The following is a 144,179-nucleotide window of genomic DNA, read 5'->3' on the forward strand; positions in this document are numbered from 1 at the left end:
CTTGTGTGGAACTGTGCGAAGGGTATCGCTGGTAGGCATGAGGACAGAGAGCCTAGTAGCGACATTGCTCTCCTTAGAGTCATGGAAGGATGGTGAAAAGTTTGCGCTATCATGGCTAATATGTTGTCTTTTTGGGGGTTTGGAAGTCGGCATTCTTGGACTCGGGAGTATAATGTCAGACCTAGGAACTCCTGTACTTGACAGGGTTCCAACTTTGATTTTTTTAAGTTTATGAGCCACCCCAAGTCCGTCAAAATAGTCGTTACCCGGTCCCTCTGTTCTTTGCAACTTTGGGCCGAGTTGCTTACGATGAGAAAGTCGTCTAGGTAAGGGACTATTAATATATTTTGTTCCCTTATGTGGGCCATCATTTCTGCTATTATTTTTGTGAATATTCGGGGAGCTATAGAGATTCCGAACGGAAGAGCTCTGTACTGGAAAAATCTTAATTGTCCTTTTATAGGAACTGCCAATCTTAGGAATTTTTGAGATTGATTGTGGATGGGCACATGATAATATGCATCGGTTAGGTCTATCACGACCATGTAGCAATTCGGAAAACAGGATTTTTATGGTGGACTTTATTGTTTCCATTTTGAATTTGTAATTTTTTACGTATTTGTTCAGGTTTTTTAGATTTATAATGGTCCGAAAGGACCCATCGGGTTTTGGTACTAAAAAAAGAGGGGAGAAAAACCCTTCTCCTACTTCCTGAGGGAGGATTTCTTGAATCACAGATTTTTGCAGTAGGGAAATAATTTCTCTCTCTAAAGCTGCTTGTTCTGCCACCGAGGATCTTATTTTCGTTTCTATGTACTTCCGGGGAGGAAAAGAAATAAAATCTATTTTTAGACCGTACTGTATGATGTTTAGAATCCAGGTGTTGTTGGATATTTTCTTCCAGGCGGGAAGGAATGATGTGAGTCTTCCCCCCACCGTAGGCACAATGTCATTTGGAGGGTTTTTTGTCGCGAGAGGTATTGCCAAAGAGGTAACCTCTATCCCTTCTCCTGCCTTCTTCCCATTTATTCTGCTCCCTGGGGGGTCTGCGGCGGAAAAATCTCCGATTCCGAAAGGACTGCCTGAATGGGGCTGGGCCCAAATTTGGAAACTCCTTTTTGTCTCCTGCTTTTGGGAGGATGTCATCCAGGGTCTCTCCAAACAGAAAATTTCCTTCACACGGAATAGAACATAGCTTTAGCTTTGTCTGGAGATCTCCAGGCCAGCTTCTGAGCCATAAGGTTCTTCTGGCTGCGTTGGAGAGAGCAGCGGCCTTAGATGTTAACCGTACGGAGTCTGCTGAGGAGTCCGCCAGGAATGCTGCTGCTGCTCTAATTGCAGGGATAGAATCCAGTAATTTATTCCTGGGTAGCCCGTCTCTAATTTGACTCTCTAATTGATCAATCCACACCATCAGAGATCTGGAGGTGCAGGTAGCCGCAACAGTAGGCCTCAAGTTACCCCCAGCCGATTCCCATGCCCCTTTAAGAAATGTGTCTGCTTTCTTATCTAAAGGGTCTCTGAGGGTACCCATGTCCTCGAACGGGAGCGCAAATTTTTTCGAGGCTTTTGCCACCGCTACATCCAACTTTGGCGCCTTATCCCAGGAAATGGATGCGTCATCTTCGAAGGGATACTTCCTTTTAAGGGAAGGCACCGAAGAGTTTCTCCTATCTGGTTTCTCCCATTCTTTTTTAATTAGGGATTGGACATTGGGATTTAGAGGAAAGGTTTTCCGTTTTTTTTGTCCCAAGCCACCAAACATTACGTCTTGGGCCGTTTTGTCAGGTTTAGGCTCCTCCACCCCCATAGTAGCCCTAACGGCTCTCACTAAGGTATCCACTTCCTCGAGTGGAAAACAATGTCGGCCTGAATCATCCTCGGAGGAGGATAGGGAGGAGTCAGAATCGTCCGAATCTGCGTCTTCAGATGAGGATCGGACAGAGTGGGATTGTACTGTTTCCTTTACTTTATCTTTTCCTTTTTTGGAGGAAGATACAGCATTCTGAACCTCAGATCTAATGATATTTTTTAGCTCGGATGCAAAGTTGGGAGTCTCCTCACATAGCACACGCTGGATACATGATTTACAAAGCTTTTTGTCCCAGGCTACTGGTAAAGCTTTGTCACAGATGGGGCAGGATTTGTTTTTCCTTTTCTCCAACTTCTTCTTTCCCTATTAAGGGAGAAGAGGGAGCCCTATTATAATATATACATTCACGAAGATCACTCACCATTCGGACGTGCAGGCAGGTACCGGTTCTGGAGGGGGCCCTGGGTCTGGAATGGAAGGTTCCCGAGGAGGTGAATTAGTCTTCGCAGCAGACTTGCTGCGCTGTGTAGAACGGCTGCTAGACCCACTCCTGGTGCTCTTAGGGTCTGTTTTCTTATGGTGCTGCTGCCTCGGCTGCAGCTCCTGTGGATCGCTGTCTTCCATGATTTACAGGGAGATGGTGCGACAACTATGTGTGCACCATCTCCCTATTTGTATTTGGCGCCACCTCCGGCGTTCCCCGCACTTCCGGTCCTGCGTCACGTCCTCCAGGGAGAAAAGAAGCTACCGCGCATGCGCGCGGCGATGACCCGGAAGTCCTGCCGCATTTCCGGAGCGGCGGCCATCTTAGTACACCCGGAGCGTGCGCTTATCGGCACAGGAGCTCCGGGTGATCCAGCGCCCCTTCTTCGCGTCGTAATCGGTGGCATTCTCCCTCCGCCCACCCTGAAGAACCCCTCGGTTCCAGCGGTGGCGGCTTCGGGAGCCGGACAAGCCGCGGCAGGAGCCTCCTCGCTGCCGGAACTCGACCGCCCGGTCCATCGGTCTTCCTAACAGGTACCACCGAAAAGAGGTTCCCTGTTCAGGGACAGGAAACCAACTGATGCGAGGGAGAGGTACCGCCCTTTTATCTGTAGGTTTCCTGTCCCCGAAGGGCGGATCCCCTCTCTCCGTAGTGCTGTCATGGGAGACCGAGAAAAGGGTGAGGTTGTCAAAAATGATCTTCAGAAGGCCGAACTTTTAAATTCCTATTTTGCATCTGTGTTCTAAGAAAGCAAATGTAACATCAACTGATATTCACGGTGCTATTGAAGGAACAAAAAGAATCCACTCTATCCATAAACAGAGAGATAATGAGAGCACACTTAGCTAATTTAAATTAATTTAAATCTCCTGGTCCGGATGAATTACATCCTAAGAGTTAGCAGAGGAAATTGCAGAACCACTAACCAGAATCTTTGAAAAATCCTGGAGAACAGGAGCAGTCCCAGAAGTTTGGAGAAGGACAAGTGTTGTGACCATTCTTTAAAAAAGGAAAGATGGAGCCAGGAAATGATTAGCCAGTGAGCCTTACTTCTATAACAGGAAAGATATTTGAACAAATTATTAAACAGCATATATTTAAGTACTTGGATAAGAATACAGTAATTACCCAAAGCCAGCATGGGTTTGCAGCAAATAAGTCATGCCAGACTAATCTAATTTCTCAAATGATCTGGTAGATCTGATCGGCTCTATATTTCACTTACGTGAGCTGCCAGTTATTGCAAAGGCTGTCTGACCACCGCTATACAGAACTGGGCTTATAAACTGGATTATCCAAGGCTGCAGTGCCTCTGGGTGGTAAACCTCAGTGATGACCAAATATTAGAAAAAAACATGAAAGTCTCCTGGCACATGGTATTCAAAAATGCAATTATTGCAAAGTGTCATGAAACGTGTTATTGTCAAAACCATTAATATGATGGAAAAGGGTAAGTAGACGGATCCTCATCATATCCAGACAGTTCTAGAAAAAGCGTACAGCTACACTGCAACATTTGCCTAAATCTTCCACCCTCCACCCAATAAAACCCAGGATCCCAGCTGCAGATCCATCCATAGTTTCTCCTCTTCCATAATCCCACACTTGCCGCAAACAGCAGCTATGACATGTTGTAGACTGGAAACCAGACACAAAGCCTTTTATTACACAGAAATGTAAAATATACAATTGTACAGATTATTACATGTAGTAGGCTCATTCTTGTGTTGCACAGAAGTTCATGGAGACCCCCAAGCTGGCCGCTCATCTCTACTGACAGTACAATACCCTGACCGTCGCTCTGGCCGCACGTACAGGACAAAACAGGAGGGGGAGGGGGCAGAGTAGAGTCCGTCGGGGAAGGCACGGGAGGAACGGATTAATTATTGCTCAATAAACAAGTGCCCCCCACAAAACATGAAGAATAAAAAAGCAGCACAAAGCGGCCACATGAATGAGATCTCTACAATACATGAGCAAAAGGAAGACTGAGCCACTCCCAAAGAGCAGCCATGATTGTGGCACAGCAAAAACAGGAATTCTCATACTGGAGAACATCAGGAGCTGTGATTAAACTGAGGAATGTTCAGTGGGATACTCTGAGGCAGTGACACTCTCTTCCAGCAGGGGGAGCAGGACAGATGGCTGACATTGGTAGAACTGGACTATAGGTTTTCATGGGGACATGGCAGCCTCACTGCTAGATCCACTATAACTCTCATAAAGGCCAATGCAGTCCTAGGTCAATAAAGCAGAATAGAGAACGTTCCAAAACCTTCTAATTGGAAGCAAGCAGAGATTTTGAAGACTGATGATCTAAGACAAACCCTTTCCATAGACAACAGGATTCTTACTAGAGAGCTGTCACAGTGGCAGGCTTGTGAATATGACTGGGTCAGCATAGGTCATCAGCTCCTGCTTGCTGCCAATGAATGAAAGCGTATTACCTCCCAGCAATTTTAGAAGGGATCATTGTATTGCTGTGCGCAGGATCTCATCCACAGGTGTATATTCACTTACAATACACTTACTATTTAACCCCTTTTCTGCAAACTGGTGTCTCGCCTTACTGATGTGACAGCTGTGGATAGAAGAATAATAGCGGAGTTTTCTAACAACTTTGCGTGTTGGCATCTATTCACTGCAACCTGGATCAGGTTTAGATTGAAAATGCCAATTCAATCCCATAGGAAAAGGCTCCATTGCTTCTCTTGGCTAAAAAGTCTCCTTACTTCCCTCCTGGAATAGCAGTATCAGGATCACAGGGGATTTTTCTTAGGGAATAGACTTGTGCATCTCCATCTAAAGCTGTGGCCGCTGGTAGTATACTGTAGAAATGGAGCAGATGAGGGACATGTAACATAGCTTAAATCTGTAACATACAAAACACAAGGATGTCGCTGTATTCACCTGAATGGACCAGAAAATAAACACAATTTCTCCCCACCTCCCTCCAAAAAATAAGTCCTTATCTGACGGCAGCCGCTAATTATCTCATTAGACGCTCTATACCTATGGCAGTCACAGGGTTAAATATGCAGCTTTTCAGAAGCTCAGAACCACAAAAAAAAGAAAAAAAATTAAAAACAGACTGACCTAAAAATAAAAATATACAATAATAAGGTCTCATCTTCGTATATACAAAAGTTTACATAAGGGGGAGGGAGAGACGAGCGGAATTCCCGGTGGCGGTCCTTACACACGGTAGGGACCACACAGCTATTGCATTCTAAATATTTAAAAAGGAAGAAAAAAAGTAACATCTTGGGAATTTCAACAGTCGTAAAGTGCAAATCTACTGCACGGCGAGATTAACACGGTCATCCTCCTACGTCACCCAAAGTCACAAGGGTTTCTAGGAGTCTACAGACAAATGAAAAGTCGCAGGAATTCTAGAGAACGGTCCAGATGCTTTGGGAATTAAAAAAAAAAAAAATTATCAGAACAGAAAAAATAAAATAATGAAACGGCCGCAGAGGCTCCTGCAGGAAAATCACCGCCAAAGTCCTATGCAGTGGGCTCTCCGGCACAACTGCAACCTCTCGTCATGTGAAGTCCAGGCTCTAAAAGACAGGACCGTCCGGAACGTAGAGTCCTTGGTAAGGCTGAAGCAGGAGTACATCCATTCGTACAGTCACTCATCATCTCTAGTTCAGCCTCAGGTGAGGACAGGGCGGCGTCAACAGTATTTCTAGAAGAAAAAGAGAAAAAAAAATTAAAAAAGGCGAAACCAAAAGTGATAACAGACAATACAATGTGAGCAGGACCGGAGAGTGGCAGTTAAAGGGAACCTGTCATCGTTAGGTTTCCAGCTATTAAACTGCTGCCAGCAAAATGTGCCTCCCAATTAGGATCCTAAATTCATTCAAAGCGGCCTCACTGCTGGGGGTCCAACCACTGGGACCCTCTTATCTCAAGACCTGAAAAGCCCAGATTGATAGAGTTCACTGCCACTCCATTCAATCTTATGTGAGTGGTAAAGACCAGCCAGCCTCAGAAGGACCATCTCCAGCGGTTCCATTAAAAAAAAATGAATTGAGTGTAGATGCACACGATCGACCTCTACTCTTTTCACACTCAGGATTGGTGCTAGTGCCAGTGGTCAGGCCCCTAGCGATCAGAATGTTCTCGTCCATCCCATGGATGGAGAACAATTTAAAAACTTGAGAAGATCCCTTTAAATTTAGAGCGCTACCATACTAAGTACTGCTAGTGTTACATAAGAAGCACCACAAGGGGGTGCTCTATGACCACTTCTCCATTGCAGATCGTACAGTAATCTCCCCCTAGTGGCGGCTCAATGTCTCTGCAACTGACTATACAATTTGTGCAGGATGTTGATCACAAGATGAAATTAAGCAACCGGGGTAAGGAGTGGGAAAGTCACATGCCTCACTTCCAATCTGCTGTGTCCCCTGATATCTGCACTATTTTACAAGTGACTCAAAGATAAGTTCGGCATGTACTGAACGCTGCCGAGAGGATAGTCACCTGATCCGGCCCCATCGGCATCCCAGACATTGGTAAAGTGTTCATCTGCATCTGGCTCATGTGACTGCCGTTACTGTTCATGTGCATCATGTTGTATGTGCCAGGGCTGGCCTGGTGCCCGTACTGCTGGGGGAAAGAACTGCAACAAAACAGTCAAATTAACAATACTAACATCACCCTTTTTTTTTTTTTTTTAATTCGTTTATTTATTAATCACAATAAAATACAGTATAAACGTTTGTCTTTGTGATTGACTTGCACGGTTACATTCGCAAGATAGAAAAAAGACATTAGAGCATACATATGTATCAATCATTTGTATTTATATGGAATAAGACATATACGTGAAATCATGGAACTGTCAGTATGCAGAGTTCCTAAACTATAATCAAACCAAACTAAACTAAACTAGACTAAACTAAGCCTTCAAAGCTATTACTACGCCGCCTTTTAGCAGTAACATTACACTATCCATTGCGCAACATCTGCAGAACAAGAGATCATATAGACTGTATCTTTATCAATCAGTTAAATCACAAAGTGAGATGGGAGGCATTCCACCCATCCCAGATTTTATTGAATTTGCCCGGGCAACCCCTATTCTGGTAGAGTGTGCGTTCATATGAGACAGTTGTGTTCACCAGCTCAACCCAGGACCTAAGTGTAGGGGGTGACCTTCCCATCCATCGTAACGCCAACATCTTTCGTGCCAAAAATAGTACCTCTCGTAAAAAAATCCCAACATAATGTTCCCAAACCTCCGCATCCCAAACTCCAAACAGACAGACCAGGGGTTCAAGAGGGACCGGGACTGACAAAAGTGAGGTCAATAACGACGTTACCTCTCTCCAATATTGAAAAATAATTGGGCACTGCCATATCATGTGTATGAAGTCAGCATCCGATGAGTGGCAACGCAGGCACTCCGACGTCGAGTATCGACCCATCCGAAAAAGTCTCACTGGGGTCAAATATGACTGATGGATTATATATAATTGGGTCATCTTGTTATTAATTGACGGGGATACTTTAAGGGGAGAGTCAAGAACGTCCTCCCACGCTTCACTCTGCATATCGGGGATAAGTCCCTCCCACTTGCCCTTAACCAAGTCTATAGCCGAGTTCGCTCCCATTGACAACAGATATGTGTATAAGGATGAAATAAGACCCTGAGGTCCCTGTGATTTAAGAATGCCTATCAGTGGCAAAGATGAGATGTTGCGGTTTGCTCCCACATTTCTGGTATATGACTGAATAGCTGTTCTAAGTTGTAAATAACGGAAAAATTGAGATCTTGGAAAGGCATATTTAGCTTGCAGCTGTTCGAAAGACATAAAGACCCCTTGATCATATAAATCCCCCACCGAAAGAACCCCGTGAGAGATCCAAAAACCTGCAGATGGGTGATCCATCAGCATGGGGAAATAACCATTGTCCCATAAAGGCATTTCAGCAACAATATCCTCAAATCCAATAGCTTTTTTAATCTGCCTCCAGGTTGATCGTGCCAGTCGGAGCATGGGTAGCATGCGGGGAGCGCTTATTTTCCCCGACTCCAAAAGGCCTAATGGACATTTAGCGCTAACGGAACTAACCAGATGACTCTCAGAATTAGGGAGGTTATTGTGAGGCATCCATTTACTCAGTGCCCTCGCCTGTCCCGCCAGATAATATAAAAAAAAAAAAATCAGGCAATGCCGCTCCTCCCCCCTGCTTAGATCTCTGCAGAGTAGTTAATTTAAGCTTAGGCCTACTTTTTCCCCATATGAATGAAGCAACCTGAGAGTTTAAATTGGTAAAGAAGAACTTCGGTACAGTTACTGCGCTGTGTTGAAGACAATAGTTAAATTTAGGGAGCAATATCATTTTAATGAGGTTAATACGACCTGCTACAGACAATGGAATCTTGCTCCAAGATGTAAATTTCAGTTTAGCATAATCCAGCAGAGGAAAAATATTGAGGTGTAAGTCTGACCCACTATATTTAGACATATATATACCTAAGTACTTAAAGTTAGATACTATAGGCAATGAGGAAAGGGCACTGAGATTAGACGCTGGGGTCTGAGAGAGAGGCAATAAAGCAGATTTATCCCAGTTAATATATAGGCCTGAGAACCCACTAAATCTATCTATGGTGGCAATCACCCTCGGTAACGTCTCTTCCGTGTTATCCATGAATACTATCATGTCATCGGCGTATAAACCAATGGTATCAGTGCGATCCGCTATTTTTATACCCTCAATACCGGGGGAGGATCGAAGACGTATTGCCAATGCCTCTATTGCTAGAGCAAATAGGGCTGGGGAAAGGGGACACCCTTGACGGGTTCCCCTATATAGTAGAAAAGGCTCAGAGATGGAACCATTTACTATTATGCGGGCCTTTGGTTTCATGTATAATATATTAATCCAATTCAGGAATTTGGCTCCAAAACCATATTTCTGTAGGCAAGCGGACAAGAAGGGCCATTCAAGAGAGTCAAACGCCTTAGCTGCGTCCAACGACGCCAACGCCCAGTTATTAACATCACCCTTTTTTATGCCAGTGCAGATATATCAATTCTGCTGGTTAATTTAGAAGTCAACAGGTTTTCGGAGCTTATGAATGACAATTGTGAAAGATTTAACTTTTCTGCATCCGTTTACAAAGTAGAGTACTGGTGCAGAACCAGCAGGAGGCAGTAGAAATGAGAGATCCTACAGAATTACAATTGCAGCTCTGGATATGACTTGATTAGAGGATTTGTATAGTTACGAATATGGAGATTACAATTGGATGTGAACTAGGTAGAGAAGTATAACTGATATCACCAGTACTTGTGAGGTCGGTGCAATCTCCTTATGGAAAGTGTCACAGAAAGAGAGGTACTGTTAGATCCAGAACCTACCCGGGCCTCGCCATGGTTCCTGACGGCCAACCCTTCATGTCTGGAGACTGGTACAATTGTGTGCTCTGTGAGTGCGGGTTCTGAGAAGGAGCCATCCTAGATGCCATCATGTGGTTGGGGGGACTGGAGACTCTTCCAAATGTGGGATCAGCCTGCTGATTCATTCCTTTAAAAGGACAGACCAGGAACATTAACCAACCCACCGAAAGGGGCAAGTGCTGCCTACGTTATCACTATACAGGTGCTTCTCACAAAATTAGAATATCATCAAAAAGTTGAGCCTGTGGAACCTACTGAAACAGACTAAGGGACTTTTTTTTTTAAAAATGTTCAGGAAGCCTTTGCAGGCGTTTTTTGTTAATTCTAATTTACTGAGATAATGACTTTTGGGTTTTCATGGGCTGTAAGCCATAATCATCAACAATAACAGAAATAAACACTTGAAATAGATAACTCTGTAATGACTATATAACGAGTTTCACTTTTTGTATTGAAGAACTGAAATAAATGAACTTTTTGATTTTGTGAGAAGCACTTGTATCTGATCTATGGAAGCCATTCCAGGTTATAATGGATGAAGCGGTTGAAGCAAATGCCAATGGCGTTTAAAGATGTCTTACCGTAACTAGGTGGATAAGGGAACTGCTGAGGAGGGGCTTGAGGCATGGGGGGTCCACTAAGAGCATTCTCCATACCACCTGTCGTGGTGACATTGGGTGGAGGACTGAACCCCTGGGACTGTCCTTGTTGCTGTATGATCATGGCCATTCGCTGCTGGCGGATTTGATGATTGATCAATTCCCGATTCCGCTGGGCGACCATCTGAGCGTTCAGAAATCCTTGCTGCAAAAAGCAGAAGATCAAGCAAACTGCAGTTAGTAGCAGTGCTTCAATCTGCCATCATATTAGATCATCTATAAAGGCACGGATGATTGACCTCGTGGAGACCAAAACATCCAACACCGCGGAGACACCATCACGTGTTTCTCAACGCAGTGATCCAGAACACTGCCCCCAAATATGCAAATGCAAGTAGAGGAGCTGCGGAGACACCATCACGTGTTTCTCAACGCAGGCAGTGAATAGCCAGGCCTTTCACCGGGAAGGAACAACCACGGGAAGGGCAGCATCCAATAAAGGAAAACATCCAATAAAGGAAAACCACCTATGCCAAGCATGGTATCCATCCACAGACAGCTGTTTCGGGGTTTTTGCCCCTCATCAGTGTGGAGTAGGAAACTGGCTATCAGGAGCAGTGCCTAGTAGAAAGTCTATAAAGGCACGGATGATTGACCTCCCCGTGGTTGTTCCTTCCCGGTGAAAGGCCTGGCTATTCACTGCCTGCGTTGACAAACACGTGATGGTGTCTCCGCAGCTCCTCTACTATCATATTAGATCAAACAGTCCGAGCATGTGAGGCGATTCATGACGAATGTCAGACAGATATGATTGGATATGGACTTTCTGCATATTGTATATAAAGTAACCGCGTCCTCACCTGGGATGCCACTGGCGTTTGCATCACTGGTCTCATAACACCCGCTCCACCAGGGTTCATACTCTCAGCTTTCATTTCTAGTGCTTGTCGGCTTTGGTTCAGGAACTGAAAATACATACCGCGTCAGCAGCTCGTCCTATCCTATAGAACAAGTCATGACGGCATCTTCTGGTATTTCTAGGTTCACGCACTCTAGAGGCGGCAGCCGTTACGGCCCAAGACACGTTATATGGGAACAGTTCAGCAAAATTCTCTATACTTGTCAAATATTGAGAAAATTTAAGATGGAGAAGGCGCTCAAACAAAAGGACACAATGAGGACACAGACGGTGTGCAGGTCGCCTGCCCAATTCCCCAGGAGACAGTAGCGTTGAGGGGGAGCGCTTACCTGCTGGCCTTGGAGCCTCTGCTGGAGTTGCATCCTCAGCTGTTTTGGGATGTTTGTCCGGGGTCTCATGAGATTAGCCCTCGGGTGCATTCCCTGCAGGGGAAAATTGCCTTGTTGTTGCCCCATTTGTCCCATCATTGAATTGAACGGTGCATGTTGCCCCTGCATGCTACTGAAGCCTCCAGCTTGCATTGTAGACCCTTGCCCAGGATAAGGCTGCCCATACATAGGAGGCTTCTGATCCATCAGCACCGGGGAGTCTTGCCGTTGGAAGGTGTCTGGTTGAGGCTCCAAGGCCTGGCCCTGTAGAGGTGAAAGAATGGAGTATGAGCATCTAGCTTCAGGGTTTCTTGTAGACCAAACCCCCCCCCCCCCCCCCCACCTTCACAAACCTGACAAACTCACCTGATTTACAAGCTCAGGGATACCCAAGGCCCGGTCTATTTCTTCCAGCCCATTGGGGTCAGTATTGCTCAGGAGGGTGTGTAGTTGGTCCAGGAGAGCAATCTCATCCGTCTGTCCTTCCACAGTTGATGGAGGACAAAGGAGATCATCCAAGGTATTCCGGCCAAGCTGCCTACAAGAAAGAGAAAGCAAACACCCAGTCAACCAAGGACGATATACAATTAAAAGGGCAGGTCACCATAATATTTTGGGCCATGCGCATGATCAGGATAGATTTGCTCCCACCTGCTCTGAGGTCCATTAGGTCCCTGCTCCATAGACATCATGCTGTCCGGCCAGGAACCAGCAGGGTTAGAAGGAGCTTGTCCGTACGGGTTGGAGCCCATAGCCATCCCTAGTTCGTTAGATCCTAGAATGTAAATGTACAAATCTTAATTTTATGGCAAGAAGGAACAGAAATCGTGAGAACCAGGAAAGGCCTTAAAAATATCTCAGATGTATTGCTCCATGGAGGACATAATACTGCACCCTCGATCTCAAGTTTTATATGGAGATTCATTTCCACTCAACAGGTTGATCGAATTTGTATTTTTCGTACCTCAATCAGGAGTATAATTGGATGATTATTCTAAGGGACGCAGGGACACAACCACCCCCATCACACCAAGGATGAATTGCATTACTTGGATTGCACACATCTGATGCAGCAGTCACATTGTGAACATATCCAGAGAAGGGGTCACACTCACTCATTGCCATCATCTGCTGGGGCAAAACCGTCCGACTGGCCGGAATACTGTTCGATCGTGCTGGGAGCCCCGCCATGTTCCCACTCATTGCTGGCCTAGGCATGGATGTGTTGTACTCCGGCCCCTGCCGCCCAACTGGTACAGTGCTGGAGGGCTCCATATGGCTGACGGCAGGGTTCTGCATAGCCCACTCCCCCGCCGGATGCTGCCCCATACTCCTGCTAGGACCATTACCTAGAAGTACAAAGAGAGGAGATAAAATATCACAGGGAGGCGAATCACCAGCCCACCATAATGACCAGTGTTACTAGCAACATACCCATCAGCCCAAAGCCATCCTGTGCATCCATCATTCTGGGACTTCCCATCATACTCTGCTTTGGCATCATTGGAAAGTTACTGACATTCCTGACCGGTGGGGTGGCGTTCCCTGGAATCGTGCTGTCCAATGACATTGCCCGATTAAAAGTAGGCCGTGTGACCTGCACATTCTGTGGACTCCTCATGCCTTTAAAATAAAAAAATAGCAAAATCAGCGAAATCCAGAAAAATAAGAGTAACGATGCAAGTGGATGAAAGTGCCTGTCCTGTAGATGACGCTTGATCATTTGGAAAAAAGTTACTTAAAGGGGTTGCCTGGTGGAAAAGAAAAACTATATGATGACTTGGGTCCGACCATAGGAACCCACTGTAAATCGGCAGAATGAAGGGGGGGGGGGGGTCATTGCATCTCTAATCGAAAGGGGTAGTATGCATGCACAAATGCTGCTCCATTCACTACGGAACTGCTGAAAAAAAGGTGAGCACAGCCCCATAGGGAATAAATAGAGCGGAAGCCCAACATGTGCACTGCTCCATAAAAAGTCCCAAGCATTCAGAGCCCACCGATCAATACTTTATTACGGTACCTATCCTATTGATAAGTGATTATCTGTTTTCACCAGAGAACCCCCATTGACGTAATAAACTTTATGTTTTCCAGATATCAGTGAATAAAATGGATGTCCTGATCTACAGCTGCAGGTTTCTTACAATATATCAAGGCCTAAATTTCTTGCTATGCTCAACACAGCAGCACAAGTCTCTCCCCTGTCCTGGACTTTCCCGAGGTGCATGTGTCAGCCTCTGGATGTGAAACAAAAAGTTAGCGTTCACAGGCAGCAAGCGCAGCTCTTGAAAGTGGTCTATTCAAAAGCTGCAGAGTTTTCAATACACCGCGATTAAGCTTCACTTACAGAAGACCAACCCCTTTTAGAAAAAGCAGCTTGTGTACCTAGTGGCCGATTGTCCTGGAACACAGGAGGTTTGGGGGCCATGTTTCCAGTACTTGAATTCATAGAATTGCTGTAGAAGTCAGAACCTGCGAGATCACCGAGAATAGCATCCAAATGATCCAGGTCTCCACTAACCTGAAACAAGACAAAATACAAAACTTGTCTTCCCGGACTTACATATACTCAGATTTAAAGTATCAGGTGAGTGCGCTGATCCCAGTACCCCAAAAGAATAGAAAAATTAGACTTGGGAGGGGTGAGAGCACCAACACAAAGTTAGAACTATGGTGAGATCTAGAGACGGCTACTACCTCCTCCGCAGGCTCCGTCTTTATCTTCACATCTTTCTCTTGGCTGGAGCTCGGGACGGTGGAGCTGCTGCACTGGCTAAGTTTATTGTCCATGGGCTCTACTTTGGGCTTCACGTCCTTGGCGAGTGGCTCCTTGCCCTCGTCCAGCAGATACCGGAGCAGTGCATTGTTCTCCTTCTTCTTGGGGCTCAGCTGTTCCTGCTTCACCGTTGCTTCTGTACAAGGAGCTGAGCCGACAGTCTCCTGGAAGTTGTCCTTGCCGGTGGCTTCTGCGGTAATTTTTGCAACCTCGGCTGCAGAGTTTCCATTCTGCAGAAGCTTATGAAGGATACGATGTTTCTCCTGGAGCATGGAGCCATGCAGGTTAGAGGTGGAGCTGACACCAGAGGAGGTGGAGGAAGACACTCCTGAGGGACTGGTGACATTGGTGGAGGAATCTTTACAGTCTAAACTGGAGCTGCTCATGGTGTTGTGGCCACGCTCCTCCGTGGAGCAGGTAAGCAGCTGCAGAAGCTTTTTGTGTCCTTTACTTTCCGCCTGTGCACGCTGCCCATCGGAACCTTCTATGATGTTCTCTTTAACATCCTTCTCGCCAAGATGGTCTCTCCCGCTGGACTGGCACACAGAACTCTCTACCTGAGCTTGATCACAGAATAACCCAGAAGGACTCTTGCACTCCTGGCTCCCCATCTTACTTTGTTGGGGTAGGTTCATATTGGAGGCACTCTCCGCTTTCTGACCAGGGGAAGACAAGGATGACAGAAGGGAACTGCCGACTCCTTCACTAATGGCGTGGAGGGCGCTGAGCGAACTGCTAGAGAAGCTGCCTCCGCCGGCGTTCCCAGAGGATCCCATGGGAGAATTCATCCCTGCAGAAAAAAAAAAAAAAAATCATTAGTAAAACAGATACCAAAAATGATCACGTGGTGTAAACACAAGAATATCTACAAAATGAAAGGAGACAGCCATACACACATTGACAGTGTTGAAACATACTGGTGTCTTGGTGGTGGCATATCGTATTGATAAGCCATAAGTGTCCAGGATGGGACAACCCCCTTGACTTCACTGTGTATTCACCATGCCATAATTTACAGCACCACAAGTTGCTGATGCTAAGTAATGGTGTCATGGGTGTATGGAAATACCTGGAATAGGGGAGAACTGGCTGGATGCCATTTTCGGGCTTCCTCGATTGCGGGGAGACATCATCAGGTTGGGTTGGTTACTACTCATGCCCGGACTCCCATGTGGGGGGCTGCTCATATTAAGTCCATAGTTATTGTTCTGATAAGGGGGCTGCTGCATTGCTGGAGCTTGAGATACTGGTCCCATGTTGCCAGTCGATCCGTATCTCATGCCAGACATTGATGTCATGTTGCTGGCCTCTCCCATGCCATAGGTGCGATTCTGTGGTGGAACGGCCTGGGCAGAGGTGACATTTATAGCACTGCCGGGAGGAGGATTTGATTGTAAAGGCAGACGACCTCCTTGTGCCATAGGATTGGGGCTAGGCCGGTATCCATTCAGCTCCCTGAAACAAACAAAAGATTATGGGGATACATCGTACAAAAAAAAAAAAAAAAAAAAGTAAGCAGGCATAAGAATGCACTATATATATATATTGTGCTCTGACCGATAGCTGAATTTAGAAAGGTTTAATGTTAAGACTTACCTCTGCAAAAAATGGGTTGACACAAAGCCGTGAGGATCATTTGTGACAGGGTTGCGGAATAATTTACTCTTAGTCTGTGCTGTGACCATAGTGCCGTCCGCTAGAGAGAACCGGTAGAGCGGCGTCTCCGAGTGACCATGCATGTAGGCTGCAAGAAAAAAAAAAAAAAAAAAGATCAAAGCTGGTAAAAATTTGCTTCCCGTCATAATACACCAACAGGCTGCTGCCTCCTGAAAGCAAACGCATCCACACATCTGCTCCTACTGCATTACAATACGAATACAGAATTTTACAGTTCTTGTGCATATTTGACGGCACAGCTCTGCCATCAAGTGCAAGCGCTTTAAGTATTTGGCACTTGCCTTCCTGGTAATGGCGTTTATAGGTCCACGGTTGTCCATCACTGTGGCATAAAAACCTCTGGATACAGCGGCGGATTGTGTCCTCGAATCCCGGCCTCATGGAGTTGCGTAATGAGTTGGGGTCGATATTTACCACTTTGCCTGTTATAAGGTATTGGAAGAGTTAAAAGCACGGAACGACAATCTCTGCAGTACATTACACAGATGGCGTGTGGTGCAGCGCCCTCACCAGAGAGGTCGTGCCTGGTGATGAAGCTCTCCGGATTGGACGAGAATGCCCTCTCCAAATTTGTAATCCGCCGGGCGACGCAGATCATGCAGGACTGAAGGTCTATGGAAGAAAAAAAAAAAACCAACGCAGCAGTCAGAGACTGGTAGAGACAATGTCATACAACACATCCATCTGGTAGGAAGGTGGCCCATGACTGCCAGACATCACTCACCTTCACCTTCCTCCATGATAGCACGAGGCTGAGAGAGTGCAAAGCACTGCATGGTCTCGTATCTCTGTCGGGGGTCCATCCCTGAGTTGCCATCGTCTAAGTGATCCAACGCAGTCTTGACCAGCATGCGGCAATTGAAAGTGTGGCTTTTTTGCCGGGGTGCTTCATTAGACCAGGGAACCCCATTAACTTTGTAAAAACAGAAAAGGGCATGTACAGGTGAGCACAGCCATAGCGCCACCTAAATAATCCAACCTTATACTATAATCGGGGGCTGTACTAGCGCCTTTCAGCATCATGCAAATACCTCCCTCAGTCATATGCGGATGGCTATAGGAATGGTCGCCCTACCTGTAGACTTGGGCAGGTTCTTGAGGAAATCTTTGCGGTCGTCATCGTGCAGGATGCTGTAGACGCTGGTGTTGACCAGATCCTCCTGCTTGTACTGTAAGTATTGGGTGACGTTTTCTGACACAAACACAATGTTTCCGTCCCGATTCACCACAAAGAGGAAACCGTCCAGAGCCTGGAAGGCAGAAATGACGAGACAGTGGAGATGATGCCCTTGGTGACCCCTACACCCACAGTGGCTAAAATTTTCCTCTTCCCAGTCCTCACTGTCATCGTAATGAATAAACGTTAATATTATAAACAAGTGCAAAGAGGAGTGACAAGAACATGAAAATCAGCACTGATCGCTTCGGGTCACAGGATTTTCATTTGCAGATTTCGATACAGATGGCTCATTTTATTCGCGGCTCATGCTGAACCTTGAACAACTTAAGCCAAAAAGGCGAAAATGATTTCTGACCTGAAGGAATATGAGAATTTCTCCAAGTGCAGACAAATCTTGACCTAATCATGTAGGAGACCCTTCAATCACTGCTCACCTGTAAGAGGAGAGGCCCCAGGGAATCCTTATCAATAACCCCCTGTCCTGTAGAGGACACATCCGCCTTCTGCACATCGTCATCATTGGAGGAGGCTTTTCCTGTAAGAGTTGAGTATTAGTCACAGAGCAGATTTACAAATAATATAAAAGTTGGTGCATCCCCACCCCAGCCAGGAACTGTCTAAGGCCATGTTTACACAATCCTTTTTTTAATGCGGAACCGCCGCGATTTTGCCGCTGCGGGACCGCAGCTGTTTTCCATGCAGGGTACATTACAATGTACCCTATGGAAAACAGGAACTGCTGTGCCCACATTGCGGAAAATCCCGAAAAAAGCCGCGCTGAATAGCTGCGGTAAAAAAGAAGTACCGTGTCACTTTTTGCGGAACTGCAGCGGTTCTGCACCCATTGACCTCCATTGTGAGGTCAAACCCGCAGTAAAACCCGCAGACGAAAAAAATATCTGCGGGATTTCTGCGGTTTGTGGTGCAGAACCGCTGCAGCAGGAAGTGCGTGGGCGGAGTGTGGCTGTCCCCCCGTGCCCCAATCCCACCCCCCCATGCTCCGATGCCACCCCCCGTGCTCCGACGCCCCCCCTCTGTGCCCTAATCTCCCCCCCCTTATACTTACCGGGCCTCCCGGTGTCCGTCCGGCTTCTCCCTGGGCGCCGCCATCTTCCAAAATGGCGGGCGCGTGCGCAGTGCACCCGCCGAATCTGCCGGCCGGCAGATTCGTTCCGGGCACATTTTGAGCACTGTGATAACCTCACAGTGATCAAAATAAAAAAAAAAGGTAAATGCCCCCCCCTCCCCCCTTATCACCCCCATAGGTAGTAACAATAATAAAAGAATTTTTTTTTTTTCCCCCCCACTACAGAGGGATAGGGTTAGGGATAGGGTTAGGGATAGGGTATTTTCAGCCATTTTAACCCTAAAAAAAAAACTTCCTAGAAAACACAGACTCTGCAGAGGAAACTGCATAAAAAACTGCACTAAAACCCGCATCAAAAAACGCATCAAAAAGCACCAAAAAAACACACCTGCGTTTTCTGCCAAGAGCTGCGGTTTTTAGTGCAGAAAAAACAGCAGGGAAATCAGGAATGTGTGAACATGGCCTAATGAGTGGTGTCCTGCAACAGAGGCCCAGCACCCCAGGAGGGATCAGAGAGCGCAGAGGTGTTCGACAGAGGCACTCCGGGATGGGCAGTACTTAAGCCAGTATAGGATTGGGACGTTACCTTGCTCCTTGATCTGGCGGATCTGCCTGACTGTCTCTTTTAGGATCGCACATTTATCGGGTTTCACGTTGAAGTTGTCGATGTCGCTGAGGTTTGCAGAGATCAGCTCGGCCAGCTCCTCAATGTATTTGCTCTCCTGCTCACGTCGCCTCTTCTCACCACTACAGGTCAGACTGGAAGAGAGGGAGACGGTGGCAATGATCACTTCTCAGGTTAGACAGAGTGATGGTCGTATATGTGATCTAGGCCAGAAAAAAAAAAAAAAAAAAAAGTCCTGGGGCTGCACTACTGAGAAATACAGATAACAAAACCTCCTACTAATTAGAGTGTGATGCATAAGAATAGCAAAGACCCCCATAGACTTTAGACAGCCATTAGCCATCTCGGTAGAAATTTCACTTCTAAGCAGGAGAGCTCGCGCTGTCGAAAGATCACGGTGGCGACTTCTCTCCCCAAGAACAAAAAGACATGCTGGATTCCCATCTTCCCAACGTTTGTCTGGGAAGAGTCCGGTGGTCTCCATACACAGACTGGTCGGTCGAACATGCCGATATTAGACCAATGTGTACCTGGCCTCTCTAGAAGAAACCTTACCCGGGGCCTGGTGTGTCACACAAAGAGGACTTCCTCTTCCTGGAGTCTGAAGACAAAGGATCCAAGGAGTTTTCACCTAATCCACTCATTGTGACCAAACATCAGAAGCTGAAACAAAAAAATAAAAATAATCAGGTTACTGGAGGAACACACACACACACCTGAACACCCAAACAAGCACAGAAAACTGAGCTTACACCCCAGTGATGGACCCAATGCCCTCATTATAGCTGTGGATAAACGTGGCAATGGAATGAGCACACAGCACTACAGACCCCCCGGCATTATACCCTTAAAAGCTTATAATAAATGAAAATTGTATACATCTTCACTGGTCCAAATTTTTCTTGCATTTGTGTCTACGATCTTAGCGACGGCGGGCTGCATGCGCCTCATCCTGTCTCCAGCAGATGGTGCCGCTGCCCCTCATGCAGTTGTTGTCACTCAGATCATCAGTAAACAGCCGGCATCCCGCCATCCCCAAGGTTATTCAAAGAAAATCATCTGACTCCGTCTGCGGCTACAGGCCCTTACTAAGAGCGAAAAAGGCACACGCAGTCCATTGCAGGCAGTGATAAGGACAAGAATATCTGAGGGGTACAAGGTCTGCCTTATGGGCAAGGAATCCCTTGTGTGAAGGAAAAAAAATATAAAAGGTCCCAGATAAATATATAGATGGGTTTACATGTTCAGTTCTGGTAGTGTCCTCACTGCCCTGAGATGCCAATGTCCCATCACCCCAGGCACAGAAACCACAAAGAAGGCAATAAACCCAAAATCCAACACAAACAGAGAGAGCAAACAGGAGAAAGACAGAGAGAAGAGCGCAAATAGAGTGAGACGGAACCAGGATGTGTAGAGCGCACAACTTCCCATATCATGTGCCATAGACATGGCCCCAGACAATAGGCAGCGTCAGGGACCCCAGTCAATAAGATGGATATACTATACTAGATGGTGGCCTGATTCTAACGCATCGGGTATTCTAGAATATGTATTTATGTATGTATATAGCAGCCACATAGTATATAGCACAGGCCATGTAGTATATAGGAGCCATGTAGTATATAGCAGACATACTATGTGGCCTGTGCTATATACTATGTGGCTGCTATATACATACATATTGTAGAATACCCGATGCGTTAATACAGGCCACGCAATATATAACAGTGGCCACGCAGTGTATAACAGCCACTTACTATATAACACAGCCCACGCAGTATATAGCAGCCCATATGTAGTAGAGAAGAAAATATGCGGCACTCACCCCAAATTGACTGTGAAGATTGTGGTCTTTATTGGAGAAAAAATATAATTACATCCGTCAGGACATCAGGCAAATACGAGGGTGCGGTATAGGAGCTTGGACGACGGCCGTTTCGCACACACAGGTGCTTCGACGGGTCCGGACCCGTCGAAGCACCTGTGTGTGCGAAACGGCCGTCGTCCGAGCTCCTATACCGCACCCTCGTATTTGCCTGATGTCCTGACGGATGTAATTATATTTTTTCTCCAATAAAGACCACAATCTTCACAGTCAATTTGGGGTGAGTGCCGCATATTTTCTTCTTCTCTACTACATATGGATTGCTTGTTGGACATTTGTGCAGAGCACCGGTTTCCTCAGTGATTGTGGCGCCTGTATACACAGCCGTCCGTCTAGAAGTCCTTTTTTTTTTGGATGCGCTCTACCCTAGTGCCGTTCTACTTTATATTAGTATATAGCAGCCACACAGTATATAACAGGCGACGTAGTATATAACACAGGCCACGCAGTATATAACTCTGGCCACGTAATATATAGTACAGCCCACGCAATATATAGCAGCCAAGTAGTATATAACAGTGGCCACGTAATATATAGCACAGCCCACGCAGTATATAGCACAGCCCACATAGCATATAACACTGCCTCGCGAGACCGCTAAGACTTCTGGGTACATTCGCAATGCATCGCCGGGAACGGAAGATTGTGGCAGGCACGTGCGGATCGGCGGACTATGGAGGGTGAGAATAGCAGGTTTTTTGTTGTTTTTTTTTTAATTATTTTTAACATTACATTTTCTTTACCATTGATGCCGCATAGGCAGCATCAATAGTAAAAAAGTTGGTCACACAGGGTTAATAGCAGCGGTTACGGAGTGTGTTACCCACGGCATAACGCGGTCCGTTACCGCCAGCATTAACCCTGTGTGAGCAGTGACTGGAGGGGAGTATGTGGGCGCCGGGCACTGACTGCGGGGAGTAAGGAGCGGCCATTTTCTTCCGGACTGTGCCCGTCGCTGATTGGTCGTGGCGTGGCTGTTTTGCCGCGACCAATCAGCGACTTGGATTTTCATGACAGAGGCCGCGACCAATGAAAATCCGTGACAGAAAGAAGGAAAGAAAGACGTAAGTGACCCTTAGACAATTATATAGTAGATAGTAACTATCACTATATGCAGAGTAAGCCATCATGGGGCGGTAGTGTGTGTGTGGTGGAGGGTGTATGTTATACCGCTATATCCAGAACTAGTAACCATAAGGGGAATTATACAGTAAGTATCACTGTATCAAGAGCAACAACCATGAGGGGGATATATTACACAGTACCCATCACTATATCCAGAGCATGCGTCCATGAGGGGGATATATTATACAGTATGTATTACTATCCAGAGCAAGCAACCATAAGGGGGACACATTATTATAAGGCCATTTATTCCATGGCGCTTTACATGTGAGGAGGGCTATACATAGTAAAAACAACTACAATAATCTTAAACAATACAAGTCAAGACTGGTACAGGAGGAGAGAGGACCCTGCCCGCGAAGGCTCACAATCTACAAGGGATGGGTGAGGATACAGTAGGCGAGGGGAAGGAAGGAGCGGCCCTCAAGTCTTATCAGTTTAATATCTGATACGTCCCCCATTTGGGGACCATATATTAAATGGATTTTTAGAACAGGGAGCTGGAAATGGAGCTTGCTCTGTCCACTCCACGCATTGACCCGTTATTGCAGTATCTCCGGGAACAGTGCACTCCTTCTCTGATCCGGTTTCCAAAAACAGATTGAATTGAAATCAGCGCAAGTGGTGTTTTAACTCATCATGTGTCAAAGTTGCACATTCCAGATGCCAAATGCATTTTGCTTGATTTAACAAGAGTACAGTACACAGTAACCATCACTATATCCAGAGGGAGCGGCCCATGAGGTGGATGTATTATACAATAACCAACGCTATATCCAGCGCAAGCAGATACGAGGGGGATACATTACATAGTAACCACTATATACAGAGTGATATTATATAGTAAAATGCTCCATATCCAAGAGTGAGCATCTCTGGAGAAGGGGTATTATAAGATGTAATACAATAAGTTCTATATCCAGAGCGAGTGGTCATGGGGACAATAAGATATTCAGTAACCAACCTTATATCCAGGGCGATTACATAAGGAGGGGGATATATTATACAGTAACACGTTGTGTAGAGGGAGAGCTATTGGGTAGATACAGTAACGGATGCCGACTCTGCACTGACCTTCTGTTCATTCTCCTGAAATCCTCTTATTCTCAGGATCATCTGTGATGAGCAGCGACCTAATTAGTCCAATGACCCCGCAGCTGCCCCCATGATCTATAGGGTGAGCCATCGGACATTTCTGGGATATTGTCACGTCCCTGTCCAAGATGACCACTGCCAGCAGTACACCAGGCTATACAAGGGATGATCTCAAATTTTCTAGCCATTTTTTGCATAGATGGGGCCAAAATAATGAAAAACATGGCTGCATAGCAGGCCTGTTTTGTAATACATATACTTGTCATCCAGATACTGAACACCAGGACAGCGCAATAAGACGACCTGTGGGTGTCCCGACCCCTCTGCACCCAAAATAAGTTCCAAAACAACCCTGCAGGAGTGATGAAAGGCGCTACGTAAATATACACCCCCTCCAATATGCAAATACTAGTTCTATATAATCAATAGTATGCCCATGATGAGTGATCGGAAAAACACCCTGTGCCACTGGGAAACACTCCCATATCTCAAGGAAATTGATTATTTTCTTCATATAGGGAAGGACTCCAATCCATCGCTGAGCATTAAAGGGGCTCTTCGGTTAAAAAAAAAAAAAAAAAAAGTTAGCACTTCCCCTAAACACATTGATAGTGGGGGGGGGGGGGGGTCTGCCAGACCGATCAGCAGAATGGGGCACTTTTATCCGATTGATCAGCAATGCACATGCTTGACCACGGCTGAATCCATCCCCTAGTGCTGGGCTCTGCTGCTTCCCCAGCAGCTCCATAGATAATGAATGTCACAGCGGATTAAGGGTATGATGTCCACACGCTGCGAATTCCAGTGAGGATTTTTCCGTGTGGATTCTGAAGAATCCGCAGGTAAAATGACCTGAGTTTTACCGGCGGGTTCTCTGCGGATTGTGTGTAGATTTTGTGCGGATTTCACCTGCGTTTTCACACCTGCAGACTCCTATAAAGGAACAGGTGTAAGACACTGCGGAATCCGCACAAAGAATTGACCTGATGCGGAAAATAAACCGCTGCATTTCTTCATGGAGTTTTCTGCAGCATGTGCACTGCGGATTTGGTTTTCCATAGGTTTACATGGTACTGTACACCACATAGAAAACTGCTGTGGATCCTCAAGGCCAAATCTGCTGCGGATCCGCAGCCAAATCCACAAAGTGTGCACATACCCTTATAATGCAGATGGAGGGGTCTTTAGTTCTCAGCCGCAAATACATGCGTTGTCCAGCTTTTCTTGCATCTCCATTACTAGGATGATTTTTGGAAAACAGTGCGAATATGTATTTTTTCCCTGCAGCCTGTTTTTTTTTACAGATCTGTGGGGTGGAGATTCCTTAGTTTCAATGCGGTTCCTCCAGTCTATGAATTGTGACACTATGTGCCAGAAGCAGGAATGTCACAGAGTAAATACTGGCCGAGCCTGAACCCCTCAATATAAAATTATAAGGAGCAGACCTGAGTGGACCCTGGATAACCAGATGGGTAGAGGCAAACAATGACTGGGATTATTTCATCATACACCAGGCCATGTGGAGCTCCTGTTAAGTGCCAAAAACAGAAGTCATCTCAGAGATCAGATTCGGCTGTTGGAGGGTAGTCCTGTCTAAGAACTGTTCGGTCAAGACTGAACAGATCTTCTATGGAAGCGGGATGAAGACCAACATGGCAAGAATTACAGTGCCAACCGGGGTCTTCGGGCTCATTCTCCCCTCTAATCTAACTGGGGCACCCCCATCAGTGTATCCCCCCAAAGAAAAAAACAAACAAACACATAATGAGCAAGGACGCCGCTGCTCATTATTACAAGTCTGAAGGCACAACATGGTATATAAAGTAATTAGATCCTGAAGTAGTGAGAGAGGTCAACACAAACCACTGGATACAAGCCACCATTCCCCAGGACAGGTGAACACACTGCAATATCCCTCCCCAGTAACCTGGGTCAATATCTTCCAGGCGTGACAGATTGGAAATAATTTTATAATCTGCCAAAGAACAGTTTAGGGCACCAGCTTGGGGCAGATACGCTGCACGTCTTCTGGACAGAAATTTACTGAATATTACAGTAACTGCATTGCGCATGGGATTTGACCAAATTTAGCCTTTTTTTTGCCACTGAGGATATCAGTCCTGCTTGAGAGTAACCTTAGGCCTCTTTCACATTTCCGGCGGCCCGACGTATCGACGTACGTTGTGCAAATAGTGCACAACGGGGGCAGCGGATGCAGTTTTCAGACACATCCACTGCCCATTATGAGTCCCGGCCGCACATGCACGGTCGGAAATGGCGGTTCCGACGGATGAAAAAACGTTACATTGAATGTTTTTTTTCGTCACGAAGGGCCACAAAATCACAACGCATCCGTTGTGATGTGTGGCCATACGTCGCTAATGCAAGTCTATGGAGAAAAAATCCTGCGGGCAACTTTGCAGGATGCGTTTCTCCAAAACGACGCATTGCGACGTTGGCCAAACGATGGAAGTGTGAAAGAGGCCTTACTCTGCCATGTGTACATAGTTTGGAGATAATGGAGCCCACCGCGTGGCCAGATGCAGCCGGGAATGTCTCCATTTTTGCAGCTTCCATGCCCATTTGGCATTCCGCTGTTGCTTCGTTATGAAGCACACCATCACTGACTGATCAGATTGTGATGATGCAACTCATCCCGCACCATTCATTGTTACATCGTTCCCTATAGGGAGCTGATCGTAACGCGACTGCACTGACATCTGCAACCATTTACTACAAGCAAGAGCGACCTGTACTGTATAGGACGACGGCCATTTTGGAAGGTAAATCCACCTGTTTGGAAACAATCTCCCATTCCCAGCACTGGAGACAAGCTGCGCCTACTGCTCTGTCCTGAGGCCAGGTAGATGTTGGGTCTTGTTGTAGCTCCCCTTACAATCCTGAGCAGCTGCGTGGGTATTTCACTTCATGTTCCAACATGCGACTCTGCAAAGAGGATGCAGCGCTCTGTAGGCATCACCGGCCCTGGTGACAAGAAGCTTTTGGATCTTTACATATTAACACACACCGATCGGCAACTTTATCAAATCCAGAATGTGGAAAGTGGGTGCGCGGTTCTGTCATCACACAAGTAGCTGCATGCAACTGATTGTATACAGGACCATCGGCCATATTTTACCCTAGAGGCTGTCTAAATCTGCGGTCTCTGGTAATCGGCTCCGAATTTCCCCATTTTGGACAACGCAAACATTTTATCTTACGCCTGTCACTATAACTGGAAACATTTAAAATGTCCGATTTTGAGACCCACAAGAGAGGGGAAAACGCTTGGTGGCGAAGACGCGGCACGTGACACGACCCCTGCCACGATGTCTTGGCAACAGTTTCAGTATAAATCCTGGTTTCAGTCACCACCCAGGGAGGCGGCTGCACCCCATACACACAGTATCAGGACGCAGCAGCGGAGGGTGAGGAGTCATCAGTAGTGAGATTCTTGTGTCGGGTGTGTTCATAACAGACCGGGTGCCAAAATAAATCTGAGAACGACACGGAGACTGAAGCCACCAAAGATGTAACGACAGAGCGATCCGATGGCTAGAACAGAAAACACCACGGCCTGCGGTTTTCATTGCCACCCCGGAGTTTGGTAATCGTGGCCCTTAAAATTTCAAGAGGTTCACAAGCAGAGCCTTACCGCATAATAAAAAAGTTATCCAATCCAAATAAGAAAAAATAAATTTACAACTAAAGTGACGCAACGAGCACAACAAAATGGCGACATAACCGCCACGCTAGGGACTGGGATAAAGCCGCCGACGGCTCTTGGGTTCACAATGGTTGTCGTTCCACCTGAGGCAGCAGTGAAAAGGTTAACTCAGCTCTGATGACAGGAAGCTGGAAACCTCCATATTTAGTCAGAGTTTGTGTAAAATTCCCCTCGCTTGCAGCCAGTCAGGGATTTGCATTCTTGTGGTTCAGTCATAATTACCAGAGGCCCAGCGCCAAAAGAAGAGGAGCTCGGGCCCCAGCACCATCATAGGAAGGGACGGGCTTTGGATAATTAACGACAGGAGAGGCCCCCTCCCCCAAAAACAACCGTTCATACAGTGTCTCTCTACAGCCCTGAAATTATACAAAAAAATAAATTAAAAACTGAGATTTATACAATTCTGTGACATAACTTTGCAACTGATTTTGCTCAGGCAGAGCGCCTTGATTCATGAATGGAATGCCAGAAAAGCAGTAAGGACTGATACAGAAGACTCTAATGCTACTTAAGAATATACCCTTAGGTTCTGTGGAAAGTCAGGTGCCAATAGCAGCCGACAGTGGTCATCATGGCATATGGTACCTGCACAGGAGACCCGAGAGGTCGCGGGTATGAGATTTGCAAGGAAGGTTCCTCTTGGATTTTCAACAGATTTTTTTTTTTTGGCGACGAGGAGGTAGAGATCACGCATGACGAGCGTGGCGGCGTCTGCAGACATGTGCTGTACATGTGTGACTGACTACACGGCAGGGCGAGGACGTGTGCGGGGCCCGTTTGCGTTGATGGATGTCAGCTGTCAAAAGACGCCGCCAAACAGAATAAACCAGAGAGAAGGGACGCGGCGCAATTCTACTGCTCATATGCACTGGATTATAGATGGTAAAATCCAGGAGGGTCAGAAGTTTACACATTTGTACTATTAAACTAAAGAGTGCAAGCCTCCCCGCCCCAAATCCAGAGCCAGACATCGCTGAGCTCCGCACGGCTCTGCCGCCATTTCGGTTCGACGATGCCAGAGCAGTCTGTGCTCCGGATAAGCATTAACCCCTTACAGGTCACCTGGAATAAAAAGTCATAGTCAGCGGCGTAACTTGAAACTCATGGGCCCCGATGCGAAAGCTCCAACGGGGCCCCCAAATATTTTAAATCTTTAAATAGCAATAGTCTTTCTATAGGACAAAGGAACTTTTAGGGCCCCCTAGGCTCCAGGGCCCGGGTGGGATTGCAACCCCTGCACCTGTTGTAGTTACACCCCTGGTCATAGTATAGTTCCACTAATCTTTAATCTACAGAGCGATCCGATGGCTAGAACATAAATGCAGAATTATTCCAAAAGCTCAGTCTTATGGGCCACATACACCATATCAATGAGAGGTGGCTGAGCTGCCTAATAAATACAGCCCCCAACTATACTGCCCAACCAAGCAGTTCTCTGAAAAGTTGGGTGACCACTCCTCTCCCCCATCTGAGTAGGAAGACAAAGTTAAGAAACCACCAGGGGACACATCCAACGGTGGGAGAATTGGCGGAAACTAGTAAGAGGCTTTTTTTTTTTTTTGAGTATTAAAAAGAAAAAAAAAAAAAAAAAAGAAACACGCCTTTGTGAACAACCCCTTTACCAGTCTCCAATATTCACTTATATTGGAGGGAGACGTGTCAAAATCGTCCACTTTCCAGAATTGTAAGTTCTTTGGGGATCACTCATGTTCCTCTTAAAGGTTAATGGCCCAGATGACAAGTGCAGGAGATAACCAGAGATCTTAAAAAGTGATAGACATTAGATATCTGCTCACTAAATGTATAATTAATGGCCGCGTGAAGAGAACGGCATTACCGGCAAAGCAGAGTCCATGGCAACAGATGATGCAGTAAGCATAAATGCACAGTTATGGGTGTCCTTTATCCTGCAGGCACACAAGAGGGGGACATGGGATCTACCATTAACCCCATGCCAGTCATCCATTCAATTAAAGGAATTCGGCAGGGAGAAGCCATGGGCGGCTCACAAAGGCGCCTCAATACTGAGTGGAAGGAGAGAGAAAAAAAAATAAAAATAATATAGTGCCGAAGGTGCGTTCATGCCGGGCCAAGAAATCTGGAGCCTGGATCAGTAGAGAACGGCGGCCAAAAGGCAACCAGAGTTAGTCATCTGCACACTGATCCAATGGCAATAAATAATTAAAGTAGCGACCTAAAAAACGTGGCTCCGGTGACTGCAGTGTGTCCTGTTACTGATCTGAGAGACGCTGGCCTTTAGAGGGAACCTGTCACCAGATTTGGCCGATATGAGTTACGGCCATCACCTTCCAGGGCTGTTATACAGCATTCTATAATTCTGCATATAAGCCCTCAACCTGACCTGTATGCCTAGTTTCACACTAGCGTTCGGCAGGGCTGCGGACTTCCTCCATGAAGCCAGGCCTACTGCTGCGCCTCTCCATTCAGCTCCACCTACATGCATCCCCTATCTTTAACATTGGGTACGCAGGCCATGCGCATGTATGCGGATGCCTCTGCATGCATCGTTTTGAAGCTGCGCCGACCGCAACAAAATCCTAAGGCTTCTCTCACACTTCCGTTTTCCAAATCTGCACAGGATCCGTCAAAACGTTGAAATGACGGATCCTGTGCAGATTGTGGAAAACGTGTGCACTGGGCCAGTCTTTCTGACGGACCCGTCGAGGCCTAGCATCTTGCGTTTGATGCAGGTCAGCACAGCGTCAAGACGACGCATGCAGAGGCATCCACATAGGGTACGCAGGACGAATGCAGCCGTAGGCGGAGCTGAATGAAGAGGCACGGCATTGGGTGGGGCTTCATGGAGGAAATCTGCAGCCCTGCCAAATGCTAGAGTGAAACCAGCCTAAGAAAAATAACTTTTATTATACTCACCTGCGGGAGGTCCGGTCCGATGCGTGTCACTGGTCTTGGTCCGGCGCCTCCCTTCTTCTTGCGATGCTGCCCTCCTGCTTGCTTCATGTGGATGAAGCGTTCCTGCATCATCCTCACAGGCTCCCCGGTATCGCCGTCCTGCACAGGCGTACTTATCTGCCCTGTTGGGGACAGAGCAAAGTACTGCAGTGCGCAGGCGCCGTGAAAGGTCAGAGGCCCAGCACCTGCGCACTGCAGTACTTTACTCTGTCCTCAACAGGGCAGATAAGTACGCCTGTGCAGGAGCGTGATTCTGGGGAGCCTATGTGGATGATGCAGGAACACGTCATCCACATGAAGCAAGAAGGACGACAGGGATCGTAAGAAGATGTGAGGCGCTGGACCAAGACCAGACCGCCCCGCAGGTGAGTATAATAAAAGCTATTTTTCTTCTCTTATAGGTCGGATTGGGGGGCTTATCTACAGCACTATAGAATGCGGCATATATGCCCTGAAAGGGGGTGGCCGTAACTCGTATCAGCCAAACCTGGTGACGTTCCATTTAAAGCCACAAGCGACAGCGGTCACAACACCAGCCACTACAAAAGATGTGCTAAAAGCTCATAGCTCTGCTACGGACCATAGAACCCTAACAGCGGACACCTGGCTTACACCCCGGTATGATCACCATCACCTTTTCTCCCAATATTTGACATGAGACAGTGAACAGTACAGTGGCTCATTGAGATCCAAGGTCCGAATCCGACACGGAGTTTGTATGTTCAACCGGTGTCTGGCATGCGGGAAGGACACAGTATCTGGAGAAGATCCACACAAAGATGGTGACCCTTAAAGGGAACCTGTCAGCAGATTTTGCCGCTATAAAATGCGGCCACCGCCTTTCAAGGGTTATCTACAGCATTCTATAATGTTGTAGACAAGCCCTCGGGCCCACCTGCAAGTGAAAAAAAATAAGTTATATTATACTCACCCGGGGTGGTTAAATGACGGCATTCCTGGGCGGTCCAGGCGTCTTGCGCTGCCGCCCTCCTGCTTCTTCATGGCTCGCCAGCATCACGCCCCTGCGCAGGTGGACTTCTCTGCAAAGTAACGTACTGCAGTGTGCAGGCACTGGGCCTCTCTGACCTTTCCCAGCCATCCAGGTGAGTATAATAAAACTTATTTTTCTTCTCTTACAGGTTGGATCGGGGGCTTATCTACCAGCATTATAGACCACCAGAAGAAGGCAATAGCCGAAAAGTGCGTAGGGGTAGGTAATGGCAGCCATCAGAAGTAATTTCTGTACCATCTTGATTTTATTTGTAGTCCTCCATGCTTCTTTAGGAGAATGTTTTTTTTTTCACTGTGATTTGTTGGCTGTTTTTTTAGATGTATTATCCTGTGAAGTGTGTTAGTTCATTAATTTCTATGTACAACATCTTAATATGTGGTGGGTTCCTGTTGCCAAATTTTTGGTTTCCCACTTTTTAATAACTGTGTCTTTTTGGTCCTTTGTCAATAAAATTTTGTATGATTGGTTCTTGTGTACATTTTTTCTTTTTCTGATCTTAACATTATAGAATGCTGAATAATGTAAATAAGCCCTGAAAGGCAGTGGCCGCATCTCACAGCAGCAAAATCTGCCGACAGGTTCCCTTTAATAAAAACAGGGACCGATATGAGTGAAGACCATTTATGTACAGAGTTGAAGTATAAGTAGGCGTTATATAAATTTAAAAAAAATATTTTTTCAAAAAACACAGTAAAATCAAAACAAAAAAATTCCTTTAAAAAACAAAAAGAAAACCACCACGTGATTTAGTTTTGCCCCATTTGGGACTTGATCCGACGCTCAGGAGCTTAGTATAAGTCCGATTGGAACAAGAAAGCGCCATTCAGTAAATGAAAAGGAAAACAAAACAGAAAAAAAAACGAAAAACAAGAAGCAACATGCAAAAGAGGGCAAATCTATGGCTGCACACAGCAGAGGCTGCAGGAAAGGAGAGGCCGCTCCACCAGCTACAGGCGGCTCCCAAGAAAATGCTACAGGGTCAAAAGTTTAGTGTGGTTTCCATTTCACCTCTCAGCAGCCAATGGGAGGCAGCGCAGGAGCTGCAGCAAATCCGCCTGCTGCCAAGGAGGCCTTAACCCACGCTGCGCCGGCCCTCTGCAGGCTGGAAAATCCGCTGCAAAAGCCGAGTGTCTGCAATCTGCTGCCTGTCCAGACAACACTAATATGTGCACACGTTGCGGATTCTCTGCAGATCCGCAGCGTTTTTTGAGGTGCAGAAACGCTGCAGATCCGCAATTGATTTACAGTACAATATAAATCAATGAGAAAAAAAAAATGCTGTGTACACTTTGCAGAAAATCCGCTGCGGAAGCGCTGCGGTTTAAAAGAAGTAGCATGTCACTTTTTTTGTGAATCTGCAGCGTTTTTGTACCCATTCCATTATATAAAACTGCAGGGGTAAAAAACGCAAGAAAACCGCAGCAAAAACGCACAAAAAACGCAACAAATCCGCAGGTGCGTTTTCTGCCAGGAGAGGCAGAATCCGCACCAGAAATTCCTAAGCCTAATCTGCAACATGTGCACGTAGCCCAAGAGCGAACACCAATGCTCTGGACCCAAACAAGCGCACCACGACACGTAGAGACTGGACCGTATATACATACCGTCACAGAGGAAACGAATAAAAAGGTTTGCATACTATTTTAATTCTTAATGACTTCCTTTTTGGACTAAAAATTTTGAAAATGACAATCATTTTCTCCCCTATGATTCTGCAACTGTACATCCCAGCCTTCATGGTAATGAAAGATATGATTCAGTTTTGTGACCGCAGCGGCCCATCATTGACCGCTAATCAGATACAGCTCACCAATATTCAGTCAGAGCGCAGTGGATTGGCAGCAGCGGTCACATGAAACATTAACGTCCTGACACCTACTAGGAATAGCCACAATGCAGAAGCAGTGCATGTATTTTGTTTTGTTTCCCCTCCACCCCGTATTAGTAGGAGGTCGTCGGACAACCGCTTTACGCATTTTTAGGACATTAGTAGTGATCCATGCAACAATGTCCATCAGCAGACAGTGGCACATGGAGGGGGTCACTTGGGTGAAAACGACGATCATGATCAGCTAACCGAGGACAACCATTCAAACCAGATAAAAATCCGCTGATATTACAGAAAGCCCCAAAGACGGGACAGACAAACAGGGCACATCAGCCTAGTGGAGTCTCATCACTCCCGATCCCTAAAATCACAACATTTCAGCAGACAGGACGTCAATGAGATCACCATCAGCTGTCTGCCCAATGACCGGTCCCTCACCCAAACAGTGAACCCCAGCACTAACTACAGACTCCTCTTCCATAAAGCTAGATGTACAGTACAAGCAGGAAAAGAGACGAGTCAGCCCAAGAGTCAATTATTAACACTGATCGCAATCACATACAAATAAGCCCTATACACGGTCACTGGAGCGCCTATACTAACTTTTTCCCTTGGTAACGGACTACAAACAAACCTAATGTAGTCTGATCCCACAGTCAAATTCCCATCTGTCGCCTCCTTCTTGGTTAAAGGGAATCTGTCACCCCAAAAATCGTATATAAAGGCCACCGGCATCAGGGCCATATCTACAGCATTCTGTAATACTGTAGATAACCCCCGATGTAACCTGAAAGATGAGAAATAAAGGTTATATTATACTCACCTAGGGGCGGTCCGGGTCTGATGGGCGTCGCGGTCCGGTCTGGTGCCCCCCCTCACCCCCATCTTCTTACGATGACATCCTCTTGTTGCTGTGGCTCCGACGCAGGCGTACTTTGTCTGCCCTGTTGAGGGCAGAGCAAAGTACTGCAGTGCGCAGGAAAAGGTCAGAGGGGCCCGGCACCTGCGCACTGCAGTACTTTGCTCACAACAGGGCAGACAAAGTACGCCTGCGCCGGAGCCGCGGCAGGAAGACAAGAAGAGGACGTCATCGTATGAAGATGGGAGGCGCCGGACCCGGACTGCAGCGGGACCGCCCCTGGGTGAGTATAATGTAACTTGCTTTTCTTACCTTTCAGGTTACATCGGAGGCTTATCTACAGCATTACAGAATGCTGTAGATAGGCCCTAATGCCAGATTCCCTTTAACCACTTATCAGGAGGCGAGAGGTGCAGCTTCCATCGCTTGAATGGCCAGTCACCAGTTACATGGAGAGCTGGCAAGCAGCAGTTATGGTAACAAAAGCAGTGCCACTGATCTTCTGATACAGACCTGAGGAGGTACCAGATACCCCCTATAAGTAAAGCTACTTTCACACTAGCGTTAACTGCAATCCATCACAATGCGTCGTATTGCAGAAAAAACGCATCCTGCAAAAGTGCTTGCAGGATGCGTTTTTTCCCCATAGACTTGTATTGACGACGCATTGCGATGGATTGCCACACGTCGCATCCATCGTGCGACGGATGCGTCGTGCTTTGGCGGACCGTCGGGAGCAAAAAACGCTACATGTAACGTTTTTTGCTCCTGACGGACCACTTTTAACGACCGCGCATGCGTGGCCGGAACTCTGCCCCCACCTCCCCGCACCTCACAATGGGGCAGCGGATGCACCGGAGAAATGCATCTGCTGCCTCCGTTGTACAGTGCGTTAAACGCTAGTGTCGGAATCTCTGCCCAACGCATTGCGACGGGGAGATTCCGACGCTAGTGTGAAAGTAGCCTTAGTGAGAAGGAAAAGGGTGTATGAAGGAAATTATGGTTCAAGAGCCAGACCACACAAGGTTTATTTGTAGGCTGTTGCCACACAGACATAGGTCCTGCATAAAAGCTGTGGTCGGCATCTTATCCAGTAGGCAGCTCTACAATTAGTGGAAACTGTTTATTGTGGAGCCTCTTGAACTCATCTGCTGTGGAAAAACCATTTCTGAAGACAAGCGAATCTCGTTTCACAGTCCCAACAATATACACAAAAGGATACCAGAAATGGGCACATCATTTTAGGAAAAAGACCAACACTGGCCAGAGAGTAGAAAAACTACCTCGAGAGCTAGTCCTCGAGATGTTCTGTGCACACTAGCTTCTGCCACTCGGCTTTCCACACATCGTGTATGCACAACTGCAGCTGAGAGTTAGCAAAATCCACAAGCCATTCATTTCGAAAACTAAAGGTTGACATTAGCTGGTAAAACAGCAGCATCTGAGCCAACAATGGTCTTTATGGTGATAACTTACAGAAGATAAGGACCTCTGCACCCGAAGGACCAGCGAACGTGAGCACCAGAAATATCAGAAAGCCAAGCCAATGTTAGCAATGGAAATAACAGAAGGACCAACAAACACGAGCACTGGAAATATCGGAAGGCCAAGCCAATGATAGCAATGGAAATAGAAGGAATTTGTGCTGGAAATAAAAACGAGTTTTATATCTAAAGATTCAATATCATGAAAATTCAGAGAAGAAAACAGGATACACAAGTTACATCTGGCCCAACAGGTCACCCACACCTCTTAACCCCCGGCCAGCAGGGAGAAAAGCGAGAGAGAAGGGGTTACAGATCAGACGGCTTAGGCTACTTTCACACTTGCGTCGGTACGGGGCCGTCGCCATGCGCCGGCCCGACGTACCGACGCACGTTGTGAAAGAAATGAACAACGGGGGCAGCGGATGCAGTTTTTCAATGCATCCGCTGCCCCATTGTAATGTCCGGGGAGGAGGGGGCGGAGTTTCAGCCGCGCATGCGGTCGAAAATGGCAGACTCGACGCACAAAAAAAAAGGTACATATAACGTTTTGTGCCGAGGGTCCGCCAAAACACGACGCATCCGTCGCCATACGTCACAATGCGTTGCTAATGCAAGTCTATGGAGAAAAAAACGCATCCTGCGGGCACATTTGCAAGATGCGTTTTTTTCTCCAAAATGTGGCATTGCGACATACGCCAAACAACGCAAGTATGAAAGTAGCCTTAGTGAGATTATAAAAGTACAACCAACAAACTTAGCATTATAAGACCGTGTTCATTGTGGCTCAGGAGGGGGAGAAGTGTTTGTTTTAGCCATAGCTGAGAATTAGCTGCTGAACAAGAGTCTGAAAAAGTCGTTTGTCTAATGGGAGGTCACAATCCAAGACTTCTGCACACAATCACCTCTTATTCACCGGTACAAGACACAAACCATGGATTGAAACACTGATTAGAGGAAGCCCAGAAGAACTGACTCCAATGTGAAAGAGGGAAACTTCAATGATCCCGAGTCTTAGGTGAGAATTCTGGACCCTCATCATTATGGTGGATCTTGGACCTGAAAAGTATCAGGTTAGAAATTGCTGCAAAGTTTCACATTTCCATAATGCCTAAATAAGTCACCTGAAGCCAGCCATGACTAAATGCCTTCTCTCCGGCATCAGAAATAATCTAGACACACATGACTTCACCAGGACAGTGACGGAACAGAAGTTGCCAGCTGGAACCACAGAGCTCACCCAGAACACACATTAGGCTAGGTTCACATAGCGTTAGGGCAATCCGTTAAGCGCATAGCGCTAGCAGATTGCGCTAATACAATATTTTGGGGCCACGTTCGCCGTCGCCGCTAGCGCAGATCCGCGATCTGCGCTAGCGAGGGACGGAGAATGAAGGAAGGAAGGAAGACCTTTTCCCGGATTTTAAAATCCTTCCAGGCATGCTCAGAGGGGAAAAACATGATACGTCGCTGGATTCCTGTGTGTGGCGGTCAGCGATGGATCCTGCGTCCATAGGCTTCCATTATAGCCGACGACGGGCAGCGCAGGATGCGTCGCTGACAGATTTTCCGATGTGCAGAAAAAATGACGGATTGTGACGGAAGCTGAAAGACAGAAGTGTGAAAGAGGCCTTAAAGTAAAAAAGAAAATGTGGGAAACCTTTTTTAAAAAGATTGTAGATAAGAATGTCTTCCATAAGATCAAAGCACATTACTATGAGATCCCAACCCCAATCAAATGAAGGGGGTCAGTAAACTAAGTTACGTACACTGTACATTACTCCTGTAATCTTCGGACAGGTTCATACAAACGTATAAATAAAACAAAATAAATAGTCACCCAGAAAATAACAGATTTAAGCAGTATAGTGGTCATTTTTACAATCTATGTGGCACGAGTTGTTAACCTTTACAGGACCAAATATCATTTACGCTTAAGAATTCCAATGTATCTGCAATGTATCTGTAAAAACAAGGGAGATGTATGGTTGACCCGTACGGGATCTTTTTTTTTTTTCCTGTGCACCCCTAGAATTGAATAGGCGAGTACATATAGAACAAAAGACAGCACCTCAAACGTTGGTGGGAAAAAAAAAACAAACAAAAGAAATACGTTTTATTCCGCCTCCTGTGGCAACATTTCGATCCAAAAGATCTTTGTCAAGCACAGTACAGGAGAGTTTTAACCCAAACTATATAGTGCAAACCCCTCCCCTCACTTAAACATGTACCAATGAAAACTAAACAATAAGTCTCCATACATATACAGACATCCAACAGTTAAATTACCTGCAGCGTCGTGGTACACCATGGGGTCCAATGTGGCCCCAACCTATGCTAACATCTACATGGCTGTCCTAGAGGGTGAGCATGTGTACAGGTTTATCCACTGGAACCAAGTTAGTGGCTAGTGGCATTACATCGACGACACCTTCCTTTTATCGGATAGTAGCAGGGTAGAGTTGGATGCTTTCCATCAATTTCTGAACAGAGTTTTTCCTGAACTTTGGTTCACCATGGATTGCTTGCAGGAGAGGATGCAATTTTGGATACATCTGTATATAAGAAAGATGGGATCCTGTATACGGACCTTTTTGTTAAGAGCACAGACAGGAATAATCTGTTGCACTTCTCCAGTGAGACTCCAAGGAAAATGGTAGAGTCCTTACCCTGGAGTCAGATGTTGAGGTAAGAAGGGTGGTCGCATGTGAGACCCAGGTTGACAAACATTTAGATGAGATGTGCAAAAAGGTTTTTGGCTTGGGGTTACCCTAAAGCAGATTTGGTAGAGTTTAAGAGGAGGGCCTTGGAAAAATGTAGGGATGATCTTTTGGTACCTAAAACACCAGTTGTGTCTAAGTAAACAGACGACATTCAGCCGTTCGAGCCTTGGTAACTTTCCCTGTCTTGGTTGTGCTTGCTGTAACAACATGCTAAAAAGGTGGCCATTTTTTTTTTTTTCACCCTCATATGGGTAGGAGGTATTATATCTCCAAACGTCATACATGCATTAGCAGTTGTGTGGTGTATATTTTGAGTTGTCCATGTGGTTTCTTCTATGTGGGAGAGACCACAATGGAGGTGAAGGCAAGAATCAGCTAGCATAAAAGCACAATCAGGACAGGGTTAGTGGACCTTCCAGTACCGAAACACTTTAAGGAGCTGAGACACTCTGTAAACCAACTATGATTCAGAGTTATTGATGATGTGCCGGTTCTAAGATGGGGAGGTGATAGGGTTGCTCTCGAGGTAAAAAAGAAATGAAATGGATTTTCGAATTGGATACCCTGAGGCTTAGGGGGTATGAATGTGGATTATAATCAGGGTTGCCTACTATAAGGGTTGAAGGCTTAGGGATTGTTCTCATTACGAGTTTCTCTCGGTATAGTGTTCTTAACCTTTTTTTTTTTTTTATATAGCTCCCCTCTAATTGTTTATTGAAATATGGACTGATATATATGGAGGGCATATGGATATTAGTATGCGGTTTATATTTATTGTATGTACTGCACTGTGCGGATGTATGCACCATGGGATATCCAATCTGTACATTAATTGGTATTGTATACAATTTGTGTTACTGGTTAACTTTATAGGATTACCCAGTGTACAAAAAAAGTTTTTGTAATTTATATTACCTATGTATCCGCCTATTATATTGTACCATAGATGATCCTGTGCCTGCTAATATATTGGTGTTTTCCCCTTTGATTTTTTTTTAACTATGTTTTCTTCTATGTGTATAATCTTTGTCATTTACGGGTGTTCGCTACTGTGTCTCAGCTCAATACCGCCATGCTTATATAAAGGGCGCTGTTTGTCACTGATTAGACTATGCATCGCCCACGTTGTGTCATCCTGTGTTTGGACTAATGATTTGGAGCTGCAGGAGCTTGCGTTGTCTAGAGAGATGTGGTGTCCAATGACGTCTGGACGCCGCGACATGCACAGATGGAAGGAGACTGGGAATAAAATGTGATTTTTTTTTCCCACCAACATTTGAGGAGCTGTCTTGTCTACTATTTGGTTTGGACTTTTTCCCGGGATGAACTCCCTGGTTGTGACGCGAGTCCTAAGTAGCGTCCTGTAGGACCCTGGCTATATGAGGTGTGGTTTAACTTATTTTTTATTGAATAGGCGAGCGTCAGGAGACATATCGAAGAAACTAGCGAATGCTGAAATTTTATTCACATGCAGATTTGCTCTATGAAGAAAAAAAATGGTCATCTGAACAGCACAATTCACCAACAACGGTCCTCATGCTGTCAGCGTAATGTCAGTATTTTCATGGACAGCAATCTGTGCGCTGTCCGTGATTAACAATGTAATAAGGCGGTGGGAGTAGCTGTCATTTATTTTATCAGAGAAAATTTCTGATGGTAAAAATGGACACTGACTAAAAACTGGTGAAACATGGACATTTTGCGCATTTGAGAATTCACAGATGTCTGAATAAAGCCTCATGAAAAGAGACCATTAATCTACTCAGGATATTAAGAGATTATTCTGTCAGTGCTATGATTTGGGGGTCAGTTAATCTACAGGGTGGGCCACATAGGTACACCTAAATAAAATGGGAATGGTTGGTGATATCAACTTCCTGTTTGTGGCACATTAGTATATGGGAGGAGGAAAACTTCAAGATGGGTGGTGACCATGGCGGCCATTTTGAAGTCAGACATTTTGGATCCAGTTTTCTTTTTTTCAATGGGAAGAGGGTCATGTGACAAACTTATTGAGAATTTCACAAGAAAAACAATGGTTTGCTTAGTTTTAACATAACATTATTCTTTCATGAGTTATCTTCAAGTCTATGAATACTTATAAAATGTGTTCAAAGTGCTGCCCAATGTGTTGGATTGTCAATGCAACCCTCTTCTCCCACTCTGGACACATAGCAAAACCACAGAAGAAATGCTAGCACAGGCTTCCAGTATGCATTCAGATGCTGCACATCTCGTATCTTCACAGCATAAACAATTGCCTTCAGATGACACCAAAGATAAAAGTCTAAGGGTGTCAGATTGGGAGACCTTGGTGGCCATTCATCTGGCCCTCGACAACCAATCCACTTTCCAGGAAACTGTTCATGTAGGAATGCTCAGATCTGACACCCATAATGTGGTGGTGCACTACCTTGCTGGAAAAACTCAGGGAACATGCCATCTTCAGTGCATAAAGAGGGCAACACATCATGATGGTCATAGTGGACTAGTTGAATGGCCACCAAGGTCTCCCGATCTGACCCCCTTAGACTTATCTTTGTGGTCATCTGAAGGCAATTGTCTATACTGTGAAGATACGAGATTTGCAGCATCTGAAACAACGGATACTGGAAGCCTGTCCTGGCATTTCTTCTGCGGTGTCGCTATCAGTGTGTTAAGAGTGGGAGAAGAGGGATGCATTGACAATCCAACACAATGGGCAGCACTTTGAACACATTTTCTAAGTGGTCATAAACTTGTAAATAACTCATGAAAGAATAAAGTTAAGTTAAAACCAAGCACACCATTGTTTTTCTTGTGAAATTCTCATTAAAGGGAACCTGTCACCCCGTTTTTTCAGTAGGAGATAAAAATACCGTTAAATAGGGCCTGAGCTGTACTTTACAATAGGGTATTTTTTGTCCCCCGATTCCCTACCTATGCTGCCGAAATACCTTACAAAAGTGGCCTTTTTCGCCTGTCAATCAGGCTGGTCAGGTCAGATGGGCGTGGTCACAGCGCTGTTTCTTCCCCCACATCTTGCTTATGTTCCCGTTGGTGGCGTAGTGCTTCTCACATGCGCAAGTGCCGAATGCACTGCGCAGCTGTAGAAAAAGAGCGCGCTCGCCGCTATTCAGCGGTTTCTCGGTGCGCAGATGGAGTCTCCTGCTTCCTGGGGCTTCAGGAAAATGGCCGCGGGATGCCGCGCGTGCGCAGATGGACATCGCGGTGGCCATTTTCCTGAAGCCGAGATTCGAACTTGGCTTCAGGAAAATGGCCGCCGCGATGTCCATCTGCGCACGCGCGGCATCCCACGGCCATTTTCCTGAAGCCCCGGGAAGCAGGAGACTCCATCTGCGCACGTGCGGCCTCAGGAAGATGGCCGCGCCCACCGAGAAACCGCTGAATAGCGGCGAGCGCGCTCTTTTTCTACAGCTGCGCAGTGCATTCGGCACTTGCGCATGCGAGAAGCACTACGCCACCAACGGGAACATAAGCAAAATGTGGGGGAAGAAACAGCGCTGTGACCACGCCCATCTGACCTGACCAGCCTGATTGACAGGCGAAAAAGGCCACTTTTGTAAGGTATTTCGGCAGCATAGGTAGGGAATCAGGGGACAAAAAATACCCTATTGTAAAGTACAGCTCAGGCCCTATTTAACGGTATTTTTATCTCCTACTGAAAAAACGGGGTGACAGGTTCCCTTTAAAGTTTGTTGTGTCACATGACCCTCTTCCCATTGAAAAAATAAAGTTGGATCCAAAATGTCTGACTTCAAAATGGCCGCCATGGTCACCACCCATCTTAAAAAGTTTTCCCCCTCCCATATACTAATGTGCCACAAACAGGAAACTGATATCACCAACCATTCCCATTTTATTTAGGTGTATCCATATAAGTGGCCCACCCTGTATACGGGAAATCTATAATATAATGCTAGGAGCGCCACTCTATCCGGAGTCTTTATAGACTGCGCAAGCACCACGGGCCTCCGCAGTCTTGACCCCACAGAGTAAGGCTATGTGCACACCATACGGATTTTGCTGCGCATCCGCAGCAGTTTCCCATGAGTTTACAGTACAATGTAAACCTATGGGAAACCAAAAACGCTGTGCCCATGTTGCGGAAAAAAACGCGCGGAAACGCGTTTTATTTTCCACAGCATGTCAATTCTTTGTGCGGAATCTGCAGCGTTTTTACATCTGCTCCAATAGAAAAGTACAGATATAAATCCGCAGCGGAATACGCTGTAGAAAACGCGATAAATCTGCAGTTAAAAACCGCAGCGGTTTTCTTCTGCGGATTTATCAAATCTGCTTCGGAAAAATCCGCAGTGGACCATTCTAGGTGTGCACATAGCCTTACGCATCCGGCAGTTGCATAGCTACCAGGGTGGGGGGGGGGGGGGTTGTCTGGAGGCAGAGGGGGCCCACCCGGAGCTACGCTACTGTACCTGTATTGGCGTGCACAGGGCGCCGATACAGTTACATTCTGCGATAGAGCTGGGAGAATCGATCTCCCTGCTCTACCGCTATGGGCCCCTGAGCAGGTTGGGGCGGTAGGTGGTGCCAGCAGTGGGCCCCCCGCCTGTCATCGCAGGGTCAGCTGTATTGGCAGCTGACCGCATTGATGAGGGAAGGAGCGCTACGCTCCTTCTCCCATCATCCCCCAGTCAGCGACACCAACTGACATGGGGCGCGATGACGTCACTGCCCGGCGCTCGTGGTCCGGAGGTGAGCGGGAGCATTGCAGGAACCAGGAAGAATAGAGGTGAGAATGTATTGTTTTTCTTTATGGGGCTGCCTTATACTACAGAGTCTGCCTGTGAGGGGGTGCTGCCTTATAGACAGGAAGGGGGCACAAGATGGTAGCAGCACAGGACAAGACTAGGGCGCAGGATGGAAGCAGCATATACCAATATAAATGCTCAGCACCTGGGCGAAGAACGGGTTCAATAGCTAGTTAATGTATATTCATACGCATCGTTTTTGCAGCGTTTTTTTCTGCAACAAAAACCGGTGTGTTGGCAGGAAAACTGCTGTGTAAAATAGTTGCGTTTCTTCCATCTACTCCTCATTAGAAAGGGTGAAACTAGTTGCAAAAACACTGAAAGAATTGACATACTGCAGATTTCTAAATAAAACTCGTAGCAGTGAAAAAAACGCAAGGATAACTAAGCGTGTGCGTGAGATCTTTCAAATCTCATTCATTTTCCCGTTACTGTAGCAGAGTTTTTGCTGGGAAAAAAAAACACAAAACGCCACCTGTGAACATACCTTAGAAGGGCACTCTGTTCAGTCTTATCTAAGGCTGTGTGCACATGTTGCGTACTTTTTGCTATAAAAACGCATACATTATGCATCCCATCATTTAGAATGCATTCTGCAATTTTTGTGCACATGATGCGCTTTTTCCACGAAAGAAACGCATTGCGGTAAAAACGCAACATGTTCATTAATTTTGCGGATTTTTCCCGCTATTTAATGCATTGGGAAGCTCTGGAAAAAAAAAACGCGTCAAAAATGCGCAAAAAAACGCATGCGGATCTCTTGCAGAAAATATCCGGTTTTGCTCAGGAATTTTCTGCAAGAAATCATGAATGTGTGCACATAGCCTAAAAGTGCAATTGATATTTGCTCCCCCCCCCCCCCCCCCCATGGACAAGAAACGTTGTGCGACATGCTGTCCTCATTAGGGTTGAGCGAAACGGGTCGTTCATTTTCAAAAGTCGCCGACTTTTGGCAAAGTCGGGTTTCATGAAACCCGATCCGACCCCTGTGCGGGGTCGGCCATGCGGTACGCGACTTTCGCGCCAAAGTCGCGTTTCAATGACGCGAAAAGCGCCATTTCTCAGCCAATGAAGGTAAACGCAGAGTGTGGGCAGCGTGATGACATAGGTCCTGGTCCCCACCATCTTAGAGAAGGGCATCGCAGTGATTGGCTTGCTGTCTGCGGCGTCACAGGGGCGTTCCCGCCGACCGCCATGTTACTGCTGCTGATCTGAGCTTAGGGAGAGGTTGCTGCCGCTTCGTCAGAAGCAGGGATAGCGTTAGGCAGGGTCCATTAACCACCAAACCGCTTGTGCTGTAGCGATTTCCACTGCCCAACACCACCTTCGGTGTGCAGGGACAGTGGAAGCTACATTTTTTTTTTTTTTTTCCCCCCCTCAGCGCTGTAGCTCATTGGGCTGCCCTAGAAGGCTCCCTGATAGCTTCATTGCTGTGTGTACGCCGCTGTGCAAACCAACTGCTTTTTTCAAAGCACAAATCCTCTTGTTCCTTCCTTTCTGCACAGCTATCTTTTTTGTTTGTCCACACTTTTTATTTAATTTGTGCATCAGTCCACTCCTTATTGCTGCCTGCCATACCTGGCTGAGATTACTGCAGGGAGATAGTAATTGTTGGACACTCCCTGTTTTTTTTTTTTTTTTTGTGGGAGATTAAGATTGACATTTCTGCTAGAGTGCCATCCCTGTGTGTGCCATCTCTCACTCAGTGGGCCATAGAAAGCCTATTTATTTTTTTGCTTGATTTGGGTTCTAAAATCTACCTGAATAAAAATAGAATTATTCTTACCGTTAATTCGGTTTCTAGGAGCCTTCCACGACAGCCACCAGGAGGTTGTCTCCATTCCCTAATGGGGGACAGGAAGCACAAGAGGTTAAAAACCCCTCCCACCTCCCATTAACCAGTGACTTACAACTGAACCCATAGCACCGGTTACCTTTAGGTTCTCAGAAAAATATCCAAGAACATCGGGAGGGAATTAATGCTGTCGTGGAAGGCTCCTAGAAACCGAATTAACGGTAAGAATAATTCTATTTTCTCTAGTAGCCTTCCACGACAGCCACCAGGAGGGATGCCAACCAATTCTGTATTTAGGGAGGGACCACAGCTTGAAGAACCTTTCGGCCAAAAGCAAGATCCTGATTGGACCAGAAATCCAATCTATAATGTTTAGTAAATGTGTGTAGAGAAGACCATGTTGCTGCCCTGCAAATCTGCTCCGAAGAAGCGCCAGCCCTTTCAGCCCAAGAGACGGAAGTGGATCTGGTGGAATGAGCCTTTAGGCCCGCAGGAACAGCAATATTCTGATTTAGGTATGCTTCAGAAATGGCCTTTTTTATCCAGTTGGCAATGGTACTCTTCGCTACCTTCTTGCCTTTGTTTCTGCCAGAAAGATGAACGAAGAGATTTTTGTCAATTCTAAATAATTTAGTATAATCTAAGTAGTATAAAACTATACGTCGTACGTCCAAAGTATGGAATCTGTGTTCTTCCGGATTTGAAGGATTGTGACAAAACGATGGGAGGACTATGTCCTGTGATCGATGGAATTCTGACACTACCTTCGGTAGGAAACAAGGATCTGGACGGAATACGATGGAGTCATCTCTTATGGTAAGATAAGGCTCTCTAATTGAGAGAGCTTGTATTTCCCCCACTCTTCTTGCGGTAGAAATTGCAACCAAGAAGGCCGTCTTGCAGGACAGAAGATGCGAGGAACAAGATGATAGTGGCTCAAATGGAGGAGCCGTAAGACCCTTTAGAACTATGTTTAGGTCCCAGGATGGCACAAAAATTTGTTTTCTTGGACAATGTCTTGATGCCGCGACCATAAACCTCTTTATCCAACGATGACCCGCAAGATCCTGATCGAAGACGGAACTCAAGGCTGATACTTGAACTTTCAAGGTACTTGGCTTCAGCCCTAATTCTAATCCCTTTTGTAAAAAATCTAATATTTGTGAAATATTAGGATGAAAAGGGGTCAGGTTTATGAGGATGACACCACGAGGAGAATCTTTTCCAGATTTTTCCATATATGGCATTAGTAATAGGTTTCCTAGATTTTTGTAGAGTAGAGATTACTGACTCTGAAAGGCCCTTAGCTCTTAGTACCTGGGCTTCAATAGCCAGGCTGCCAGTTTGAACTTCTGTGGCTCCGGGTGATAAAAGGGGCCCTGACAGAGAAGATCTTCTGATACCTGAAGAAAGACTGGACCGTCCACCTTTAATTCTTCGATGAGGTGGTACCAGCTCCTCTTCGGCCACGCTGGAGCTACTAGGATAGTCTGGACCTGATCGTCCCGGATCTTCCGGAGGGTCTTCGCCAGTAACGGTATTGGAGGGAACCCGTAAGCCAGATGGAACCTCCAAGTATGAGCAAAGGCGTCTACTCCCCGAGACCTGTCTGGGGTTTAGGGAGAAGTAGTTCTCGACCTGTGCATTCTGGCTGGACGCTAGAAGGTCTATATCGGGAAGACCCCACCTGTCTGTCAACATTTTGAAAGCGTCCGTCTTCAGGCTCCATTCTCCTGGATGCAAGTCGTGACGGCTTAGGCGATCTGCCTGGATGTTCACCGACCCCTTGAGGTGTAACGCTGAAAGTGAGAGGAGATGTTTCTCTGCCCAGCAAAATATCCTGTTTGATATTGCTTTTAGTTGGTTGAACTTTGGACTCCCCTGGTGTTTTAGATGCGCGACAGTCGTCATATTGTCCGAATAAATTCTGACATGTTGACCTATAATGAGACTGCTGGCTGCCAGAAGGGCCCTCTCCACTGCCAACAATTCTCTGAGGTTGGAGGAACTGGAGCTTTCTCTCTGATTCCAGTGACCCTGGAATGGGATTTGTGAGACCACTGCTCCCCAACCTTTTTGACTGGCGTCTGTTGTCACCGTAATTAGCGGATCTTGCACCCAGTCTACACCCTTCAGCAGGTTTGATTGGATCGACCACCAGGTTAACGAGGCCTTTACCTTCCCTGGAGTGTAAACTCTTCTGTTTAAGGAATTTGGATTCCCGTTCCAGTTCCCTAAGATGTGCGCCTGCAGAACTCTGGAGTGGCTCTGAGCCCACTGGACTGATTGTATACAGGCCGTCATCGATCCCAGAAGGGACATTGCAGTTCGTAAGGACGGAGAACGTTGTTTCCTGAAGTGTGAGACCTTGGAAATTAAATTTATCCGATGTTCCTCTGGTAAGAAGGACTTTTGACCTTCTGAATCCAGGAGGACTCCAAGGAATTTCCTCACCTTTGATGGTGACAGCCGAGATTTTTTCAGGTTTGGAATCCAACCCAACCCCTGTAAGATGTTCAGAGTTTTGGAAACTCTCTGATTGAGAACTTCGGCGGAAGGACCAATTATTAACAGGTCGTCTAAGTACGGGACTATGGCGATGTCTTGGCTCCTGATATGGGCTACTGCTTCCGCCATGACTCTGGAGAACACCCTTGGGGCTGAGGAGATCCCGAAGGGGAGAACATTGTACTGAAAATGTAAGATCTTTTGGTTGAATTGAACCGCAAATCTCAGGTATTTCCTGTGGCAAGGATGTATTGGGATATGGAAATAGGCATCCTTGAGGTCTATTGTTGCCATATATGAGTGAGGAGCTATTAGAGGGATGGCTGTTTTTACTGACTCCATCTTGAACTTGCGGTATGTTATGTATCTGTTGAGAGCCTTCAGATTTATTATAATCCGAGATTGTCCGGAAGGCTTTTTTACTATGAAGATACGGGAATAGTGACCTTCCCCCCGCTCGTTCACTGGGACCAAGGAAATAGCTCTTGAGTTTAGCAAGTCCTGAATTCCGGCCATCATCAACTTTTGAGTCTCCCGAGATGACAGGGAGGTGACTCTTACGATCCTGGGAGGAGGCGCATCGAACTCTATCAGCAGACCCTGTTGGATAACACTCACCACCCAGGGGCTGTTGGAGATATTCTGCCAACTGTGGACAAAGTTCGAAAGCCTCCCCCCTACCGGATCGGAGTCATTGCTTCTCTTGTTGTGGTTGTTGGGGAATAAGGATGTTTTTAGGCTTCCCCTTAGCATAACTCCACCTTCCGGATTTTCCTTTCCCTCTACCCTGGGAGGGCTGGGGCTGGGAGGGCCAAAAAAAACCGCTTCCTGGGAGGCTTCTGTTCAGGGAGGGTTTTCTTTCTGTCTGTGGCTTTCTCTAAGATATCATCTAAGGAGGGCCCAAACACATATTCACCCTTAAAGGGAATAGAACACAGTTTTATTTTTGACGTAACATCTCCGCTCCACATTTTTAACCAGAGAGCTCTTCTGGCTGAATTTGTCTGGACCAAGGACCTGGCGGCCACACGGATAGATTCCAGTGAGGCGTCTGCAAGGAACCCCGTTGCTCTGTGCAAGACAGGCAAAGAGTCCAGTACTTCTTCTCTTGGGGTACCCTGAGAAATGTGGCTTTCTAACTCTTCTATCCAACGGAAGAGCGAGCGGGCAACACATGTGGATGCTATATTGAACCGGAGGGCTGAGGTAGACGTTTCCCAGGATTTTTTGAGAAGACACTCAATCTTCCTATCCAAGGGGTCTTTTAATTGGGAAGAATCCTCGAACGGCAGAGCCGTCTTTTTAGCCACTCTAGCCACTTGGACATCAATTTTTGGAATGTTCCATTTTATTGAGTCCTCGTCAAGAGGAAATCGGTGCTTAAAATCTGGAGGCGTTGTTAGCCGTTTCTCGGGTAATTCCCATTCATTATTAATCATATCAATTATGCTTTTATGGACGGGAAACCTGGGCTGCTTTTCAGTATGTATACCAAACAGCTCGTCTTGTATAGACTGGAGGCACCGATTCCTCTTTTAGCCCCATTGTGTTCCTCACAGCCGATACCAAATCCTCAATATATTCTGAGGAAAAAAGGTATTTTCTGATCTCCGCAGATTTATGGGGTAACGTGTCTTCCCACTTGACAGAGGAGGACGTATAGGACTCCTCAGACTCTGACTCAGAGTACTCCTGGATTTTCCTCTTTTTGGGGAGAGATGGACCAGGTGAGGCTGGTGGCGGAGGTGGGGCGAGTGTAGCCAAGGAGGTTTGCACCTCCTGCCTAACCAAGGAGCGGATTTCATCAATCAAGGAAGGGTGTTCCGCTCTGACGATTTTATCCGTACAAGGTTGGCATAACTTTTTCTCCCAATCTGGTGGCATTTTCGCATTACAGGTAGCACATCTACGCTTGGGAATGTTTTTAGGGCCTGGCTTGACTCCCTGCAATGAGAGAGGAAGCCGTGTAAGAAAAAGGTATATTATGTTCCTTTAAATGGGACACCCTCTGCCGTACTTACTAGGGCCTGAGGAGCGCTGGGCTCTGCAGCTGCAGGGCAAGACGAGTCCATGCTTACAGCAGGCTTACATGAGACGTCTTCGCAGCTTATATAGAAAATAAGTCTGCAACCAGCGTGTGCAATTAGCCGCCCCTCCCCCTCCTAAGTCCCAGGCAGGCGTGCGAGGATGCAGCGTGCCTCGCACGCCGTTCGGTAATCCATTGCTCTGGACTTGTGTCGCTCCTGTGCAGGAGCGCCGACCTGGAAGTGGAGCGCCGCTGACTTCCGGGTCGCCGAACAGCGCGCGCTGGAGGGGGAGACGCCGGAGAGCTCAGGGAGGCCTCCGGGTGGGCTCACCGGCCAGCTTTGTCCCCGCGAGAGGACGCAGGAGGACCGGAAACGCGGTCCCAGAATCCGGAGGAGACGGGAGACACAAAGCAGGAGGAAGCCGCGGGGGACCCGACCATAAGTGCCCGGCAAAAGATCTGATTCAGGTACTCTGCTAGAGCCGCCGCAGCAGCGCACCAGGAACCTCTCCATGCCCCATGGGGGACAGGAAAGACACTGGTTAATGGGAGGTGGGAGGGGTTTTTAACCTCTTGTGCTTCCTGTCCCCCATTAGGGAATGGAGACAACCTCCTGGTGGCTGTCGTGGAAGGCTACTAGAGAAATCACTACATCAATCAGTGGGAGAAAAATATTGGCCTCAGGGCTTGTGTGCCACTCCTGACTCCTGTGTGCATCATCACTCACTCAGGGGGCCATAGAAAGCCCTTTTTTTTTTTTTTTGCTTTATTTGGGTTCTAAATTCTACCTGAAAAAAAATCAATAAATCAATCAGTGGGAGATTAATATTGGCCTTTGGGCTTGTGTGCCAGTCCTAAGCGTGCCATCTCTCTCTCTCAGATAGTGGGCCATAGAAAGCCTATTTATTATTTTTTTTATTGGGTTTATAAATTTTCCCTGAAAAAAAAAATAAAAAGTGGGAGATTAATATTGGCCTCTGGGCTTGTGTGCCAGTCCTGAGCGTGCCATCTCTCTCACAAATAGTGGGCCATAGAAAGCCTATTTATGTTTTTGGTTGATTTGGGTTCTAAATTCTACCTGAAAAAAATCAATAAATCAATCAGTGGGAGATAAATATTGGCCTCTGGGCTTGTGTGCCACTCCTGACTCCTGTGTGCGTCATCTCTCACTCAGTGGGCCATAGAAAGCCTTTTTTTGTTTTGTTTTCTAAATTCTCCCTGAAAAAAATCATTTTATTTTATTTTATTTGGTTTCTAAATTCTTCCTGAAAAAATCATTTTATTCTATTTTTTTTTCCTAAAGTCTCCCTGAAAAAAAAAACAAAAAACAAATCAGTGGGAGATTAATATTGCCCTTTCTGCTTGTGTGCCAGTCTTGACTCCTGGGTGTGCCATCTCCCTCTCTCTCTCCAATTGTGGGCCATAGAAAGCCTATTATTTTTTTAGCTTGATTTGGGTTCCAAAATCTACCTGAAAAAAATCACTACATCAATCAGTGGGAGATAAATATTGGCCTCTGGGCTTGTGTGCCACTCCTGACTCCTGTGTGCGTCATCTCTCACTCAGTGGGCCATAGAAAGCCTTTTTTTGTTTTATTTGTTTTCTAAATTCTCCCTGAAAAAATCATTTTATTCTATTATTTTTTTTTCCTAAAGTCTCCCTGAAAAAAAAAAAAAAAATCAAATCAGTGGGAGATTAATATTTACATTTGTGCTTCAGTGACAGTCCTGCGTGTGTGGCATCTCTCTCATTTGTTGCCACCAACAACAGAGTGTGTAACATTGTGCCTGATTTTCGTTGTGGTCTCACTCACCTGTAAAGGGGTAGCTAAATCATACTGAAGTTATAGCTCACCGTGTAAGTTGTGTGACAGCAACAAATACCGTTAGTTTGGTTACGTTTTTAAAACAATGAGGAAGTCTGGTGGAAGAGGTCGTGGCCGGGGGCGTTCATTGTCAGCTGGTAATGAGGTTAGTGGTAGTGGTGGAGCATCAGCTGGTCGTGGGAAAAAAAATATTGCACCTAAGTCTGGAGCTGTGGAGCCAGGTTCGTCGTCAGGCTACACAAGGCCTCGAACGCTCCCTTTTCTGGGAGTAGGAAAACCGCTTTTAAAGCAGGAGCAGCAAGAGCAAGTTTTGGCTTATCTTGCTGACTCAGCCTCTAGCTCTTTTGCCTCCTCTCGTAAAACTGGTAAATGTCAAAGCAGCGCGTCGTTAGTGGATGTTCACGGTCAGGGACAAGTCGCTTCCTTGTCCTCTTCAGCAAAAACAACAACAGAGAAGACTGCAGCAGGCGACACAACGGGTTACTCCATGGAGCTCTTTACACATACCGTCCCTGGCTTAGAAAGTGAAGCAGTTAACAGTCCATGCCCATTACAAGTTGAATCTGACATGGAGTGCACTGATGCACAGCCACAGCCAGACTACTATGCTGGTCCTTTGACTCAGACCACAACATTGCCCTCGCAGGGTAATGATCAAGAATCAGACCCTGATGAGACTATGTTGCCCCATCACGAACGCTATACCACCGACCGACACGGTGACACAGATGAAGTTGCACACGAGCTACAAGAAGAGGTAATAGATGACCCAGTTCTTGACCCCGATTGGCAGCCATTGGGGGAACAGGGTGCAGGCGGCAGCAGTTCTGAAGCGGAGGAGGAGGGGCCGCAGCAGGCATCAACATCGCAACAGGTTCCATCTGCTGGGCCCGTATCTTGCCCAAAACGCGTGGCAAAGCCAAAACCTGTTGGAGGACAGCGTGGCCATCCGGTTAAAGCTCAGTCTGCAATGCCTGAAAAGGTATCCGATGCTAGAAAGAGTGCAGTCTGGCATTTTTTTAAACAACATCCAATTGATCAGCGCAAAGTCATCTGTCAAAAATGTTCAACTACCTTAAGCAGAGGACAGAATCTGAAAAGTCTCAATACAAGTTGCATGCATAGACATTTAACCACCATGCATTTGCAAGCCTGGACTAACTACCAAACGTCCCTTAAGGTTGTAGCACCCTCGGCCAATGAAGCTAGTCAGCAACGCAACATCCCTTCCGGCAGTGTAGGGCCACCATTTTCCGCACCACCTGCAGTATCTGTGCAGGTTTCTTTGCCAGGCCAAAGCAGTCAGGGTCAGGGAATCACCAGTTTCGTAGTAGGAAACACTGCATCTAGGGCACCGGCGGCAACAATACCATCTCCCACCGTCTCTCAGTCTGCCATGTCCACCGGCACCCCCGCTAGTTCCACGATCTCCAGCTCTCCAGTCCAGCTCACCCTACATGAGACTATGGTTAGAAAAAGGAAGTACTTAGCCTCGCATCCGCGTACACAGGGTTTGAACGCCCACATAGCTAGACTAATCTCGTTAGAGATGATGCCCTACCGGTTAGTTGAAAGCGAAGCTTTCAAAGCCCTGATGGACTACGCTGTACCACGCTACGAGCTACCCAGTCGACACTTTTTTTCCAGAAAAGCCATCCCAGCCCTCCACCAGCATGTTAAAGAGCGCATCGTCCATGCACTCAGGCAATCTGTGAGCACAAAGGTGCACCTGACAACAGATGCATGGACCAGTAGGCATGGCCAGGGACGTTACGTGTCCATCACGGCACACTGGGTGAATGTTGTGGATGCAGGGTCCACAGGGGACAGCAAGTTTGGGACAGTTCTGCCTAGCCCACGGTCTAGGAAACAGTTGGCTGTAGCCGTTCGCACCCCCTCCTCCTCCTCTTCGTCCTCCTGCAGAAGCGAGAGCTCGTCCACAGACCGCAGTCGCACAACCACTCCATCCGCAGCTGCCACTGTTGCACACCAGGTCTCCCATTATGGGGCAGCTACTGGCAAACGTCAGCAGGCTGTATTGGCTATGAAGTGTTTGGGCGACAACAGACACACCGTGGAAGTTCTGTCCGAGTTCTTGCAGAAAGAAACGCAGTCGTGGCTGGGCACTGTAGATCTTGAGGCAGGCAAGGTAGTGAGTGATAACGGAAGGAATTTCATGGCTGCCATCTCCCTTTCCCAACTGAAACACATTCCTTGCCTGGCTCACACCTTAAACCTGGTGGTGCAGTGCTTCCTGAAAAGTTATCCGGGGTTATCCGACCTGCTCCTCAAAGTGCGTGGACTTTGCTCACATATCCGCCGTTCGCCCGTACACTCCAGCCGTATGCAGACCTATCAGCGTTCTTTGAACCTTCCCCAGCATCGCCTAATCATAGACGTTGCAACAAGGTGGAACTCAACACTGCACATGCTTCAGAGACTGTGTGAACAGAGGCGGGCTGTTATGTTTTTGTGGGAGGATACACATACACGGGCAGGCAGTAGGATGGCAGACATGGAGTTGTCAGGTGTGCAGTGGTCGAAGATTCAAGACATGTGTCAAGTCCTTCAGTGTTTTGAGGAATGCACACGGCTGGTTAGTGCAGACAACGCCATAATAAGCATGAGCATCCCCCTAATGCGTCTGCTGATGCAAAGTTTGACGCACATAAAGGATCAGGCGTCTGCAGCTGAGGAAGAGGAAAGCCTTGATGACAGTCAGCCATTGTCTGGCCAGGGCAGTGTACAGGACGAGTTATCGGGCGAAGAGGAGGAGGAGGACGAGGAGGAGGATGATGGGGATGATTATATTTTTAATGAGGAAGCTTTTCCGGGGCCACTGGAAATTGGTGGCGCGGCAAGGCCGGGTTCTGGTTTTTAGAGGGACACAAGTGACGTGGATTTGCCTGAAACTGCCCCTCAACCAAGCACAACCGCAGATTTGAGAACTGGAACTTTGGCCCACATGGCGGATTATGCCTTACGTATCCTCAAAAGGGACACACGCATAACTAAAATGATGAACGATGACGATTACTGGTTGGCCTGCCTCCTTGATCCTCGCTATAAAGGCAAATTGCAAAATATAATGCCACATGAGAACTTGGAACTAATATTAGCAACCAAACAATCAACTCTTGTTGACCGTTTGCTTCTGGCATTCCCTGCACACAGCGCCTGTGATCGTTCTCACACGAGCTGCAGGGGCCAGCAGACCAGAGGAGTTAGAGGGGCAGAAATCAGAAGTGGCGTTGGCCAGAGGGGTTTTCTGACCAGGTTGTGGAGTGATTTTGCTATGACCGCAGACAGGACAGGTACTGCAGCATCAATTCAAAGTGACAGGAGACAACATTTGTCCAGTATGGTTACAAACTATTTTTCATCCCTTATCGATGTTCTCCCTCAACCGTCATTCCCATTTGATTACTGGGCATCAAAATTAGACACCTGGCCAGAATTGGCAGAATATGCATTGCAGGAGCTTGCTTGCCCGGCAGCTAGTGTCCTATCAGAAAGAGTATTCAGTGCTGCAGGTTCAATACTAACAGAAAAAAGGACTCGTCTGGCTACCCAAAATGTAGATCTAACCTTCATTAAAATGAACCACAACTGGATTTCGAAATCTTTTGCCCCACCTTGCCCGGCCGACACCTAGCTTTCCTATGAAAAGGTCTTGCTTGTGGACTATTCTGAATGCCTTTTCCAATCTCGTAATTTTCTGCACCTGATTGTCCAGCATACGACATGTTTACACCTCACTAAATGGCCAAACTCCCCACACGGGGCCGTGGTATCGACACTTGGCGACAGCACCCGTGAGAGTGCTGTTTGTCTGAAGAGGTGGGTGTGCCCGCTTTTGGTCGACGGCACTGCCACTGGGTCCCTCCTAGTACAATAAAGTGTCTCTGGCGGTGGTGGTGCGCACCCAACGTCAGACACACCGTTGTAATATGAGGGGCCCTGGGCCTGTACCGCCGGCCACAAGACAGTTCCCCCCCCCCCCCCCCAGCTCAAACAGTGCTCTACCACTTGCAAAATTATCTCACAGCTCCACCAATGTTTAGTCTATGCGCTGACATCCTTCAATGCCTGCCACTGACAATACCATTGTATTGACATTTTTGTTATGTTAGGCCTTCGAAGCCTGTCTGCGGTCACTCCTTCCACTAGGCCTCCACTGACCACACCACTGCTGCCCGTGTACCCCTGGAACCAATTTAAAATTGCCTACAGCCTGCCCAATTTTTTTATTTTAGGCCTTCGATGCCTGTCTGCGGTCACTCCTTCCACTAGGCCTCCACTGACCACACCACTGCTGCCCGTGTACCCCTGGAACCAATTTAAAATTGCCTACAGCCATGTGTTATTATTTTAGGCCTTCGATGCCTGTCTGCGGTCCGTTCTTTCTACTACTACTACACTGACCAGGTCACTGCTGCCCGTGTACCCCTGGAACCAATTTAAAATTGCCTACAGCCATGTGTTATTATTTTAGGCCTTTGATGTCTGTCTGCGGTCACTCCTTCTACTAGGCCTCCACTGACCACACCACTGCTGCCCGTGTACCCCTAGAACCTATTTATAATTGCATAGAGCATCCTTTTTTTAATAGTAGGCGTACAAAGTCTGTCTGCGGTTCACTATTGAAATTGTCCTCCACTGCCCAGAGCACTGCTGCTTGTGTACCCCTGTAACTTTTTTAAGCTGCAGTGAGCCACATTTTTGGGTTAAGTCCTACTACCTGTGTCTGTCTGCGCCACTCAATTCAGCTGTGTTCCTTTGAAAAAAAAAGCTGAGCGTCAATAGTCTTGTTTTCAGCCTCTAGGAATTTTAAAACTGCATTGGGGGTACAACTTTGGTAGGGCCTACTAACGGTGTCTGCCGCCCCAAGGTGTTCCCCAGGTTTCCTCGCCATTGCTTCGATCTTAATACTCTCGTTTAGTAGTTGTTGGAAACTACACTGCATTAGGCCTACAAATTGGGTATGGGGTGTAGAGAGATGGTGTGTTACACTCCAAGGTGTTCTCCAGGTTGCCTTTCCTGAGCTTCGATCTTCCGGCTCTCGTTTAGTAGTTGTTGGAAACTACGCTGCATTAGGCCTACAAATTGGGTATGGGGTGTAGAGAGATGGTGTGTTACACTCCAAGGTGTTCTCCAGGTTGCCTTTCCTGAACTTCTATCTTCAGGCTCTCATTAAATTGTGGTTAAATGGAACAACTGCATTTGGCGTACTAGTTGGTTTGGGGCCTACTATCGGTGTCTGCCACTCCTTGCTGTTCTCCTGGTTTCCTGTCCTGAAATTCCATTTTCAGGCTCTCGTTAAGTAGTTGTTAATGTTAGACTGCATTTGGCCTACTAGTTGGGTTGGGGCCTACTATCGGTGTCTGCCACTCCTTGCTGTTCTCCTCAATTGAACAAAGCTGGGCCGCCTGTTTACTACGGTTGCCAATTTTGAACTGCATGTCGACTACTTACTGATTTGGGCCTACTCTCTGTGTCAGCCTCTCATTCCAGTTGTCCTCCACTGCAATGCCCCCTGGTTAGTCCTGTGTTACCAATTTTGAACTGCATTTAGCCCACTTTATTCTTTGGGCCTATATCTGTGTTTCCTCCTCATCCTGCCCATTGCCCAGCCAGTGATAGATGAGTCTGCTGGTACATTGACCCATAACGCAAAATTCCCCGTGCACGCTACACAGCAAGATTATGACCCTGCTGAAAGTCAGGTTCCTCTTCCCGCATACCATACCACCTTACACGGGGACAAAGAGGAAGGTGCAGATGAAAGTGCAGGTTCCTTCATCAGGTGGGGGGAGGAATACTAGTTGGCGACGTCACTGGCACAGGGCCTCTCATAGTACGCAAAAGTGTTGCTGCCGGTGGGAGGCGCCCCCGCCGTGCAAACACACCGCTGTACTTTGAGGGGCCCTGTGCCAGTGCCAACGAGTGGGCCCCCCCTGCTTGCTCAGGATCACAGCACTTGCAAAGTTGAAATACTTACCTCTCCCTGCTCCACTGCCGTGACGTGGTCCAGATTTACTGGGCCCACTAATTACTTGAACCAGCCCTACCCCCCACAACTTTAGCCAAATGACCCCCAATTTCAAATGCCTTCCAATTATTATAAGGTAAATTACGATTGACAAGCTTCTTTAACAAGAATGGATGTTTTTGCCATTAAAATGGGCAGTGTAGGTGTTTTCCTGGCCTCCACTCACTGCCGACTATGCTCCCCCATTGACTTGCATTGGGTTTCGTGCTTCGGGCGATACCCGACTTTTCGCGATAATCGGCCGATTCCACTCGACTCGACTTCTAAGATAGTCGGGTTTCGCGAAACACGGCTCGACTCTAAAAAGGTCAAGGTCGCTCAACCCTAGTCCTCATACATGCTAGATCTTTAGCAAAACTTGTCGAATTTGCTGGATCATCCAGCTTTAGGCCTCATTCACACGGCCTCAATATCGCTGCGATGTTGCAGAGACCCATCGATCCAAGAAAAAAAAAATAAGTAAATAAAGTCTGACATGTGAACAGTCTCACTGAAAAAACATAGCACTTGTAGAGAAAAATTAAAGTGTGAATAAACCCTAAAGGTACCGTCACACTAGACGATATCGCTAGCGATCCGTGACGTTGCAGCGTCCTCGCTAGCGATATCGTCCAGTGTGACAGGCAGCTGTGCTGTCGCTGGTCGGGGAATAAAGTCCAGAACTTTATTTGGTCGCTGGACTCCCCGCAGACATCGCTGAATCGGCGTGTGTGACACCGATTCAGCGATGTCTTCACTGGTAACCAGGGTAAACATCGGGTAACTAAGCGCAGGGCCGCGCTTAGTAACCCGATGTTTACCCTGGTTACCATCCTAAAAGTAAAAAAAAACAAACAGTACATACTTACCTACAGCCGTCTGTCCTCCAGCGCTGTGCTCTGCACTCCTCCTGTACTGGCTGTGAGCGTCGGTCAGCCGGAAAGCAGAGCGGTGACGTCACCGCTCTGCTTTCCGGCCGCTGTGCTCACACAGACAGTACAGGAGGAGTGCAGAGCACAGCGCTGGAGGACAGACGGCTGTAGGTAAGTATGTACTGTTTGTTTTTTTTTACTTTTAGGATGGTAACCAGGGTAAACATCGGGTTACTAAGCGCGGCCCTGCGCTTAGATACCCGATGTTTACCCTGGTTACCGGCATCGTTGGTCGCTGGAGAGCGGTCTGTGTGACAGCTCTCCAGCGACCAAACAGCGACGCTGCAGCGATTCGGATCGTTGTCGGTATCGCTGCAGCGTCGCTAAATGTGACGGTACCTTAAGGCATCCTAATGTACAGATGACCGTGAGAATGAGCAGAACCTTCCAAAAGAGATAAGAGCTAGGTTTTGTGACAAAGAACTATTCCATATTAATCTTTTCTGTTGCTTATCCAGCTCCAAAATAAGTCTGCGATATAGTAGCCATCACCAATAGGCCGCAGAATCTAATCGATGCCAATCAATCGATTATACAAACGGCAGGTTTCTTGTCCAGATATTTGAGCATGGAGGGGCAGTGATGAACACCGGACAGGTGCCGCTGCATTAGTAGTGATCTCCATACCTGCGCAGATGCAGGAAACACTCCGTGCCGACATTCCAGACAGGTTACGTGCCCAAGCCGGAGAACACGGGTCACATGTAACGTGAGCTCCTATGGATAAATCACATACATCCATTATGGACGCCGATCACAGCACGATCACTTTAATAACCCATAGCCGCAGAAGATGCTGAATTCAGAGGACAGACCAGATTCTGCTGTAACTGGTTAAACAGAATTCCTCCAGCAGTCGCTGACAGGATGCTTTTTCCTGAGGAAGAGTCATATTTGTGCCGGGTTGTCATAGGAACTGCTTCTACCATCCTGCCTCAAGGTCAGGCCTGCACGAAAAACCTCAGACGAGAAGATTTTGTGAGGCGAAGAAACAGACAAGCTCGAATTAGAACGTAAAAAGGATCGAGAAGGTGAAATCAGCAGTACAGCTTGTATTTTTTACTTCAGAGCCTCTTTGTGCAATCGAGGTGGGGCAATTAGTTCGGGTTTGGGAAAACAATGAGCGCTCAAGAATTGCCTGCAAGTGGGGGTGACAAAACATGCACATTGAGGCATCATGTAGTGTGCACAACCTCACAATAAATCTTCAAATGAGGTCCCAAGATTGCTCCTATTCATAGGCTGGCAGAGCCCCCAGTGTTGGTCTGTGTTCGGCCATGAAGAGAAAGTTATAGAAAGGGGAAATGCTGATAAAAAAAAAAAAAAAACACCCCTCTTTGGGACTCGCCGCTGATATCTTTTAGTACTAGAGGATCGGAAAGTACGATGGAAGCTTTTAAAACCAGGGTATATTCAGGCAACATGTTTCATGCAACCTGAATGGAAATGGAGATGTGTTGACCATGTACGGTGTATATATATATATGTGTGTGTGTGTGTGTGTGTGTGTGTGTGTGTGTGTGTGTGTGTGTGTGTGTGTGTGTGTGTGTGTGTGTGTGTGTGTGTGTGTGTGTGTGTGTGTGTGTGTGTATATATTTTTTTTTTTTTTTTTCTCAAAAGTTTACATACCCCAGCAAAATTGCCTTCTTGGCCTTTTCTCAGCGAATATGAACAACAATGCCAAAACGTTTTCTCCACTGATGGTTAGTGGTTCGGTGAAGCCATTTATTGCCAAACTACTGCGTTTTCTCTTTTGAAATCGTAATGACAACACAAAACATCCAAATGACCCTGATCAAAAGTTCACATACCCCATTTCTTAATTCTGCATATTGCCCCCTCTAACATCAATGACAGCTTGAAGTCTTTTGTGGTAGTTGTGGATGAGGTTCTTTATTTTCTCAGATTGTAAAGCTGCCCACTCTTCTTTACAAAAAGCCTCCAGTTCCTGTAAATTCCTGGACTGTCTAGCATGAACTGTGCATTTGAGACCTCCCCAGAGTGGCTCAGTGATATTGAGGTCACTCCAGAACCTTTCACTTTGTTCTGCTGTAGCAGGTCAACTTGGCTTTGTGTTTTGGATCATTGTCATGTTGGAATGTTCAAGAATGTCCGATGCGCAGCTTCCAGGCTGACGAGTGCAAATTTGCCTCCAGTATTTGCTGATAACATGCTGCATTCATCTTTCCTTCAAAGTTTATCAAGTTTTCTGTGCCTTTGTAGCTCACACATACAAAACATCAGTGATCCACCTCCATGCTTTACAGTAGGAATGCTGTTCCTTTCATCATAGGCCTTGTTGACCTCTCTCTCCAAATTTAACGTTCATGATTGTACCCAAAAAGTTCAATTTTGGTCTCATCACTCCAAATTACCTTGTTCCAGAAGTTTTGAGGCTTGTCTCTGTGCTGTTTTGCATATTGTAAGCAAGATACTATGTGGTATTTGGGCAGTAATAGCCTTCTTCTGGCACTCGACCATGCAGTTTATTTTTCTTACAGTGCCTCCATATTGTGCATCTTAAAACAGCCACACTGCTAGTTTTCAGAGAGTCCTGTATTTCAGATGATTCTTTTAATGGGGTTTTTTTTTTTGCATTCCGAACAATTTTCCTGGCAGTTGGGGATGACATTTGTTGGTCTTCCTCACCGTGGTTTGGCTTTTACAGAGCCCCTGATTTTCCCTTTGTTAATCACAGTTTGAACGCTGATGACTGGCATTATAAATTCCTTGGATATCTTTTTGTATCCCTTTCCTGTTTTATACAGTTCAACTACATTTTCCCATAGATCCATTGACAGTTCTTTTGCTTTCCCTATGACTCGCAATCCAGAAACCTCAGTGGCTGGATGAAAGATGCAAGAGTCTGTTTGGAACCCAGAAACTCACTCAGCTTTTATGTACACACACTGATTACAAGCAAACAGGTCACAGGTGAGGAGGTTATCTTTTGTAGCCATTCAAACCCATTTGTGTCAACTTCTGTGCATGTTATCAGGCCAAAATCACCAGGGTATGTGAACTTTTGATCAGAGTCATTTGGATGTTTTGGGTTGATTAGGATTTAAAAAGAGAAAACACAGTAGTTTGACAATAAATGGCTTCTCCTAACCACTAACCAAGAATGGAGAAAAAGTTTTGGTGTTTATCGTATTCTCTGAAAAAGAGCCAAGAAAGCAAAAACTTTAGAGCACAACTGTATACGTCAAGAGAAGACTATATAACTCCCATCTTACTGTCCCGATGACCCATTACTAATGATCAGAAGCAACCAAAGTCCAAACGAGTTATTTCAAGATCTTACCGAGAGAATTAAAGGGGTTATCCGGCGACATTCACTTGATACGACCACACACACGTCAAAATGCGCATGGTACCTGTCGATTGAGCACGCGTTTCGGCAGGTGTGCAGGTCATGACGTCATCAGCACAACTCATTTTTTATGTGGAACGGAGCGGCTCTTGACTTAGCTGGATTAGGTTTACCTTTGAGAAAGGGTCTGCCACAACTATAAATGGGAGGTGCTAAATGGACACCGATTGAGTTAATGTTCACGCTTCCCATACAACGCCACGGTAATCAAGGATTTATTCACTACACTATATCACCATAACTGCCGTACTGCAACTACAATAATGACGCCAAGCAAAGCAGTCTCTCTTGGCCGAAGGAGACCTCAGTGTTTATTGTCAATCTTCTAAAACAGGTTTTAATTCCATCACCCCTTCACAAATTTGACTCCGGCGTTTAACCCTTCCACATCTGCAAAGCCTCCAGATACAGCAGGCTCGTATGCTATCTGCTTGTGTATAAATAGAAGCACCTCATCATTTACTGAAACCCTCGCGTGAGGTTATATATAAGCCGATGACTCATTTGCAGAAACGCTGCATTTTTGCCATGTCAAATACTCAAAGAAGCTACGGAAAGCATCAGTGGAAAATTCCATGCTTCTTCCTACAAGGCCCCGGTGAAAGCAGACAGTCAGGACAGTGGCTGCCCGATAACCGACCTCAGTGCCACAACGTCAAGACAAGATTACTGATATAATTATAACCCTGACCGGAGAGGGTCAGTCACACAGCCAGGCGATTAGCAGGGTAAGCCGCCTCCAGATGCTAATGGTGTCGCTTATCTGATGTAAAACAATAGGATTGGACAGGATGGACGATGACCTGTGGGCTAGTTACAGAGATTATTACAAATAGATCCATCTCCATCTTTAAAGCCAGCCATACACATTATATAGGAGTGTGTCAGACAGTGTAGACAGAGTAAAGGTACCTTCACACTAAACGACGCTGCAGCGATCCAGACAACGATCCGGATCGCTGCAGCGTCACCGTTTGGTCGCTGGAGAGCTGTCACACAGACCGCTCTCCAACGACCAACGATGCCGGTAACCAGGGTAAACATCGGTTTACTAAGCGCAGGGCCACGCTTAGTAACCCGATGTTTACCCTGGTTACCATCGTAAAAGTAAAAAAAACAAACGCTTCATACTTGCCTTCCGCTGTCTGTCCTCGGCGCTGTGCTTTCCTGCACTGACTGAGCACAGCGGCCGGAAAGCACAGCGGTGACGTCACCGCTCTGCTTTCCGGCCGCTGTGCTCACAGTGAGTGCAGGAAAGCAGAGCGCCGGGGACAGACAGCGGAAGGTAAGTATGAAGTGTTTGTTTTTTTTACTTTTACGATGGTAACCAGGGTAAACATCGGGTTACTAAGCGCGGCCCTGTGCTTAGTAACCCGATGGTTACCAGCGAAGACATCGCTGAATCGGCGTCACACACGCCGATTCAGCGATGTCAGCGGGAGAGCCAGCGACCAAATAAAGTTGTGGCCTTCTAGCCCCGACCAACGACATCACAGCAGGATTCTGATCGCTGCTGCGTGTCAAACTAAACGATATCGCTAGCCAGGACGCTGCAACGTCACGGATCGCTAGCTAGTGTGAAGGTACCTTAAGGATGACTCAAAATTTCTGCTAAGCCAATAAACAAGTCACCATGGCTCCAAGGTCTTCCAGGATAGTGTCTATGAAGATCCATGCCAAAGTATTGAGCTTGGGAGACACCTCTCTATTGGCTGAAATATACCCATCATGGACTGTTAACAAGAACTTGAAACATGACCTGCTGAGATGTGCTTATCAAAGGATTAGCCACTGAGACCTAGCTGCTGTAGTAGGAGCAGATTGAGGACCACCAGCCACAAGGAGTGTGGATTGTTGCAGCTCCCTGGTGAGTGAAGGCAGACAGCGAACCGGTCACTAATGTGCCAGCATTGAGAAAACTTAAAGGGAACCTGTCACCCCCAAAATCGAAGATGAGCAAAAGCCCACCGGCATCAGGGGCTTCTCTACAGCATTCTGTAATACTGTAGCTAAGCCCACCAACCCCGATGTATCATGAAAGATGAGAAAAAGAGGTTAGATTATACTCAACCAGGGGCAGTCCCGTTCGATAGGCGTTGCGGTCCGAGGCCTCCCATCTTCGTGTATTCATGCTGCGGCTCTGGCGCAGGCGTACTTTGTCTGCCCTGTTGAGGGCAGAGCAAAGTACTGCAGTGCGCAGGCGCCAGGAAAAGGTCAAAGAGGCCCAGCGCCTGGGCACTGCAGTTCTTTGGACGTCATCCTATGAAGATAGGAGACACGGACCGTGACGCCCATCGGATCGGACCGCCCCTCAGGTGAGTATAATCTAACCTCCTTTTCTCATCTTTCAGGATACATCGGGGGCTTAGCTCATCTTCGATTTTGGGGGGTGACAGGTTCCCTTTAAATCCATTTCCCAATAAAAACAAGAGTAAATACCCCAGGATAGATAGTAAGTAAGTAAGTAAGTAAGTAAGTAAGTAAGTATGTATGTATGTATGTATGTATGTATGGTACAGACCAAAAGCTTGGACACCTTCTCATTTAAAGATTTTTCTGTATTTTCATGACTATGAAAAATTGTACATTTACACTGAAGGCATCAAAACTATGAACATATGTGGAATTATATACTTAAAGTGTGAAACAACTGAAATTATGTCTTATGTTCTAGGTTCTTCAAAGTAGCCACCTTTTGCTTTGATGACAGCTTTGCACACTCTTGGCATTCTCTTGATGAGCTTCAAGAGGTAGTCACCGGGAATGGTCTTCCAACAATCTTGAAGGAGTTCCCAGAGATTCTTAGCACTTGTTGGCCCTTTTGCCTTCACTTTGCATTCCTGCTCACCCCAAACCATCTCGATTGGGTTCAGGTCTGGTGACGGTGGAGGCCAGGTCATCTGGCGTAGCACCCCATCACTCTCCTTCTTGGTTAAATAGCCCTTACACAGCCTGGAGGTGTGTTTGGGGTCATTGTCCTGCTGAAAAATAAATGATGGTCCAACTGAACGCAAATCGGATGGAATAGTATGCCGCTGCAAGATGCTGTGGTAGCCATGCTGGTTCAGTATGCCTTCAATTTTTTAATAAATCCCCAACAGTGTCACCAGCAAAGCACCCCCACACTATCACACCTCCTCCTCCATGCTTCACGGTGGGAACCAGGCATGTAGAGTCCATCCGTTCACCTATTCTGTGTCGCACAAAGACACGGTGGTTGGAACCAAAGATCTCAAATTTGGACTCATCAGACCAAAGTACAGATTTCCACTGGTCTAATGTCCATTCCTTATGTTCTTTAGCCCAAACAAGTCTCTTCTGCTTGTGGCCTGTCCTTAGCAGTGGTTTCCTAGCAACTATTTTACCATGAAAGCCTGCTGCACAAAGTCTCCTCTTAACAGTTGTTGTAGAGAGGTGTCTGCTGCTAGAACTCTGTGTGCCATTGACCTGGTCTCTAATCAGAGCTGCTGTTATCCTGCGATTTCTGAGGCTAGTGACTCGGATAAACTTATCCTAAGAAGCAGAGGTGACTCTTGGTCTTCCTTTCCTGGGGTGGTCCTCATGTGAGCCAGTTTCTTTGTAGAGCTTGATGGTTTTTGCCACTGAACTTGGAGACACTTTCAAAGTTTGCCCAGTTTTTCGGACTGACTGACCTTCATCTCCAAGTACTGATGGCCACTCATTTTTCTTTACTTAGAATTTGCATTATGGCAAGAAAAAAGCAGCCAACAGTCTATTCAGTAGGACTATCAGCTGTGTATCCACCAGACTTCTGCTCAACACAACTGATGGTCCCAACCCCATTTAGAAGGCAAAAAATCCCACTTATTAAACCTGACAGGGCACACCTGTGAAATGAAAACCATTCCCGATGACTACCTCTTGAAGCTCATCAAGAGAATGCCAAGAGTGTGCAAAGCAGTCAAAGCAAAAGGTGGCTACTTTGAAGAAACTAGAATATAAGACATTTTCAGTTGTTCCACACTTTTTTGTTAAGTATATAATTCCACATGTGTTAATAGTTTTGATGCCTTTAGTGTGAATGTACAATTTTCATAGCCATGAAAATACAGAAAAATCTTTAAACTTTAAATGAGAAGGTGTGTCCAAACATGTATGCATATGTATGTGTGTATGTGTGTATGTGTGTATGTGTGTATGTGTGTATGTGTGTATGTGTGTATGTGTGTATGTGTGTATGTGTGTATGTGTGTATGTGTGTATGTGTGTATATATATATATATATTTTTTTTTTTTTTTTCTTCCTTATCGATGTCCATTGTTGCAGCCTCATGCGATAAGCCAGAATAGGATTGCAGCTGCACGAACACTATGGCTGCGACACAGGTAGAGAGTCCAAAGAAAGCCCTGTGCTGCTACTACATCGCAGCATAAAGCAGAGGAATTGGAGTCACATTGCAAAACCACAAAATACTGCAACCGTGAGAAGCAAATCTCCCAACAGGAAGAACATTTTGAGACTGACAGTGTTGTACCTTGCAGGTCGCAATGCCACAGAATTCACCTGAGACAAACGGCAACATATGAGAATAAAACGATCATTTAGTAACATAGTAACATAGTTAGTAAGGCCGAAAAAAGACATTTGTCCATCCAGTTCAGCCTATATTCCATCATAATAAATCCCCAGATCTACGTCCTTCTACAGAACCTAATTGTATGATACAATATTGTTCTGCTCCAGGAAGACATCCAGGCCTCTCTTGAACCCCTAGACTGAGTTCGCCATCACCACCTCCTCAGGCAAGCAATTCCAGATTCTCACTGCCCTAACAGTAAAGAATCCTCTTCTATGTTGGTGGAAAAACCTTCTCTCCTCCAGACGCAAAGAATGCCCCCTTGTGCCCGTCACCTTCCTTGGTATAAACAGATCCTCAGCGAGATATTTGTATTGTCCCCTTATATACTTATACATGGTTATTAGATCGCCCCTCAGTCTTTTTTCTAGACTAAATAATCCTAATTTCGCTAATCTATCTGGGTATTGTAGTTCTCCCATCCCCTTTATTAATTTTGTTGCCCTCCTTTGTACTCTCTCTAGTTCCATTATATCCTTCCTGAGCACCGGTGCCCAAAACTGGACACAGTACTCCATGTGCGGTCTAACTAGGGATTTGTACAGAGGCAGTATAATGCTCTCATGTGTATCCAGATCTCTTTTAATGCACTCCATGATCCTGTTTGCCTTGGCAGCTGCTGCCTGGCACTGGCTGCTCCAGGTAAGTTTATCATTAACTAGGATCCCCAAGTCCTTCTCCCTGTCAGATTTACCCAGTGGTTTCCCATTCAGTGTGTAATGGTGACATTGATTCCTTCTTCCCATGTGTATAACCTTACATTTATCATTGTTAAACCTCATCTGCCACCTTTCAGCCCAAGTTTCCAACTTATCCAGATCCATCTGTAGCAGAATACTATCTTCTCTTGTATTAACTGCTTTACATAGTTTTGTATCATCTGCAAATATCGATATTTTACTGTGTAAACCTTCTACCAGATCATTAATGAATATGTTGAAGAGAACAGGTCCCAATACGGACCCCTGCGGTACCCCACTGGTCACAGCGACCCAGTTAGAGACTATACCATTTATAACCACCCTCTGCTTTCTATCACTAAGCCAGTTACTAACCCATTTACACACATTTTCCCCCAGACCAAGCATTCTCATTTTGTGTACCAACCTCTTGTGCGGCACGGTATCAAACGCTTTGGAAAAATCGAGATATACCACGTCCAATGACTCATCGTGGTCCAGCCTATAGCTTACCTCTTCATAAAAACTGATTAGATTGGTTTGACAGGAGCGATTTCTCATAAACCCATGCTGATATGGAGTTAAACAGTTATTCTCATTGAGATAATCCAGAATAACATCCCTCAGAAACCCTTCAAATATTTTACCAACAATAGAGGTTAGACTTACTGGCCTATAATTTCCAGGTTCACTTTTAGAGCCCTTTTTGAATATTGGCACCACATTTGCTATGCGCCAATCCTGCGGAACAGACCCTGTCGCTATAGAGTCCCTAAAAATAAGAAATAATGGTTTATCTATTACATTACTTAGTTCTCTTAGTACTCGTGGGTGTATGCCATCCGGACCCGGAGATTTATCTATTTTAATCTTATTTAGCCGGTTTCGCACCTCTTCTTGGGTTAGATTGGTGACCCTTAATATAGGGTTTTCATTGTTTCTTGGGATTTCACCTAGCATTTCATTTTCCACCGTGAATACAGTGGAGAAGAAGGTGTTTAATATGTTAGCTTTTTCCTCGTCATCTACAACCATTCTTTCTCGTCATCTACAACCATTCTTTCCTCACTATATTTTAAGGGGCCTACATTTTCAGTTTTTATTCTTTTACTATTGATATAGTTGAAGAACAGTTTGGGATTAGTTTTACTCTCCTTAGCAATGTGCTTCTCTGTTTCCTTTTTGGCAGCTTTAATTAGTTTTTTAGATAAAGTATTTTTCTCCCTATAGTTTTTTAGAGCTTCAATGGTGCCATCCTGCTTTAGTAGTGCAAATGCTTTCTTTTTACTGTTAATTGCCTGTCTTACTTCTTTGTTTAGCCACATTGGGTTTTTCCTATTTCTAGTCCTTTTATTCCCACAAGGTATAAACCGCTTACACTGCCTATTTAGGATGTTCTTAAACATTTCCCATTTATTATCTGTATTCTTATTTCTGAGGATATTGTCCCAGTCTACCAGATTAAGGGCATCTCTAAGCTGTTCAAACTTTGCCTTCCTAAAGTTCAGTGTTTTTGTGACTCCCTGACAAGTCCCCCCCCTAGTGAAAGACAGGTGAAACTGCACAATATTGTGGTCGCTATTTCCTAGATGCCCGACCACCTGCAGATTTGTTATTCTGTCAGGTCTATTAGATAGTATTAGGTCTAAAAGTGCTGCTCCTCTGGTTGGATTCTGCACCAATTGTGAAAGATAATTTTTCTTGGTTATTAGCAGAAACCCGTTGCCTTTATGGGTTTCACAGGTTTCTGTTTCCCAGTTAATATCCGGGTAGTTAAAGTCCCCCATAACCAGGACCTCATTATGGGTTGCAGCTTCATCTATCTGCTTTAGAAGTAGACTTTCCATGGTTTCTGTTATATTTGGGGGTTTGTAACAGACCCCAATGAGAATTTTGTTACCATTTTTCCCCTCCATGAATTTCGACCCATATGGACTCGACATCCTCATTTCCTTCGCTAATATCCTCCCTTAAAGTGGACTTTAGACAAGACTTTACATAGAGACAAACCCCTCCTCCTCTCCGATTTTTACGATCCTTTCTAAACAGACTGTAACCCTGTAAGTTAACTGCCCAGTCATAGCTTTCATCTAACCATGTCTCGGTTATTCCCACTATGTCAAAGTTACCTGTACATATTTCTGCTTCTAGTTCTTCCATCTTGTTTGTCAGGCTTCTGGCGTTTGCGAGCATGCAGTTTAGAGGATTTTGTTTTGTTCCAATCTCCTCGCTGTGGATTGTTTTAGAAATGTTCTTACCTCCCTTCTGAGTATGTTTTCCTGGATCTTCTTTGTTCAAGTCTAATGTTTTTCTTCCCGTCCCCTCTTCTTCTAGTCATTTGCCCAAAGACCTTTAAGTGAGAGGCTGCAGAGAATAAAACTTTGTTTTCTCCCTGTAGCTGCTGCTCCAATAAGCTACACAGGATCTGAACGCCATTAACAGTAGATTAATAAAGTTTCTGGATGAGACTGGGTACCATTAATCTCTTCCAGGGTTTTTTGTTTTTGTAAACAGCTCCTATGCCATGGTTACAGAGCAAACTCTTCTTGCATAGTTTGATGCATTAGCTCCTGCCCTTTCCCCTTCTGCCGATCAGGCACGTGGCAGTGCAGAGTCACACTATAAACTCTTGACTTATTATGGTATTTTGTCATGAAGTTCATAGTTTGAGGGGTGCATTGCCTCAAGGAAAAATGTAGTGGAATTTGCTATAGCGGATCCTGATGGAGAAAAAAAAAAAGTTACCAAGAAAAGGAGGAAAAGAGAAGGTGGCAATACATCAGTGCAAGATCAGACTACATACAGGGTTGTTTGTTGTCTGTAACCATGGAGATACATAGTTTTGTATAGTAGCTGTAGACAAAAAAGGAAACTTCTCCATGAAAAAGTTGTTTTAACTTTATAGTAATGCAAAATTTGGCAACGAGCTAGCGTTTCCTACAGGAGGTGCTGCAGATGTGGCATTTATCAGCCGCCTAGCAGGTATTGTGCAAGCATCCTGCACTAAATAGTACGAGAGCTGCACAATACTTGCCGGAAGGGGATGCAAGCTGCCAAAGGGAAGAAACATCAGCAGTACCTCTTACTTCCTGATACAAAAGTTAGAGATGCTGAGGGGTTGTCCACTACTCTAGCAACCATTTGTTAAAAAAACTATATTACCCAATGTGAGAAAAAAAATATAACATACAAAGGGTTTCCCAGAGCTCACTTAACATTATTTTATCATATCAGTGTTGCAATCAATGTCATGAAAGCCCTGTGAGATCCAACATTGAACGGCACAGATGCGAGAGGTATTATACACTGAGGACTATAACATTTCAGTGTATGTGCAGACTATGAGTAATTGCTGCGGGTTTGACGCTACGTACTTCTGCAGCTTCCAACCCAAAGTGGCCAGATGTTACAGCATAGCGGATGGGATTTCTTGATTTCAAGAAATCCCATGCCCACTATGTGCCCAGAGACTCCTGTGGATTACCCACGGAGACGGACATGCGGCGCGTCTCTCCAGATTGCAGCAAGTCTTTGCAAGAGTAACGTCACCAATAGAATGTATTTTATGCGGTGAATGCACACAGTTCAGTGAACACATACGGATTCACCTGCATTCAATAGACGGCAGTGCTTTGGACACAGCGAACATGCGCTGCATCCAAAGAGCTGCTAGTTCCAGATCGTTGCACCCGAGCCTAAGAAGGGGTTGTCCAGGTAGGAAGAACGTATTATAAATACATACAGCATTTGAAGGAACAGGGAAGAGAAACTGTTCCAAACACCTCAGAGAACTAACCACAAATCTTCTAATCTTATCATAGAGTCTGTCTGGGGTTACATGAAGGGTTTGCACAAGAAACACCCACAGTATATCTGACAGGTTCTCCAAGATGTTGAATTGATGCGGTTTTATAAAGGCAAAATGGTTGTCACACCAAATATTACATTGATTCAGATTTTTCTTTTGTTCACCCATTTAGCATTTTTGGTAATTGATAAAAAGCAAACATGTTATTTCTGGGGTGTTTTTTTCTTTAAAGCATTCTTCCATTGTGGAAAACTTAATCAGCATCATCACATTCAATCCAGTCAGGAATATCCAATGTCAAAAAGGAGAGATTCCTGGACTTCCAAAGCATAAAACTTGCAAGAAACCCTCCACTCCCGGCACGCTTCTCCCCTACCCCAAAGCCAGTAGTCAGAACGCCCTCTTATGTTTTGACCTTATTACGAAGCCTGGCTATGCGATGAGCACTCGGTAATCAGAGGCAAATCAGTCAGAACAGAGCAGCAGCCATGGCCGCTCTCCCAGCCATATGGGCAAATATCAACCAAGAGCCGCACTCCCTGACATGCGAGACCTGAGGCAACCGCAGCACAAGCATTGGCCACTAACACTTATCTTGCTGAAAGGCTAAAGGTACCTTCACACTGAGCAACTTTGCAAAGAGAACGACAACAATCCGGGACGTTGCAGCGTCCTCGATAGCGATCTCGTTGTGTTTGACACGCAGCAGCGATCAGGATCCCGCGGTGCCATCGCTGGTCGGAGCTAGAAGTCCAGAACTTTATTTCATCGCCAGGTCGGCGTGTATCGTCATGTTTGACAGCAAAAGCAACGATGCCAGCAACGAGCATAGGGCCCCTAGATGTGTGTCGGATCGGTACACTCCGGCTGTTTGACATGGAGCTAACAACCAGCGAGAACATTAAGTACGTCACTGGATCGCTCCTGCATCGTTCTGGAGTTGCTGTGTTTGACGTCTCTACAGTGACCTAAACAGCGACGCTCCAGCTATCTAGTTTAGGTCGGCTCGTTGTCTATATCGCTGCAGCGTCGCTGAGTGTGATGCTACCTTAAGCTTACAGAAACTAAGAGCATAAGTTTCGTATCCCCCTTCATCAGCAGGACCAGCGCTCAAGGACATTGTTCACCTAATGAGAAGGCCAAATACAAGCCACGGTGCCGTTGATGGTTAACCAGGCGCCCTGTGAATATAGATCATGATCTGCGGCAGCGCCAGGACCCCAAGCAGCAATACTGGCACCAGGTGGAGTCACCCACCATCAACGAGGACAATGACACAATGTCACCTTACTGTGTCAAGATACTGCACCCCCGTAGTCCCATTAGGCAATTTGGAAAATGTGACAACTGTACCCCACCAAAATGTCACTGACCCCAGCAAGGTGGAGGAATCTGGTAATATAATGACCGAGCTGCAGGATAGTTAATATCATTACGATAAACTAATTTAAAGGAGAAGTGGTCGCTGCCACGCCTCGATCCAGCCAGAGAGATGGCGTTCAGCCCCCCCCCCCCAACCGATCCAGCCAGAGAGCTGGATCAGACAAATGGTGGTCGCCCCTCCTCCTCCCCCCAGCCAGAGAGCCGGCGGTTGCACCCCAATCAACCAAAGGCCCAAGAGCTGACATTCACCCCATCTATCCAGTGAGCCAAGAGCTGGACAGTTGTCATGTGATAAATCCATAGGAATGGTCAATAGCAGCAAAATAGAAATTATTAGCTCAGCATTATACAGTCAGTAACCAGGCCACTACCCAAATCACAAACGCTAATGAGCAAAGGACAGAGGACAAGCCGAGCACTGATCTATCAGGATCTGTCCAGATCTACAAGAGTTGCTACAGGGGACCATGGAAGGAACAGGACCAGTGTAGACATGTTACACAAGCAAGACAAGGACCTCTACTTAATGTGTAGAAATCTGGGAATCTTTTTTTTGGGGGGGAAGGTGTTATGTCTCATGGGTTACACACATCTACAAATTTGGACACATTTGTTTATGCGATGGCTTTCATGGTTCTTATTGGAATGTGCACATTATGGATTCAGAATGAAGGCACCAAAATAAGGAAGCACATATGGAAACAAGGAGTAAAAAAAAAAAAAAAGCCACCATGTGTGAAACAGACCAGAATGTGTGTCAAATCGTAGATTCTGCAAGGTTCCCCCCCTTTTACTTTGATGGCATCTTTACACCCTATTGGCATTCACTTCAACAACTTCATCCTTCATCAGTTACCACCTGGAATGGCTTCCATAGATCAGATACAAGTGCTTCCCACAAATTTAGATCAAAAAGTTCATTTATTTCAGTTCTTCAATACAAAAAGTGAAACTCCTACATCATAAAGAGTCATTACAGACAGTGATCTATTTCAAGAGTTTATTTCTGTTAATGTTGATGATTATGGCTTACAGCCAATGAAAACCCAAAAGTCATCTCAGCAAATTAGAATACTCTAAGGCTGTGTGCACACGTTGCGGTTTTTTTGCAGTTTTTCCCGATAAAAACGCTATAAAACCGCAAAAAAAAAAAAAAAAGCATACAATAAGCATCCCATCATTTAGAATGAATTCCGCATGTTTTGTACCGCGAAAAAAAAAACGCATTGTGGTAAAAACCGCAGCATATTCATTAATTTTGCGGGGTTTTTTTTGCGGATTTCCCACTACAAAATGCATTGGGAAGTGTCCGGAAAAAAACGTGGCAAAAAAGCATGCGGTTTTCTTGCAGAAAATGTCCGGTTTTTCTCAAGAATTTTCCGCGAGAAATCCTGAATGTGTGCACATAGCCTTACACCAGCTTTAAAAAGGAGTTTAAAATCCAAAATGTTGGCCTACTGAAATCTACATTCTGTAAATGCACTCAATACTTGGTCAGGGCTCCTTCAATTACTGCTTCAATGCTGCATGGCATGGAGGCGATCAGCATCATGCTGAGGTGTTATGGAAGCCCATGTTGCTTTAATAGCAGCCTTCAGCTCATCTGCGTTGTTGGGTCTGGTGTCTCATCTTCCTCTTGACAATACCCCATAGATTCTCTATAGGGGTAAGGTCAGGCGAGTTTGCTGCCAATCAAACACAATGATATTGTGGTTTTTAAACCAGGTATTGGTACTTTTGGCAGTGTGGACAGGTCCTGCTGGAGAATGAAATTTCCGTATTCAAAAAGCTTGTCGGAAGCATGAAGTGCTCTCAAATTTCCTGGTAGACGACTGCGCTGACTTTGGTCTTGATAAAACACAGTGGACCTACACCAGCAGATGATATGGCTCCCCAAACCATCACTGATTGTGGAAACTTCACACTAGACCTCAAGCAGCTTGGATTGTGGCCTCTCCACTCTTCCTCCAGACTCTGGGACCTTGATTTCCAAATGAAATGCAAAATATACTTTCATCTGAAAACAACACCTTGGACCACTGAGCAACAGTCCAGTTATTTTTCTCCTTGGCCAGGTAAGACACTTCTGGCGTTGTCTATTGGTCATGGGTGGCTTGACGCAAGGAATGCAACACTTGTAGCCCATGTCCTGGATACGTCTGTGTGTGGTGGCTCTTGAAGCAATGACTCCAACAGCAGTCCACTCCTTGTGATTCTCCCTCAATTATTTTTTATGGCCTTTTCTGAACAATCTTTTCAAGGCTGCGGTTATCACTGTTGCTTGTGCACTTTCTTCTACCAAACTTTTTTCTTCCACTCAGCTTTCAATTAATATGCTTGGATACAGCACTCTGAACAGCCAGCTTCTTTAGCAATGATCTTTTGTGGTTAACCTCCTTGTGGAGTGTCACTGACTGCCTTATGGACATCTGTCAAGTCAGTAGTCTTCCCCATGATTGTGGAGCCTAATGAAAGACTAAGGGACCTTCTTAAAACTTAGGAAGCCTTTGCAAGTGTTTTAATTATTCTAATGTACTGAGAATGACTTTTGGGTCTTCATTGGCTGTAACAGAAACATTAACAGAAATAAACACTTGAAATAGATCACTATGTTTGCAATGACTATATAATATACCAGTTTCACTTTTTGTATTGAAGACATGAAATAAATTACCGTATACACCAGTGTATAAGCAGAGTTTTTCAGCACATTTAAAAAATACCCCCTCTCAGCTTACACGAGTCATTGTCCCAGTATATGGCGGAGGAGGGGGAGCAGCGAGTCACAGGAGGCAGAGCCGGCGGCTGCGGCTAAAGCCTGTGCCCGCTGCTAAAGAGAAATTAATTTTCACTGCACTGGCAATGAATATTTCTCTGATAGCATGGACACAGTTACAGTAGCAGCCGTTGGCTTCCAGCAGCTACTGAGTTCACGGGTGCCAGCTCATTAAGGTAATGAATATTCACCTCTCCACTCTCATAGGCATGGACAGAGGTGAATATTCATTACCTTAATGAGCGGAGACATGCAATGGCTCGGCCGAAAGAGCTGCTGCCACCGGAACGAGATGCTGCGAGTGCACACAGGGAAGGCAAGTAGTATGTTTGTTTTTTTATGCTTTTCTCATGGGAGCCATGCAGGCAAGGATGGGGATAAGGAGCCATGCATAGCAGAATAGGGATTAGGGGACTATGCATACCCAGCTTATACTGGAGTCAATACATTTTCCCAGTTTTGAGGCAAAATTAGGTGTCTCTGCTTATACTCAGGTCGACTTATACACGAGTATATGCGATAACTGATATTCTAATTTTGTGAGAAGCACCTGTATGTCTCATGAAGAGTTCATTTAAAGGGAACCCGTCACCCCCAAAATCGATGGCGAGGTAAGCTCACCGTCATCAGGGGCTTATCTACAGCATTCTGTAATGCTGTAGATAAGCCCCCGATGTATCCTGAAAGAGGATGTGAAGAGCAGAACAAAAATGATTACCTCAATGAACAAAAATAAAAAAAGAATTTGTGATAAATATTGACCTGTCCATTCAAGGACATTTTAGCTATAGTATGAAATCCTGTTTTTCTTGTCTGTGGAATTGCCTTTGTACTGTTTGTTGTGAAACTGCCGCCCACGAAACTGTTTTCTTTTCTTTTCTTTCTTTCCTGTTTTGTCTCTTTGTTTAAACATGCAAAACTTGTATAACCACTAAACCTACTGAAACAGCTATATAAAGAAGGGATAGCACATTGAAGGCAGGCGTGCTTCAGAGACTTCCCAGTGATACACTATACAAGACGTGTCTTGTGTATTATTTCTGGTGATTCACCACTTCCAAAGGCTGCTCCGACTGAGTGTGATCCCGACATTTCCTGGCGCCCGAACAGGGACCCGAGGTCTGTGTATTCCTTCAAGAACACCGGCAGAATACGAACGAAAAGAGAATCTGGGATAATGGACGGCAGATGAACAAAAACCTGGCCAGGTAAGAGACACTGTTAGATCTCTTATATCTGCCCTGCACAGTCCGTAAGATTTTCTGTGTCGTGTTCTTTAGCGGGTAGTTCTAGTAGAGGAGGATACCTATAGCTCGGGTTCTTGAACTATTTAGGAATTGATCACCTCACGGAGTACGGCATTGAATGAGAGTGAATGTGAATAGAAGGTGTGTGGAAGTTGGGAATAGCCCTATAAGCCGCCCAGGGGGTTGAAACAGAAGAAGTGACTGTCCCACTGGGCAACGTGGTTGCGTCCTTTCGGGGAGACCTCCGCGCCTATGTTCAATCTCTGATCCTGTCTTTGACAAAAACCTGGTGACGGATAAGTGTATGATAGTATGAGCCCAGGACAGATAAATTAGCCTGGGACAAGAATACGTTGTATGTGATAGTATAAGCCCAGGACAGATAAATTAGCCTGGGACAAGATACGTTGTATGTTCTTTTTCTGTCTGGTTGCATTTGTGTTGTTTGCTATAGGTGTAGGAATCAGGATTTTCTTACATCAACACAGTTTAAACATCCTAGCTCCTTAGGAAGAAGGTAACGGGGTATTCTCATACCCAAACGCCACCTAGGGCAAGAAAAAGACATCCTAGCTCCTTAGGAAGAAGGTAACGAGGTATTCTCATACCCAAACGCCACCTAGGGCAAGAAAGCTCAGGATAAGAAAATGGGGAATAAGCAAACAAAGTCGGAACCAGAAGAATTAGATATCTATACTATCATAAAGGAGAGAAGTGGTGAAGATGCCACTAAGGGGCTGAAAAAGATTTTTAGTAAGTTTGGAGTTACTAGGGCAGAAGCTTTTAGTAGAAAACTATGGGAAGGAATTCAGGAAAGGAAAAAAAGGCATACTCAGAGACAAGAAATGGATAGATCAGATCCAAGCATTGATTGATGTCTCTAGGGTAGCAGAAAATGAGGGATGGACATATAATCAACAGAGTAAAAAGTGGTGTATTAGACCCACAGGCTGTGGAGAAAAACAAAATGTGGAATCTAAAAATACCCCACCCCCATACCTTAACCCACATGCCCCATCTTTTCTCCAAACACCACCTCAAAGTTTAGCCGGACCAGGAGGATGGGCATGTCCGCACTGTGGACAACAAAATCCAGACTGGAGAAATGATTGCCTAGCCTGTGGTACACCTAGACATGGCGCTGTACTTGTCCCTGTTAGGGTAGTACCAAGACCCTTAAGGGAACCTGGTGCTGACGGAGTAATGGGAACTAGATATCACCAAACTCGACAATATTTCCCTTGGTCCCCCGCTGAAGGCATGTCTCTCTTGCATAACGCACCAGATCCCACCCAGTGTCCAGTTAGATTTGCACAATATATACAGCAAATTATGCAGACTCACGCTGGAGTTTGGGCAGATGGAGAAGAATTATGTAGAATGAAAATGACTCCTGGACTCTTCCAGGAGCTATTAGCAAATCTACAGGTACATAGGCCCCAAGCAGGAGATGGTGCCTTACAAACGATAGAATCAGGTACACAATTTGTAGATCACTTAATGGTTTTCATGAGGGAGAGACAGAGGCAGAGAGGAACAACGGGAGTGGTGGCTCAGAAATCTGGACAATCAGTAGACGAATATTATCTAAGTGTAGAAAATAATTTCAGAGATGAAGGCATGGATCTAACCGCTCCAGGAATGATGAGGTTAGTTACAAAAACCTTTATAGATGGATTGTCTCCAAAAGTGAAGGAAAAGCTTAAGGCCGCAACCCCTGATTGGAGAACCTTGGAAGACCCACACCTGGCTAGACAGAAAGCTGTAGGGATAGAAATGGACTTAAGAGAAAATTCTAAGCCAGTAAGAATTGCACAGGCTAATACTGGCTCTGCTAATCAAAAGTTTACTTGTCATTACTGTAAGAAGCCAGGACATTTCCAAAGGGAATGTAGGAAGAGAAAAACAGATATAGATTCAGGAACCTTTGTACCCAAAAATAGGATAAATAACCCAGTGCCTGATCAAACAGACAGCTCAGAATGACTGAAAGTTATGCAGGTCTCTCTTCCTTCTAGAAGACCAATAATACAAGTTGAAGTTGAGGGTAAAAATGTACCTTTTCTGATAGATACGGGAGCAACATCCTCCATTTTAAATCAGGACTTTTTACCATATCCTGACAATATATCCTCAAAGGTTACATATGCAGAAGGGTATGATGGTAAAATTCAGGCGTTGCCCTTTACAAAACCTTTAAATGTGAGCTTTGGCCCTAAAACTTTTGTATCCAAATTTTTATTTGCTAAAGGTGCACCTACCTGCTTGTTGGGTACTGATGTCTTAAGTAAAATGCATGCAAACATCCATTTTAGAGAAGATGGCACAGTTATGCTGACCATCCCTGAAGATGCAGAAACTCTGGAACCATATGTTAGAATACAGGCAATGGAGAATTTTCCCGAAATTTACACTCAACAAGCAAAAATTGACTTGTCTCGGGTTCCTGACAGCCTATGGGCAAAAGGAGACACTGATGTAGGATTTTTATCAGTAGCTCCTATACTGTTAGAAACTGCCCCGGGAACCATATTACCTCAGCTTAGGCAATACCCCATCAGCGCCCAGCAAGAACAGGCGATTTCTCAACAAATTCAGGATTATGTGTTACAAGGTGTTTTGGTAGAAATCAGGTCACCCGCCAATACACCCTTATATCCTGTTAAAAAGGAAGTGTCCTCCAAAGAAACTATGGTGAAATATCGCATGGTGCACGACTTACGGGAAATCAATAAGGTTTTGGCACCGGTCACCCCTGTGGTACCGAATCCTCATACCTTACGGTCTCAAATTCCCAGCACTGCTGCATATTTTACGGTAATTGACTTATCAAACGCATTTTTTTCTGTGCCACTACATAAGAACTGTTGGCATTTGTTTGCCTTTACATTCAAGGGTAAACAATTAGCATGGACAAGATTGCCACAAGGTATGGTACACTGACCAACTTTGTACTCTGAAGCAATGCAGACCGTGCTAAAAAATTTCATCCCAGAACCAGGAGTAGTCATTCTACAGTATGTAGATGACTTACTTATTTGTTGCCCTGATGAACAGACGGCAGTTACCTCAACTGTTAATTTCTTAATTTTCCTAGCGCAAGAAGGCTGTAAAGTAAATAGACAGAAACTCCAGGCTTGTCAACAAACAGTCGTGTTTTTAGGTCACTGCATATCACAGGGCATCAGACACCTCACACCTCAACGTACGGAAGCCATACGTAACATGCTTGAACCCAGGAATCAAACAGCTGCGTGCTTTCCTAGGTATTGTTTCACACTGTAGACAGTGGATCATACATGCAAGTCAACTCATGCAGCCTTTATATGACTGTATTGCCAACACACCATATTCACTCAGTGAAGAGGCTAAACAGTCATTTTCCTCTTTGAAAACAGCACTGGTATCAGCTCCGGCTTTGGGACTCCCAGACTACACTAAACCTTTTCAATTGATGGCAGCTGAGATATCCTCACATGCTACAGGGGTGCTCACACAAAAACATGGAAACAAACAGAGACCTGTGGCATACATATCAGCTCATCTGGACCCTGTAGCTAGAGCCGCACCTTCTTGTGTAAGAGTAGTAGCCGCAATTTCACTGTTATTAGATAAAGCTTCTGAGATTGTTCTTGATCACCCACTTCTAGTTCAGACCACTCATGATGTACATGGCATTCTTAACCAGGTCCAACCTAAACATATTTCAATGGCCAGACACCTCCGTCTCCAATGTTCCCTACTACTGCCGCCCAACATTTCCTTTGCCAGGATTCAGACTCTTAATCTCGCGTCTTTGCTCCCTTTAGAGTCTGAGGGGGGTACCATACCTGAGGAAACTGCACTCTCCAACTCCTTTGAAACTGCACTCTCCAACTCCTTTGACCCATCAAAGTCAATGCACGATTGTGTACAATTAATGGAACAAGAGACTCAGGGCTTATGTAATGTACGTGACAAGCCACTCTGTAATGCTACATTTGAACTTTTCATAGATGGCAGTAGATATGCAGATATGAATGGACAATTTCATACAGGTTATGCGGTAGTAACTCAGCATGAAGTGCTGAAAGCAGAACCTCTCCCTGCTAATCAGTCTGCACAAGAAGCAGAACTTACGGCATTAGTTGAAGCTCTAAAAAAAGCCAAAGATCAGACAGCAAACATATACACTGATTCTAGATATGCACATGGCATTATTTTCGATTTTGGCGTAATATGGAGAGCCAGAGGTTATATGACTGCTTCAGGCCAACCTGTTAAACATGCCTCCCTCATTAGACAGATTCTGGAGGCAGCACAAGAAACTAAAGAAATAGCGGTGATAAGGTAGCTGCACATGTGAGACTCGACACCGAGGAAGCCAGGGGTAACGATAAAGCCGATAAGGCAGCAAAACAGGCAGCACGTAAACCCTTACATCATGCCCACACACTAGATAGCTCTGAAGATGATGAGGAAAGATTGAAGGAAGCTCAGAAACAGGTAGACGACGAAGAACGAGGGCAGTGGCAGAAAAAAGGGGCAGAAGATCAGCAAGGATTATGGAAAAAAGGAACTTTGTTGTGTTTACCCAGAGCCTGGTACCCCGCAGTGGCAAGTGACCTCCACCTACCCACGCATGTGTCGGCAAATGGTATGACGCTCAAGGTAAAAGAAAGGTGGTTGGCTCCAGGCTTTGGTAATTTTGCTCGGAACATGTGTGCTGCATGCGCTATATGCCTGGCACACAATCCAGGTCAGGCCATTAAAACCCCAACCAAGCATCATGTAAGACCACTGTATCCCTTTCAAAGACTCCAGATCGACTACATCCAACTTCCTAGGTACAATGGATACGAATATGTGCTTGTGTGTGTGGACATGTTCTCAGGGTGGCCAGAGGCTTATCCAGTTCGTAAAGCCTCAGCAAAAACTACTGCCATTAAAATAGCACATGAACTGATACCCCGTTACGGCATGCCTGAGGTGATCGAGTCAGATAGGGGTACCCATTTTACTGGGGAAATATTCCAGAATGTTATGAAAATGTTGGGAGTAGAAAACCAGTTTCACACTCCATATCATCCACAGAGTTCAGGTAAAAGTGGAAAGATTAAATGGGACAATAAAATTAAAAATCCAGAAGGCCATGGCAGAAACAGGAAAGCCTTGGACCGAGTGTCTACCACTTGCCCTGTATTCCATCCGAAACACCCCAAGGGGGAAGGCTAAGCTGTCACCACATGAGATTCTTTTTGGTAGAGCAGCAAATTTGGGTTGTTATTTTCCACAACAACTGATGTTGAATAGTGAGACTTTAACTGCTTATGTACAAGAATTACAAAAACGTTTAACTAAAGTGCATTCGCAAGTTTTTGCTTCCCTTCCAGATCCAGAAAATCTCGAAGGAGGCCACAAGTTGGAACCTGGTGATCAAGTCTACGTGAAAAGACACACCAGAAAGACTCTGGAACCGAGATTTGACGGACCTTTCCAAGTCCTGTTAACAACTCCAACAGCAGTCAAGCTTGAAGGAAAGGCATCATGGATACATGCAAGCCATTGCAAAAAAGCAGTATAAGACTCATGATATTGATGTTAATGTTAACCTCAACGGAGGCATGGGAAAGACTGAATTCTCTAGCCCCTTGGGACAAAAACCCTCTTGGTGTATGCTTCAGAATGTATCTAGTTTTGTGGATTTGGCTCACAGATTGGTATTGCAGCACTCAGCTTTGTGGGATCTGCCTGAGAGTACATTTTGGATATGCGGAGAAGGAGCATATAAATGGCTTCCCGTAGGTATAAAGGGTACTTGTACATTAGGACGCCTAACCCCGGCTACTTTCATAAATTCAAATAAACAAGTGAATATGCAAGCCGTGCCCAAGCACACACTGTATAAAAGAGCTGCAGATAACTCACCACGTCCCTCGGGGAGGCCGCATATAGTACAAATGGGAATTCCCAACAAAATTGCTAGTACCATTTTTATTTATCCTATGTTAACACAAATGTGGGATAAATTAGTTAGAGCCACGGATTATCTAGATCAGAGGTCCCCAACTCCAGTCCTCAAGGCCCACCAACATGTCATGTTTTCAGGATTTCCTTAGTCTTGCCCAGGTAATAATTGCATCACCTGTGCAATGCAAAGGAAATCCTGAAAACATGACCTGTTGGTGGGCCTTGAGGACTGGAGTTGGGGACCTCTGATCTAGATGATCAGATTTGGGATATATTGGACATATTAAATACTAGTATAGCTGTACAGAATCAGCTTATAATAGTCACTAACCAACATACCCTGGTATTGGATTACCTAACTGCCTCACAAGGGGGTATGTGTCAAATCATCGGACCCACCTGCTGTCATTATATAGACCCGAATAGTACTATGAGTATGAGATTTAAATTAAAAGACGTACAACGACTCAGGGATCAGTATGACAAAGACAATGACCAAAATAAGGATAGCTGGTGGTCAGATACCTTTTCTTTTCTTAACCCGGCCAATTGGTTCAGAGGGATCGGTGGGTGGGTTACCGGGATTATGCAAAGCCTAATACATACAGTTATGGTTATTGTAATTATATGTATTATTCAAGGTTGTACTCAAGGGTATCTCGGTATGCACAAATAAATTTTGTGTAATGGATGCGAGAATATAAAGTTTTTTTTTTGTAATATCACAAAAAGAATGACTAAAATGATCGACAAGGTTTTGAATGGAATATGTCAAAGGGGGGATTGTGAAGAGCAGAACAAAAATGATTACCTCAATGAACAAAAATAAAAAAAAAAGAATTTGTGATAAATATTGACCTGTCCATTCAAGGACATCTTAGCTATAGTATGAAATCCTGTTTTTCTTGTCTGTGGAATTGCCTTTGTACTGTTTGTTGTGAAACTGCCGCCCACGAAACTGTTTTCTTTTCTTTTCTTTCTTTCCTGTTTTGTCTCTTTGTTTAAACATGCAAAACTTGTATAACCACTAAACCTACTGAAACAGCTATATAAAGAAGGGATAGCACATTGAAGGCAGGCGTGCTTCAGAGACTTCCCAGTGATACACTATACAAGACGTGTCTTGTGTATTATTTCTGGTGATTCACCACTTCCAAAGGCTGCTCCGACTGAGTGTGATCCCGACAAGGAGAAAAAGAGGTTATATTATACTCACCCAGGGACGGTCCAACTCCGATGGTGTCTCAGGTCCGGAACAGCGCCTCCCATCTTCATTCCATTCCATGATGTCCTCTTCTGGTCTTCACGCCGCGGCTCCGGCGCAGGCGTACTTTGTCTGCCCTGTTGAGGGTAGAGCAAAGTACTGCAGTGCGCAGGCGCCGGAAAGGTCAGAGGGGCCCGGCTCCTACGCACTGCAGTACTTTGCTCTGCCCTCAACAGGGCAGACAAAGTACGCCTGCGCTGGAGCGTGAAGACCAGAAGAGGACGTCATGAAATGAAGATGGGAGGCCACGGACCTGAGACACCCATCGGAGCAGGACCGCCCCTGGGTGAGTATAATCTAACCTCTTTTTCTCCTCTTTCAGGTTACATCGGGGGCTTATTTACCGCATTACAGAATGCTGTAGATAAGCCCCTGATGACAGTGAGCTTACCTCACCATCGATTTTGGGGGTGACAGGTTCCCTTTAAGTAATCACCGTTCTTCGGAAAGTATTTCTGACCATCTGTGTGCTCTAGAGGCAATGTTGGTAAACAGCGCCATACAGTGCTGAGCCCTATTCCACTAGCCAGAATGTGGCAAAAAACGACAGGCCACCATTACTTTATATCAAGGGAACACCACTTTACTGCCTTCAATCGTCAGGACACCTAGACGAGGACGAGGCCACTTCCACTACTGGGCCAGCTATTGAGGAACTCACAATGAGCACATGGTATATACACCCCCAATGCATGGAATACAATTATATACCTATAATCACCTCCGTATGGTCACTGCCAGCTCCACAATATTAAAAAAATTATATTACATACATACACACACGCTAGAACCTTGAAAGTATCCTAAAAAATGAACTCCTAGAAACCATCAATTGCTAGGTTGAAATTGAATTTCATGAGAAACTCCAAAAGGAAAGAAAGAACAAGAATTACCTCTGCTGAAAAGGATATGTTCATCGGAATTACCAGCCTCAGAAATCACAAATTGACAGCACCTTCGATAACAGCCCTCATAAATGATGCAGACTTCAAGTAGCAAAATACATTTCAACATTAGATGTCCAGACAGAAAAAATGCCTTTATGGCCAAATAACTGCAAAGAAGCCACTACTGAGGACCACCAACAAGAAACTTGTTTGGGGCCAAACACCACAAGGACTGGATCAGTGGAAATCTATACTGTTGTCTGACCAGTCAAACTGAACTTTTTGGCACCAAACGCCATGTCTTTGTAAGACGCAGAAAAGGTGAGCGGATGGCGGCTGTCTTAGGTGCCATGGCTTCCACAATCACCTGACCTCCACTGAGAGGAGTTGGACGCAAAAGTAAGGCAAAGTAGCCAGTGTATATAATGTTTATATCTGTGAGGAAGGGGTATAATTATATGATACTAAACAGTGCACAGTAAGAACGCTTTCAGAAATGAGAGTGCCAATATCAGTGACTATACTAGTATGTTTGGAGCAGCTGTACTACTAAAGAATAAGTTTGGAGCCTGACGCCTCAATGATGATGTTGTATGATGCATAAGTATCTGCTTGTATTTCTCAGCATTAAGGCTATGTGCACACGATGCGGATTTGCTGCGGATTTTTCCGCGCAGAAACACTGCAGATCCGCACTGTGATTTAGGCTGGGTTAACACTGTTGTGTGAACCCGTTTAATGGACTACGTTACACCGCGGCATAACGCGGTGTAGCGCAGTCCATTAACGCTGCCATTACTTGCAATGGCGAATGCATTGCGGGCGTGCGCTAGCGATGTGGCGTCATTGAGTGACGGACCCGGGCTGCAGCGCTCCGGGTCCGTCACTGCTAGCGCAGATGGCGCTAGCAGATGCTCCATCTGCGCTAGCGCAGTGCCAAAGTCGGCACTTGCGTTAGTGCAGTCCGTTTAATGGATTTGTTGAACGGACTGCACAACGCAAGTGTGAACCTAGCCTTACAGTACAACATAAATCAATGGGTAAAAAAAAAAAAAGCTGTGCAGACGGTGCAGAAAAAAAAATCAGTGCGGAATTCCTGCGGATTTAAAAGAAGTGCATGTCACTTCTTCTGTGCGGATCTGCAGAGTTTCTGCACCCCTCCATTATAGAAATCCATAGTGGCAAAAACTGCATAAAATCCACACAAAATCCGCATCAGTTCTGCAGCAAATCCGCTGCTGCGGATTCTGCCAGGAAATGCGGATTTTGTGCAGAAAATTCTGCACCACATTTCCTACGTGTGCACATAGCTTTAGAATACGATCTTGATTAAATGGCCATTGTTATTTATTTATTTTTATTTATTTTTTTTAAATGCAGCCCCAAACTTGCTGGACCCTCCACCATGTTTCACTGTTTCTGCAGACACAAGCCTATCTGAGATCAAACTGCCTTCTACAGCCAAATATTTCACATTATGACTTTACAGTCCAGCGTACCTGCTGCCTTTTATCAGCACCCCAGTCCTTATGTTTTCAAGTATAGTTGAGTCACTAGGCCTTGTTTCCATGTGGAAAGTAAGGTTTATGGCCACAATTCTTCCGTGATGACCACTTCTGGATAGACTTCTCCAAATCATGTAGCTAGTTCTCACTTGTCTTCTCATTTTGAAGGAAAGTAAACAAATGTGTCCTTCATCTGTTGCACGTTTCCTTGGCCAACCACTGCCTCTACAATTCTCAGTCCAGAAAAATACTGGCAGATACTGATCCCTCAATACCATCATGGAGGCATCGAGACAGGCTACATATTTATTCTGCTGCAGGACAACAACCCCAGACATACAGCCAATGTCACTAAGCACTATCTCCAGCGTAAAGAAGAAGGAGTCCTGGAAGTGATGACACAGAGCCCTGATCTCACCATCAGTCTGTCTGGGGTTACATAAAGAGTTTTCACAAACGACAACCACAGAAGATCTGTGGTACTGGTTAGTTCTCCAAGATGTTTGGAAAAATCACCTTGCAGAATACCTTCAAAAACTATGGACATGTGTACTAAAATGAAATAGTATTATATGAGACACACTGTATTTAGAACCCATTTACTATAGGAGATATATATATATATATATTTTTTTTTTTTTTTTATTTTCATTCTGGTCAATATTACTGTTATTGTGAACAGTTAAGCGAGTTGAAGATGACATGATCTCTAAAAAGGCCTAAAGTTACAGATGACACATTACCTTTGTATTTTGGGCAAAAATACATTTTCATCTTTTACACATTACAAAAAGAAAAACGGGCAGATGAAAATGTTTGGGCACCCTGCATGGTTAGTACCAAGTAGCCAGGCAAGGGTCTCAATTCTTGTTTGAGGGATTTTCATCCATTTTTCCCAGTTCTGTGAGATTCCTGGGTCGTCTTGCATGCACTGCTATTTTGACGTCTAGCCACAGATTTTCAATGATGTTCAGATCAGGGGACTGTGAGGGTCATTGTAAAATAGTCAGCTATGCGCCTTTTGCGGTAGTCTGTTGTGGATTTTGACGTTTAGGATCATTGTCCACTTGTAGAAGTCATCTTCTTTTCAACTTAAGCTTTTTTTTTTTTTTACAGATGGCGACATGTTTGCATCAAGAATTTGTTGAAATTTCATTGAATCCATTCTTCCCTCTACCCGTGAAATGTTCCACGTACCATTGGCTGCAACACAAACCTCAAAGCGTATTTGATGGTCCCCCCCTGCTTAATGGTTGGCGAGATGTTCTTTTCCTGAAATTCTGTGCCACTTTCTCCACACATACCATTGCAGCCAAAGAGCTATTTTAACATCATTGATCCATAGAGCTTGTTTCCAAAATGTATCAGGCTTGTTTAGATATTCTTTTGCATACTTGTGATGCTGAATTTTATGGTGAGGACGCAGGAGAGGTTTTACTCTGATGACTCTTCCATGAAGGCCATATTAGTGCCGGCGTCTGAACAGTAGAACAATGTATCACAACTCCATAATCTGCTAAACCTTTCTGAAGGTCTTTTTCAGCCAAGCAGGGATTCTGATTTGTCTCTGTAGCAATTTTACAAGTGGCTCTCACTGAAATTTTGTTTGGTCTTCCAGACCTTATCTTGACCTCCACTGTTCCTGTTGATTGCCATTTCTTAATTACATTTCAAACTGAGGAAAGGGCATCTTAAAAACGCTTTCCTATCTTCTTACAGCCTTCTCCTGCTTTGTGGGCTGCCAGTTTTCAGAGTGGTAGGCAGCTGCTTAGAAGAAACCACGGTTGCTGTTTTTGGCACAAGGTTAGGCCGGTTTCACACGTCAGTGGCTCCGGTACGTGAGGTGACAGTTTCCTCACGTACCGGAGACAATGACTCACGTAGACACATTGAAATCAATATGTCTCTGCACATGTCAGCATGTTTTCACGGACCGTGTGTCCGTGTGCAAAACACGGAGACATGTCAGTGTTCGTGGGAGCGCACGGATTACACGGACCCATTAAAGTCAATGGGTCCGTGTAAAACACGTACCGCACACGGACGTTGTCCGTGTGCAGTCCGTGTGCCGTGCAGGAGACAGCGCTACAGTAAGTGCTGTCCCCCCCCCCCACGTGGTGCTGAAGCCGCCATTCATATCTTCTCTGCAGCAGCGTTTGCTGTAGAGAAGATATGAAAAATCCTTTTTTTTTTTTTGTTTCTCGTATTTAAACTAAAGATCCCTGTCCCTCCCATAGGGGTGGAGCCACATATTCATTACTGTAATGGGCGGCCCCACGTGACCGCTCATACAGGAGAAGGTGCGGCCAGGACAGGACACTGCGAGGGAGCCGGGTGAGTATTTTAATAACAGCAGGCGGGCGCACAGGGGGTGGGAGGGGGGTGGGGACAGGGATCTTTATTTTAAACACGAGAAACAAAAAAAAAAAAAAGGATTTTTCATATCTTCTCTACAGCAACCGCTGCTGCAGAGAAGATATGAATGGCAGCTTCAGCACCAGATGCAGGGGACAGCGCTTATGTCTAGCGCTGTCTCCTGCACACTCCGTGTGGTACCCAGTCAGCACACGTGTGCCTCACGTGTGCCACAGAAACGCACGGGCACACGGATAATACCGGTACCGGAATTATCTGGACGTGTGAGACTGGCCTTAGAGGAGGCTGGGTTATTATAAAGCTGGGAAATTTGCATTGCCTATCCTTTCCTAACGATGATAGTGAACAAGCCATAACCCCAACAGGCTAATTAAGGTCTGAAACTTTGGTCAAAGTTATCCGAGCACACAAATCTCCAAGGTTGCCCAAACTTTTGCATTGGCCTATTTTACTTTTTAAAATTTAAAAAAAGAATTTTGCCTAAAGTACAAAAGGAAATGTGTCACCTTTAAGTCTTTTAGAGATCATGCCCAATTCCAGCCTTGCTGAAGCATCCCCAGATCATAGTAACATACACAGTAACATAGTTAGTAAGACCGAAAAAAGACATTTGTCTATCCAGTTCAGCCTATATTCCATCATAATAAATCCCCAGATCTACGTCCTTCTACAGAACCTAATAATTGTATGATACAATATTGTTCTGCTCCAGGAAGACATCCAGGCCTCTCTTGAACCCCTCGACTGAGTTCGCCATCACCACCTCCTCAGGCAGGCAATTCCAGATTCTCACTGCTCTAACAGTAAAGAATCATCTTCTATGTTGGTGGAAAAACCTTCTCTCCTCCAGACGCAAAGAATGCCCCCTTGTGCCCGTCACCTTCCTTGGTATAAACAGATCCTCAGCGAGATATTTGTATTGTCCCCTTATATACATGGTTATTAGATCGCCCCTCAGTCGTCTTTTTTCTAGACTAAATAATCCTAATTTCGCTAATCTGGGTATTGTAGTTCTCCCATCCCCTTTATTAATTTTGTTGCCCTCCTTTGTACTCTCTCTAGTTCCATTATATCCTTCCTGAGCACCGGTGCCCAAAACGGGACAGTACTCCATGTGCGGTCTAACTAGGGATTTGTACAGAGGCAGTATAATGCTCTCATCATGTGTATCCAGACCTCTTTTAATGCACCCCATGATCCTGTTTGCCTTGGCAGCTGCTGCCTGGCACTGGCTGCTCCAGGTAAGTTTATCATTAACTAGGATCCCCAAGTCCTTCTCCCTGTCAGATTTACCCAGTGGTTTGTCATCACTGATCCGCCACGAAATTTCACAGTGGGTATAAGGCACTGTGGTTTGTACGCCTCTCCAAGTCTACGTCTAATCATTAGATGACCAGGTGTTGATCTGGGGATGCTTCAGCAAGACTGGAATTGGGCAGGTTTTTATTTGCGAAGGACATCTGAATCAAGCCGCATACAAGGTTATCCTGGAAAAACAGTTGCTTCCTTCTGCTCAGGCAATGTTCCCCAACTCTGAGGACTGATTTTTCCAGCAGGACAATGCGCCATGCCACACAGCTAGGTCAATCAATGTGTGGATGAAGGACCACCACATCAAATCCCTGCCATGGGCAGCCCAATCTCCAGACCTGGACCCCACTGAAAATTTCTGGAATGTAAGCAACAGGAAGATGGATAGTCACAAGCCATCAAACAAACAAGATCTTGAAGATTGTGAGTCCTCGCGGGCAGGGTCCTCTCTCCTCCTGTACCAGTTGTGACTTGTATTGTTCAAGATTATTGTACCTGTTTTTATTATGTATACCCCTCCTCATATGTAAAGCGCCATGGAATAAATGGCCTTATAATAATAAATACTAACTGCTTACATTTTTGTACCAAGAGTGGCACAAGGTCCCCCAAAAGCAGTGTGAAAGACTGGTGGAAAGCATGCCAAGACGCATGAAAGCGGTGATTAAATATTATGGTTATTCCACAAATTATTGATTTCTGAACTCTTCCTGAGTTAAAACATTAGTATTGATGTTTCTAAATGATTATGAACTTGTTTATATTTTGCATTATTTGAGGTCTGCAAACAATGCATTTTTTTGTTATTTTGACCATTTCTCATTTTCAGAAAATACATACAAAATGTATTGCTTGGAAATTCGGAGACATGTCAGAAGTTTGTAGAATAAATGAACAATTTACATTTTACTCAAAAATAGACCTATAAAGAGAGAAATCAGACAAACTGAACATACTAGCAGTGGCTTCTTTTATGCCAGCGCTGTATATGGGAATATATATATCTGTTTATATATACAGTGTATAATATACACACGGTGTATATTATATATAGGGTGGTTACATACACACACACAGTGTATATTATATATAGGGTGGTTACATACACACACACACACAGTGTATATTATATATAGGGTGGTTACATACACACACAGTGTATATTATATATAGGGTGGTTACATACACACACACAGTGTATATTATATATAGGGTGGTTACATACACACACACACAGTGTATATTATATATAGGGTGGTTACATACACACACACAGTGTATATTATATATAGGGTGGTTACATACACACACACACACAGTGTATATTATATATAGGGTGGTTACATACACACACACACAGTGTATATTATATATAGGGTGGTTACATACACACACACAGTGTATATTATATATAGGGTGGTTACATACACACACAGTGTATATAATATATAGGGTGGTTACATACACACACACAGTGTATATTATATATAGGGTGGTTACATACACACACACACAGTGTATATTATATATAGGGTGGTTACATACACACACACAGTGTATATTATATATAGGGTGGTTACATACACACACACAGTGTATATTATATATAGGGTGGTTACATACACACACACACAGTATATTATATATAGGGTGGTTACATACACACACACAGTGTATATTATATATAGGGTGGTTACATACACACACACAGTGTATATTATATATAGGGTGGTTACATACACACACACAGTGTATATTATATATAGGGTGGTTACATACACACACACAGTGTATATAATATATAGGGTGGTTACATACACACACACAGTGTATATAATATATAGGGTGGTTACATACACACACTGTATATAATATATAGGGTGGTTACATACACACACTGTATATAATATATAGGGTGGTTACATACACACACTGTATATAATATATAGGGTGGTTACATACACACACTGTATATAATATATAGGGTGGTTACATACACACACTGTATATAATATATAGGGTGGTTACATACACACACTGTATATAATATATAGGGTGGTTACATACACACACTGTATATAATATATAGGGTGGTTACATACACACACTGTATATAATATATAGGGTGGTTACATACACACACTGTATATAATATATAGGGTGGTTACATATACACAGTGTATATAATATATAGGGTGGTTACATATACACAGTGTATATAATATATAGGGTGGTTACATATACACAGTGTATATAATATATAGGGTGGTTACATATACACAGTGTATATAATATATAGGGTGGTTACATATACACAGTGTATATAATATATAGGGTGGTTACATATACACAGTGTATATAATATATAGGGTGGTTACATATACACAGTGTATATAATATATAGGGTGGTTACATATACACAGTGTATATAATATATAGGGTGGTTACATATACACAGTGTATATAATATATAGGGTGGTTAGATATACACAGTGTATATAATATATAGGGTGGTTAGATATACACAGTGTATATAATATATAGGGTGGTTAGATATACACAGTGTATATAATATATAGGGTGGTTAGATATACACAGTGTATATAATATATAGGGTGGTTAGATATACACAGTGTATATAATATATAGGGTGGTTAGATATACACAGTGTATATAATATATAGGGTGGTTAGATATACACAGTGTATATAATATATAGGGTGGTTAGATATACACAGTGTATATAATATATAGGGTGGTTAGATATACACAGTGTATATAATATATAGGGTGGTTAGATATACACAGTGTATATAATATATAGGGTGGTTAGATATACACAGTGTATATAATATATAGGGTGGTTAGATATACACAGTGTATATAATATATAGGGTGGTTAGATATACACAGTGTATATAATATATAGGGTGGTTAGATATACACAGTGTATATAATATATAGGGTGGTTAGATATACACAGTGTATATAATATATAGGGTGGTTAGATATACACAGTGTATATAATATATAGGGTGGTTAGATATACACAGTGTATATAATATATAGGGTGGTTAGATATACACAGTGTATATAATATATAGGGTGGTTAGATATACACAGTGTATATAATATATAGGGTGGTTACATATACACAGTGTATATAATATATAGGGTGGTTACATATACACAGTGTATATAATAGGGTGGTTACATATACACAGTATATAATATATAGGGTGGTTACATATACACAGTATATAATATGTAGGGTGGTTACATATACACAGTATATAATATGTAGGGTGGTTACATATACACAGTATATAATATGTAGGGTGGTTACATATACACAGTATATAATATGTAGGGTGGTTACATATACACAGTATATAATATGTAGGGTGGTTACATATACACAGTATATAATATATAGGGTGGTTACATATACACAGTATATAATATATAGGGTGGTTACATATACACAGTGTATATAATATATAGGGTGGTTACATATACACAGTGTATATAATATATAGGGTGGTTACATATACACAGTATATAATATATAGGGTGGTTACATATACACAGTATATAATATATAGGGTGGTTACATATACACAGTATATAATATATAGGGTGGTTACATATACACAGTGTATATAATATATAGGGTGGTTACATATACACAGTATATAATATATAGGGTGGTTACATATACACAGTATATAATATATAGGGTGGTTACATATACACAGTATATAATATATAGGGTGGTTACATATACACAGTATATAATATATAGGGTGGTTACATATACACAGTATATAATATATAGGGTGGTTACATATACACAGTATATAATATATAGGGTGGTTACATATACACAGTATATAATATATAGGGTGGTTACATATACACAGTATATAATATATAGGGTGGTTACATATACACAGTATATAATATATAGGGTGGTTACATATACACAGTATATAATATATAGGGTGGTTACATATACACAGTGTATATAATATATAGGGTGGTTACATATACACAGTATATAATATATAGGGTGGTTATATACACATTGTACATAACATATCAGGGTAGTTCTATACACGGATGTATACTATCACAGCTTATGAAGCTGACACACTGCTCCGGAGCTGCCGCTCTGACAGCTCACCCCGTTACAAGCCGTAAACTTTCCGGTTACCATCTCCCCACTTGCCTGCCCTCGTCCTGGGTCACATGCCGCCCACCCGTCTGGAAGGCGCTGCCCCGGGGGACGCTGTACTCACTCAGCCGCCGCGGCTCCCTCCGCTCTTCGGCTCCTTTATCCCAGCACCGAACACTCCGCCATTTTCCTCGCTGTTTATTTAAATGGCAAACACTCCCCGGGCAGGGAGAGTTCCGTCCTACTGCGGAGACTCTTGGGAGTTGTAGTTCTCCAAGATACGGCGCCAACCCCTTCTGGCATGGGCGTGGACTACATCCCCCGGCATGCCGTGCGGCGCCGCCCGCAGCACCAGGGGGACAATGAAGCCTGGTGCTCGGCACTGGGGGGCTATTTATAGTAGGTGGCTGGATAGAGGGGGAGGAGGACGCCGGGGCTGCTGCGCGGGCGGCTCCCCTCAGGTGAACTCCGGGCTCTATGGCACAGGCTGCGAGCTGGACACGAAGGAGCAGCCGGGGCTGGCAGTCTGCAGGGTGGGGGAAGGGAGGAGGATTACCAGCTGACTGCAGGTCACAAGGGACAGAGAGCTACTACTACTCTCTGCTGGTCTACCACCCCCAAATAACAGCTGCTGTCTGCAAGAGGTTCTGAGGCAGCTGCGGCGATTAACTGTGTGTGTATATTACTGCAGTCCCCATGCTGAAAGTAGCTCCTCGCAAAGAGGTTTTGAGGTAGCAGCAGCCAAATAGTTTATATCAATAATGACTGCAGACTTTATATTGACAGTTACCCCCCTACAAAGAGTCTCTGTAGCAGCTACAGCCAGGTATGGTATGTAGAACTACAGACCATATACAATTAACCTGTCCCTGCAAAGAGGTTCTGAGCCAGCTGCATCCGTAAACTATATATATCTATGTATGTGTGTGTGTGTGTATATATATATATATATATATATATATAGTTCAGTACTATTCTGCCATTTTTCCTAAAAAGAGGTTCTGAGGCAGCTGCATCTGTATACTATTATTGTTATAGCGCCATTTATTCCATGGCGCTTTACATGTAAGGAGGGGTATACATAATAATACTAATATATAATACTAATATATATCTGTAAGAATAGTACTGTATGTATACAAACATGCTTCCTACAAAGAGGTTCTCAGGTAGCTGCAGCCTTATACTCTATTCATACTTAATGACTGCAGACCATAGACCTACAGCTGCTCCCTATGAAGAGGTTTTGAGGCAGCTGGAGCCATAAGCTGTATGTATAATCATAACTGCAGTTCCTATACTGAAATATCTCTACAAAGAGGTTCTCGGGCAGCTGCAGCCGTATATTGGCTACACTCATGACTGCAAACCTTATGCTGACAGCTGCTCCCTGCAAAGCAGTTCTGAGGCAGCTTCAGTCTTATACTGTGTACATACTTAATGACTGCAGTCTAGACCTATAGCTGTTCACTAAACAAAGAGTTTCTGAGACATCTGCAGCCACATACTGTGTATATGTAGACTATATACTCTATATTGACAGCTTTTACCAGCAAAGATGTTCTGAGGGAGCTGCAGCGATGTATTTCATCTTGTGAGAGCAGCCCTGGGATGGTACAGTGATAACTCTGCCTGTCGCGGAGATGTGGGTTTATGGGTAGTGAGCGGGGTTGGAGCGTCCATATACAGAGCGATGTATCACAGCGGTGCATGACGCCCTTACCCTTATGGCATTTTCAAGAGCGACTGTAGAGGCATCGGGGGTTTGGGGGTCACCAAATTATAAGGCCATAAGCAGGTACGGACTGGGGATTAAATTCAGCCCTGGCATTTGAAATCACACAGGCCCATGTTGTCCCCAAGAACCAGATGGGATATATTACTAATATTACCCTGGATGGAGGAAAGGAAGATTGACTACAAGACCAATATGTCTAATGATTCCCGTGGCCTGCTGAGGTAAGTGACGGAGTCAGCGACTTTTTGCACCATCACAACTCTTAACAGTATGGGGACCTTGAGATCAACGATTCTGTTGCCAACGTAGCAGACAAGGCAGCCCATGACCAGACAGGCCCTTCTGGCATTTGCCCGAATTGCCAGATGGCCAGTCCGGCCCTGGCCATAAGTGTATGTAAGATGGGAGCAACTTTATGGGGTCTTTATGGACCCCCAAAGCAGCCAATCAGATTGGCTTCATGTACAGCATTTGTGCTGAGGCCATGGCCCCTTCCAGGCACCGTCCTGTCCTGTTCATGAGTCATCCCCTCCATACGCCACAGCTGTATCTCACACTGACCTTCCTGCTGGGGCGTGATTACTTGTCATCGTTCTCCAGAAAAACGTAGAAAACTGCCAAACAAAAGAAGAGGCCACTGTCCATGATGTCCCAAGATACTCCGCTGGGATAATATGGACCTTTCACGAGGGATGAAATCTGTCCAGTCCTATTGTGTACCTTTATAATAAGCGGCTTATCACCAAGCTCCATAGAAAACTATAGCCAGGAGTCAGGCTGTCGACCCTTCATTCATATATTTTCAAGGGAAGTTGTCTTTGTGTAAACTTTTCACATAAAGCGAACACATCATAGGTTTAAATCTGTTGGGGGTCTAGAAGCTGAGACCCCCCCCCCCCCAATATTTTTGTTTTCACAGTGGTCGATCATGCTCACTGTCGCTCTATTCATTCATGGAGCAGCAATGCGCATGATCGACCACTCCATTCATTCTTAATGGAACTGCCGGAGAAAGCTGAGTGCCGTGGTCATTTGGTCTTCAACACTGATAAGAATGAATAGAGCGGCAGTGAGCATGATCGAGTACCGCTCCAATCACACAGGGCACTTCAGATATTTGGGGTCCCAACAGTTGGACCCCCATTGACCAGGAAATTATCCCTTATCCAGTGGATAGGGCAAAACTTCCAAACTTGCGAATATGCCTTTAATGCTTTATTGCACTGGTGGCGGTATAGATAAGGCTAGAGCGTAATACTGCCTATACACCTTTCAGCCGACAGCTTTCTCCCAGCCCCATACACTTGCATGCTTGGTTTAGCTGAGCGTGCATGTTTTCTAAATAGGGATTATTTCCTTGAAGGAAAATATGATCGCGCATTGACGTTCAGCATGCCCAGTCCTTTCCTAAGCATCATCTCTTGGGACATAGACCCATCCAATCCACACTGGCAAATAAATCGTGTGTAATAATGAGAAATGACAGAGGGAAAAAGTATTGAACACATGAAGAAAGAGAAATGCAAAACGCCATGTAAAGTCATGACACCAACTGAAATCTAAGGCTATGTTCACATGTTGCACTTTTGCTGCTTTTTTTTCTGCAGGCGATACCTGCCCTCTTGGCAGAAAGGAATCTGCTTACAAAAAAGAGGTTTTGTTGAGGTTTTTTTTGCCGCGTTTTTATTGTCTCTTTTGCATGTTGATAAAGTTTTGTGCCCCCCCCCCCCAAAAAAAAAAGCATGATGCAACTTCCCTAGGTTTTTGCACCAAAAACACAGCAAAACCTGATACCTGTGTTTTTTGCTGCGGTTTTGCACTTACCCATTGCTTTCTAGGGGATGAAAAAAACACTGAAATAGGTAATATGCTGCTTCTTTCAAAAACGCAGCAATTTTCTAAATCAGTCAGGAAAAAAAACACAATGAGTGTGCATCAGACTTCTGAAATTTCATAGCTTTTGCTGATACTGTAAAACGCAGCTTAAAATTTGCATAAAAAAATGCAACGTGTGAACATATCCTATCAGTAATTAGAAAGAAATCCTGCCACTTAGTAAAAAAACAATATCCGCTGGTTCAACTGATGGCGTATATTACTAAGGTGCCACACAAGAAACACCTTATGATGAGTAAAACCAGTGTGCCATCTCAAGACCTTTGCAACCTTATTGTTGCAAAACATACTGATAGCATTAGTTATAGAAGAATTTCTAATCTACTGAAAGTTCCAGAAAGCACTGTTGGGCCATAATCTGGAAGTGGAAAGAACATCATTTCACCATAAACCTGCCACGACCAGGTGCCCCCCAGAAGTTGAAAAGTTGTCCAAGAGCTAAGGACCACCTGTGGAAAGCTACAGAAAGACCTTGAATAAGCAGGCACAATTGCTTCAAAGAAAAGTAATGTATTCAACCCCCATGGCCTGTATGCACGCTCATCACATAAGAGTCCCATTGCCGAACGAACAAATAGCATGTTCAAGCGCATTTACAGTTTGCTCAACATTTAGACAAGCCTGTGAAATAGGCCGGGATCACACACAGCGAAATACGTCCGAGTCTCGCAGGTTAAAACCCAGCTCTGGTGCCGGCACTCCAGAGCAGAGCGTGCGGCCGCATAGCAATACATGGAGCACGCTCCGCTCCGGAGTGTCGGTGCCAGAGCTTGTTTTTAACCTGCGAGACTCGGCCGTATCTCGCTGTAGTGTGACTCCGGGCATACTGGGAGAATATAGTCAGGTCTGATGAGACCAAAGTTGAACCCTTTGAATGCCATAATACATACTATGGAGGCCAAAAGGCGCTGCCCATCGCTCCAAAAACACCAATAGTGAAGTTTGGAGGTAGGAACATCAGGGTGTGGGGCTATTTTACAACGAATGGCACAGGCAAACTTCATATCATTAAAGGAAGGATGAATGGACAAATGTACCAAGACATTCTGGATAAAAATCTGCTGTTCTGCCATCTACCTGGATGATGAAGATGAAACGAGGGTGGACATTTCAGCAAGATAATGATTCCAAACACACAGCCAAGGAAACTCGATTGGTTTCTGAGCAAGAAAATAAAGCTGCTAGAATGGCCCAGCCAATCGCTGGACCCGAATCCAATAGAAAATGTATGGAAGGAACTGAAGCTCATAGATTGTAGAAAGAGCAAACGGAAGATTCAGGATATGAAGAGTATTTGTGGAAGAATGGGCAAAAATCACACCTGAGCAATGCGTGCGACTAGTTTCTCCAATACAGGAGGCATCATCACCAACAAAGGCTTTTGTACCAAGTATTAAACACATTTCAGTAAGCGTGTTCAATACTTTTTCCCTGTATTATCTCTCATTATTACACGTAGCTTAATTTATTAACATCTATGGTGTGATTTCTTTGCCTGTGTGGATTGGATGGGTTGTTACCGACATCAGCTGAGAATTTCATGTCAATAGCATCTTTAGAAATACACTGCTCAAAAAATTAAAGAGAACACTAAAATCTTACATCCTAGATACCACTAAATGAAATATTCCAGTTGTAAATCTTTATTCATTACATAGTGGAATGTGTTGAGAACAATAAAACCTAAAAATTATCTACGTAAATCACAACTAATATCCCACGGAGGTCTGGAGTTGGAATGATGCTCAAAATCAAAGTGGAAAATGAAGTTACAGGCTGATCCAACTTAAGTGGAAATTCCTGAAGACAAGGAAATGATGCTCAGAAGTGTGTGTGGCCTCCATGTGCCTGTATGACCTCCCTACAATGCCTGGCCATGCTCCTGATGAGGTGGCGGATGGTCTCCTGAGGGATCTCCTCCCAGACCTGGACTAAAGCATCCGCCAACTACTGGAGAGTCTGTGGTGCAACGTGACGTTGGTGGATGGTGCGAGACATGATGTCCCAAATGTGTTCAATCGGATTCAGGTCTGGAGAATGGGCCGGCCAGTCCATAGCTTCAATGTCTTCATCTTGCAGAAACTGCTGACACACTCCAGCCACATGAGGTCTGGCATTGTCCTGCATTCGGAGGAACCCAGGGCCATCCGCACCAGCATATGGTCTCACAAGGGGTCTGAGGATCTCATCTCGGTACCTAATGGCAGTCAGGCTACGTCTGGGGAGCACATGGAGGGCTGTGCGGCCCTCCAAAGAAATGTCACCCCACACCATTACTGACCCACTGCCAAATCGGTCATGCTGTAGGGTGTTGCAGGCAGCAGATCGCTCTCCACAGCGTCTCCAGACACTTGTCACGTCTGTCACATGTGCTCAGTGTGAACCTGCTTTCATCTGTGAAGAGCACATGGCGCCAGTGGCGAATTTGCCAATCCTGCTGTTCTGTGGCAAATGCCAAGCGTCCTACATGGTGTTGGGCTGTGAGCACAACCCCCATCTGTGGACTTCGGGTACTCAGACCATCCTCATGGAGTCAGTTTCTAACCATTTGTGCAGACACATGCACATTTGTGGCCTGCTGGAGGTCATTTTGCAGGGCTCTGGCAGTGCTCCTCCTGTTCCTCCTTGCACAAAGGCTGAGGTAGCGGACTTGCTGCTGGGTTGTTGCCCTCCTACGGCCCCCTCCACATCTCCTGGTGTACTGGCCTGTTTCCTGGTAGCGCCTCCAGCCTCTGGACACTACGCTGACAGACACAGCAAACCTTCTTGCCACAGCTCGCATTGATGTGCCATCCTGGATGTGTTGCACTACCTGAGCCACTTGTGTGGGTTGTAGAGTCCGTCTCTTGCTACCACGAGTTTGAAAGCACAACCAACATTCAAAAGTGACCAAAACATCAGCCAGAAAGTATTGGTACTGAGATGTGGTCTGTGGTCCTCACCTGCAGAACCACTCCTTTATTCAGGGTGTCTTGATAATTCCAATAATTTCCATCTGTTGTCTATTCCATTTGCACAACAACATGTGAAATTGATTGTCAAACATTGTTGCTTCCTAAGTGGACAGTTTGATTTCACAGAAGTTTGATTTACTTGGAGTTATATTCTGTTGTTTAAGTGTTCCCTTTATTTTTTTGAGCAGTGTATATTTACTTAGAAAATTGGTAGAAAATGATCCGTCTATGGGCTGATCTTGACAAAATGATATTAGATGGTCAGGTAACCCCATATAAATAAGTGAGTTTGGATGACTTTTATTGTATGTTTAACACTGTATATGCAGACACGCATTTCATCTGCCCTGTGACCCGAGGAGGTGCAGAATCTGTTTGGGAGGGGGTCTGACTTTTATAAGGAAGCACAACTACACCACCAATATTCCTATGATTCCTACAAGAGTTGGCAAGTATAGTGTGTGAGTGTAGTGGATCTGATGATAGGATTGAAGATGGACAACACCTGGATAGGACCAAATATTAGGCAGTGAGATCACAGAGTTTATTGCGTATAGTGACTGGTAGTTTCTGCATCCTTCTATGTTGTCCAATATTATTCTCATAACTTAGTTGACATCATTCTGTCCTCTAATATAAAAGATTTGCTTGGTGCCCTTCAGATAACTGCGTATATTATTCACATCACATTGGGCTGAGCCATCTATGTCCTCCTCTGAGGGATCATTTTGATTTGTAATTAATGTTCTGCTTTAAAATCTTCACATCTCTTCCATCACAGGAGTGCGACAAGTACAGCCGACCTCTAATCTCTAGTATATGTCAGGAACTGCAACTTCCACATCAGAATCACTACATTTATAGGAATCCCCCAATCCGCCTATGTGATTGTATAAGATCTGTGATAATAACTGGAGTGTAATATAGTATTATACGATCTAGAGATGGGACCTGGTATGTAATATAATGTTATAGGATCTACAGAAAAGACCTGGTGTGCAATATAATAGTATACAACCCCTGGCAAAAATTATGGAATCACCGGCCTTTCAGTTGTTTAAAGGGAACCTGTCACCCCGTTTTTTCAGTATGAGATAAAAATACTGTTAAATAGGGCCTGAGCTGTGCGTTACTATAGTGTATTTTGTGTAACCTGATTCCCCACCTATGCTGCCGAAATAACTGACCAAAGTCGCCGTTTTTGCCTGTCAATCAGGCTGGTCTGGTCAGATGGGCGTGGTGACATCGCTGTTTCTTCCCCCAGATCTTGCATATCTTTCCGTTGGTGGCGTAGTGGTTTGCGCATGCCCAACTTCTGAATTCACTGCGCAGGCGAAGAAAAAACACGCGATCGGCGCTATTTCCCTGGTGATCGGTGGGGGCGGCCATCTTCCTGAGGCTGCGCGTGCGCATATGGAGTCCTCTGCTGCCCGGGGCTTCAGGAAAATGGCCGCGGGATGCCGCGCGTGCGCAGATGGAGATCGCGGCTGCCATTTTCCTGAAGCCGAGATGCGAACTCGGCTTCAGGAAAATGGCCGCCGCGATCTCCATCTGCGCACGCGCGGCATCCCGCGGCCATTTTCCTGAAGCCCCGACCAGGGGTTGTAGGATCTACAAATGAGACCTGGTGTGTAATATAAAATTATAGGATCTACAGATGAGACCTGGCGTGTAATATAAGATCTACAGATGAAACCTAGTATGTAATACAATATTATAGGACCTACAGATGAGACCTAACATGTAATATAATATTATACAATCTACAGACAAGACCTGGCGTGTAATATTATAAGATCTACAGAGGGGACCTAGTATGTAATATAATATAAGATCTACAGATGAGACCTAACATGTAATACAATATTATTGGATCTACAAATAGGACCTGGTATGTAATATATTATAGGACCTACAGATGAGACCTAACATCTATAATATAACGCTGGGAGCGTCACTCTGTCCGAAGCCTTTATAGACTGTGCAAGCGCCGGCGCAGTCTAGCCCCCTCAGAGTGACGCTCCCAGGAGATTGCGGTATGCGTAAACACTGAATGCACACCGCGATCTCCAACGGAGAGGCAGGGACCGCCAGGAGGATAAGTATCGGCTATATTCACCTGTCCCCCGTTCCAGCGCTGCGTGCGGCTCCGTGTCCCGGTCCTCGGCCTGTGACGTTCAGTTCAGAGGGCGCGATGAAGCGCTTAATGCGCGCCGCCCTCTGACTGACCAGTCACAGCCAGAGGACCCGGAAGATGGCGGCGTGCAGCGGTGGAACGGGGCCAGGTGAATATAGCAAGTGCTGGGGGGCCTGAGCTAGCGGCGATACCGGCACCTGACCCCCACAGTGCGCTGGTGTCCTCAGGCCCCCCAGCACTCGGCGCACAGCGACGATAGGTGAGTATGTTTTTTTTTTTTATATATATATATTGCAGCAGCATACGGGGCATACACTATAGAGCATGTTATGGGGGCCATAAACCATAATGGAGCAGTGTACGGGGCATACACTATAGAGCATGTTATGGGGGCCATAAACCATAATGGAGCAGTGTACGGGGCATACACTATAGAGCATGTTATGGGGGCCATAAACCATAATGGAGCAGTGTACGGGGGCATATACCATGGAGCATCTTATGGGGGCCATAAACCTTTATGGAGCAGTGTACGGGGGCATATACCATGGAGCATCTTATGGGGGCCATAAACCTTTATGGAGCAGTGTACGGGGGCATATACCATGGAGCATCTTATGGGGACCATAAGCCTTTATGGAGCAGCGTATGGGGCATATGGAGGGGAGCAGCAAATTAAAGAACGGTGGCGCAGGATGGGAGCAGCACATGACAGAACGGGGGTGCAGGATGGCAGCAGCACATGACAGAACGGGGCGCAGGATGGGAGTAGCACATGACAGGATGGGGCGCAGGATGGGAGCAGCAAATGACAGAATGGAGGCGCAGGATGGGTGCAGCACATGACAGGATGGAGGCGCAGGATGGGTGCAGCACATGTCAGAATGGAGGCGCAGGATGGGTGCAGCACATGTCAGAATGGGGGTGCAGGATGGGAGCAGCACATGTCAGAATGGGGGCGCAGGATGGGAGCAGCACATGACAGGATGGAGACGCAGGATGGGTGCAGCACATGACAGGATGGGGACGCAGGATGGGTGCAGCACATGACAGGATGGGGACCATATACCAATATAAATGCTCGCCACCCGGGCGTAGAACGGGTTCAATAGCTAGTGTAATATAATATTATACGATCTACAGACAAGACCTGACGTGTAATATAATATAACATCTACACATGGGACCTCGTATGTAATATAATATAAGACCTACAGATGAGACCTAACATGTAATATTATGGGATCTACAGATAGGACCTGGCATGTAATACAGTGCTCAAAAAATAAAGGGAACACTTAAACAGCACAATGTAACTCCAAGTCATTCACACTTCTGTGAAATCAACCTGTCTAGTTATGAAGCAACACCGACTGTGAATCAATTTCTCCTGTAGTGCAAATGGAACAGACAACAGGTAGACATGATAGGCAATAAGCAACACAACCCCTATAAAGGACTGGTTCTGCAGAGTGTGACCACAGACCATTTCTCTCTTCTCATCCTTTTTGGTTGTTTGCTTTGGACACTTTTGCATTTTGTCATTGCTCTTACCTCTAGAGGTACTGTACAGTAACATGAGGCGGTGTCTACAGCCCACATAAGTTGCTCAGGTAGTGCCGCTCATCCAGGATGGCACATCAATGCAAGCTGTGGCAAGAAGGGTAGCTGTGTCTGTCAGCACAGTGTCCAGAGCATGGAGCAAATACCAGGAGACAGGCCAGTCCCCCGAAGATGTAGAGGGGGCCGTAGAAGGGCAACAACCCAGCAGGACCACTGTCTCCTTTGCAGGGCCGGCGTCAGCACCCGGCGCACCCGGGCAAATGCCGGGGCCCTGGCGAGACTGGGGGGCCCATAACAGTAAGACACTTATTATGCCGGCATTGCCGACACTGATGCGCAGCGCATCATGCGCTCCTGGGGGCCCCCCGAAGCAGGACTACATTCCCGAGTCCAACCCTCCCTCCCTGTGCTAGTGTGCTGTGTCTGATTGTAGCCAGGACTTGGAGGCGGAGCTGGAGCGGATATATGATTCCCAGCAACAGGAGGCGGGACTCACTGACTGGCACTCACTGCAGCAGGAATACTCACCAATCACTGTCCATGGGGATAGAAGAGTCACTTCCGGGCCGGTGGTCGTCACTTCCGGGTGAGAGTGAGGAGCTCATCACTAAGAAGAGCAGCGCTGCCGCTGACACACAGATCACGTCGCGACATGGTCTGGGACCCAGTTGCACCGTCCAGTTCCAGCGCAGCGAACAGCAGAAGACGAACAGCATTCATCAGTGCATGTGCTCAGATCCTGTGTCCACAACGGTCGGGGGTGATGGCGTGGTGGTGGGTGAGCTGGGCTGCCTGTGCTATATACTATGTGGGCTGCCTGTGCTATATACTACGTGGGCTGCCTGTGCTATATACTACGTGGGCTGCCTGTGCTGTATACTACGTGGGCTGCCTGTGCTGTATACTACGTGGGATGCCTGTGCTGTATACTACGTGGGCTGCCTGTGCTATATACTATGTGGGCTGCCTGTGCTATATACTACGTGGGCTGCCTGTGCTATATACTACGTGGGCTGCCTGTGCTATATACTATGTGGGCTGCCTGTGCTATATGCTACGTGGCCAGTGCTATATGCTACGTGGGCTGTGTTATATGCTACGTGGGCTGTGTTATATGCTACGTGGGCTGTGGTATATTTCTCTGCTGTATCTGAGCATCATGAAGCATGGTATGTATTTAAGAGGGGGGCCCACTGAGACTCTTTCGCCCGGGGCCCTCAAAAACCTGGAGCCGGCCCTGCTCCTTTGTGCAAGGAGGAGCAGTGCGAGAACCTTGCAAAATGACCTACAGCAGGCCATCTATTTGTCTGCTCAACTGTCAGAAACAGACTGGGCCCGACGTCCACAAGTGATTGTTGTTCTTACAGCCTAACACTGTACAGGGCGATTCACATTTGCCATTGAAGACCAAGATTGGCGGATTACTTCATTGGCACAGTGTGCTCTTCACGGATATGAGCAGGTTCACACTGAGCACATGTGACAGAGTCTGGAGACACCATGGAGAACGTCTTCTGCCTGCAACATCCTCCAGCATGACCAATTTGGCAATGGGACAGTAATGGTGTGGGGAGGCAATTGAAGGGCCGCACAGCCCTCCATTTGTTAGCCAGAGGTACCCTGACTGTCATTAGGTACCAGGATGAGATCCTCAGACCCATTGTGAGACCATATGCACAGGGCTGTGGAGTCAGTCGGAGCCCATTTTGGTGATGTCGAAGTTCGTGTCATGGAAATTGAGGAGTCGGAGGTTTGGCTTACCGACTCCACAGTTCTGTCAGGGCTCTGGAGTTGGAGTCAGAGTCCATTTTGTCAGAGTCGGAGGTTTGGCTTACTGACTCCACAGCCCTGCATATGCAGGTGTACTGGGCCCTGGATTCCTTGTGATGCATGACAATGCTAGGACTCATGTGGCTGAAGTGTGTTAGCAGTTCCTGCATGATGAAGGCATTGATGCTATGGACTGACCTGCCTGTTCCGTAGACCTAAATCCAATCGAGCACATCTGGGACATCATGTCTTGTTCCATCCACCAATAGCAATGTTGCACCACAGACTGTCCAGGAGTTGGCGGATACTTTCATCCAGGTCTGGGAGGAGATCCCTGAGGAGAACATCTGCCGCTTCATCAGGAGCATGCCCAGGCGTTGTAGAGAGGTCATACAGGCACGTGGAGGCCACACACATTTCTGAGCATCATTTCCTTGTCTTGAGGCATTTCCAACTGACATTGGATCAGCCTGTAATTTGATTTTCCATTTTGATTTTGGGCATCATTCCTAATCCAGATCTTCATGTGATATCAATTTTGATTTACATTGATCATTTTGTATGTTTTATTGTTTCAACGCTTTCCACTATGTAATAAAGATTTGAAACTGGAATTTTCCTTTTATTTTTTTGAGCAGCGTATAATATTATAAGAGCTACAGACAATTCCTAACATGTAATATAATATTATAGGATCTACAGATGAGACATAACGTGCAATATAATATAATATAAGATCTACAGACGAGACCTTGCATATAATACAATATAGGATCTACAGACGAGACCTGGTATGTAATATAATATTATATGATCTACAGACGAGACCTGGCGTGTAATATAATATAAGATCTTGAGATCAGACCTGTCGTGTAATATAATATTATAGAATCTACATACGAGACCTGGCATGTAATATAAGATCTACAGTACAGATGAGACCTAGCATATAATATAATATTATAGGCTCTACAGATAGGACCTGACATGTACAGTAATATAATATGATAGGATCTACAGACGGTAATATAATATTATAGGATCTGCAGATAAGACCTGGCTTGTAATATAAGATACTACAGACAGGAATTGACATCTATATAATTGTCTAAGGGTCACTTCCGTTTTTCTGTCTGTCACGGATATTCATTGGTTGCGGCCTCTGTCATGGAAATCCAAGTCGCTGATTGGTTGTGGCAAAACAGCCATGACCAATCAGCGATGGGCACAGTCTGGCGGCAAAATGGCAAAGTGCTCGCTCTGTACTCCCCTCCAGTCAGCGCTCACGCAGGGTTAATGGCAGCACTAATGGACCGTGTTATGCCACGGTGTAATACACTCCATTAACGCTGCTATTAACCCTGTGTGACCAACTTTTTACTATTGATGCTGCCTATGCAGCATCAATAGTAAAAAGATCTGTTAAAAATAATTTAAAAAATTAAAAATCGTTGTATACTCATCGTCCGTCGACCCCTCGGATCCAGAACAGGCCTTTCCCGCTCCTCGCGACGCCCCGGTGACTGCTCCATGCATGGCGATCTCACGAGATGATGACGTAGCGGTCTCGCGACACCGCTACGTCGTCATCTCGCGACACCGCAATGCACTCTTCAGACCGGAGCGCGGGGAGTGTCGGTAACCGCTTCGATCCGGGGGCCAACGGAAGGTGAGTATATAACTATTTTTTATTTTAATTCTTTTTTTTAACAGGGATATGATGCCCACATTGCTATATACTACGTGGGCTGTGCAATATACTATGTGGGCTGTGCAATATACTATGTGGGCTGTGCAATATACTATGTGGGCTGTGCAATATACTATGTGGGCTGTGCAATATACTATGTGGGCTGTGCAATATACTATGTGGGCTGTGCAATATACTATGTGGGCTGTGCAATATACTATGTGGGCTGTGCAATATACTATGTGGGCTGTGCAATATACTACGTGGGCTGGGCAATATACTATATGTGGCTGTGCAATATACTACATGGGCTGTGCAATATACTACGTGGCTGTGCTATACACTATGTGGGCTGTGTTATACACTACGTGGCCTGTGTTATATACTGCCTGCGTGTGTGACTGTTATATACTACGTGACTGTGTTATATGCTAATGTGGCCTGTTATCACTCCGCGGGCTGTGCTATATACTACGTGGCTTGCTATATACTCTGTGAGCTGTGCTATATACTACGTGGCTGTGCTATATACTCTGTGGGCTGTGCTATATACTCCGTGGGCTGTGCTATATACTACGTAGCTGTGCAATATACTACGTGGGCTGTTATATACTACGTGGCCGGCCACAAACAATCAGCGAATTGGCACGGGATTTGAACCACGCTAAGCTAATTGGTCGCGGCCGGCCGAATCCTGTGTATTCAATGTATTCTAAAATCTTCATAAATAAACTACATACATATTCTAGAATACCCGATGCGTTAGAATCGGGCTACCATCTAATGTAATATAATATAAGATCTACAGATGGGACCTGGTGTGTAATATAATATTACAAGATGTATTTATGAGACCTGGCATGTAATATAAGATCTATAGATGAGACTTGTTATGCAATATAGGATCTAGAGACGAGATCTGAAATGTAATATAATATTATAGGATTTACAGACAAGACCTTACACGTAATATAATAATTTAGGATCTACGGATGGGACCTGGAATGTAATAAAATATAAAATCTAAAGACGAGACCTGGCATATAATATTATAGGATCTACAGGCAAGACCTGGCATGTAATGTAATTTTATACAATCTACAGACAGTACCTGCCATGAAATATAAAAATATAGGATCTACAGATGGGACATGGCGTGTAATCTATATATATAATTGTCTAAGGTCCACTTCCGTCTGTTTGTCACGGAAATCCCACGTTGCTGATTGGTCGCTGCCGGCTGGGCGTGACCAATCAGCTACAGGCACAGTCCGGCCGCGAATTGGCCCCTCCCTACTCCCCCCCAGTCTGTGCCCCCTCCATACTCCCCTCCAGTCAGCACCCACATAGTGTTTTAGCAGTCCGTTAAACGGACTGCGTTACACCACGGCATAATGCGGTGTAACGCAGTCCGTTAATGCTGCCATTAACCCTGTAAGTGTGACCAACTTTTTACTATTGATGCTGCATAGACGGCATCAATAGTAAAAACATATAATGTTAAAAATAATAATACAAAATATCATTATATTCTCACCTTCCGGCGTCCACGGCAGCCTTTTCTGCTCCTCGTGACGCTCCGGTCCCAAGAATGCATTGCTGCAATGACCCCAGATGACGTAGCGGTCTCGCTGCAAGATCTAGTATAATATAACATCTAAAGACAAGACGTGACATGTAATATAAAATCTACAGACGACACCTGGAATGTAATAGAAGATCTACAGATGAGAACTGGCATGTAATATATTATACAATCTACAGAAGAGACCTTGCATGTAATATAATATTATAAGATCTACAGGTGAGCTCTGGCATGTACTGAAAAAATAACGGGCACTGCTGAAAAAATAAAGGGAACATTTAAACAACAGAATATCACTCCAAGTAAATCAAACTTCTGTGAAATCAAAGTGTCCACTTAGGAAGCAACACTGTTTGACAATAAATTTCACATGCTGTTGTGCAAATGGAATAGACAACAGATGGAAATTATTGGAATTATCAAGACATGCTCAATAAAGGAACAGTTCTGCAGGTGGGGACCACAGACCACATCTCAGTACCAATGCTTTCTGGCTGATGTTTTGGCCACTTTTGAATGTTGGTTGTGCTTTCACACTCGTGGTAGCAAGAGATGGACTCTACAACCCACACAAATAGCTCAGGTAGTGCAGCTCATCCAGGATGGCACATCAATGCGAGCTGTGGCAAGAAGGTTTGCTGTGTCTGTCAGCGTAATGTCCAGATGCTGGAGGCGCTACCCAGAAACAAGCCAGTATACCAGGAGATATGGAGGGGGCAATAGGAGGGCAACAACCCAGCAGCAGGACCACTATCTCAGCCTTTGTACAAGGAGGAACAGGAGGAGCACTGCTAGAGCCCTGGAAAATGACCTCCAGCAGGCCACAAATGTGCATGTGTCCTAACAAACGGTTAGAAACCGACTCCAAGAGGTTGGTCTGAGTGCCCGACATCCACAGATGGAGGTTGTGCTCACAGCTCAACACTGTGCAGGATGCTTGGCATTTGCCATAGAACACTAGGATTGGCAAATTTGCCACTGGCACCCTGTGCTCTTCACAGATGAAAGCAGGCTCACACTGAGCACATGTGACAGACAGCGATCTACTGCCTGCAACATCCTTCAGCATGACCGGTTTGGCAGTGGGTCAGTAATAATGTGGGGTGGCATTTCTTTGGAGGGCCGCACAGCACTCCATGTGCTCACCAGAGGTAACCTGACTGCCATTAGGTACCGAGATGATGATCCTCAGACCCCTTGTGAGACCATATGCTGGTGCGGTTGGCCCTGGGTTCCTCCTAATGTAGGACAATGCCAGACCTCATGTGGCTGGAGTGTGTCAGCAGTTCGTGCAAGATGAAAGCATTGAAGCTATGAACTTGCCTGCCTGGTCCCCAGACCTGAATCCCATTGAACACATTTGGGACATCATGTCATGCACCATCCACCAACGTCACGTTGCACCAAAGACTGTCCAGGAGTTGGTGGATGCTTTAGTCCAGTTCTGGGAGGAGATCCCTCAGGAGACCATCCGCCACCTCATCAGGGGCATGCCCAGGTGTTGTAGGGAGATCATACAGGCACGTGGAGGCCACACACACTACTGAGCATCATTTCCTTGTCTTGAGGCATTTCCACTTAAGTTGGATCAGCCTGTAACTTCATTTTCCACTTTGATTTTGAGCATCATTACAACTCCAGACCTCCGTGGGATCTTAGTTGTGATTTATGTTGATAATTTTTAGGTTTTATTGTTCTCAACACATTCCATTATGTAATGAATAAAGATTTACAACTGGAATATTTCATTTAGTGGTATCTAGGATGTGCGATTTTAGTGTTCCCTTTATTTTTTTGAGCAGTGTATTTTAGGATCTAAAAAAGAGACCTGACATGTAATATACAGTTATATGAAAAAGTTTGGGCACCCCTATTAATCTTAAGCTTAATGGTTTATAAAAATTGTTGTTGTTTTTTTTTTGCAACAGCTATTTCAGTTTCATATATCTAATAACTGTTGGACACAGTAATGTTTCTGCCTTGAAATGAGGTTTATTGTACTAACAGAAAATGTGCAATCTGCATTCAAACAAAATTTGACAGGTGCATAAGTATGGGCACCCCACCAGAAAAGTGACATTAGTATTTGGTAGATCCTCCTTTTGCAAAAATAACAGCCTCTAGTCGCTTCCTGTAGCTTTTAATGAGTTCCTGGATCCTGGATGAAGGTATTTTTGACCATTCCTCTTTACAAAACAATTCCAGTTCAGTTAAGTTTGATAGTCACCGAGCATGGACAGCCCTCTTCAAATGATCCCACAGATGTTCAATGATATTCAGGTCTGGGGACTGGGATGGCCATTCCGGAACAGTGTAATTGTTCCTCTGCATGAATGCTTGAGTAGATTTGGAGTGGTGTTTTGGATCATTGTCTTGCTGAAAGATCCATCCCCTGCGTAACTTCAACTTTGTCACTGATTCATGAACATTATTGTCAAGAATCTGCTGATACTGAGAGGAATCCATGCGTCCCTCAACTTTAACAAGATTCCCGATGCTGGCATTGGCCCCACAGCCCCAAAGCATGATGGAACCTCCACCAAATTTTACTGTGGGTAGCAAGTGTTTTTCTTGGAATGCTGTGTTTTTTGGCCGCCATGCATAACGCCTTTTTGCATGACCAAACAACTCAATCTTGGTTTCATCAGTCCACAGGACCTTCTTCAAAAAAGAAATTGGCTTCTCCAAATGTGCTTTTGCATACCTCAGCCGACTCTGTTTGTGGCGTGCTTGCAGAAACGGCTTCTTCCGCATCACTCTCCCATACAGCTTCTCCTTGTGCAAAGTGCGTTGTATAGTTGACCGATGCACAGTGACACCATCTGCAGCAAGTTGATGCTGCAGCTCTCTGGAGGTGATCTGAGGATTGTCCTTGACTGATCTCACCATTCTTCTCTGCCTTTCTGATGTTTTTCTTGGCCTGCCACTTCTGGCCTTAACAAGAACTGTACCTGTGTTCTTCCATTTCCTTACTATGTTCCTCACAGTGGAAATTGACAGGTTAAATCTCTGAGACAGCTTTTTGTATCCCTCCCCTGAACAACTATGTTGAATAATCTTTGTTTTCAGATCATTAGACAGTTGTTTTGAGGAGCCCATGATGCCACTCTTCAGAGGAGATTCAAACAGGAGAACAACTTGCAAGTGGCCACTTTAAGTAGCTTTTCTCATGATTGCATACACCTGGCTATGAAGTTCAAAGCTCAATGAGGTTAGAAAACCAAAAAAAGTGCTTTAGTAAGTCAGTAAAAAGTAGGTAGGAGTATTTAAAACAAGAAAATGATAAGGGTGCCCATACTTATGCACCTGTCACATTTTATTTGAATGCAGATTGCACATTTTCTGTCAGTACAATAAACCTCATTTCAAGGCAGAAACATTATTGTGTCCAACAGTTATTAGATATATGAAACTGAAATAGCTGTTGCAAAAAAAAACTTTTTATAAAACATTAAGCTTAAGATTAATAGGGGTGCCCAAACTTTTTCATATAACTGTATTATACGAAGAAACCTATCATTTAACCCCTTCATGACCCAGCCTATTTTGACATTAAAGACCTTGCCATTTTTTGCAATTCTGACCAGTGTCCCTTTATGAGGTAATAACTCGGGAATGCTTCAACGGATCCTAGCGATTCTGAGATTGTTTTCTCGTGACATATTGGGCTTCATGTTGGTGGTAAATTTAGGTCAATAAATTCTGTGTTTATTTGTGATAAAAACGGAAATTTGGCGAAAATTTTGAAAATTTTGCAATTTTCACATTTTGAATTTTTATTCTGTTAAACCAGAGAGTTATGTGACACAAAATAGTTAATAAATAACATTTCCCACACGTCTAATTTACATCAGCACAATTTTGGGAACAACATTTTTTTTGCTAGGAAGTTATAAGGGTTAAAATTTGACCAGCGAGTTCTCATTTTTACAACGAAATTTACAAAACCATTTTTTTTAGGGACCACCTCACATTTGAAGTCAGTTTGAGGGGTCTATATGGCTGAAAATACCCAAAAGTGACACCATTCTAAAAACTGCACCCCTCAAGGTGCATAAAACCACATTCCAGAAGTTTATTAACCCTTCAGGTGCTTCACAGCAGCAGAAGCAACATGGAAGGAAAAAATGAACATTTAACTTTTTAGTCACAAAAATGATCTTTCAGCAACAATTTTTTTATTTTCCCAATGGTAAAAGGAGAAACTGAACCACGAAAGTTGTTGTCCAATTTGTCCTGAGTACGCTGATACCTCATATGTGGGGGTAAACCACTGTTTGGGCGCACGGCAGGGCTTGGAAGGGAAGGAGCGCCATTTGACTTTTTGAATGAAAAATTGGCTGCACTCTTTAGCGGACACCATGTCACATTTGGAGAGCCCCCGTGTGCCTAAAAATTGGAGCTCCCCCACAAGTGACCCCATTTTGGAAACTAGACGCCCCAAGGAACTTATCTAGATGCATAGTGAGCACTTTAAACCCCCAGGTGCTTCACAAATTGATCCGTAAAAATGAAAAAGTACTTTTTTTTCACAAAAAAATTCTTTTAGCCTCAATTTTTTCATTTTCACATGGGCAACAGGATAAAATGGATCCTAAAATTTGTTGGGCAATTTCTCCCGAGTATGCCGATACCTCATATGTGGAGATAAACCACTGTTTGGGCACACGGCAGGGCTCGGAAGGGAAGGCGCGCCTTTTGAATTTTTGAATGGAAAATTAGCTCCAATTGTTAGCGGACACCATGTAGCCCCTGTGTGCCTATGCATTGGAGCACCCCACAAGTGACCCCATTTTGGAAACTAGACCCCCCCAAGGAACTTATCTAGATACATCCTGAGCACTTTAAACCCCCAAGTGCTTCACAGAAGTTTATAACCCAGAGCCATGAAAATAAATAATTTTTCTTTCCTCAAAAATGATTTTTTAGCCTGGAATTTCCTATTTTGCCAACGGTAATAGGAGAAATTGGACCACAAATTTTGTTGTCCAGTTTGTTCTGAGTACGCAGATACCCCATATGTGGGGGTAAACCACTGTTTGGGCGCACGGTAGGGCTCAGAAGGGAAGGCACGCCATTTGGCTTTTTAAATGGAAAATTAGTTCCAATCATTAGCGGACACCATGTCGCGTTTGGAAAGCCCCTGTGTGCCTGTGTACACATGCTGCAGCAAAACTGCACGGAAACGCAGCGGTTTACATTCCGCAGCATGTCACTTCTTACTGCGGATTCCGCAGCGGTTTTACAACTGCTCCAATAGAAAATCGCAGTTGTAAAACCGCAGTGAAATGCGCAGAAAAACCGCGGTAAATCCGCGATAAATCCACAGCAGTTTAGCACTGCGGATTTATGAAATCCGCTGCGGAAAAATCCGCAGAGGACCAGAATACGTGTGCACATTCCTAACCCTACCCCTAGCCCTAACCCTAGTTCTAACTCCAACCTTAGAGGGGGAAAAAAAAAAATCCTTATTTTATTATTGTCCCTACCTATGGGGGTGACAAAGGGGAGGGTCATTTACTGTTTTTTTTTATTTTGATCACTGTGAGGTTTTATCACAGTGATCAAAATTCACTCTGGAACGAATCTGCCGGCCGGCAGATTCGGCGGGCGCACTGCGCATGCGCCCGCCATTTTGGAAGATGGCGGCGCCCAGGAAAGAAGACGGATGGACCCCGGGAGGCTAGGTAAGTATAAGGGGGGGGAGATCAGGGCACGGGGGGTGGGGTGTCGGAGCACGGGGGGGTGGATCGGAGCATGAGGGGGGGATCGTAACACGGGGGGGTGGATCGGAGTGCGGGGGGGTGGATCGCAGTGCGGGGGTCAATCGGAGTGCAGGGGGGTGGGATTGGAACATGGGAGGTGGGATTGGAGCACGGGAGGAGCGGACAGGAGGACGGGGGAGCGGAGCACAGGACGGAGGGGAGCGGACCACAGATCGGAGGGCTGGGGGGGGTGATCGGTGGGGTGGGGGCACATTAGTGTTTCCAGCCATGGCCAATGATATTGCAGCATCGGCCATGGCTGGATTGTAATATTTCACCAGTTTTATAGGTGAAATATTACAAATCGCTCTGATTGGCAGTTTTACTTTCAACAGCCAATCAGAGCGATCGTAGCCACGGAGGGGTGAAGCCACCTCCCCTGGGCTAAAGTACAACTCCTCCTGTCCCTGCAGATCGGGTGAAATTACAGTTAACCCTTTCACCCGGCCTGCAGGAACGTGATTCCGCCATGACGCATACGCTGCGTCATGGGTCGGAATGGCACCGACTTTCATGACGCAGCGTATGCGTCAAAGGTCGGGAAGGGGTTAATATATGATCTACAGGTAAGCTCTGGCATGTAATATAGGAACTAAAGACTAGACCTGGCATCTAATATATTATAAGAAGATACCTGGCATGTAATATGTTATAAAAAGAGACCTGGCATGTAATATATTATCATAAGATCTACAGACGAGACCTGGCTTGTAATACAGTATATTAATATCTCTAGACCGGACCTGGTGTGCTTTACACTTTTACAATATTCTAAGATCTACAAACTAGACCTGACATGTAATACAATATAGTAAAATCTCCGGACGAGACCTAAGATGTAATACAATATTATAAGAACTACAGCCATGTCTTGGTGTGTGAGACAATATTAGCCTTTCCTTCTGTTTGTCACCCAGGAGCTGCTCATCTTCTCTGTCCTATTACATTAATGACCTGTTTGTGTATCCGGTTCCTGACCAGGATCTAGTTATACGAGTCTGGCCGCATATTATATTGGATCATCGTGCTGATGCTTTGTCTAAATTGCCTCTTGTTTTCGTCCTTATTGGTCTGCATCCTGTAATATTGCAGAATTTCCAGTCTCTTTACCACGTGGTTACAAATAAACTGATATGTTTCATGACAATTCTTCAAGACAACGCTTCATTTCATCTCCCGAAGAAGTCTAAAATATTAATGAAGGCAGCAGGCGGCTGCTAAACTGTCACCATGTTCACTAAGTGATAATCAAAACCTGACGCTGGGAGGTAGATTTACAATGTGGAGGAAAGGTAAGTAAAATGACGCTGATTACAAGAGAGCAGCGGCCAAACATCAGCCCAATGGCAGCAGATATGGGGGCAGCTCTGGTATTGAGACGGACATCATCGGCCATGCTTCACTGAGGGCAATGCATGCTCCCAAGGCGGAACAATTCCCAGCTGGTGCACCAATCTTCCACATTTCACACCCAGTGCTGCCCTTTTGTGTTTGATTGACATTTCTTCTTGTGGATTATAGGTGCGGCTTAACCCATGAACGACTAGAGGAATTTTTGTTTTTGTGTTTTCATTTTTGCTCCACTTCTTCTCAGAACCATAACTTTTTTATTTTTCAGTCAATATGGCAATGTGAGAGCTTGTTTTTTGCAGGACAAGTTGTACTTTCAAAATACACCATTGGTTTTCACATATCGTATACTGGAAAATGGGATTAAAATTCCAAGAGTGGTGAAATTGCAAAAAAAAGTGCAATTCCTCAGTTGTTTCTTCTTTGTTTTTGTTTTTTTTACCATGTTCGCCAATTGCTAATCCGTGCATCACTCCCTACCCGCCGCAAATGAGGGCAATCTGGCCCGGAGCCTCGGGGCCAGATAAACAGGCCAGATTGCCCTCAGTGTTAGCCGCCTGCAGGGGCCCACCTCGGGCCCCGATGCTGCCGCATTGGCTTTACATGTGGTATGTTAGCCACAGCCTGCGGCTAACACTGCCAGCTATTACAGTGAAATTAATATTCACCCCTCTCCACGCTCATGGGGAAGACTGAATATTCATTTCTCTTTAGCAGCGGGGACAGGCTTCTGCCTCCTGTCTCCCACTGCTGTTCAGCTGGCACCAGGCGGGCCCCCTTGACTCGGGGGCCCCATAGCCGCTGCATGGTGTGCCGCTATTTACTGGTTGGGGCTGATGGAGCAGCGGGGGCCCTAGGCAACTGCCTACCTTGTGTGTCAGCAGGTATCAGTGTCTGGACCCATAGGAGAATCCTCCGGTTCTCTGGTGGGCCAGTCTGACCCTACATAAGGGTAACAGGAGAAAATGGACCCCAAAATTTGTTGTGCAATTTCTCCTGAGTACGCCAAGACCCCATATGTGGTTGAAAACTACTTTTGAGGCACAGTGCAAAAGCTCAGAAGGGAAGAAGCGTCATAATGGAGTTCACACTTTGCTGGAGTGGTTTGAGCACACCATGTCACATTGGCAGAGCCTCTGAGGTGCCAGAACAACATAAACCCCCATAATATACTGCATTTTACAAGCTACACCTCTCAATGAATTCAATGAATGGGTGCAATAATCATATTGACACCACAGGTGGGTCAACTAATTTTATACCATTGGACAATGAAGAAAAAAATAGTTCCCATCAAAATTCTGCTGTATACATCATATAGGATGCACTGAGATTGCTGTATACAGATCACACAGAGTGCACCAAGACTGCTGTATATAAATCACATAAGAGACACCAGAACTGCTCTATACATCACATCAGATACACTGAGACTGCTGTATACATCACATAGGAGACACCAAGACTGCTGTATACATCACATCAGGTACACTGAAACTTTGAGACTGTTGTATACATCATATAGGAGACACCGATACTGCTGCATATACATTGCATAGGAGACACTAAAACTGTATACATCACATAGGATACACTGTCACTGCTGTGTACATCACATAGGGCGAGGCTCCAAATTACCCATTTCCAATATTCAACTGTCCACCTTTCGTACTTTTTTGCAAATTCGATCCTATGCTTCTTATGACGATATTGAAGTCGAGGCTTCCTCACCTTTTTTCGGGTCACTACTATTCCAGTCCTGTGTAACACGCGTTGCACGCTGTGTGCATGTATGTCTGTGATCTCACTTTTACAAAGCATGCGAGTCACCTTTACTGCCGTATTTGTCACGCTGCAACTGATAGACCTTGAGCTGATGTGTTGACTCCAATATTTGCCTTGACGTCCACCTTTTTGCTTTTGAATGGATGGACAGACTTCACATTTTTCCCACTGTCATGGCACTCACATGATGCAGTTTGTCAATTTCTAGGCCGAGAGACCTTTATCAGTGAGCTGGATGATGCAGTTTCTCTTTTCTTGGGAAATATTCTTCATGGTTGCTTCTCGATTTAAACCAGTGACCTTTCACTTGGGAATCAACCTAATAACACACTGAGCTATTAGGGAATGTGAGAACAGGTTGTAATTTGTAATATACAAGAAAAAAAATATTTTTCCATCACCAGTAGCAAAACAGTAACAATACAGTGAGATGACAAGAATCTGCATTACTAATCATATGCTAAATAGTTGTAAGGCAAATTTATGTATGAAATAGCCAAGATGATTGTCTATAAAATGATGATAGTCTCACGCTCAAAGCAGTAGTGGAAGGTGAGATATGGAGCCTGAAAGATAAAAGTTCAAAACATTGTTACCATTGTTGTGTGTCAGTGTATATACATCACACATGATATACTGAAACTGCTACATATACAGAGGTGTGAAAAAGTTTTTGCCCCCTTCCTGATATGGCATGTTTGTCAGACTTACAATGCCTGAAGCCGAGATGCAAACTCGGCTTTGGGAAAATGGCCGCCGCGATCTCCATCTGCGCACGTGCGGCATCCCGCGGCCATTTTCCTGAAGCCCCGTGCAGCAGAGCAGAACATCTGCGCACGCGCGGCCTCAGGAAGATGGCCGCCCCCACCGATGACAAGGGTAATAGCGCAGATCGCGCGCTTTTTCTTCACCTGCGCGCAGTGGATTCGGCACTTGGACATGCGCACACCACTACGCCACCAACGGAAAGCTGGGGAAGAAAAGAGCGATGTCACCACGCCCACCTGACCTGACCAGCCTGATTGACATGCGGAAACGGCGACTTTGGTAATGTATTTCGCAGCATAGGTGGGGAATCAGGGTACACTACATACACTATTGTAATGCACAGCTCAGGCCCTATTTAACAGTATTTTTATCTCAATCTGAAAAAACGGGGTGACAGGTTCCCTTTAAACAATGCTTCTGGGCTCTCTATCAGATTCAAGCATGTCTGGACCGAAATCTGATCCTAGGTCTCTTCTACACGTTTCCAAAGTTGGTGCATACTGGACCACTCACTTGGGTATGTATATAGCTTTTTCTTCAACTCTACCCCCAAATGTTTGATTGGGCTGAGGTTGGGAGACTGTGGGAGCTAATCCAGCACCTCTACTTCGTCATTTAACAATTTCTTTCCTAATCTTGACGCATCCTTTGGGTCATTGTCCTGCTGGAACACTAAGTCGTCCTTTTCATACCCATAGTACTCGAGTGTATGAAGTAACTCATCTTTTAGGTGTCTCACACATAGCTTAGCATTGAGCCCACCATCGATCCTGATCAAGTGTCCAACGCCTTTGGCTGTGAGGCAACCCTATATCATCAGACTTTCTCCACCGAACTTGACATTGCTTTCAATTATTTTATCTGTTGGTCCCTTTTTCCCTTGTTTCTTTCAGACCCATTTACACCCATCAGAGCCTAGTCTTTTGACTTTTGTCTCATCGCTCCAAATCACTCATTTCCAATTTCCTACTGTCCACTTTTCTTCTTTGCAAGCTCAAACCAACGCTACTTATGACTGTGATGCGGCTGCAGTTAAGTTAGCGCATCCTCCACCAAGGGGTGCTGGTGAAGGAAGAGAGGTTGCACACTAACAGCGTAGCAACAATGAGCAGCCGCACAGGTGTCACAGGTAACGCAAGAGTGGTCAGACGAGCAGAGTCAGAAACTGTCAGGAGAAGAGGTACCAGAGGTCACAGCATGCACAAAGTCAGAGACAAGCCAGAAGTCAGCCAAACAGGAGCGCGGTATCCAAAACATGAGATATAAAACGAAGTTGGGGTACAAGTGAGGAGTTAAAGCTGGTCGGGAAACGAGGTATCAGAGACGGAGAGCAAGAGGTGGGGGTTCAGAGATCAGACAAAGTCATGTTGGGCAGCACGGTGGCGCAGTGGTTAGCACAGCAGCCTTGCAGCACTGGAGTCCTGAGTTCAAACCCCACCAAGGACAACATCTGCAAAGAGTTTGTATGTTCTCTCCGTGTTTGTGTGGGTTTCCTTCGGGTACTCCGGTTTCCTCCCACATTCCAATGACATACTGACAGGGAATTTAGATTGTGAGCCCCAACGGGGACAGTGATGATAATGTGTGCAACCTGTAAAGTGCTGCGGAATATGTTAGCCCTATATAAAAATAAAGATTATTATTTATTATTACACTATAAGGATAAACACCAGACGGACACTACATGAGGGATAGGGAACGGGTCTCACAAATACGGGAAGTCAAGAGGCAGAAGGATCACCAGGGTATACGGGTCAGCTGCTCTAGTCTGTAAGCATGAGCTATCACTGACGCTGGCCAGCAGACTGCAGAGGACTGAAAAAGCCCAGCCAGCTCCAAAACGAGTCGGAGGGTGTTAACCCCCGCATGACCAGTCCAGAGAGGGAACAACAGAAAACAAACTCCGGACTGGATCATGACAATGACGATATTGAAGTCAAGGCTTCTTCACCTTATTTCGGGCCACTATTCTAGACTTGCATGGACAACTGTGATCTCACTATTACGAAACATACGAGCCACCTCCACTGCCGTGTTTGTCGCGCTAGAACTGATAGACCTTGTGATGCGCCAACTTGTTGACTCCAATATTTTGCCTGGACATCCACCTCTTGGCTTTGGAATTAATGGACAGACTTCATTTCGTATTCTTCCAACTGTCATGGCACTCACATGATGTAGCTTGGCAATTTTCTTGGCCAAGAGGCCACCATCAATGACCTGGATGATTGATGTTGTTTCTCTTTTTTTTGGGAAATCTCCTTCATGGCTGCTCTTTGATTTGAACCAGTAAGCTTTTGCTGGTGACATACATTACATAGGTGGCACACATCAGTGACTGCTGCACTCATCATAGGAGTAGATCAGGAGAGCACAGATTTACTAAGTCCGCTCACAAAGAATGTCCTGACACTAGCACATTGTGTGCACCAAGGTGTTCAGCAGTGAATGTTGTGTGTGTGCACAGTACAAGGAAGAAAATAAAGACCTAGCAATGTGGTCCTGCGGATCTGAATGAGGGCTGGAGAAAATGACATTACAGCCCATGGGCCATAAGTGCTCCACGTCTGAGCCTGACACAGACATTCTGCTACAGGTTTTTCTGAAATGACAGTTACAGTTTTCCATAGAATTTTATGTGCACCAACTCATCTATCTCTGGAAAATCTGTATTCACTGAAGACACACTTTTACAGTACCTGTGAATTCAGGGTTCTGAGAGTGAAAAATCAGTCCAAGAGAAATAAACAGATTTCTACAATAATTTATATTGTAAAATTTCCTATCTCCTATTTTCAAATGCATTATTAATTTATGAAAAAAAAAAATGGGTAAAGTGGTTGTCCGGTCAAAACCTGTGAGCTGCGGGGATTCGCCGGTTTCCAACCCAGGAACAGAAGGTGTGTATGAGTTATTCAAACGCCCAACCAGTGAGCGCGGCCTCGCTCCATACACTTGTATTAATCCGAGGCTGCACCCTGACCAGTGACGTGGATGGTCAGTGGACATGGTCAACTAGAGGGCGCTGCCTCGCTCCATACAAGTGTGTGGAAGTGAGGCAGCACCCACTGACCGAGGGTATGTATAACTCATACATACCCTCCGATCGCCTGTCTGAAATCAGTGGATCACCATAAGGCCTGTTTCACACGTCAGTGTCTCCGGTACGTGAGGTGACAGTTTCCTGACGTACCGGAGACACTGACACACGTAGACACATAAAAATCAATGCATCTGTGCAGATGTCATTGATTTTTTGCGGACCGTGTCTCCGTGTGCCAAACACGGAGACATGTCAGTGTTCGTGGGAGCGCACGTATTACACGGACCGATTAAAGTCATTGTCCGTGTGCAGTCCGTGTGCCGTGCAGGAGACAGCGCTACATTAAGCGCTGTCCCCCCACTGGTGCTGAAGCCGCGATTGATATCTTCCCTGCAGCAGCGTTTTCTGCAGAGAAGATATGAATAATGAGTGTGCGCTCATTTACAGTAATGAATATGCGGCTCCACCTCCCATAGGGGTGGAGCTGCATATTCATTACTGTAATCGGCGGCCCCACATGACCGCATACAGGAGAAGATGCGGCCAGAACAGGAAGCAGCGACAGCCAACGAGGGAGCTGGGTGAGTATTTTCAGAACAGCGGGGGGGCGCACAGGGGGTGGGAGGGCGGGGTGCACATAGATCTTTATTTTAAACACTATTATTCATATCTTCTTTGCAGCAAACGCTGCTGCAGGGAAGATATGAATCGCGGCTTCAGCACCAGATGCTGGTACGTGTGGTACCCAGCACGGTGCGTGTGGTACCCAGTGGGCACACGGGTGCCACACTGATGTGCCACAGAAACGTAGGGGCACACGGACACGGATAATTCCGGTACCAATTTTTTCCGGCACCGGAATTATCTGGACGTGTGAAACCGGCCTAAGGCTAAGTGCACACGTTGCAGAATTGCAGCGGAAATTTATGTGGCAATTCCGCAACTCCTGCCGCGGGTATATCGCATGTGGAATTGGCATGCATATTCCTGTTAAACATTAGCGTTTTACAAACGTAATTAGCTTGCAGAATGCTAGCGTTTTCCAAGCGATCTGTAGCATCGCTTGGAAAACTGATTGACAGGTTGGTCACACTTGTCAAACATAGTGTTTGACAATTGTGACCAACTTTTTACTATTGATGCTGCCTATGCAGCATCAATAGTAAAAAGATATAATGTAAAAAAAATAATTAAAAAAAACTGTCATATTCTCACCTTCCGGCGTACCCCGCAGCGTTCCCGATGCTCGCGATGCTCCAGTTCCCAGTAATGCATTGCGAAAATGACTTGTGATGACGTGGCAGTCTCGCGAGACAACTACGTCATCACAGGTCATTGCCGCAAGGCATTATTGGGAACGGGAGCATCGCGAGGGGCGGGAAGGCTGCTAAGGACGCCGGAGGTTGAGAATATCACAATTTTTTATTTTAATTCTTTCTTTTTTTTTTTTTTTATACAGGTATATGGTTTCCAGGGCCTGGAGGAGAGTCTCCTCTCCTCAACCCTGGGTACCAACCGCACATGATCCGCTTACTTCCCGCATGGTAGGCATAGCCCCATGCAGGAAGTAAGCGTATCAATGCATTCCTATGTGTGCGGAATCCCCGCAATGAACATGCGTTTTTTTCCAGAATGCGATTCCGCCACGGAAATAAAACGCAGCATATTCTAATAATAGGATGCTTAATGTATGCGTTTTTTCGCGATTTTATCGCGTTATTATAGCGAAAAAACACAAAAAAATCCTGAACGTGTGCACACAGCCTAAAGGTACCGTCACACTAAGCGACACTGCAGCGATACCGACAACGATCCGGATCGCTGCAGCGTCGCTGTTTGGTCGCTGGAGAGCTGTCACACAGACAGCTCTCCAGCGACCAACGATGCCGGTAACCAGGGTAAACATTGGGTTACTAAGCGCAGGGCCGCGCTTAGTAACCCGATGTTTACCCTGGTTACCATCCTAAAAGTAAAAAAAACAACCGCTACATACTTACCTACCGCGGTCTGTCCTCGGCGCTCTGCTTCTCTGGTCTGGCTGTGAGCGCCGAGCAGCCGGAAAGCAGAGCGGTGACGTCACCGCTCTGCTTTCCGGCCGCTGTGCTCACAGCCAGACCAGAGAAGCAGAGCGCCGAGGACAGACAGCGGTAGGTAAGTATGTAGCGGTTGTTTTTTTTACTTTAACGATGGTAACCAGGGTAAACATCGGGTTACTAAGCGCGGCCCTGCGCTTAGTAACCCGATGTTTACCCTGGTTACCAGCGAAGACATCGCTGAATCGGTGTCACACACGCCGATTCAGCGATGTCTACGGGGAGTCCAGCGACCAAACAAAGTTCTGGACTTTCTTCCCCGACCAGCGACAGCACAGCAGGGGCCTGATCGCTGCTGCCTGTCACACTGGACGATATCGCCAGCGAGGACGCTGCAACGTCACGGATCGCTAGCGATATCGTCTAGTGTGACGGTACCTTAAGGGTATGTTCACACGTTCCTGATTTCCATCCTTTTTTTTTCAGGACTGTTTTTTAAAAAACTGCAGCTCTTGGCAGAAAACGCAGGTCCTTTTTTTGGTCCTTTTTTTGTCCTTTTTTTGTCCTTTTTTGATGCGTTTTTTGATCTTTTTTTTTATGCAGTTTTCTATGCAGAGACTGTGTGTTTCCTAGGAAGCTTTTTAGGGCTAAAATGGCTGAAAATACCCTAACCCTACCCCTAACCCTACCCCTAACCCTACCCCTAACCCTAACCCTACCCCTAACCCTAACCCTACCCCTAACCCTAACCCTACCCCTAACCCTACCCCTAACCCTAACCCTATTCTAACCTTAGTGAAAAAAAAAAAAAAAATTCTTAATTTTTTTTATTGTCCCTACCAATGGGGGTGACAAAGGGGGGGGGGTGTCATTTACTATTTTTTTATTTTGATCACTGAGATATGTTATATCTCAGTGATCAAAATGCACTTTGGAGCGAATCTGCCGGCCGGCAGATTCGGCGGGCGCACTGCGCATGCGCCCGCCATTTTGCAAGATGGCGGCGCCCAGGGAGAAGACGGCCGGACGGACACCGGGAGGCCGGGTAAGTATAAGGGGGGGAGATTAGGGCACGGGGGGGGCATCGGAGCACGGGGGGGGGCATCGGAGCACGGGGGGGGACATCGGAGCACGGGGGAGGGGCATCGGAGCATGGGGGGGTGGGATCGGGGCAGCCACACTCCGCCCACGCACTTCCGCCTGCTTCCCCGCACTTCCTGCTGCAGCGGTTCTGCACCACGAACCGCAATAAAACCCGCAGATCTATTTTTGATCTGCGGGTTTTACTGCGGGTTTGACCTCACAATGGAGGTCTATGGGTGCAGAACCGCTGCGGCTCCGAAAAAAGAAGTGACATGGTACTTCTTTTTTCCCGCAGCTATTCAGCGCGGCTTTTTTTTTTAAATTCAGGATCATGTGCACAGTGGTTCCTGTTTTCCATAGGGTACATTGTACTGTACCCTGCATGGAAAACAGCTGCGGAACCGCAGCGGCAAAAACGCTGCGGTTCCGCAGTAAAAAACGCACTGTGTGAACATGGCCTTAGTCTGCAGTCACACAATTATCGATTTTGACCTGACAACCCCTTTAACCTTCAAAACCATAGTTATATGAGTTAACGACAAGAGAGGATACTGTCAATCAATGGTCAAAGACGCTGCACTTTGTGATGTAAAATAAAGTTTTGATATAATGCAGGCTTTCAGGACATGCTGGGAGTTGTAGTTTCCAAACAGTTGTAGAGCTGAAATTGCATGTCACTTTCCCGGATTAATTGCTATAAGTAATCTGTTAGGTCCTGGACCCTGACTATGCAGGAGATAACCTGAGTGGCTGGGGATTAGAGCTCAGTACACACTACAGCCCTGCGGGGCCACTTCCTGCTGGAACAATACAATCACCAGGGTGGAGTTCTGACAGGGAGGAATGCAGGGCTCCCCAATTCTCCCCAATGCCTGGGACTGAGCTGTGGTGACTGCTAATAACCTTCCAGCAGAGCAGAAGAATGAGGCACGTTCTGGCTCACAGATTATTTGCTCAGTAAACATCTCCATGACACGCTCCTACTTCACATGACTAAATATAAGGGTTGAAATAATAGTTGTCAGGGCTACAAAACATAGCGAGTGTGAGAGGTGCACTTACTCACTGAGTAATACTCCACATAGCAGTGCCTGTTTCAGCAATTCCTTGAATATTTCCCCCATAACCGTGCCAGTCTTAGCAACGCCTTGATTAATGCCCTATAACAGGTTTCAGAGCCATCTTAAATTATGCCCCCCATAACAGTGCCAGTTTCAGTAACTTCTTGAGTAGGGTCCCCAGAACAGTGCCAGACTCAGTGACCCCATAAATTGTGCTCCCATAACACAGCTAGTCTCAGTGACTTCTTAATTAGTGACCCCCTAAAAGTCAGTGATTCCTCAGATTGTGCCCACATAACCATGCCAGTTACAGTCACCTTAAAAAAAATGCCCTTATATAGGTGCCAGTCACAGTGAATCTTTGAAACTAGCACTGTTATGGAGGCACAATTCATAGATTCACATTGGCTGGCACTTTTATGGGGGCACAACTCTGAACTGAAGCTGGCGCTGTTTTGAGGGCACTATACAAAGATTCACTTGCACAGTTATGTGGACACAAGTAAAAGAGTCACTGAAATTAGCACTATTCAGTGAATTCTTAAAAAGGGTCCCTGTAACATTCTCTATTTGAGTGACTCTTGAAAAAGTGCTCCTATAACCGTGTAGGTCTCAGTGAGTCCTCAGATAATGCCCCATTGTCAATCTCAGTCACTATGAGAAAAGTGGCTACATAATAATGTCAATCCCAGTGACTCCTCAAATAGTGCTCTCATTACTGTTCCAGTCTGAGTGATTCCTCACATACTGCCCCCATAACCATGCCAGTCTCAGTGATTCCTCACATACTGCCCCCATAATCGTGCCAGTCTCAGTGACTCCTCGCATACTGCCTCCATAACCGTGCCAGTCTCAGTGATTAGTCACATACTACCCCCATAACCGTGCCAGTCTCAGTGACTCCTCACATACTGCCCCCATAACCATGCCAGTCTCAGTGACTCCTCACATACTGCCCCATAACCGTGCCAGTCTCAGTGACTCCACATATTGCCCCCATAACCGTGCCAGTCTCAGTGACTCCTCACATACTGCCCCCATAACCATGCCAGTCTCAGTGACTCCTCACATACTGCCCCATAACCATGCCAGTCTCAGTGACTCCACATATTGCCCCCATAACCGTGCCAGTCTCAGTGACTCCTCACATACTGCCCCCATAACCGTGCCAGTCTCAGTGATTCCTCACATACTGCCCCATAAACGTGCCAGTCTCAGTGACTCCTCACATACTGCCCCCATAACCATGCCAGTCTCAGTGATTCCTCACATACTGCCCCAATAACTGTACCAGTCTCAGTGACTCCTCACATACTGCCCCCATAACCGTGCCAGTCTCAGTGATTCCTCACATACTGCCCCCATAACCTTGCCAGTCTCAGTGACTCCTCACATACTGCCCCCATAAATGTGCCAGTCTCAGTGACTCCTCACATACTGCCCCATAAACGTGCCAGTCTCAGTGACTCCTCCTCCTTACTACAGTAATGAATATGCGGCTCCACCCCTATGGGAGGTGGAGCCGCATATTCATGATTGTAATGGGCGGCCCCACGTGACCGCTCATACAGTAGAAGGTGCAGCCAGGACAGGAAGCAGCGCCAGCCAGCGAGGGAGCCGGGTGAGTATTTTAATAACAGAGGGGGGGCGCACAGGGGGTGGGAGGGGGGTGGGGTCATGGATCTTTATTTTAAACACGATTATTCATATCTTCTCTACAGCAAACACTGCTGCAGGGAAGATATGAATCGTGGCTTCAGCACCAGTGGGGGGGACAGCGCTTACAGTAGCGCTGTCTCCTGCACGGCACCCCGACTGCACACATACAACGTCCGTGTGTGGTACGTAGTTGACACGGACCCATTGACTTTAATGGGTCCGTGTAATCCGTGCGCTCCCACGAACACTGACAAGTCTCCATGTTTGGCACACGGAGACACGGTCCGCAAAAAATCAATGACATCTGCACAGATGCATTGATTTCACTGTGTCTACGTGTGTCAGTGGCTCCGGTACGTGAGGAAACTGCCACCTCACGTACCGGAGCCACTGACGTGTGAAACCGGCCTAAGATAGTGACAATCTACCTTAAGTGACTCCTTAAAGAGTAATCATCATTTTAATTTTTATTTCAGAAATCAATTGTACACATGAATATAAGCAACTATGTAATATAAAGAAGTGAAAGCGGATTTCTCTGATAATATCACCAAGTTGCGTATTTTCATGTGTACTATTGATTTATGAAATACAAATTAAAATGACGGTTAAATAGTGCCCATATAACAAAATCACAGTGGCTTCTTACCCCCTATTTTGATGAGATCAAAAGCATCAAATTCACCTAATTTTCTGTTTGAACTGTTTTTTTTTTCTTTTTAAAATGAGAGTATTACCAAAAAATTTCCAATGGCAACAGGTGGCACATAGAGGCATAATGATGTAGCAAGTGAGCCTATGGAAGACTGGACGATCCAAGTAGATGAAGGAATACATCTTTAGGGTATGTGCATACAATGTCTTTTCCAGGCAGATTGTGTCTGGAATTACCTGAAAAAGGGCTAAAAAAATGAACATATCCACAGCAATGTCAAAACGACTTGTGCATATGTTCCGTCTTTTGTTACTTCTTTTAACCACTTCCGGCTTCAAAAGCCTTGCAACAGCTAAAAGAAGTGGCCGTTCCATTCCTCTGGCAGCTTCTGTTTACCTGAAGTGTCTTCTGCTTTAAAAACGATGCGGATACGCCAGTGTCGAAAAGATGTTGTGTGCACTTGCCCTAATAGCGGAGAAATTGCTAAACCAGATTAAAAACTGGGTCTGAGGACCAGTCATGTAGACTTCTGGGTCTCCTGAGTCCAGTTGCTACCGCTCCCATGTTCAAGTATTTTTCAATTAGTGTTTTCAATAGCAAAACACTTCTTGTGTGGACCTTTTTTTTTCCACTTCTTGGTTACTTTGCATTCTTCTGCTTCTTCAGCAATGACACCCTGATACTGGCAGTGCGGTGATGAATATTATTCACCAAGAAATAGGAGAACACTTCTGACAAGTCTCTCCTGCATCGCAGTGAGTATCGATCGTATCGCAAATAACAATGGACAAACGCACCGCAAATAAAGGCAGTCAGAGCATAGATAAAATAGATAAAAATATACATAAAAAACACACAATGTGTAGGAGCTGTAAAATGACCATAGTTTTATTACTATGAATTGCTATACTGCAGGTACAAATTATGAATTGTTATACTGCCACTACAAATTGTAAGGAATCTGGATCTGAGCTGCCCAGAGAAAGAACTATACTGCATCTATAACCTACTGCACCCCCTATCCTTGCAGCTTTGTTTCTATAGTGCCCTTGTGGGGTCACCTAAACTTGATGGGGAAGAAAAAGAGACCTGAGGCATCTTGGAAGGTAATTGGGGGAAGCACTTGAAGCAAGAGTACCTTTAGGTACATAGTTGGGAGTGGTAATCTAGGGGGCCTTCTAGTCTGTTTATAAGATGTGTAACATAGCTGGGAAGAACAGGGTTAAGTTGCAGCTATGAAGTGCTTGATTACAAGATGCACCTGCAGTGTTTCTCTAAGAACCAGGAAGTGGATTCATTGTGTGTCCGTCTCCTGAGAAAGTCTCAGACTGTTGGATGAAGCATTGTCGAGTGTGCTTCTGATGAATGATCAGCCAAAATGTGAACTGTAGCTGAGACATGCCGGGGTCTCTCTGAAAGAAGTCTGCACCTGCACAGTAGAGCACTGTGTGGAAGCTGAAGCCTGTTCAGTGTGAACAGTGACCGGAGTTGAACTGGATGCTGGATGCTAATCGAGTATGCTAAACTAATCTAATTTCCTTCTATGATGGAATCACTGACTGGGTGGAACAGGGAAATGTGGTAGATATACAGCTCTAAGAGACCACTGGAAAATGTTCAGTTGGTCTGATGTTTCTCTTTATAGGCATATTTTTGAGTAAAATGTAAATTGTTCTTTTATTCTATAAACTTCTGACAACATGTCTCCGAATTTCCAAGCAATAAAATTTTTTTTCTGAAAAGGAGAAATGGTCAAAATTAAAAAACACAGTGCTTTAAGACCTCAAATAATGCAAAGAAAACAAGTTCATAATCATTTAGAAACAACAATACTAATCTTTTAAGTCAGGTAGAGTTCAGAAATCAATATTTTGCGGAATAACCATGATTTTTAATCACAGCTTTCATGCTTCTTGGCATGCTTTTCACCAGTCTTTCACACTGCTTCTGGCCCAAAAATTTAAGCAGTTCTTGGTTGTTTGATGGCTTGTGACTATCCATCATCCTCCTGATTACATTCCAGAGGTTTTCAATGGGGTTCAGGTCTGGAGATTGAGCTGCCAATGACAGGGTTTTGATGTTGTGGTCTCTTAATTTTTGCCAGAGCTGTAGTATATCTAGACTTCAGCAAAGCATTTGATAAAGTATCTCATACTATCCTTATTGAAAAAATGACCATGTATGTGATTGATAAGGTTCGGTAAGGCCAGTCTCACACATCCAGATAATTCCGGTACCGGAAAAATCGGTACCGGAATTATCCGTGTCCGTGTGTCGGTGCGTTTATGTGGCACATCAGTGTGGCACACGTGCGGCACACGTGTGCCGCCCGTGTGGCGACTGGGTACCACACGGAGCGTGCAGGAGACAGCGCTAGAGATAAGCGCTGTCCCCTGCATCTGGTGCTGAAGCCGCCATTCATATCTTCTGTCCAGCAGCGTTTGCTGGAGAGGAGATATGAAAAATCCTTTTTTTTTTTTTTTTTTTTCGTGTTTAAAATAAAGATCCCTGTCCCCACCCTCCTCCCACCCCCTGTGTGCCTGCCTGCTGTTAATAAAATACTCACCCGGCTCCCTCGCAGCGTCGTGTCCTTGCCGCACCTTCTCCTGTATGAGCGGTCACATGGTGCCGTCCATTACAGTCATGAATATGCAGCTCCACCCCTATGGGAGGTGGAGCCGCATATTCATGACTAATAGGCGGCCCCACGTGACCGTTCATACAGGAGAATGTGCGGTGAGGAGCCACTGACGTGTGAAACCGGCCTTAAAGGGACACTGTCACCTGGATTTGGAGGGAACAATCTTTAGCCATGGAGGCGGGGTTTTGGGGTTTTTAATTCACCCTTTCCTTACCTGCTGGTTGCATGCTGGCTGCAATATTGGATTGAAGTTCATTCTCTCTCCTCCGTAGCACATGCCTGCACAAGGTAATCTTGCCTTGCACAGGCGTGTACTATGGAGGACAGAGAATGAACTTCAATCCAATATTGCAGCCAGCATGCAGCCAGCGGGTAAGGAAAGGGTGAATCAAAAACCCCAAAACCCCGCCTCCATGGCTGAAGATTGTTCCCTCCAAATCCAGGTGACAGTGTCCCTTTAAGTGGATTCATTACTGGCTCAGTGATCGTACTCAGAGTGGTAATAAGTGGTTGCACATCCAATTGGAAGAGTGTATCAAGTAAGGTATCACAAGGCTCTGTCCTGGCCTCAGTGTTGTTTAACATTTTTATAAATTATGTAGATAAGGGAACTTAAGGTAAACTGATCAAATTTGCAGCAAAAGGATTCACAAGAATCTAGCTTGAACAATGGACAGTGACTAATATAATGGTATTTAACAAAGAGAAATGCAAGATTCTACATCTTGGCAAGAAAAATGAATTGCATGTACAGAATGGGAAGCCCAGAACCAAGTGAACAAAAAAGACTTGGGTATACTAATAGATCATAGACTGCACATAAGTCAACACTGTGATGCAGCAGCAAAAAAAGGCAAAGTTCTAGGATGTATTAAGAGAAATATAGCTTCTAGATCATGTGAAGTAATTATCCGGCTCTACTCCTCCTTGGTCAGGCCTCATCTGGAATTCTGTGTCCAGTTCTGGGCACCACATTTTACAAAAAGACATTGAAAAACTGGAGCAAATTCAGAGAAGAGCTACCAGGATGGTGAGCAGACAGCAAAGAGGAACGATTAAAGGATCTGGGAATGTTTAGCTTGCAAAAAAGCAGGCTACGAGGAGACTTAGTAGCTGTCTACAAATATCTGAAGGGCTGTCACAGTGTAGAGGGATCATCCTTATTCTCATTAGCACATGGAAACACGAGAAGCAATGGAATGAAAGGGAAAAGGTACAGATTAGATTTTAGAAAAAACTTTTTGACAGTGAGGGTGATCAATGAGTGGAACAGGCTGCCACTAGAGGTGGCGAGTTCTCCTTCAATGGAAGTCTTCAAACAGAGGCTGGACAGACATCTGTCTGGGATGGTTTAGTGAATCCTGCATTGAGCAGGGGGTTTGACACGATGACCCTTGAGGTTACTTCCAACTCTAACATTCTATGATTCTATGTTGCTGGAGCTTGGACTTAAGGGGATACCACGACTGGTGGGATTGTGCCCCTTCTGTATATAAAGTCTCCTTCTGGAGAATAGACTGTAATCTGTTTGGGTGAGCCCATACTGACATATGTGATCTTGATTAAATGCACACAGGCAGAGAGCAGAGAACTGCAAGTATCGCTGATTGCTATGGACAATAGCTGTTTTGTTTGTCCGAGCTGGGGCTGGCTTAGCAGTGTATGAGTAGCCAGGGTCTGTTCTGTTTAGTTAGCGCCTGGACAAGGCTAGGGATTTATGTTTACAAGTTTGTTTTTGGTGCTCTGCAACCTGAGGAAAGAAATTAAAAAAATGTTTGGACCAAAACTGCATTGCCTGTGTGAATGCTACCTAAGGCCTAATGCCTATTAGATAGAGCAAAGCTCTATAGGTGTCACCCTTCACAAGGAAAAAATGTTCAGCTCACCTGATGAAAAAAAGTTTAAAACAGAACATCCTGAAAAAAAATCCTATGCATTTTGAACCTAGAAATACTGTATGTACGTTCTTAGTCATGTCTACCCCTGCATTTAGGGGGTTAAAGTGGCAGGAGCAGTGTGGGACCGCTCCCGGAATTTAGTGCGGTGTGTTAGCGGTTAGAATCAGCTGACACCCGTCAACGATTACGCGCGCACAGCCTGTGTGCGTGTACGATCGCGTGGACATAATAATCCGTCCCGCGTCAATAAGTACCAGTGCGCAGGGACGTATTATTAATGACAATGTCAGAAGGGGATTAATCAATGAATCTCTTTTTTTACTTGGAAATTTGAAGATGAAGTGCTGGATAAGATTATTGTTTTTTATATAGGGTATCACGAAGGCCACACGTTAGACAATAGAGCCATCTCCGACACATCTCTGCCCTGCATCATCAACAGATTCCTCAGCTTTTCCCGATCTCCGTCTGTCTTTTCAGTTATATAATGATGAACATATTTTTGGACACACTACAGAAAATCTAAGAATTTATTTGAAGGAATAGATTTTATTTTGTGGGATTGCAGAAGATCCGGACGAGTCATTTCTTTCCAGGACCAGTGTCACGCGTAAAGTGAACTGGGGGAACTAATTAAAATTGATGCCCTTATCTGACTTTCAGCATCCTAAACGATTATCTGTTTAGAAGGGACACGGTGCTGGGGCAATGCTAGAGTCTCTTCATTTTTATATTGGGTTGTACATTTGTAATGCTGCGAAAACCATACTTTTCATAGCAGTGCTTAATAACACAATCTTGTAGATTTTGAGCCTTCGCGGGCAGGGTCCTCTCTCCTCACCTACTGTATCCTCACCCATCCCTTGTAGATTGTGAGCCTTCGCGGGCAGGGTCCTCTCTCCTCCTGTACCAGTTGTGACTTGTATTGTTTAAGATTATTGTACTTGTTTTTATTATGTATACCCCTCCTCACATGTAAAGCGCCATGGAATAAATGGCGCTATAACAATAAATAATAATAATAACACAAGATTCATTATCATGCTATAAAAAGTAAGATGTTAACAAGTACTAGCTGGTATAAAATTCGATGTGGACAATGTAGGGCCAACAGCTCTTACCATGTGCCTTAACCCTTTCACACAACTAAGCGTCAAGTGTGCCAGTAATCAAGCATACATCATCAGCCCCGAAAATTTGTAGACATTAAGGGGCTGACTTATTAGTTTTGCATATTTTTTGTCTCTTTTTATTTTTGCCATTGTGGCCAGGTTTTAAGCTTTCTAGATGTTTTCATCTAATTTTTTTCTGTAAATGTACTCCCATCCACCCTAGTTTTATGTATGCGAGAAAATTCTTGAAAATTCACAAAACACAAAAAATTTGCGAAAAAAATTAGACAATTCTTTACTTGGTATGAAATTCATGAAACGCATGCACCGTTTGAAGAATTTGGAGCCAAAAAAAGTCAGCAAATACCACAAGTCTAAAGAAGAAAAGTGACTTTTAACATTTGCAAATGATGAATTGGGATCTAAGATTTAGGATGGTGCCCAGTGTCAAGACTCGAAAGTAGAGCTGAAGATTCACCAGTGCTTCATATGCTGGAGCACTCCACCTGGAAACCTTAGCTGCCAGTTTTTGTAGTTTGTGGGTCAGGTGACTTCATTACCTGTTGTAATGGTAGAGACGTGTGCACTACTGATGATGGTGCAAAGGTAGGTTCCCACACCTTACAGTATAAATAAAGAAAAACCTTGCACTCAACTTATGCTCTTAGTGAATTTTTTAATGTAGTACCCAAAATAAACGTTTCGGTCCAACACACCGGACCTTCATCAGTAACGTACTGTGTGTGAAATAACGGAAGGAGACAAGAAAGACGCGTCTCTTACAAGCACACTTCACCTCTCTCCTGCATAAGTGGAACTTTTTCCCTGTTGGTTACTCAGACGCCGCTCTCTTTGTGTGCCCAGAGACATTTTCTTGTCTCCTTCCGTTATTTCACACACTGTACGTTACTGATGAAGGTCCGGTGTGTTGGACCGAAACGTTTATTTTGGGTACTACATTAAAAAATTCACTAAGAGCATAAGTTGAGTGCAAGGTTTTTCTTTATTCATTACCTGTTGTGGCATCCGATGGACCTGGCGAAATACATTGGGCTTACTTATACAATGTGATTCCTGTGGAGCAGCTCTGAACTGGGAATCATGTCACGTTTAATTTGCCTGGATAGCACAGACTCCTTAATATCATACACAGCCCATAACTAATGACATGAAGGGTTGATCTCAGGAGCTTCCATCAGTGACACAGGGTAAATCACGTTTTACTACAGAGGGGAACATCATCCCACACTTGGATGGCGCTACATTGCCTAGTTTACCTCTTTTGCAACATTATTTGCACACTATACTGTATGTGAAGAGGCCGCTTTTCATCCCCAAAATGAAAACTTTCATCACAATAAGAAAACTTATTATTTTCAGTTTCGAGATGGCTACTCCTATCTAAGGAAGTCACGAAATGATTGAAATCTACCGGGAGAAAAAAAATCTGTCATGGGTAAGCGCTCATGCAGACTAGCAAATAAATCAGACCTGTGCTATCTGAGTTTTGATCGGCTAGCACACGGACAACACAATGACTCATGTTATTCAACAGGGCTGTTCAGATTAACAATTTTTTTCTTGGTCCAACTGTGAGCTCGTTCATACCACTGTATTTTCGATCATAGTCCTTGAAGAAAAAGACAACACTTGGACCAATGTTATTCAGATGGGGTGGTGCAGAAGAGTGATTTTTTTTGTTCACTGACTGAATAAAAAAATCTCGGTGTGCACCAGTTTCTTTTGCAAATTAAATGACTCATTCTAGTTTATGGGTGCGCAAAAAAAATTAGATGCCATGCGGAGACACTATAGCATCCGGTTTTTAAGGATACGGTAACCTTGGAAACTGTAAACGAGTAATAGCTGCTGGTGTAAAAAAATGGATTGTGCACGGATGACAAGTGAGAAAAAATATTGTTCGAGATTTGTGGATTAAATTTTGAATTTTTTTATAGGCTCGTGTAAACCTACCTAGTCTATTAGAAAAAGTCACACAGCATGTACTATTCTCTTCTGAGTCTTGCCCATTCAAATCTATGGGTGAGTAAAAAAAAAAATCAGATCCCACATGGAACACCAATGTGGCATCTGATATTATGGATACATTTCCAATATTAACGTAGGAAACTGAATTTGATCATGTACATTTTTTTTAATGAAGATTATGGAAATGAATCACAGACTGATGTCAAACGTACATAAATAACCGACTCAGGGATGAATATCTGATGGAAATTATCTGAGTTTTCTGGATGAAACTCCTAAAAAAAGGAAAGCTGGGGGATAACCAATATTGCTGCTATGACAGATTTGATATAGCTAGTCACTCCTAAAAGGAAAATGAACCTAAATTATGAAGAAATACAGAAACAGGGAAAGTGTAATTTGACAACTAGGCAGTCTGGCCATTCAGGAGTCTAAACAACAAAACATGACTCCAGGTTGTCACTCTACTTTCCCAGAAACAGAAAGAACTAACAACAGGTATGAGAATACATAATACATTGAAAGAAGAGAACCAGCGAAAGACTTATATTTTATGGGATTTTCTTGATTTTAGACTGTACCACTGCTTCGCTGAATGAGCCTAGAATAAACTAGGGCTGACACAGATGAGGTAACGGTTTCTACTAGATGTCTGGCGGCTGGGGTATTTCTTGTGTTCAGGAAATGCTAATCACTCCTTAAAAATGTGCTGTTCTGTCTTTAGAGGATTCTTGTGACTTGCACGTCTCCTCAGGGCAGAGTTACTACTCTCCTCATCAGGGTAAAGACGTTAATGACACCATTGCATCCATTTATAGGTGCCTCACTCAATGTGGTATACTAACTAACAACATACAGTAATGGCCAAAATTGTTCCAGAAAATAAAGTACTGTATTTCTCCTAAAAAAAAAAGAAAGAAATGATTGCAATTGCACGTTTTGTTATACATATGTTTATTTCCTTTGTGTGTATTAGAACAACACAAAAAAAACAAAACAGAAAAAAAAGGCAATTTGGATAAAATTTTACACAAAATGGGCTGCACAAAACTGTTGGCACCTTTCCTAAATTGAGGGCAAACAACTTTGTTTCAACCATGTGATTCTCGTTCAAACTCACCTGGGGCAAGCAACAGGTGTGGGAAATATGAAAAATCAAACCTGAAACCAGATAAAAAGGGGAGAAGTTGACTAAATCTTTTCATTGTGTGTCTGTGTGTGCCACTAAGCATGGAGAACAGAAAGAGGAGAAGAGAACTGTCTGAAGACTTGAGAACCAAAATTATTGAAAAATATCAACAATCTCAAGGTTACAAGACCATCTCCAGAGACCTTGATGTTCCTTTGTCCATGGTGAGCAACATAATCAAGAAGTTTACAACCCATGGTATTGTAGATAATCTCCCTGGATGTGGAAGGCAGAAAAAAAATAGATAAAAGGTTGCAACGCAGGATAGTTCGGATGGTGGATAAACAGCCCCATTCAAGTTCCAAAGAAATTCAAGTTGTCCTGCAGCCTCAGGGTGCAGTAGTGTCAGTGCAAACTATCAGTTGACATTTGAATGAAGTGAAACACTATGACAGGAGACCCAGGAGGACCCCACTGCTGACACAGAGACATAAAAAAAAGCTAGATTGCAGTTTGCTAAAATGTATGCAAGCCAAAATCCTTCTGGGAAAGCATCTTGTGGGCAGATGAGACCAAGATAGAGCATTTTGGTAAAGCACATCATTCTGTTTATCGAAAACGGAATGAGGCTTACAAAGAAAAGAACACAGTACCTACAGTAAAATATGGTGGAGGTTAAAAGATGATTTGGGGTTGTTTTGCTTCCTCTGGCACTGGGTGCCATGACTGTGTGTAAGGCATCATGAAATCTTAAGATTACTAAAAGATTTTGGGTGTCAATATAGTGCCCAGTGTCAGAAAGTTGGGTTTGCGTCCTACGTCCTGGATCTTCCAGCAGGACAATGACCCTAAACATACTTCAATAAGCACTCAGAAATGGATGGAAACAAAGGGGTGAAGAATTCTGAAGTAGCCAGCAATGAGTCCAGATCTAAATCCCATTGAACACCTGTGGAGAGATCTTACAATTGTTGTTGGGAGAAGGCACCCTTCAAATATGAGAGACCTGGAGCAATTTGCAAAAGAAGAGTGGTCCAAAATTCCAGTTGAGAGGTGTAAAAAGCTTGGTGATGGTTATAGGAAGCGATTGATTGCTGTTATTTATTCCAAAGGGTGTGCAACCAAATATTAAGTTCAGGGTGCCAACAATTTTGTAAGGCCCAGTTTGGGAATTTTGCCTTTATTTTCACTTTTGGCCGTGACTGTATCATTAAATCCCTGATATCAGTAAATGACTTCATCATTTTGTTGGAAGCAGAGCTTACAGTCTGTGTTAGCTGGATCTCCAGTGTACCTAGGGCCTCTGTGTGGCATGTGATTGATGTATTGTTTATCCTTTCTTTTGGGGAAGTGGTGCATACTACACTGGAAGCACACCAATGTCAGACTGCACGTGTTGCAATGAAAGTTGTTTAGCCCTTTTGCAGCATTTTTTCTCCAAATTCAGTTTTCAGGACTCTCATCACTTTCATACTCCTTTTCATGCTAATTTCTTCCTGCTTCACATCTCTTTTTTTGCATTATATAACTGTATCTCCTGACATTGATAATAAATCATATCTGGAGGAGATAAAATAAGGTTATATATGTAACAGAGCTGTAAACACAAGCTTCCTTTGTTTGGTATTAGACAGAGGAGTGTTGGGAACTGTGGCTAGAGCGCTGCTGACACCATGTGATGAGTTGGTGGTACAGCACTCAATGAGGGAATTGTGGACCGGGGACCCACACATACAACACATACATTTTTATTTTAAGTCACTTTTTTATCTTGTGGTAATGACATATTTTGCACCAAATTCATCAAAATGGCACACACGGTTCATAAATTTCATGCAAAGTCAAAATTGAATTTTTTTTATCTGTCTTTAAACATTTATGTAACCTTTTTAGAGTCAAAAGTCACAAAAATTGCAATGTCTTTATAAAAAACAACATGAAAAGGATGTGTTCTGTTATTCAGTTGAGAATCACCTGTAGTACTCAATGGGTATGTGAAAGAAAGATAGACACTTGCCCGATTCACCAATGTTTTCTGAGGCAATTTGCTCTTTGTTAGTGGCTTTAGTATTTCCACCCCATTTACCGGTATAGATTTTACTTGATTTTTTTTATTAATAATAATAATAATAATGATGATAATCTTTATTTATATAGCGCCAACATATTCCGCAGCGCTTTACAGTTTAACAGTTTCAAACACAATAGTCATCATAAGTAACAAATTTAACAATACAATAATTAAAGCGAAATAAGATTACCCTGCTCGTGAGAGCTTACAATCTACAATGAGGAGGGGGAGATACAAAGTACAGGTGTGTATTTACAATGATGTATTTACAATGATGGTCCGTCCAGCCATCTTCAGGCGGTGGGGGTACATGGAGATACTGAATGGGCTACACACACACAAACATAACATGACTTTGATTACTGAATGTGATAGGCCGCTCTGAACAAATGTGTTTTGAGCGAGCGCCTAAAACTATGCAAATTGTGGATGGTCCTAATATCTTGGGGTAGAGCATTCCAGAGGATTGGCGCAGCGCGGGAGAAGTCTTGGAGTCGGGAGTGGGAGGTACAGATTAGTGCAGAGGTTAGTCAAAAGTCATTTGCAGAGCGCAGTGGTCGGTTAGGCCAATAGACAGAAATGAGGGAGGAGATATAAGGGGGTGCCGCACTGTGGAGAGCTTTGTGGGTGAGAGCAAGTACTTTGAATTCCAAAAACACAAAAAGGCGGGCACCGCACACAATTAGTACTTGAAGGGATCAACCACGTGCATATAGAAGATACCAAGAAAACAAGAGAAAAAAAGAATATGCACACAGTGGGATCAGCCTAATAAATTTTATTTAATTATAACAATCCACTATACATAAAGGCAAGACAAGGGAGAAACAAACATTTAAAAACATTTAAAAACAAAACGGACCTACCCGCATCCCCCCTGATGCAATAATAAGGATCCGCATAACAGATATATAACAAATATACAAATAATACAGTGAACCTCTAAGCAAGTCGGCAGATTAATACAATAACAAACACATTTATTAAATACACTATTATAGTGGATTGTCATAATTAAATAAAATTTATTAGGCTGATCCCACTGTGTGCATATTCCTTTTTTCTCTTCTTTTCCAAGTACTTTGAATTGTATCCTGTAATGAATAGGCAGCCAGTGTAACGACTAGCGAAGAGCGGACGCGTCCGAGTAATGACTAGCCAGATGGACGACCCTGGCTGCTGCATTAAGGATAGACTGGAGAGGGGAAAGTCGAGTAAGGGGGAGGCCAATTAGTAAAGCATTACAGTAGTACAGGCGGGAGTGGATCGGGGCGACAGTGAGGGTTTTAGTTGTCTCCATGGTGAGAAAAGGGCGGATTCTAGAGATGTCCTTTAGGTGTAAGCGGCATGAGCTGGCAAGAGATTGTATATGGGAGGTGAAGGAGAGACCGGAGTAAAACATAACACCCAGACAGCGCGCCTGCTGCCGGGGTGTTATTATGGTGCCACCCACGGAGAGGGAAGTGTCAGATTTAGGGAGGTTAGTAGATGGCGGGAGCAGAAGAAGTTCAGTTTTTGAGAGGTTGAGTTTCAGATAGAGAGCAGACATGATGTTGGAGACTGCAGACAGTCAGTGGCGTTCTGTAGTACAGCGGGGGTAAGGTCAGGGGAGGATGTGTATAGTTGTGTGTCATCGGCATAAAGATGGTACTGAAAGCCAAATCTGCTGATGGTCTGCCCAATTGGGGTCGTGTAGAGAGAGAAGAGAAGGGGGCCAAGGACTGAGCCCTGAGGTACCCCGACCGTGAGAGGAAGAAGAGATGAAGTGGAGCCAGAGAACAGAACACTGAAGGAGCGGTCAGAAAGATAGGAGGAGAACCAGGAGAGAGCAGTGTCCTTAATACCAAGTGAGTGGAGCCTAGAGAGTAGGAGAGGGTGATCAAGAGTGTCGAAAGCTGCAGAAAGGTCGAGAAGAATGAGCAGAGAGTGGTCACAGTTACGTTTTGCTGTCAGAAGGTCACCTTGAGTGCAGTTTCTGTCGAATGTAGGGGGCGGAAACCGGACTGTGACGGGTAAGGCGGGAGTATATCAAGCGCTCCAAGAGTTTAGAGATGAAGGGGAGATTGGAGGCTGGTCTGAAGTTGTTTGTGCAGGATGGGTCGAGGGTGGGTTTCTTTAGTCATGGAGTAATGATAGAGTGTTAGAAGGAGGAGGGGAAAATGCCAGAGGAGAGGGAGAGATTAAAGATTTTAGTTAGATGAGTTGTGACGACTGGAGAGAGAGACTGGAGGAGATATGAGGGAATGGGGTCGGGGGTGCATGTGCAGTGCCCCCAAGGGCTAGGGGTTACTCGGGTCCGGGCCCTTCTTCTGTACTCAGTGGGGATGTCACGGGGGCTGGCCCGGTCCGTGGCCCTAGGGGAACGTTCGCTGTCAATTGTGGGGGAAAGGTCTTTAAAGGGATAATGTTCGTGATGCCACCTGTCGTATTCGGTCAGGGTGACCGACGCTGCTTAGGGGTCCACTGGGGTGATGTTATGGCAGCTAGAAGGCATACCTTCCCACAGGTGAAGTATGTCCCCAGGGCTTCCCAGAGTGTAGATGGTGGATGATGTAAGGCGCAGTGAATAACGAGGACACAAGGTTGCAGTCTCTTAACCTGTACTGAAGGCTTCAGCATCTACAGTCCAGGGTAGGTACCACAGGGTAGGCAGAGTCCGGCCGGTCTGATGGCAAATCCAGAGTCCCCTTATCCAGGTGAAATTCAATAGCCTTCCTCCAGCGCCTGGGCGTTGTAGTACCTCCCTGCTGAGCAACTCAGTAAGGTCCTCACAACTATTGTAAATGTTAAGTCTCTTCTCTCTGTCCCCCTGACAGATAGGACAAACACATATGACTGGTGGCCTGAGGCTTTTTATAGGGACCCTAGAGACGCCCCGGCCCCCACAAATTGCCACCCTGCCTCCTGGATATATGGTCGGGCAGTCAACGTGGAATCAACTGTCCTGCCAGTCTCTGAAGTAACGACATAGAGATCCTTACTCCCTTGGTGTTCTGGCTACCGGTAGTGCGCTTCAGAAGGAGGCAGCCTGCTTCTAGCTGGTCTCCCACTGATGTTCCTCTCCTTTTTGCTATGACTTCGTTGCTCACTCACTGCAACACAATTCCTTTCAAAGTCTCTTTCTTGGGATGCTGCCGCATGGGATGCAGGTGCAGCTCCGTGTACCCTCGTCTTCCGCAGGCCGCAGTCTGGAGCTGGCTGGAACCCACTCCAACCAGCCTCTGCCAAACTCGGTCGGGACTCACTGACTATCTCCTTCTCCCTCCAGTCAGCTTCTGTCTAACTTCCTAACCAACCCACCAGTTTTACCTAAGTGTGAGGAGTGCCCTAATAGATAGAAGCATGGCTCCCCCTGGCGGACTGGAGTGTGAAGTGTGTTTTGTGGTTGTGATACCTGAACAGAAGATCTCCATCATTACCTTCAGATGTAACATCACTCCCCCTGGTGGAAGAATAACATTACTGCAACGACCAGGACTCTGGGGCGCTGCACATGTAGTCGGACGAGAAGAGGAAAGGAGCCTGGAGACTTCTTCTTCTGTGATGGGATCGAATGTGGAGAGTGAGCCAGGGGAAATGCAGGGAGGGATGGGAGTCACTGAACTTGGTGATTGGGAGCGGATTTCCTGACGGATATTGTCTATTTTCTCTACAAAGTGGGAGGCCAGGTCATCAGCACAAATGTCTGTGATAGGGGCTTGTGCTTTTGGCCTGAGGAGGGAGTGAAAGGTGTCAAAAAGTTTCTTGGGGTTGTTGGATAGTGAGGAGATCAGGGTGGTGAAGGAGGTCTGTTTGGCGAGGTGAAGGGCAGAATTATAGGTCCTTAACATAAATTTGAAGTGTATCAAGTCTTCTGGTGTGCGTGTTTTCCTCTATAAGCGTTCAGCATTCCTAGATCAACGCTGGAGAAATCGGGCTTGCGATGTGAGCCAGGGCTGTTTCACTCTGTGTTTGGAGGTTCTGAGGGTGAGGGGAGCTACTTGGTCAAGGGTGCATCTAAGTGTCATTGAAGTGATGTACAGCCAGATCAGGACAGGAAAAAGAAGAGATTGGGGACAATGATGAGTGTAGGGAGTCTGAAAGTGTATGAGGGTTAATAGCATGTAGAGTTCTGACTGAATGGTAGGTAGGAGTGTGCTGGGGTGAGCGAGGATTTGTGAGTGTGAAGGAGAGAATGTTGTGGTCAGAGAGGGGAAGCGGTGAGTTATCTAGGTAGGAGATTGAGCAGAGCCGGGCGAAAACCAGGTCCAGGGTGTTACCGTCTTTGTGTGTTTCAGAGGTTGAGAGCTGTGAGAGGCCTAGAGAAGTGGTTAGTGATAGAAGCTGGGATGCAGATGTGGAAGTGGGGCTGTTAATAGGGATGTTGAAGTCTCCCAGAATAAGGGTTGGTAGTTCTGAGGACATGAAGTGCGGCAGCCAGGCAGAGAAATGGTCCAGGAGGTGGGTGGGTGAGCCTGGGGGCCGGTATATGACCACTACTCTGAGGGAGAGGGGACGGAAGAGCCTGATGGTGTGGACTTCAAAAGAATGGAATGAGAGCGATGGAACTGGGGGGATGACCTGGAAAGTGCATTGTGGGGACAGGAGTATGCCGACTCCACCACCAGGTCTGTTTGTGGGTCTCGGGGAATGGGAGAATTGTAAGCCACCATGGAAAATGGCAGCAGGAGAGACAGTGTCAGAATCCTGAATCCAGGTTTCCGTGAGGGCCAACAGATTCAGAGAGTTTTTCAGAAAGTAATTGTGAAGGAAAGGAAGCTTGTTGCAAACAGACCGTGGATTCCAAAGGGCACAATTAAAAGGAGGAGATGGAGTGCAAATAATATTAGTAAGATTATTAAGGTTTTGATGTGAGGTAGGGTAGGGGTTGAGTTTGGTGGATGGTGGACCGCGGTTGGGGAGCTGTCCCCTGAAATCAGTAGTAGCAGGAAGATAGAGAGCAAGTAGTTTTTGGAATTGTATGAAGTTTTTTTGTGCAGTGTGTTTGGGTAAGATGGACTGAGGTTTTTCAAGAAGGTGAGAAGTGCATGGGAGCTGTACATGGGAGAGGGAAGGATTGAGGAGCTGATGTATATGATTCGTGATGGAGGGGGGATTGGTCGGTGTAAGTGGATTGCAAGGGAACATAGGAGGATACTAATAAAGCACATGGATAGAGGGGAGTGCAGAGTGTGGGTTACCTGACTCCTGCCCTGACTAAGTGCCATGGAATAACTGCTGTATCACGACGCTTAGCTCCGTGACGCTTTGCTTCTGGGACGCGTGCACCCCCACATGCGTGCACCCCTAAGGATGGTTCTAAATTTATAGTCCAGACTGCTGGGTCAGAAGAGATGGATTGTTGGTGCAAAAAACATCTGCAAGTACCAGAAGACACACACACACAAAAGACAAATAACTTGTGGATCCAGAATTGTGCCCACTATTTGTATAAAGATTGTATACAAAAATAAATTGGGCTTTTTAGTTTATTTACTAGGTTATGTCAAAAACATACAAAAAGATAACACATGGGCATACAAAATGGATACACTTTTACTGAAAGTTCCCTGCCCCTAGTCTCATACTTACCAGTCACTGTTTTAATCTTTTAACGGCGATGCTCCGTTCCTCTCCAGCAGGTTGTGGCCTGCCAAATAACTCCTGTGTTTGATGGGTGATTTGGAAGTCACAACTTAATGTAAATCAATGAGAGCAAGAACAAACATCTCATAGATTTAGGTCACGTTCACACGTTAACTACCGTACTTATTTTCCACCAGTATTTCTAAGCCAAATTCTCCACCCCTGACACGTAATAGGGGATGAGCAAATCCTTTAACATCTGAGTCTTTCTATTGACCTTGTCCATTTAGGACAACATTGGATCACTCAGAGATCCACAATGAACTTCTGGAGTGAAGTTTGCTGCACTGAAAGTAAAAGGGCTGAATAATATTGCACGCCCCACTTTTCAG

The 144,179-nt window shown here is 45.1% G+C and overlaps 1 protein-coding gene and 1 non-coding gene across 4 annotated transcripts; one reads left to right on the forward strand and one right to left on the reverse strand.

Annotated features, from left to right (window-relative positions):
- Positions 1-3,928: 3,928 nt before the first annotated feature.
- NCOA3 (nuclear receptor coactivator 3) lies at positions 3,929-93,086 on the reverse strand. 3 transcript variants are annotated; one of them, XM_069750840.1, is made up of 22 exons: positions 92,972-93,086; positions 19,508-19,615; positions 18,914-19,086; positions 17,675-17,775; positions 17,136-17,310; positions 16,785-16,973; positions 16,571-16,672; positions 16,342-16,482; positions 15,980-16,127; positions 15,453-15,838; positions 14,305-15,173; positions 13,993-14,128; positions 13,039-13,227; positions 12,720-12,953; positions 12,256-12,379; positions 11,971-12,142; positions 11,566-11,868; positions 11,178-11,282; positions 10,300-10,522; positions 9,680-9,845; positions 6,789-6,927; positions 3,929-5,988 (listed from the first exon to the last, which is right to left on the reverse strand). In XM_069750840.1, the coding sequence occupies exons 2-22, from the start codon at positions 19,594-19,596 to the stop codon at positions 5,977-5,979; spliced, it is 4,176 nt and encodes a 1,391-aa protein (XP_069606941.1). In that variant the 5' UTR covers positions 19,597-19,615; positions 92,972-93,086; the 3' UTR covers positions 3,929-5,976. The 3 variants fall into 3 exon arrangements, with proteins under 3 accessions (XP_069606941.1, XP_069606942.1, XP_069606943.1); XM_069750841.1 differs by having other exon boundaries at positions 92,902-93,051; XM_069750842.1 differs by having other exon boundaries at positions 18,914-19,155; positions 92,972-93,040.
- LOC138668185 (U2 spliceosomal RNA) lies at positions 22,355-22,538 on the forward strand. Its single transcript, XR_011319114.1, has one exon. It is a non-coding gene; the product is annotated as a U2 spliceosomal RNA (small nuclear RNA).
- Positions 93,087-144,179: the final 51,093 nt, after the last annotated feature.

The sequence above is a fragment of the Ranitomeya imitator genome, chromosome 2, assembly GCF_032444005.1.
Source record: "Ranitomeya imitator isolate aRanImi1 chromosome 2, aRanImi1.pri, whole genome shotgun sequence".
Taxonomy (NCBI): domain Eukaryota; kingdom Metazoa; phylum Chordata; class Amphibia; order Anura; family Dendrobatidae; genus Ranitomeya; species Ranitomeya imitator.

Bases quoted from the DNA above. Each gene is read 5' to 3' on its own strand.
- NCOA3 (XM_069750840.1), bottom strand. From the start codon at position 19,596: ATGAGTGGATTAGGTGAAAACTCCTTGGATCCTTTGTCTTCAGACTCC. The intron at 14,129-14,304 runs GTAGTAGCCGTC...GTCTTGTTTCAG, and splicing joins AGACGGAGCCTGCGGAGGAG to GTTAGTGGAGACCTGGATCA. The intron at 13,228-13,992 runs GTACACAAGCTG...TTTATTTTAAAG, and splicing joins CCAGGACAATCGGCCACTAG to GCATGAGGAGTCCACAGAAT.